The following is a 119,219-nucleotide window of genomic DNA, read 5'->3' on the forward strand; positions in this document are numbered from 1 at the left end:
ACTGAGATAAGTGGGGTGGTCTTTCTCTCAGCTCTGAGCAATTTAACTAGCTGACAATAATCATTCCTAGCTGCGCAGTGCTGCAGTCCTTTCCTCAAGCTTCTTCTCTTCAAAAATAATAACATCATTCTCTTCGCTTTCTAATGTAATCCTCTTACTCATCCTTTCTGTCATATACAATCAATCTTTCTTCACCTAATATATACCATCATGCAACAACTCACTGCTACTGAATATGTCCATCACCTACCACACTTTAACTAAGAATCAATCAGACTGTGCAGAGGTAAAGACCACGCCACGAAAGTAACGTAAATTACTCTCTCTATGACGTGCACATCGATAACATACAAAAACCAAAATGACATGACCAACTTACTACTTAAAAGAAAATTTTTCTTCAATTTCTAAAAGTGACAATAAAAACAAGGGGTCTTTTGAAGATGACAAACATGTCAACATTTGTGACAAATTTGTGAAAGAAATTCTGTCATACCTTGAGAAAATTTCACAATGGTGAAATTTTTCAAGTGATACCTCTAGCTCAATAGATACGACCCTTTTATATGCAATTCCTAAAGGAGAATTAATAATAATTCTCGTTTGCCTTGCTGATGTGCTCAGCCAAACATTACCTCTCAGTAGGTTTATCCTAATGTGGACTATTGTTGCTACAAAGCAACTTAAATCTTTACCGATACTTTAAGCACTATTCAGAAGATCATATCTCGACAAGTTAACAGAGCTAACATTGATTCATGAAGTCCAGAAGGACATTTTAGAGTGAATGACTTTAACCCTGTTCTTGACACAATAAACATCGATCTAGGAAACAGGTTCTCTAAAGATGTTATCAGACTCTACGATCTCAAAACACTTCTACCTAAAATCTGTTCATCTTCAACAACGGCCATCGATTCAGTAATTAGTGATGCTAAAACTTTGGCTACAAAGTACTTTAAGGTAACTGGGAGGCTGAAAGCGACTGTATTTCCTATCTCAAGGCAGAGATCAAGCTGTCGGTAGAAAAATGGAAAAGGAAAGATTCAAACACAACACTTCTACCTAGCTATGGAGTTAAGTGTTTTCAGTTTTGTACTCCAGAAATTTACCCTTTAATTAGATCGTTATTGTTAATACTTTCTTTTCTTCTTGTGTTTTCTTAAGTAATTAGAAGTCATACAATTATATTACTCTTGACAATTTTGTATAAACATTGAATAATGTGCAAATTGGACGGTATCGTGCATGAAGCATGACAAATACATACTGTGTGAGTAGAGAACTAAAATTAAAAATAGAAACACAATAATTAGTTGTAAAAAGGTCTTCTATGTACGTTTTAACGACCCATTGTACTAAAAAACTAAATATTAAACTAAAGACTAAGGTTTTAAGTACCTTAAGTAAGCTTCCGAGTTACTGTGACGGTCTCATTCTTAGTGTTTCCATTGTACTAATTGAGAGGTATTAGCCTCATATACAATGTTTTACTAATATAATCATATAGATATTGCATATTTATTCCTACTATGTTTGTTTCAGAATGAGTATCATAGTAAATCATATTGAAAATAAAAAATATAGAATACTTTTAAGTATTTGGTCAGGACTGTGCAAATATAACTGAAAAAATAAAAGTATATATTTTCATGAACTAAACTGATATATAGCTGTCAACAAATTAAGAACAACAATTTTGAAAGTACTTTATTCTAATTTCAATTTACTAACTTTCAATTTGCTTAGCAGCTCTGTGTTGACAAAAGACAGAGCTTGTGATTTTCATGTTAACACTTATAGAAACGAAGCTGCTCAGGAAAAGGCTTTGAATGCTAGACATTTCTAAGGGATGTAAAGCTATTTGTACTAAGGTAAAGCATATCTTTGCAATTTTTAAGTATCAAAACAGTTTAAAACTGTAGTTTTTGAAGGTTTTCTTCCTTAGTTTTTAAGGACATTTGGACCTTCTTTCTCTTCCAGGCAACCGCCCGCACCCACAAAATTCCGTTAATCCGTCACTGTGTCAGGTACAGTCCGAACTGCTTTGTGCTTGGTATATGACCTGTTTAAAGTCCCATTCTGCAGTGTCAATGTTGGGATCTGCCACTGGAATGTGTAACCTAATTTCCTTTCTCAGAAATGTTTTAGTACAGTATAAACCCATTTCAACAAACTGATATTGTGTATCAGTAATTTAACAAGAATATAAGTGTTGTTGAGTCCAAGAGTAAGTAACACTACCTTCCTTATATGATCCAGCAAGATAATGTACATATATTGGTTGCTCCAATAGTAAGTATATTTTATAATATTCATGACAGGGGTAGAAATAACTGAAATAACTACCTATTTTCCTCATATAGCTATCTTACAACAAGAATTTAAATTCTCTAGAATTCCGGTGAAAAATTGAACAAGTTATTTATCGTTTTATCACTTTTGAACTTCCACTGTAGACAACGTATATTTCACCACAGCAAATATTTATTAGCGAATTTTAAAATTAGTAAAGTAATGTTCACATGTCCATTGGCGGTGAACTTGCAGTCCAACTAAGTGAAATGTACGTGCAGGGAAACTTGTCTTTAATTATGTTAATCTCATTCACATTTACAGTTGAGTTTTCATACAATAATTTTAATGGGTTTTATATGAGAATTCTTAGAGTCTCCTGGCAGGATTTTTCACCCGATGACCAGCGCTGAATCTCATTCATTTCTATTATCCCTCTAGTGTGCGCACATCAAGACGTTATCGTATGGAATTCCTGTCGAAATCTAGGAGGTGTCGAGCGCATCCGTGGCCTCCTCGTTTGTCCACAACACACCACTATCGTTAGAAGACAGACGTAATATTTTAGGTGTCAACTGAATTTGTATACCGAGTTTGGCTATTTTTACTTTTTACTTGTACTCATTTTCTTGGTGGGTATAACCACATGCAGCAGTATTCACATGAACTTGACACACATATTGTCGTTGTGCTCCTCAATCTGAAAATTGGTTTGGTGCTGCTTCCCAGGATTGATCTCTCTTTACAATGTTTATCACACACACTTCTCTGTTACCAAACTGACCATACTTTGATGCCTCAGGCTGCATTTTATCAAACGATCGCTTCTTTTCCTCAAGTTGTGCCATAAATTTCTTTTCTTCTCTAGTTTCTTACAGTACCTTCTCATTTGGTTTCCGATATGCCTATCTAATCGTCAGTAGTCTTCTGTAGCGCAACATTTCAGTAGCTTCTATTCTCTTCTAATCTAAACCATAATGTTCCACAAGACTACATTCGAGACAAATAGCTTCAGAAGATACTTTTAGCATTTACCCATAAATTTGCATTCGGGATTAAAAAATTTCTGTCAGAAATGCTTTTCTTTCATTTTACATCCTGTTTATTTCAGCCATCTCATTATTTTGCTGCCCAAATAATATGACTCATCTACTACTTCTAGTGTCATACTTCCAAATCTAATTGTCTCAGTATCGCCTAACTTACCCCGACTTAGTGGTGTAAAATACCTGGGTATTTATAGGTTGGGGCATATGCCCAGGATAATACCCTGGTCAAATGCCTAAAATTCATAAATGTCCGGGCATTTATGCCTTTTAAAGATTAACTGATAAGTGAGACGTATAAAAAAATTTAAGCAGATATTTTTTATTTGAATAAGTGTTCTGCAGCACTGCTTCTTTACTGGTTGTATAGGCAAGTTGAAAAATCTGCTTGACAGTTAGGGGAGAGTTATTAGGGGAATAAACTGGACTGTAAACATAACTTTTAACTTCTTTATTGAGGTCAATTCTTGGGGTAGAACATAATAAAAAGGGAAACAATACTCAAGTTTAAAAGTAATTTTTAAAGTTAAGTACGGCTTATATTAAATAGCTATCCTGTAGGTAGTGTCTTTAATGCACTACTGAAAAAAAGTTGTTCCCAGTCAGTTTTTTAATCTTCGTAAGTTTTAGAAGAATCAGGAAGTCCCCACTCTGCCTCAGATTTTCCTGAACCTGATTCCTCGCTGACTGCTGGGTTCGTTTTGTCTTTGCTTGGACTGTTCGGTATGGGTTTCTTCTTGAGATCAAAAAGCTTATGTCGTGTTCCTGCTCCATTTTTTTTTTTTTTTTTTTTTTTTTTTTTTTTTTTTTTTTTTTTTTTTTTTTTTTTGCTGTGCATCCATGCAGAAGGGTGAAGAACGCTCTATAGCAGCAGATGTAACTGGTGTGTGCAGAATTTTTACGGCAACTTCGGCCAATTCACAAGTTCCTCCTAAACCTCGACACCACAATAAAGGATTTTCACCATGATTTTTATCTTCCTTACGGTGAGTACTCACTCCTTTCCGCACAAATTGCCTGGACCACATTTCCTTGTTTTTCCCTATAATCATCCAGGTTCTCTCTAACCTGAATAACATTTAGTCCAGTGTTCTTTGCTGTGCCACAAACGAAGTTTACTGCATCAAGCATCTCGATATACTTCAGGTAACTACCTTGTACTGATGGATCAAGAAGATTAGCTGCAAGGTGGGCATCCTTTTTATGTTGGAGTTCCCTTTGTATTTTCACAGTAGTGGAGCCATACAAAAGTAGATAAGGGAGGAGTACAATAAAAAAACTATAGTCTGTCTCAAAAGTCGTTAAATGTGACAATAAGGCAACTTTTTCGTTGGAAACAGTTTAACATTTAAAAATAAATTTATAATTAAGCAAGAATCTGAGAGTGAAGACTAGAGCTCGTAACACTATAGCTGATAAGCGGCTGCCAGAAACCCCCAGCAACACACGCCGTTCCTTAGTAGGGCAAGGTGGAATACACTCTCTCTCTCGTTCTTTTCCTTTTGTTCTTAGTAACATGGGTAATGAATGTTATATGTAGGCTTAAGTGTAACTAACTTTTAATGTCGGGAGTATCGTCTCATCCCTTACTTTAATTAGTAAATTATACAGTCTAGCAGTAAAAACTTTAAAAGTGCTTATTTTATAAATGCTCAGAGTTTGGGCATTTAAAACTGCTTTGGGAAAATTACCGCGCAAATGTACATTTACAAATGTCCTGCCCATATTACTATACCGACTACATTCCAATCCCCTTCTTACTTTTGTTGATGATCACCTTATCATCTCTTTTTAATACAGTATTCATTTCACTCTTCCAAGTATCGCCGCATCTGACAAAATTACTACGACACCGGAAGGTATCAAAGCTTTAATTTCTTGTCCCTGACGTTAGAAATTTCTCCATAGTTTCTTTTGTGGCGTGATCAATATACAGATTGCCACTGTTTTCGTTTCATGTCCTTCGACTGTTATAACTGGAGACTCGTTTCTGAAGAAGTTGCAGTAACGTTTTGTTATCTGTTTCTTTACCACTGTAACAGTCAAAACTTCAAAGACTGTGTTTCAGTCAAAACTGTCAGAGAGTTCTCTAACAAATGCTATAAACGTAAGTTTGTATTGTCTAAATTTTTCTATTAAATATATGAATATAGTCTATGGTAATATGTTATTGAAAAATAAATTAGAGGGTTTGCTTGTTAGTTATGTGCGCAGCAATACTGTCTTCTTTCATTTCTGTAGTCATGGCGCCAATAGTTGATATATAAATACTTGAGGTATTTCAAAGCCGTCTTTCCAGCGACTAAATATGTATGTTGGTTTCATCTTCAGGTTTCCTATTACTCATTTAGAATTTCACCAGTTGTCTGGAATCAAACATCTTTACAGTTCTGGTTTAGTTCTAGATCCAACAACAGTTTGGAAAATAGGCTATTGAAGTGTGACCTTTACTTACCTCATTTCGTCTGTTTTTGGTTATATCTGGAAGCGTCGTCTGCATGCTCATGTTTCAGATATTCTTGAGATTGATAATTATCTTATTGGTCTATTCGCTCACTGGTTTGCAACACTGCACATTTAATGGAAAATAGTACGACTATATGTTGCATCTCCGTTGCACACAGATCTCTTTTTACACTACCCAGAGTAAACTATGTATATGTATTTTGTGTTAGTAGTGTTTCCGATTTATCTTTTAGATTCGATTTAACCTTAACTAAACACGTTCCTTCGATCTATGCCTTGCGATATGTTTCCTGTGTCGATTCATTTATGTTGAGAAGTGTTTATTTTACTACGTGAGCGAAATAGACGGAGGGGTAGTGTGGGAGATACAGATATAAATAGACAGAAATACTGTCGGTAGGAGGTGAGTGTCAATATTTGGAATGGTGAACAACTTCAAATGATTCAAACGGCTCTCGGCACTATGGAACTTAACATCTGAAGTCATCAGTCCCCTTGAACTTAGAACTACTTAAACCTAGACCTAGCTAACCTAAGGACACACACACATCCATGGCCGAGGCAGGATTCGAACCCACGACTGTAGCGGTCGCGTGGTCCCAGACTGAAGCGCCTAGAACTGCTCGGCCACACCGGCCGGCGGATGAACAACTATTGTATTTCTGAGTGTGCCACTAATTAAAAGCCGACCCTAGTGACCGAGCGGTTCTAGGCGCTTCAGTGTGAAGCCCGCGACCGCTACGGTCGCAGGTTCGAATCCTGCCTCGGGCATGGATGTGTGTGATGTCCTTAGGTTAGTTAGGTTTAAGTAGTTCTAAGTTCTAGAGGACTGTTGATCTCAGATGTTAAGTTCAAAAATGGTTCAAATGGCTCTGAGCACTATGAGACTTAACATCTGTGGTCAGCAGTCCCCTAGAACTTACAACTACTTAAACCTAACCAACCCACACACATCCATGCCCAAGGCAGGACTCGAACCTGCGACCGCAGCAGTCGCGCGGTTCCGGACTGAGCGCCTAGAACCGCTAGACCACCGCGGCCGGCTCAGATGTTAAGTCCCATAGTACTCAGAGCCATTTGAAATAACTGAAAAACCAATCGATGTAGATATGCATGTGAGGGGAATCTCAGTGATCAAAAGGGATAATTACGTTCACAGTAAACCTCCAGTGGGAGATAAAGAGATAATTACGTTTACAGTAAGCCTCCAATGGCAGCTAAATTCCTTTTTAAAGAATATATGTGGTGGTTGTAAGTTTGATTGATAGTACGTGTTAATTTTTGTAGCTTCGTAATTTGTATTTTTTTGGGAGTGATAGATTGGCGTCAACGCAGCAGAACACTGGAAAACTGGTGCTACAATAAATGCGCCTACAACCTGCTGTATCGTGTAAAATTCATAACTTCCCTTCGTACATCAACAAAGTGGGGCCCATTGCCCGCATGTCGTGGTCGTGCTGTAGCGTTATCGCTTTCCACGCCCGGGTTCCCGGGTTCGATTCCCGGCAGGGTCAGGGATCTTCTCTGCCTCGTGATGGCTGGGTGTTGTGTGATGTCCTTAGGTTAGTTAGGTTTAAGTCGTTCTAAGTTCTAGGGGACTGATGACCATATATGTTAAGTCCCATAGTGCTCAGAGCCATTTGAACCATTTTTTTTGGGGGCCCATTATCATACGCCAAACAGCAAAAAAATCCATTTTTCGTTGCATTATGACCAATTATAAGTTTTCGATAAAATCCTATCATTCGCCAGTAGAATGGTTCAAATGGCTCTGAGCACTATGGGACTTTACATCTGAGGTCATCAGTCCCCTAGAACTTAGAACTACTTAAACCTAACTAACCTATGAACAACACACACATCCATGCCCGAGGCAGGATTCGAACCTACGACCGTAGCGGTCACGCGGTTCCAGACTGAAGCGCCTAGAACCACTCGGTCGCTGCGGCCGGCGGCCAGTAGAGATATGAAATTCCATTGTGTGAGCACGTGTCAACGTTTTCTTAAAAGCTACTGTGAAATCGAATAATTTAGGATAAAGAAAAAAAGACTGCACTTTCAGAAGCGCATATTTTAAAAGAAGAAACTAAAGAGCTGTTTCCTACAAGAAGTTACTACCTTTATTTGATCACATTCATGCTTACTTACCTCACAGCGAACAGCATATACTATAACTTTGTTTAAGTGATGTGAATTTTTGTTCCTGTATTCATGTGTGCCTGATTTTATTTGAAATATAATCTGTGTGCATAGGAATCTTTTGTATAATTCTTCCTTCAGTTTCCTGCAATTTTTGTGTGATAGGTTTCCAGAAGAGGATGGTGTCTGCTGCTGGCTGCTCCGGTTGTTCCCATTTAACGTTTGTTGGTGAGTGATGTACTCGCTTCAGCAGTTCCACGAGCAACAAATGAAATGATATATACTTCAGCGTTTTGATGTGTTCTTTGTAAACTATGTCAAAAGTTCTGCGGATACAACTCTTGCAGTTCTGACTGCTTAATTCATAGATACTATTATGGTACCACAGTGACACAACGAAAGGAGGCCAGTTGAGGGCCTGCAGCCGACCTGTCTGCGTGCTAGACACAGTGGAACTACACCTGGAGTTATGGTCTAGGATGCGATTTCGTATGAAAGCAGGAGCACCCTCGTAGTTAACCCACGCAACCTAACTGCAAATCTGTACGTCAATCTGAAGATTCGACCTGTTGTGCTGCCAACAGCCAAATGGTCGCCCACATACTGCTCTTGTAACCCAACATGCTCTGCTGAATGTCGACATGCTGCCTTAGGCTGCTTGTCACCAAATCTGTCTCCAATCGGGCACATATGGGACATCGCATGACAAAAACTCCGGCGTCATCCCCAAACAGAGTTAACCGTCCCTGTATTGACCACCCAAGCGCAACACGCATTGAACTCCATCCCACAAACTGAAATCAGGCACATGTACAACACAATGCACTCACGTTTGCGTGCTTGCATCCAACATTCTGGCGATTACACCGGTTACTATTGTACTAGCATTTCACATTTGCAATGGCTTATCTCGCGCTTACATTAACCTATGATCTTGCAATATTATTCATCTAAATAAGTTACCTAGACAAATTAACTCTCGAACTTTCGTTATTCTACATTAATTATTTAATGGTGTTGCGAAATACTTTTTTCGTCAGTGTATCTTACATTTTCTGCTGTTCTTATACGTTGAAGTGTATTTTGTTTGTGGTTTCATTTTTACTGTTCGGGTTTCTGTGTATAGCGTACTGTCAAGATCATCTTTATCCTTTTGAGCTCTCCAGCTGTTTGGCAGTAATACTAATGAAAACCACCACATATTTATTCCTACACATTTATTTTGTCACGAACAACTTTTTTCTTTCGAACGTCATCTGGTTACCAGTAGTTACAACAAACAGTTAGGCCGAAAGCTGTGCTATCTTCGCACTGCCAACATTCTCATAGTCCTCGACGATTTGTGCCAGGAATACCGCTGTGCCTCTCCAAAACTTGGGAAGAGTGAGACATCCCCCCAGGTCGCCGCCACGATCAAAAGCATCCAGACATTAACCCTCAAAATACAAAGGGGCGAAGAGGAAAGCGGGGAATTTGTGCCCACCTTTTGAAAATAGTGTAAGCTAGTCAGTTACTTTATATTTTAAGATTTTGTTCTAGTGAATTCTTGTACCAGGTTCCTAAAATGTTTTAAAATTTTCTGTTAACTTAGCCCCAAAATTTAAGTTAAGTAGTAGATGTCATTTTCTACGGTGAATATTATCTTCAACTTCTTCAGGTTTAGGACCTACTTACACATCAGCATCTCTTCAAACAGTATGTCATGAGTAACAGTCAACAAAAGTCAGTGAAATTTTAAATATTTAACTTTTTTGTGGTCGTTAAGTACCTCCAGCTTTAGTGCGAGTTACTGAAAACTCGTTATTGCTGCTAAGAGTGAGTTAAAGGATATTTTCAGGTTCTCAACACTACTTACGCATCAATACCTGTTTAAAAAGTATGTTGGTACAAGTGTACACCAATTAACGAAATTTGTTTTTTAACTTTTTTTGGGATGGGCAGAAAGTTCTCCCCCCACCCACCGCCACCCACTACCCCCTTGGAAATTCGCGTAATGGAAAATGCCTTGGTACTGCTAGGGTAAGTATGGGGTCTGTTTCCTTTTGACCATATACAGGGTGAGTCACCTAACATTACCGCTGGATATATTTCGTAAACCACATCAATTACTGACGAATCGATTCCACAGACCGAACGTGAGGAGAGGGGCTAGTGTAATTGGTTATTACAAACCGTAAAAAAATGCACGGAAGTATGTTTTTTAACACAAACCTACGTTTTTTAAATGGAACCACGTTAGTTTTGTTAGCACATCTGAACATATAAACAAATACGTAATCAGTGCCGTTTGTTGCATTGTAAAATGTTAATTACATCCGGAGATATTGTAACCTAAAGTTGACGCTTGAGTACCACTCCTCCGCTGTTCGATCGTGTGCATCGGAGAGCACCGAATTACGTAGGGATCCAAAGGGAACGGTGATGGACCTTAAGTACAGAAGAGACTGGAACAGCACATTACGTCCACACGCTAACACCTTTTTATTGGTCTTTTTCACTGACGCACATGTACATTACCATGAGGGGTGAGGTACACGTACACACGTGGTTTCCGTTTTCAATTACGGAGTGGAATAGAGTGTGTCCCGACATGTCAGGCCAATAGATGTTCAATGTGGTGGCCATCATTTGCTGCACACAATTGCAATCTCTGGCGTAATGAATGTCGTACACGCCGCAGTACATCTGGTGTAATGTCGCCGCAGGCTGCCACAATACGTTGTTTCATATCCTCTGAGGTTGTAGGCACATCACGGTACACATTCTCCTTTAACGTACCCCACAGAAAGAAGTCCAGAGGTGTAAGATCAGGAGAACGGGCTGGCCAATTTATGCGTCCTCCACGTCCTATGAAACGCCCGTCGGAGGTTTCAAGCGTCAACTTTAGGTTATAATATCTCCGGATGTAGTTAACATTTTACAATGCAACAAACGGCACTGATTACGTATTTGTTTATATGGTTAGATGCGCTAACAAAACTAACGTGGTTCCATTTAAAAAACGTAGGTTTGTGTTAAAAAACAACTTCCCTGCATTTTTGTATGGTTTGTATTAAACAATTACACTAGCTTCTCTCCTCACGTTCGGTCTGTGGAATCGGTTCGTCAGTATTTGATGCGGTTTACGAAATATATCCAGCGGTAACGTTAGGTGACTCACCCTGTATGCTTTATCGCTGAGTTGGAAGCAGGTTGTCTTTTTTTTTTTATTACACTGGTGCATAGACTGTAGAAGAAATCGTTGCAATCGCCAAGAGACCTGCTGGGACTTACGTTATCTTATCTGGTGGCTAGGTAGGCGGGGTGAGCGTGTTGCTGCCAGTTCATACGTGCGTCTTAACTCAAAAAGTAGCTGGGTCCCACCGTGGATACATCGCACATGCTCATAGAACAGCGTTTCATAGAGAACGAATAACAAGTGAATGGTGGTGGGGGTTACAGCATTGTTGTTACAAGGCGCCCCCCCCCCCCCCTCCCTCCCTCATCCCTCACTGTCACACGGTCCCCAGCCACCAGATAAGGTAATGCAAGTCTCAGCTGGTCGTTTACAATGACTACAAATATGGGGTGATAGTACTTTATTTCTCAGTAATTAATGATTGTTAATACAAGACACTACTTCTTACTAAGTTATGATAGGTTATAAAATGCTTATATTCATGAATAATTTGTATTAGTAAAACACGTAAGTTATATGATATTCAGCTGGGAATGAGAATAAACTCAAATGGCTTCCTCAGTTCCCGATTTAGCGTCTCCCATGCACTCAAAGGGCAATTCGAAGGTGTAATTTGAATCGTCCACGATCACGTACATCTGAAACAGTGCAATAAATTTTCAACTGGACAAAAAGGCAAATAAAGGCGAAGTTTGCTTCTCTAAGTGTCTTCTATGGAGAAAACTCAATCTTTTTTTATAGTCTGTTATTTCAGTCATATATGTTACAGTCATAACCTGTTTTTAGTTAGAACGCGTTCTTACTAGTTAAAACTACTTCGTCAAAACGCGTTTTGCCTAGTTAAAACTAGTTTCAACTGACTTTCGCTTTTGACCAGTAATAAATTCTAGTTGTAACTAAGGCTATCAGTATCAACTAGTTTCAGCTAGTAAGAACACGTTCTAACTATACTAGACAGAACTAGTTTTTTACTAAATGTATTTACGGGCAAATATTAAAATTAAGAGCAACTACGTGTTGATTGAAATAAAAAACAGGATTTTTGTATTGTGTAATGGAATATTTATTGGAATATTCACAAGAAGTTCAAGTTATAGGTATCTGGGCTTTTCGTGACGTAGTTGCTGCTAACCCGACGTAGCAGCAGGTCAGAGCGCGACCACTATTTCTGTGTTGGTCCCTCCCGCGGTTGGCTGCTCCCTGCGGCGCTCTCATTTGGCTCCTCTCGGGACGGATATCCGGACATCCACGCCTCGTACGTATTTAACTACCACTTGCCCTACCAAACAGCTTATCCACAGGAAACAGTTTCAGGAATCACCATGTTCTCTAAGCCGAGTGCACGAAACGTATTCGCAATTGTGAATATGGACCATCATGAGCTGTATGATGGAATGACGAAAATGATAATTTGTGTCGGACCTGGACTCGAACCCGGATGTTACGCTTATCGCGAGCGGTCGCCTTACCCTTAGGCTATCCGAGCACGATTCATGGCAGACCCAGACTTCCATATGTCATCAACCACGTGTCTACAACCTGTACTCGTACATCCATTGTGTATATTCCCATACACGCGAGACATTTTACTTGGAAGTCGCTTCCCCGACGTCGGCGGATAAATACGACACTGCAGTGCCCGTGTTGTCCGGAATTATGATGCATATCCAAAAGGGACACTGATAGTAATTAGGAATAACAGAGACATTGCAATATCTTATTTATCCACTGACACCGGGAAGCGACTTTCAAGTAAAATGTCTCGCCTGTATGGGAATACACGTAATGGATGTACGAGTACAGGTTCTAGACGCGTGGTTGATGACATATGGAAGTTTGGGTCTAGTTGTGAGTCGAGATCGGATAGCCTAACGATAAGTCGGCCTTTGGCTGTGGAGCGGTGAGGATCTCCCGGCCGCTCCGTGTCGCGTTTCCAGGCTAGTATCGAGTGTCATAACTACGTTCCTGGCATCCGAGGACTCTTTCATATCGGAAAGCTACGATCAAGCTGCAGTTTGACGCAACTTACTCCAGACCCAAGGGCCACGAAGTAGAGAGATTTTTCGAGACGTGATACATATTTGTCCGTAAGAGCGGCTGGGTATTCACTTGTCTATCGTCTCCAACACTGTATATCTCAAATTCACTGACGATGACGCCTCTGACAGATCTTTCAGCCACTCGACAGAAGTTTACCGATTCTGCCACTCTGACGGAAACGTCGGTGTAGTAACATTTGAACGTTTTGGACTGGGAATACAAAATGTGTGCGTGATTGAGCTACCAGTTGAAGTTCCAGCGGATTTAGTCACTCTTGCTCTTCGACCCTATGGCATAATCCTCGACCATATGGCTGAAGAATGGAAGACCTTCGAAACGGGCGCTGCCATGTAGCTTCAGATCTCACGATCGCTGGTTGCCGGGCGATAATTATTTACGGTGGTCAACCGAGGATCTGCTACAACGGTAGACGGGTAAGCCATGTACGTACGGAATACTTGCAACGCCGTTTCGTGCATACGCCCTCTGACGATCGTATTCGACCAACGATAGTGACCTCTACCCCGATTACCTATGCTGCGGCGGCGAGACAGGAGACGCCAGCTGTTTATCATAACCATGGTGGTACAAGCCTAGGAGGGCCCTGCAACAGTTCCTGATAAGTCCCGAGCGTCTTCTCGCACCGATGCCCCCGTCGCCGATTCCGGCCACCGTGCTCTAAAATTCTAGCACAGTTCTCGAATTCTTATATGACAGGTTTCAAAGTCAACGTGCCACTCGACGGTGTAAGATTTCCCCAAAATTGCGTATCGATATGCGTAACCGTTCACGAAAAATACGGATGTTACGCCTTATTTGACTCACCCCGTATTCTTCGGATTACTTCCGCGGTCGTGTAATAGGGCTGCGAGATGCTGGGTGTTCCTTCTGCGATACTGTAGAAAGATTTGGTAGGAATTAGCCACTGTACAGGATTGCTGGCAGCGCTTGTCTCGAGAATGTATGGTCGCAAGAAGACCGGGCTCCAGACGGCCATGTGACACTACCGAGAGGGAAAACCATCGCGTTCGGCCTATGGCTTTGATACGTACTACGACATCTGCAGCCGCAGTATGAGCAACAGCTGAACCACAGTGACACAAAGAGCTGCCATGAATCGGTTACTTCAAGGACAGCTCCGAACCAGACGCCCTGTAGCGTGCATTCCACAGACCACAAAAGACCGCCATTTCCGACTTCAGTGGTGTCAAGCGAGGGCTCATTGAAGGGCAGGGTGGAGATTTGATGTGTTTTATGATGAAAGCTGGTTCTGTCTCGGTGCCAGTGATAGCCGTGTGTTGGTTAGGAGGAGACCACTTGAGGGCCTGCAATCAGCCTGCCTCCATGCTAGACGCACTCGACCTACACCTAGACTTATGGTCGGGGGTACGATTTCGTATGACGGCAGCAGCACTCTCGTGGTTATCACAAGCACCCTGACTGGAAATTTGTTCGTCAGTCTGGTGATTCGAGCTGTTGTGCTGCCATTCGTGAACAGCGTGCCAGGGGACGTTTTCCAACAGCATAACGCTCATCCACATACCACTGTTGTAACCGAACATGCTCAACTGGGAGTCAACATGTTGCCTTCGGCTGCTCGATCACCAAATCTATCTCCAATCGAGCACATATTCGATATCATTGGAAGACAACTCCAGTGTCATCCAGAACCAGAATTAACCATCCCTGTATTGAGCGATCAAGTGCAACGTGCATGGAACCCCATCCCACAAATAGACATCCAGCACCTGTACGAAACAACGCACGCACGTTTGCATACTTGCATTCAACATTCTGACGGTTACACCCTTTATTAACTTACCAGAATTTCGCATTTGAAATGTCTTGTATCACGCTCACAGTAACGTGTGTGTTAAACACTCAAATATGTTATTTAGACAAATGTATTACCGAAGTTTCATTACTATACATTAACTATTTTTTGGTATTTAACTTTCTTCCGTCAGTGTGTTTACGAGTCTTATGGTGACGTCACACAATAATATTTCATAAATTACAGGTCTTTATATCCTGCCTGGGAGCACAGGCAGATGTAGACCCCAGTCGACGTTGTTCCAGGACTACAATTTGTCTCTAAATTTTTGCCCGATATGCCCGATATGGTTTATGTATAGTCAGTTACACCAGTCCTGCCAATATTCGAAGCATACTCATTATTAATGTACAGTTAAATTCCTTAGGAATAATTTTTTTTAATACTGCAGTGTTTTAGCCGTCCAGTGTGTGTCTTAGGAGTTCTTGGGATCAGTCGAAATTTCGTTAATACCAATGACAATACTCTGAGTTCCCTACAGTTAATACGCGAGACTTACCGTAATCTCGCGTATTATAATAATATTGCAGTGTTTATTTTGTTTAAACATAGTAATTATGCTTCATTCCACTGGGGGTGTTGCCTGGCTGTAAATGAAGTCATCCTGCAAGTTTTAGGAGAATGATTGTTGGGAGGGAAAGTGGAGGATAGCAGGCTTGTTACTGATCTAGAGAGAAAGGGGAGGGAGAAGGAGTGCCTGGCGATAAAACTGTTCTCAACGTTTGTCTGTAAAGGCGTCGGCGCGTTACAATAGCTTTGCGGTTGCAAGACGTCCCCTGCCTGAATGACTGAATGCCATTGTTGCCAGCAACTTGGTCGCTCACGTCGGAGGTGATTACAGATACATATTGTTTAAGTAATGCTAATTTCTCTACCATACCTGGGGAGACTGTCTGGTGTCGTGTTAGGCAGACATGTGGATCCCCCCTGTTCACAACCTGGTGGCTATGGCCGCACGATGAGTTCCACACCCTACCGTCATTATCAAGCGATTACACGGGAGGAGTTGCTCGTAATCTAGGCGTGTAATTGTAGCAGTCTCCGATATTTCCACCGATCTGTTCGGTTCCGCTTGTCGTTATTACAGTGGGCGGGAGATCCGTCGGCCGGATCTGATACACCAGCAGTCATCCAACCGGCACGGAGGGAGGACTTAGCGGAGAACACTTCTCCCTCCAATGTATGTTGATGTTCGCAGCAAATTACTTCTTTGTCTCCCATGCTTGTGGTGTGTCTTCATTTTAGACTGTCTTCTCGTTGTTCTTTGGGCAGTTTCTTCGACGCTACCTATATAGCGAGCAGATGCGGCCGTCGTGTGGTGACGCTGCGCGGCAATTTTCGGCACAGCGCCTGTATCTTGCTGCTGCAGAACCGTCCAGCACGTTCGTTGAATGTGCGGACTGTCACTCTGAAACGGTCGCGAAGTCGAGGAACTTCTACCAGGTCATTAGTGAAGTTCGGACTGCGCAAGGGGTAGGGTTTTCTGAATCTGGTCCTGGCGGTTTTCTTCGCCACTTGGACGTGTGTTCGCCAGGTAAGTCGGCGGTCGATGGTGAAGCCGAGAGAGTGTGCCGTAGGACGCCAAGGGACGAGACTTCCACCGACGAGAATCTGTGGCAGGCCTGCAGGGATGATGCATCGTCTGTGTAGAGCGCGAGCTGCACGCGATCGATCTTTGGTGCGTCTGAGGTGTACAATTAGTACAGAAGTGGCCCCAGATCAGAGCCTTGCGGCAATCCTGTACTGATTCGCGAAAGGTAGACAACCAATTTGCAGCTCTCACGTGGAATGTCCGACCTTCGGGTAGGAACTGACGTGGTGTACAGGTGACGCCGAAATCCCAAGTTCAGAAAGTTTGAACAAAAGGCCACGGTGCCACACGCTGTCGAAGGCGGTCGACACGTCGAGGAACACAGCGCCAAGTACTGCCGCTGCTCCAGGGCGTCGAGCGCTCGTTCCACAAGGCGGAGGAATTGGTGAACTGCCGAATGACCCTTGCGGAAACCGATCTGGACCTGAGGGAACAGGTCTTCGATGTCGACGAGGTGCTGCAGCCGATGGACGTAAACTCTCTCAAACACCTTAGAGGCTTCCAGCAAAAGACAGAGTGGCCGGTAATTCTGCGCGTGGGGCAGAACGTTCTCCAACTTAGGCAGTGCAACGATTTCTGTGTGCTTCCAAGCCTGTAAGAAGTCGAAGGTCAGAAGGATTTCACTAAAGATGGTAGCGACTTCAGTAGCGGCCGCTGGTGGCATCTTCATGAGAAAGGCATTTGAGACTTTATGCTGACCAGCAGCAGTCTTGGGGTTAAGGGGAGAAGCGACCTCATCGACAGGCGTGTCGACGATGGCGTCTTCGTCATGTCGAGCAACGGAGTAGCAGGGAAGTCTATCGGCGACCAGGTTCTCATATGTTACGTCTGCCGACTCTTCAATTGAGTTGAAGCTATCTTCAAGGACGCCCGCTAAGGCGCCCGCCTTCGCGTCCGGTTCGTAGACAGTCTCGTTGTTAGCTACGAGCAGTGGAACACGTTGCGTGCAGCGAAAAAAATGCTTCGCCGTCCGCCAGGCCGAGCCGTCTTCAAGGCAGGGAGTGGCAACCTTGTCACTCCAGTACTAGCTGTGGTGATTTTCAATAGCGACCTTGATCTCGCGACGCATACGGTTAAGAAGACGACAGGTGGCTGTGTTTCTCGTCATTTGGTGTTCCCTGTACATCCAATTTTTCTCCGTTATTGCCACTTGAATGACCGATGGTAGCTAGCTGGAACGATCTGGTGCAGTGCACGGTGCAGGCGTTGTTGCTGCACGGGCAACAGCAAGTGTGACGTCCGGAAAGTGTTGAATTGCTGCGTCCACGCTGACGTCCTTAGGGGCAGAGCGGTAGCAAGTGAGTCTACCAGGGTGTCTTCGATGCGATCCCAGTTGATACCGGCGAGTAAGATGCCCCTCCTGCGTTGCTGCAGGGCGTCCAGATTGACATCGAACACCACAGGAACGGGAGCGGACGAAATTGCGTTCCGTGCAGTTGCGGTTTTCTGGTGTGGGATTCCCTTGACGACGGCAAAGTCGATAATGTCCAGCTGACTGCGGCCAGGGAAGACAGTCGGATCGTACGGCTCCACCACAATCGTCTCGTGTCGTTCAATAAGCCTGAGAAGGCGGCGACCGGTGGAGTTGGTGAACCTGGAGTGACAGGTGTCGTGTTTGTAGTTGTGGTCTCCAGCAACAAAGGCCTTGCCTCTCAGGGAGAGCACGGCTTCGGTGTCCTCAGGTTACGGAGGACGGAACGGAGATCTGTATACTGCGATTAACGTGATTTGGTCCACGAAGGTATGGGCGATCACACCGGTGGTTTCCAGCGAAACCAGCGGTGGGAGTTCAATCGGATAGCGAAGTATGCCATTAGGGACGTGGACTGCGGTTGCTCCGACTACCATCGGTCGATCCGTGCGGAATCAGGAAATGTTCACTGTTCGGACGTCAACGCCAGATTTCAAGTGTGGCTCGCTGAGTAAGCAAACGTCAACACCTTCACTAGGGAGAAATTGGCGGAATTCGCCAGTTTGACTTCGTATGCCAGTGACATTCCAAGCGACTGTCGTCAGCCTATTATGCGTCTGTGGGTGATTATTATTGGTGGCGGCCTGACCGGCCATCGCCGCTGCAGCGGTGAGCTACTGCTACAGGATTTCAGTTACGTCGCGTTGGACACGGGAGCCGTGAGCTGTGCAGTGAGAGTGGTGAGATCAGCATTCGAAGCAGCAGACGCGGCCCCGGCGCTGGATCTGAGGGCAGCAGCTGCCTCGTTGTGAGAGTCCACAGGGGGCTGATCGACGAGGGAAGGTGTCTTCCGCCTGCCAGCAATGAGTCGAACTCCGTGACAGCGAGGTGAAGAGCACGTTTGAGACGGCTGTGATGCAGGGGCAGGATGAGTTCGACCCGCAGACGGCTGTTGCGCAGGACCGGCAGTCGCAGGTGGTGAAGTAACCTCCGACGCAGCCGGAGCTGTATCTTCAAATGCTGATGGCGAGGGAATATTCCTCTCGGAGGCTGCCACAGCGAAAATAACATCAGGTCGTGTCGTTACTGGCTTCTTCGGGCGTAACGAAGGAGACAGGCTATGTTGACGAGCGATAGCGCGCTTCCACACGTCGCAGCGGCGGCAGCTGGCAACGTGATTGCCCTCACACGCCACGCGAATGCCCCCACGGAATACGCATTTTTGTTTCTCGGTCGGAGGACGAGTGCAAGCGCGTCCAACATGGTTGCCGGCGCATTTCACACAGCTGCCCGGCATGGAGCAGTGGCGTGCAGCGTGATTTGTACCTTGACAGCACTGGGCCCATCTTGGAACTGAAATATTCAGTCCGCACGGTAACATCAGCAATGCACTTTAGTTGGCAAAATTTCCTGTTTTCAACTCTGTCGAAACAAATAACCAGGAAGAGTGGCATGTCTTCTCGCGACTTCATCTTCACCACCGTAGGAACCCGGAAATCCAGGTCGACGAGCTCTTGATGGAGCTGATCTGCTTCCATGTTGAAAGGAAGCTTGCAGATGGCGATCCTTAGGACGTTGTCGGTGGAGGAAGTGTGTGTGTAGAACGGTGTGCCCTTGTCAGATGCCTCCTACGGACTCGGCGTTAATCTTCGGCCGTACGGAGTGCTGAGCCACCTTCACGTTGTATACGGCTGTTGTCCAGCTTCTCAGGAGATGCTGCAGTATCTTGTATGTCGATCAATATTGGAGAACGATCGGTGGGGTAGAAGGGTACTTGTTCGGCGCTGGAGTGCGAGGTAGGTCTTACGGTTCTTCAGTGAGCACGTCGAACGTGTTTGTGAAGTCTGGTGGCATTAACGTAGTGAACTGCATTCTTCTGGTAGCAGTCAGCATCAGGTGCAACATTTGGTTTAGCTCTTTTCCCTTTAGGCGACCCTCGAACGGCATAGTTCGTAACAGGCACTCTACCCTTGTTACTCTCACATTTTCCCCCAATCTGAGTCGCGGAGATACTCTCATCTTCAGATTCAGGGAGCGGAACAGACAGCACGGTCTTCACAATGTTCATATCGTGTCCGTTGAAATAGCGTGGTTCGGGTAGGTGGGACCGCCGATGGCTCATTCGCAGCAGGGCGGCGATCTTCCATACCGTCCACATCACTAATACGCGCGCGCACATCTTCTCGCGTCTGCCCATCTCAGCAACTACATCCAAGTTTACACCTTTTATAATGGAACTTTCCCAGTCATTTCCGGGTAGTGTGTCTGTGATCGTACCCCAAGCAACGGTGTTCACGGCTGTACATCACGTGTTTGATCTCGAGAGGTGGTCCATCCTGTAGGTGGCATACCTTTCCACTGGTGAGCTCTAGGTGCGCATTTTGTAGTGCCATGCAACACACATACAATATCTTTGGAAGCAGGATTTTACAATGACGTCAGAAAATCTACTAATGTAGTGGTTGTTTGGCAGGAGGTTTATCTACAACTTTTACATACAGTATCTGTGGTTAGAAATCGGTAGTGCTTATCGAATATGCTACTACATGATGTAAATTCATTATTTCTACCCCATTTCTAGCCCACACACTATGACGTCACCCACAACCACACCAGCACCCACTAGCAATGGAGTAATTGCTTTGCAATGATAAATCGAGGCCCATGCTGCGTTGTGATTGGATGAGAGCATCATGACGTCGACAAGACGCGACGTTGACGCGTCGTCGATGTTGACGTGCCGTTGAGGCATGTAGGTGTGGACGGTGTGCTTCAACCTCATTGGTCCACCTTGGAGAGAAGATTGCATGATAACTCGCTACCTCCATTATCGTTACTTGTCACTATTTTGCAGGAAGAGTGGTATGGTTCCATACAGGATCTGTATTTATACATTCCGTGAGGGCTGGAAGCTATTTTGGACGTCAACGGTTTTCCTAGACTTATTAGGCATGGTAATGTGTTGTAGTTCTGGTGTCTAAGTATTTTTATTTAACTCCTAAATCTCAACACGTCTTTCTTGATGGAACGAAATCGACAAATGTGGAAGTAGTACAAAGTACAAAGATATTATAATATTCTGCAATAAAATCAGAAAGTTTACCTATAAATAAGCTTAACCCCTTGAGCAGGAAACGTCTCTTAGGGAACTTATAAATACAGGTAAGAAAATTCAGAGGAAGATAGGTCTAAGGAAGACCAGCAAAAAAAAAAAAAAAAAAAAAAATCTCAGACCATTCTTTAAATGGGGCCTTTTGTGGCGCACGTCCGCAGCTCGTGGTCGTACGGTAGCGTTCTCTCTTCCCACGCCCGGGTTCCCGGGTTCGATTCCCGGCGGGGTCAGGGATTTTCTCTGCCTCGTGATGAGTTGGTGTTGTGTGCTGTCCTTAGGTTAGTTAGGTTTAAGTAGTTCTAAGTTCTAGGGGACTGATGACCATAGATGTTAAGTCCCATAGTGCTCAGAACCATTTGAACCATTTTTTGTAGCGCACGTCAAAGAATGTCACTGAAGAGAGTGGTTTAGAGAATCCCGGAATATATCGAAAGCAGGAAAACTGGTTTACTGGATGGAAGAGTATGGAAGAAATTTACTGCTGACTACTATATTTGCATACCAGCAATGAAATAAAGAGATTAAAAGATCAAGGTGCTCGAAAATATCGTGAACTATCTGATAGTAGGAACACAAGGAATCCTACTCAGGAAAATGAAGTAGTACTGGGATGGACGTAAGAAAAAACACAAGAGAAATTTGATGCCTAACGCTCTCTTACTGATTTATAAGAGACCAGTCGCGCTGTAACGTATAAGTTTCTTCGCAGGCCAAGAGGCAATGAAGAGGATGAAAAGTTTTGAGAATTACGCTTAAAGGAAACTCAGTATGCGGATGATACGGTTGTGAGATGCGACCAACTGAGGCGGCTGGACGATGCGTCCTGAACAAACAAGCACACAGTACAATCTAACGCTGCTACCTCGCTCCCTACCTCTCTTTGTCCTGATCACATCATTAGGACGCTTTCTGCCGGCAAATGGTAATATATGGCATTATCCACATGCAGCCTCAGTTTCAGCTTCAGACGTCGTGTAATACAGATGTAGAAACAAGCGATAGTGCTAGAACGACGTTAATGTCGATTATATCGCGTGCACCTCCATCTGTTGCTGCGCACCATAACCCACCAATTAAATGGACCTCTACCAGTCAGAGATCCAAAATGAACAGATTCAGTGCTCAGGAAAACTTCAGGAAAGTCCTAGGGGGTGCGGACAGTTTTTAATTTTTCAAACACTCATAAGATAGGAAATCTAGATGAAACAGTTCGCGTTACAGAACTAATACAGTAGTAGGATATTCAAAATTAACATCTCTTAAGACTTAAAAAAACGCATTTGCATGGGAAAATGGCAGAGGGTAGTAAAGGCAATGATTCATAGTGTTGAGGACGGATTGGGACCACGTACTCAGCTAAAAAACGCTACGTGAAACAACTGTACAGGAAGAGGGGTACATTGTTTCGAGTATCCAACTACATTATTAAACCACTGTACATACGCCAAGTGCTATCGAGCGTCACATCTCATTAATTCAGATGAATTAAAGGAGAGGCTGTGTCGAATGCTTATGGAAAGTTGGGGATTTTTCTGTGCGTTGTACGTTGGACCCTTACGTCAGGGTATTCAGTTTCATTTTACACTAAAAACTGTGTTTTGATTAATCGATTCCCAGCAGACGAACTACTGGAAGAAATGAGACGTTAGTAGGGACGAGACTATGTTGATTATTAGAAGTAAACGTACATTTTTTAGAGAATGTGTGGAAATCTTTATACTAAGCAATAGGATGCTAAAGTTAACAACCAATCCTGGATAGTACGGAACAGCAGGGGACATACTGAACAAACAAAAAAAGAAAATTCTGCAGCACAGGACATACGCGCATTACGCGGAAGTAAAAACTGTACGAGCTGGATAATAATACATCTACATCCATACTCCGCAAGCCACCTGACGGTGTGTGGCGGAGGGTACCTTGAGTACCTCTATCGGTTCTCCCTTCTATTCCAGTCTCGTATTGTTCGTGGAAAGAAGGATTGTCAGTATGCCTCTGTGTGGGCTCTAATCTCTCTGATTTTATCCTCATGGTCTCTTCGCGAGATATACGTAGGAGGGAGCAATATACTGCTTGACTCTTCGGTGAAGAATTCACCCAGCTTCTGATCCACAAATCGTTATGAAAAGTAGGCTTTTTACCGGACGATATGAGGGAAACCGAGGCACGTCGTACAAGAACTGTAGTTGGTAGAGGCTATAAGATGAGATATACAGCTTTCACTTCTTGCAGTAGGTGGTGCCACAAATGAAATCCATTGTTGGGAACGATAACTGCAGGTTTGATGCGGATGACAGGTAAAAAACAGTCGTGACATCATTCTACAGTTCTTTATATACACGACTGACCGACTGATTTGTAGATGGTGGTGAACCTGGAAGAAGACCTTTAAAATTTTATCTCAGGAATGAAAAACATAGCATAAGATTTGAAGAAAATTACCATTCGTCAAGCCTGCAAAGTATTTTATTTGGCTGGAAGGGCAATGTGGTGGGGGGGGGGGGGGAGGGGGGCGAAGGAGGGAAGTACCTACAGTGTGAAATCATATGTTAGAAAAAGAGAACAGTAACACAATTCAATAAAAGATACAGTTTGCTGTTTGACAATCTCTAGGTTCAATAGAACGACATCATTACCTCAGCCACATTCTGTCTTCGCACAGAGGGACGGCCGCCAAAATCATGAGAACATTTGGATGTCAAGCTGCACAACTACTTTACGTTTAGTACTGCCATCTGTAAATTGTGAATTCGGAATACCTGAGAAATTTCTCTTTCGTAGTAGGTCCAAATGTGATGTACACGGCTTGGCAAAGAGTAGATGAACTGGACCCTCGGAAACTGTGGACAACTGCTTCAGAATTCCGATTCAGTTCTAAGGAAATTGCCAAAGCCCGCGTGACAAACGATGCCGTTACGAAGATGGTCTCTGTGAGTGTGTGAGTGTTGTGTCAGCTACAGTGCTCTTACTTACCTCTTTCGTATCACCCTCTAGTAATGGTATGGAATTGAAACGCTCCACAAGTGGTGGTTGCTCAGGTTCCTGTGCTAAGACCACATCAGCATTGCCTGCATCTCCACCTGAAAGGAGAAACAGAGACAATGTTCCGATCAAGAAAATTTCTTCAAGTTCAGCTCATTTCTTCACGATGCTGTAATGTGTAAACTAATGAACATCTGACTTGGAGTTGCTTTTATAGATTGAGCTACTAACATATAGGGTATGTACAGTTGGTACTGATGTCGCTGCCAATACTGCCAATGCAAAGTGGTCTGGAGCTGAAAAAGTGATAGTCCCTGAATAAGTTGACTAGTATAGAATCTTGTAGAGGAGGCTTTAGCGCAAATTACTCTGAAAGAAAATCAGAGTAGCATTTGTATAAGAGAGGCTACGTCAGCTCAGAGTTACTGTTCACGGCACAGCGTTAACGAGATGTAGCAGGTCCGAAGTATCACCCTTACTGAAAGTGTGTGTAGCTTTCTACTCAGTCGTCCTATTTCAGTTCTGTTTCATTGAGGGTATTAAGGAAGGTAATTAGAATATTAGTGTGAGTAACGTTTTCATTGACTTACACAACAGTGTGTTAGAAATCCATATCAAATATGTGACTATATAATGGTTTTCCTTGTAAAACTTTGACCGAAAATTAGCAAAAAATTTATGTACTCAGCGTTATTCAGGAATTTCCGTCAGGGCGCTTACGGTTTATGTTATTTTGTAGTAGAATGTGAAAGAAATTTCTGACCGTCTTTGTCTCTGTACTTTTGAGGTTAGACATACACGACGCCGAGTCACATTGAACAGCTGTTTTATAGGTTAGGTCGACCGCAACGAACTCTGTTGCTTTTTTTATCAATTAAATGTATATGTACCAGATCCTTTATTATTAATGTGTTGTTAAATTTGTCTCATTTTTGTAAAACAATCTGCGGATTCGAGTACAGCGACTACTAGTACATCGAAGTCACAATCCACAGAATCGAAGAAGCATGCCTGGCCAAATATGGAATTCAAGAAACAGACTGAAGCAAAAAAACAAAAGTCGCTGATTTATATAACACAGTAGGCAAACAGGAACTGTCGTTGGCCAGTCAAATAAGCCTTCGTTACTCTGCTGCCTCTAATGCTGCCAGTATCGTCAATGAAACCGTGGCAGAGCCACCACTGCAAACTCATAAATACAAACCAGCGGTAAAATTATCAGCAACTCAGTATTAAAATGTCTGGCGATGATGCATTTTCCGAAGTCGTCGAGGGAAAGTTATCTCAATATCAGCACATTATTATTACAGATTCAATGAAAAAACACAATGCTCATACCTAACCCACTTACGAAAACATGTTAGAAGAAAAAATTCGGTGTTACCTATCGGATACATACATAATATAGACTCGTGCCGAAGTCAGAGTACAAACATGCTTAAATCATACATCAGAAGGAATTTTATATGTTCAATGTGAGGTTGATTTTAAAAGGAATTTAATAGTTTTTCAGAGCACAAACAAAAGTTTACCGATGGAAGTGATTCGGACGCTAATGTTTTTATTACAATGTTGGTTCTATTACAACTAGTTTCTAGATAATTTATTACAAAAGAAGTTGTGATACGGAAAAATCTTACACCTTGGTCATTTCGTTTAAGTAGACCAAAAAGGCTACAATTTTTACACGAAAACACATAGTCTACTTTAAACGAGAAGAAATATACTGATGATGAAATTGTGTGCTACTTCGTCTGAAATCATTTACGATTGCAAAGTAATAATAATCCATTATTAAACATTTTTACAATGATGTACTACATCATCTATGCGTTGCTACCCGTGTATAGCAACGTCAAAACATTTTAATACTCTTGATTTTATAAAAAATATAGTGATACATGTTCTCAGTATACGTTATGGATTATCAGCCTTTTACGCCTGGATTCATTGCTTTAGTATTTACTTCACCTAGGATATAAACCTGCAAGTCAAAAAAATGGCAGTTGCGTTCAACGGAAGGCAAATATCGTTTTGAGATTCGGGAAAAAACAATTGACAAGGGATTTCAAAGGCACCTAGGGCTTCTTGTTGATCGTTCACAAGGTGGGTATGGATCCTCAAATGATAGCATCACTTCTCGTTCTCTTTTTGAAAATCATCAGTGTTTGCTCAAAAACAGGAGCTGGACGAAGATATCCTCCATCTATTTCACGTTACCTTGCAGGTCAGCCGGAGCATCGAAAAATTTAAAAAAATATTGTCGTGATACTGTGGAAATGTGCACAGACAATTTTCCTTGGTATTAAATATCTACGACAGTTCATAAAGTCTTACCGCACAGTGCCTAGATATCAGAATCAACAACATTGTAAATAGGTCATTTATCTGAAATTGCTCAGGAACCCATAAATAAGGACAAAAAAATATTGTGAAGAGTCATCCAGGAAAAAATCATGCAGCAATACAATGGAAGATGTGTTACATTTCTCTCCTGCTGTCTTCAGATCCAGCCTGATCAAAATAAAACCCATAAACCGTGTTTTCGTAAGTGGGTTAGATAAGAGCATTCTGTTTTTTCATTGAGTTTGTAACAATCATGTGCTGATATTGAGATAACTTTCCCTCGACGACTTCGGAAAGCGCATCATCGCCCCAGAGCTTTTGATTTTTCCTGATTATGAGTCTGAAAATTTTCTAGAAATTCCTGATAAGTATGATACTGACTTTGATTTTAAACTTTATAGTCATCCCATCACTGAAAGCGACTCATTTTTATGTTTTCTGATTTTAGTTTCTTAACTGTACATTTTATTTCATAATAGCTGAAATCTCAATGATTTTCAAAAATATCAAAATCATTATTTGCCGTTTTCAATTTTGAAACTGTAACATGGAAGTCGTAATCAGCAATCTCAAATACACTTATATACCAATTTACGTTTAAATGTAAAGCTTTTTCTATTTTTGGTCAAAATTTGTAAGATACAGACCACTGTATGATGGCTGTGATGCTGCTGATGTCTGCAATGTCACTGCCAATGGGCTGCATGCTGATGACGGTCCAGCTCCCAATGACGATGCAGCTGCCAACAGTGGTCCAGATGCCGTTGATGGTCCGGCTGCTGACAATGGTCTTGTTGCCAATGACTGGCCAGCTACCGAGGATGGGCCGGCTGCTGAGGATGGACCGGCTGCCGACGATGGTCCAGCTGCTGATGATGGACCAGCTGCCGATAATGGACTGACTGCTGACGATGGTCTGGTTGCCAACAGCGGTCCGGTTGTCAACGATTGGCTGGCTGCTGAGGATGGGCCGGCTGCTGAGGATGGTCCAGCTGCTGCTGATGGTCCAACTGCCAAGAGCAGTGCAGCTGCCAATGATCGGGCAGCTGCCGAGGATGGGCCGGCTGCCGAGGATGGGCCAGCTGCCGAGGATGGGCCGGCTGCTGAGGATGGGCCGGCTGCTGAGGATGGACCAGCTGCTGAGGATGGACCGGCTGCTGAGGATGGACCGGCTACTGAGGATGGTCCAGCTGCTGCTGACGGTCCAACTGCCAAGAGCAGTGCAGCTGCCAATGATCGGCCAGCTGCCGAGGATGGGCCGGCTGCCGAGGATGGGCCGGCTGCCGAGGATGGGCCGGCTGCTGACGAAGGTCCTGCTGCCAATGATGGGCTGACTGTTGATGACGGACCAGCTGTTGAGACTGGTACCGAAGCTACTGCTGCTGCTGCTTTTGCTCTTGCAGCTGAAAAATTCAAAGTTGTGATTAATATTGCGCTGTAAGACAAACAACATAACAGCCACAATGGATGCACAAGTGTACAACAGTTGAGATCATAGACACAGAGACAGAAGCAATACATGTACTGATACAAGCAGTTACTGAGTAACTGTGAACAAAGTATGAGAGGTGTCTAAATAAAACCAGGTGGTGACTAGGATGGAAGGTACCAAAAGAAGGAGCAGAATGTAATTTAAATCTCAAACGAAGTAAGCCAACGTCCACTGATAAAAAATGTTCTTCTGCAGCAACCCATAGAGGGGATGGGTCAACACAGTCTCAACCGGCGTAAATTCGTATTAGTAAGCAATTTCCAAGTCAAAACAAGGCCCCGGGAGTAGACAACATTCCATTAGAACTACTGATATGGCCTTTGGTGAGCCAGCCATGACAAAACTCTTACGTTGGGTGAGATAGGTGTATGAGACAGGCGAAATATCCTCAGACAGCTAGAAGAATATAATAATTATAATCCCAAAGAAAGCTGGCGTTGACAGGTGTAAATATTACTGAACTTTCAGTTTAATAAGTCACAGCTGCAATATTCTGACATGAATTCTTTACACATGAATGGAAAACTGGTAGAAGCCGAACTCGGGGAAGATCAGTTTAAATTCCATAGAAATGTTGGAACATGCGAGGCAATACTGACCCTACCACTAATCTTAGAAGATAGGTTAAGGAAAGGCAAACCTACGTTTCTAGCATTAGTAGACTTAGAGAAAGCTTTTGACAATGCTGACTGGAATACTCTCCTTCAAATTCTGAAGGTGTCACAGGTAAAATACAGGGAGCGAAAGGCTATTTGCAATTTGTACAGAAACCAGATGGCAGTTGTAAGAGTCGAGGGGCACGAGAGAGAAGCACTGGCTGAGAATGGAGAGAGACAGGGTTGAAGCTTATCTCCAATGTTATTCAATTTGTATATTGAGCAAGCAGTAAAGGAACCAAGAAAAATCTGGAGTAGTAATTACAATCCATGAAGACAAATAAAAACTTTGAGGTTGGCCGATGCCATTGTAATTCTGTCAGAGACAGCAAAATACCTGGAAGAGCAGCTGAAGGGAATGGACAGTGTCTTTAAAGGAGGATATAAGATGAACATCAACGAAAGCAAAATGAGGACAACGGAATGTAGTCCAATTAAATTAGGCGATGCAGAGGGAATTAGATTACGGAATGAGACACTTAAAATAGTATATGGGTTTTGCTATCTGTGAAGCTAAATAACTGATGATGGTCGAAGTAGAGAGGATATAAAATGTAGTTTGGCTTTGGCAAGGAAAGCGTTTCTGAAGAAGAGAAATTTGTTAACATCGAGTGTAGATCTTTCTGAAAGTATTTGTATGGTGTGTAGCTATGTATGGAAGTGAAACAGGGGCGATAAATAGTTTAGACGAGAAGGGAATAGAAGCTTTCGAAATGTGGTGCTATAGAAGAATGCTGAAGATTAGATGAGTACATCACGTAACTAATGAGGAAGTACTAAATAGAATTGCGGAGAAGAGAAATTTGTGGTACACCTCGACTAGAATAAGGTATCGTTTGGCAGGAGACGTTGTGAGGCATCAAGAGGTCACCAGTTTAGTACTTCAGGGAAAGGGGGAGGGCAAAAATCATTGAGAGAGACCAAGAGATGCATACACCAAGCAGATTCAGAAGGATGTAGATTGCATTAGTTACTCGGAGATGAGGAGGATTGGACAGGATAGAGTAGTATGGAGAGCTGGATCAAACCAGTCTCTGGACTGAACACCAAAACAACAACAAGCAATTTTACCTAAAATGCCTTGAGTTCTTTCACATTTCTAGTGCCAGTCAGAGCTACGACTGTAGTGACATGATAACGTAGACGGTTAACAAATTCCCGTGAAACCTCAAACTCCAAATACAAAATTGATGTTTGAAAAATTAATTTGACCAAGTTGTATTTCAACCCTGCAGTATGTACCCGTCACGAAGTCATCAAGGTAGTTGATGCACTCCGGTATGTACATCAGTTATCCCAAAAAAAAAAAAAAAAAAAAAAAAAAAAAAAAAAAAAAAAACGCTTCAAATCACTGGGGGCGCTATGCACTCCGTACGAGAGGTGCTGATATTGGTACAACCCACTGCAATTGTTAGTTAGAAGGAGCCGTTTAGAATCTTCATCCAACGGAACCTGTAAAGAGGTTTCAGATAAATCACTTTTGGAGAAAAACTGTCTCCCGGAGAGTTTAGTCATTAACTCGAGCTGGTGGGGCAAAGAGTAGGCGTCACTGATAGATTAAACCTTAACTGAAACTTTAAGGCCACATTAGAGGTGAAGCTGACCAGTCAGTTTTGTAATAATCACCATTCAATAGACTGTAAAATTCTGCTTTCACTTAACTATGCAAAACCACTGGAATAGTGTTCGCATGGAAAGAGCGCGGCCGCGCTGTGCGTTTCAAAGCAGTGTGGGTCCCATAATTAGTACACCAACCTAATCTATCAGAGAAAAGGGACGAATGGAAAAACTAAAAATAGTGCGAGCATCCAGGCAGAACAAACTTGCGGTTCAAATGGTTCAAATGGCTCTGAGCACTATGGGACTTAACTACTGAGGTCATCAGTCCCCTAGAACTTAGAACTACTCAAACCTAACTAACCTAACGACATCACACACATCCATGCCCGAGGCAGGATTCGAACCTGCGACCGTAGCGGTCGCGCGGTTCCAGACTGTAGCGCCTAGAACCGCTCGGCCACTCTGGCCGGCAAACTTGCGGTACCAGCATCATCCACTACCACAAAAAGTCAAGTAACGAACCACAGATTTATACGTAGTGGCAGCCGTAAACCACCCCAAAATTTGAATATGCTCCTTTTTTTAACTCACCAAAGGTCGAGTAACTGGAGACAACGATAGAGATTCCAAATCCACGTTAGTTTGTGAGTTCAGTAAAATCACAGCTGCACACATGTCCACTTGTAGTGTGGGCATCTTGTCCATCACTCGCACATCGATAAACAGTGTTTGTTATGATTCGTAAGCATTAGAGGCGACTGACACACGTGTCCATTTCTACAGTAAGGATGTGAGAACGACACACAGACGCTATATATCTTTTTTCTTACAGTTGTTGCACGTCGCCCAGCGCTTAGATCACGCGGCCTCACCATGTTGCACGAAACAGTGTGGGGATGATGGGACCGCGGCCGAACGCAGCCGATTCTGTGGTTGCTTGGCACGTCGATGTCGTGTGCGGCGCGACTGCCACGTTTGTGCAACTGCCACGTCCAGCTCCCTCCTCCCCTCTTCCCAGACAACTGACCGGCGCCTGACGACCAACAACAGGAGCCTACGTGCCGGTGTCACATCAAGCCTCAATCTGGTCACCAGCAGCACGAGATACCTCAAAAGTTTGAGCAATAGTTAACACTACAGCCAAAGATGACTTCTCGCACTATAGTGAGTGTTGCTGCACCTCCTTGTCAGGAGCCAACCGAATGATGGCGTTACGGACCATAAAATCAGCATGGGAATCGCGATGAACATCGGTAACAAATTGATGTTTGTGACTTTAGACGTGGAGTTCGACCGCCCAAGTTCAGTAGTACTTGTGGAGCTCTTTATGACAACGGTAGACCCTTACGTGCTTGCATTTTCGGTGAAAATTTGAAAACAACTTACACATTTCGTCGAACGAAAGCAGTGCGGTTTCTTTGAGTGGGGCTATCTGGCACAATTAATAGATCCGAGAAGAAATACAAGAAAGAAAGAAGGCGTTATATATATTTGCATCAGTGACACCAGATGTTGCCGCAGCCGCTTCTCGTAAGCTTTCCAGTCTTCGGCCGCATCCTAGTAAGGGAGAACGGCGGCGGTTACGCCGTCGGCGTGAAGACCTGCATAGTCAGTGTGGCCGACAGATGCGAAATAGCAACCGTAAGAGCCTGCTGCTGCTGCTTCTCCTCGAGGAGTGATTGGAGCATTGCTCCATGGACAGAAGAACTGAAGGAGGAACTAAACAAACTGAGCATGTGGAAGTGAACACGTTATTCATCGTCAGTTCCATCGTACTGTAACGCAACGTCAACACTACGGCCACAATGAACCAGAGTTTATTCTTCTTCCATATACAGGTAAACAACAGTTGAGATCATGCACGTAAACATAGAAACATTTCAGATACTGATATAAGCAGCTGCTGACAGTAAATATGAACACAATATGAGGGCGAGTTTCTGCTGCACTGCGCTTATAGAGATGAGGTCTCCGGTATACGGCGTGGCGGATAGCGAGCCGTGTGTACAACTCATGTGGCCCACCGCACGTCGCTGCTGCTGGCCAGCCCAAGAAGTAGCTTCTGGTGGAATATTCGAAGAATAGCGCGCCGGTAGACTGGTGCAGCGGCGCTTATAAACGTGCAGGATTATACCAGTTAACGCTTTATATACTGAGGAAGACAGAGGGAGAGGAGGATCTCAGAATACGACAACGAAGTAATGGCAGTGGCTGTGATTGAACCGCTGCTACATGAGATGGTGTCAGTTGTATGTTAGTGCTACCGTCCCATGTCGTTCTTAGTGTAACATGTCTGGGTGAAACAATGTGCAAGAGGCAGGTGCCAACGACTACGGCGATGACTACGACGACGCTAGAGGTTCCCATGTCCGTCTTCAACGAGGCGGTCATTCCTGGTCACAAGACGGTGGGATTACGCCTGGCGGTGGCGATATCTTTCAAGAATGGTCCACCAAATTAAAGGAGGCACCAGGCGACCGCCCACAGAGACGACGACTCTGACTTCTTCGAACAGTGCTAGCAAAACCCTGAAGCCACTCGTTGCTTCCTCGTGAACATACATACGGCCCCTTTTAACATCATTGTCTAACATTTCAGTAACTCATTACACTAGCCTCATATACTAGGCACAACTCCTGAAGACACTGAGTAACGATTTTCAAAGACAGTACTGTCTGTTATCACTAAAAGCTAGACGATTATTAAGTAACAACAATTACATTTATGACATCGTAGAAAAAACGACGCATGTTACTGTACTCCTGTAATCCCATTCAGAGCTGCAAACATTGGAATATAACTACGCGCCTCTTACTTTCCAATAGGACTAGCACATTCATTCCTTTCACGATAATTCCGTGAATAGAACGGTAAGGAGCTTCAGTGTCTGGCACAATGAATGTGTTGTAGCCTATGTTGAGGAGTATAAATGTTGACATGAACCGCTATAACCTGTATCCCAAACAGAGAGATGACCTGGGCGAATACCTCCATAATTGTTAAGCTACGTACGTGGAATAGCAGCAACTATACTGCATCGCCAAGACTTGTAGGAGCACAGGAGTAATAGGACAAAGTATGTACCACCCCACGTTGCATTGTTGCCAGATTTATTCAAGATGGCTAATCCAAAATGGCAGCAACAGATGTGGCAATGTCGCAATGATGTCATGGGGGGAAGTTCAAATTTTGGCAGGAAAATAGGGCAATTGGGCTACAGCCACTAACCTAACCCCCTCCCCTGAGTCCTCCCCTCCCCTCCCCCCCCCCCCCTCAGAAAATGGCAGGAAGTTCAAATTCCATCAGTATAATGCAACACATCATGGCTACCTCCACTCACCTAAGAAAATGGCGGGAAAATAGGTCACTTGGGCTACCTCCACTAATCTAAGTCATCCGAACGCCACCTCTTTCTAGGAATTGGCGGAAAAAGGACTCACCTTGTGCTGTATAGGATGGACATAAGTCTTTGTTTAGCAGGCAGTCTTTATTTGAGCAATATGAGGCAGTACTGGCACCCAGTGTTCCACCACAAGGTCCGGAGTCCAACTGATCTAGTACACAGTACAGCCACCAGAGAGCATCGTCATCCCTCCCATGATGTAATCCGAGATGGCGGCCTAGAGGGGGAAAAAGGGTAGGAAAAGGACTTGGCCTGTGCTGGATAGGATGGACATATGTCTTTATTTAAACAGTCCTTATTTAAACAATTTGAGGCAGTGCCTCCATCTGGTGTGTTCACCATCGGGTCCTGAGTCCAACTGACCTAGCACACAATACTGCCACCAGAGCGTGCTGTCATCCCTTCCATGATGTAATCCAAGATGGCGGTCTGGGGAGGAAAAATGGCGGGAAAAGGACTCAGCCTGTGCTGGGCTGGTGGATAAAATGGATGTAATGCATTTTCAGCCTTTATTTAAACAATTTGAGGCAGTAGCTCCATCCAGTGTGCCCACCATGAGGTCCGGAGTCCCACTAACGTAGTACACAGTACTACCACCAGAAGGCACTTTCATCCCATGGTGGTCTGGGGGAAAAATGGCGGGAAAATGACTCAGTCTGTGCTGGGCTGCTGGAGAGAGAAAGGAGTGTACATTACTTATTTTGGAACAATTTATTTAGGGACGGATTTCACATAGTTTGTTTATTACACTGATACAAAACACATGCTCTGACATTCTTGGGGTCGTAATTCACAGCCTACAGACCTGCAAACTACCAGTAAATCACCAAAATAATGCAGTACACTGATGTACAGAAACGATAATAACTCGAAAATTGTCAAAATAATGGATGTAAATGCTCTACAATCACGCTTGCTAATTGTAAACACTCGAAATAATGCACTGAACAACCTATAGAACTGCAAACTAATCGTAAATCACCGAAATAACGCAGTTCACTGATGTCCAGACACACTCACTTACTATAAACTGTCGAAATAATGCATACAATTTATCTAGGGACGGATTTCACCTATTTTATTTATTACACTGATACAAAACACTCACCCTGGAGTGCTTGAGGTCGCAATAAATAGTCTACAGACCTGCAAACTGCTTGTAAATCAACGAAATAATGTAGTACACTGATGTGCAGAGACACAAACAACTCGTAAATTGTCAAAATAATGCATGTAAAAGGCTCTGCAAACACGCTTGATAATCGTCAACTGTCGAAATCATACATTGCACGGCGTGCAGACCTGTTCACAAAACAATGCGACAGACACGAAACCACTCGTAAATCACCAAGATAGTGCATATATAACGGACTGCCAACACGCTCACAATGCTTAAACAGCTGGAAATAAAGCACTGCACAAACACTCAGTGAACATAAAAAACGCTTTCAATCTGTAGTCAACTGCGACGTATCAGCAAACTGCTCCCCTACAGAACTCCAAGACGCATATGCTGGGTGGCTAGCTCACGCCAGTCCCATACGCGAGACACCCCTGGGCACTCGTGTTTACCATTGCTGGTGTGATACTGGTGGATACTGACATCACAGGTCGTGTTGCAGAAATCTGTTCCAGAACAACAACGCCGGAACCGCGCGACTGCTACGGTCGCAGGCTCGAATCCTGCCTCGGGCGTGGATGTGTGTGATATCCTTAGGTTAGTTAGGTTTAAGTAGTTCTAAGTTCTAGGGGACTGATGACCACAGATGTTTAGTCCCATAGAGCTCAGAGCCATTTGAACCATTTTTTTGAGAACAGCAACGACTGCTTCCTCCATTGCGATCCTATTGGGCCATGCGAGCTGTGTCTAGCCGTGCACACGTGCTCACCTGCCTAGCGTGGCTGACGCACTGCAGCTAAATGCTCGCATAGTGACTCTCTATCTAAAAGGTTCTCAATGTTATTTGGATATTACATGACTACGTAAAATAAGAGCCAAGTCGACCACTCGGAAATTGTATAGTGTCCCAGAAATAGTTAATTGTCGCTTTTGTAGGAGCTTTTGTGAACTGTCAATTTGTGTGCATGGAAATTCTTGTCCTAGCAGAACCTGTTTACGAAAATAGCGTAGAATAACGCCGAATGCATTCCTCCTGATGCTCTTAACGTGGCACTCCATCCATCACGTGTTACCCTTTCTGGATATTGTTAAGTCCTGCTTTCAACAAACATCCCTGAAACACAAAAATTCTCACCACTATGTAGATACTCCTACGTCCCAGCATAAAGGATGTCTTGTGAATGAATGGAGAATTATGATTGGCTCTTATTGAATTTACCCGCTGAATTACTGATGCCAATGGTGTGGAAGCACCAGCCACCTTTTTTTATCTTCCTTCAGAGGAGATTATCAGCAGCAAAAACTATTTTGTACAGGTCACCATATTGCATCGACAATTAACCCTCCAATGTGGCCTACAGATGGTCAAATACCGAAAGACTCTTACTCAATCACGCTGCTCTGCCACAGATGACAGGAGATTGAATATTAGAGTATGAAACCGATCTCCAACCCAGCAATATATCACTGCATACCATGTCGACGTGGTAAACATACAATTCCTATCCTGCACCGTACAAAATTGCCCCTTTTACATCATTTGTATAGCTATCAGCTGCCAGACATTCTTACTTACACCGTGAAGACAGACAGCATAAGCACATGCATTGTAGGTATACTCCTTGCTGCAATAGATATTTCCCGTGAGGTCGGGCAGTCATCCACTACCAACGGGTCACCAGAGAGCCCTCAGCAAACCGAAGTTACTCTCAGAACTGTTCTACAAATTCAAATTCAGCTTCACTCGGCACAAAAGCGTTACTGCTTCCCGCCCTGACCTGCGTGCTTGCTTGCTTTTCTACACCCATCTCCAGACTCTGTGATTACAAGAACATTATTAATTTCGCATGGTTTGAGAGAATATCATACCATTTTCGCGATACTTCTCGATATCAAGCACATAGCAATATCACTTACATAACAGTATCGCTCGCGCAACATAATTCTGAAGATATGGACTTGAAATTATTTCTCTAGAAACCAGAAATTTTAGCGATGTGAAGTGTGTTGTAAACCACTGAGTAACTAGAAACTTATCCCGTCTACAAAGAACCTTAGATGAAAACTTGAAAAAATTTGAGGAAACTGATATTTCCACTCACGAATAATGATGTCATTGATGTAACAGATTCCAAATCATCCCCATAATTTACAAAGTCAACCAAGGTGTTTCTCACATCCAGAGAACCAGCAACCGTTCTTCCACCTGTCTTTCATCTGCTAGATGCACACACCACACTCGATGTTCCCTCAACTAAATAAAGGTGCAAAATGTACAGAAGCAGTCAACCGGACAATTTACATGGGAGGGTATAATGGTCCAGTGCAAACAAACATTCATATTGAATATTCTCAAATTTCCACGCGATCATGGAAGCTGTCCAAACCATACTAAGTATCAGTTCGCTTTTCGGCCGTCTAGAGGACGACATTCCAGCATCCCAACAGGTCTTTCCATTCGGACGGGTATTGTCGTTAACGGGATACACTAATCATTCCTGCCACAGGTCACTGGCGCTGTACTACAAGCACACATAGGCAGAATCATCATCCTAGGAAATCGGTCACAGATATATTTTATCACTATACTTACAATTAAATGTTACGATTGTGGTCTAAGTTGAACGACATTCGACAGTGAGTGAAGTATCGAGAATACACCCAGCTGACGGCTTTGGCTCTGGAAATAGAAATATCTGTACCATTATTATCACTTGACATACTCTCCCTTTTGCTTACACAGTACACGTCAAATCCAGCGTCAGCGACTCATAACTGACTTTGAAGAGCATGCCTGCACTGACGTAGGCTCCGAACGTCGCTAATAGACGTCGAACCATCAGTAACGGTATTGGAAGTACATGTGCTATGTGTGGATGGTGCGATGCAAGGTAAACATCGACAGAGTGCGTCCTTTTAAGAATGTCGACGGTCCGCAGACAAAAGTTGGAGATCTTGACCCGAATTTGCTGTAATAAGCGGTGGTTGTTAAGGGCCGCAGTGCGCCGTATGTCGTCGGAAACTCTATTCCGAGACATTTGATAGTACCACTAAGCTGAAGGGGGTCGACACACGCTGGGGTCAACCTGTCTCCTATGGCCATTGCGACCGATTTGGTGACGAGACAGCTGCCGGAAGCCTCACCATATGTGGTAATCCATTCCAGTGCGCTGGTTACATCGTCGCGATTGCGGAGCACGAGAACCAGGTCGTCTGCATATGCTGTACAGCGAAATGTGATGTCACCTAAGGTGAGTCCGGTGAGGCGTTCACGGAGGCCACAGAGGAGCGGTTCCAGTGTCAGAGCGTAGCGTAAGGTCGACACGGGGCAGGCTTGACGCACCGATCTGAAAATCGGGAGGGACTGCATGAGACGCCCATTAACGAGCACCTTTTAAGTCGCTCCTCGGAGGAGGCGCATCACGACGTCTGTGAATTTCTGTAGGTACGGCATGCGTTGGAGAACGGACGTTAGGTAGGTGTGATCCACTCGATCCACGAAAGCTTGGGTAAAATCTAGTGATGCCAGCGCTTCCGGGATGCGGCGTGACCTCGCTAGGGCTAGTATGTCACGGTATCGACACAGTGCTGTGTGGATGTTATTGATAACCCCTAGGGAAGCCTGATCTGATGAGACGACGTGAGGCACCGTCGGTCGTATAAGGTTTGCTAGTAGTCGGGTGAATATCTTTATGTCGCAGTTGACGAATGTTAGCTGGCGGTAATCATGTATTCGAGCCTCACCTTTAGGTTTGTGAACCGGTATAATTAATCCTTCTACGAAGGTCGCGGGGAGCGGCACCGCAGGGGACATAATCTCTGACAGACGTCTGTCAACTTGGGAACCAGTAAATATGAGTTCTGTAAAACTCCACAGGGAACCCGTCGGGGCCAAGAGACATACGAGGGGCGTTCAGAAAGTAAGCTCCGATCGGTCGCGAAATGGAAACGACTATGAAAATCCGATAAAGCTTTGCACAGATGTGTTGGGTAGTGTCTCTAGTATAACCCCAGTTAGCATCACGTCGCTCTTCTCATTCCTGAGCTCGCAGTGAGTGCGTAAAGATGTCTAGAAAATAGTGTCTGCCGCCAAGTACGAGGGCCTGGTGAGAAATTTCGCCTGAAGCTATGCAGCTAACATTACATAACTGTCGTGCTGTTTCGTCTTCACGACAATTCTCAGCCGCATTCTGCAGGGGCAATGAAGATGCTCCTGCATCGTTTTCAAATGGAAATGTTAGATTACCCGCAATACAGTCCGCAATTGTCTCCCCCTGAGTTTCATCTCTGGTCACATGAACCGCTGTCTTTGAAGACAACATTTTGACACAGACAACGAGGTGTAGGCCAGCGTGGAGAATTGGCGGAAAGCACTGGCGGCTGCCTTCTATGATGAGGCTATTGAAAAGTTGGTACAACGCTATGACAAAAGTCTAAGTCAGAACGGCGACTACGTAGAGAAGTAGCTGAAAGGTGTAGCTAATTGTTACAAGTAAAACATTTCTGATGTTCACTGTGGTTTCAATTTGGCAATCAATCGGAGCTTACTTTCTGAACAGGCCTCGTAGTCGCCGCTCCTTTACCAATGGCGACGATAACTTCGTCTTCCTTACTGTCGTTCAATAATTCAGTTTGTAAATCCTGTGGGAAAATGTCATAAACCAGTTGTGAGACTCCTGTCAGCGTCGTCGGGTCGGAACATTGAGCAGAATAAAGTCATGCGTAATGGTCGAAGAAGGCTGCACCAATGTCACGTTGTGTGGTGTGGTGACGGCCGTCCTCAGTGATGATGGCCTGTATTAGCACCCGTCTTCGCAGTTTTAGTTCTCGAAAGACATAGTACATTGAGGATCGTTCCGTTGCGAGTCTGTCAAGTGTTCGTTCTCGGTCGATCGTCCCTTCGAGGTGTCGGCGCATGTGGGCTACGATCTGTGCCTTCGCACGCTGTACTGTCATCTGTCTTTCCGGTGTGGGTGGCAAGGAGGCACATTCATGAAGGATGGTGAAATAAAAATCGAGGGTGTGCCGCCACCAAGCAGCGGTCTCACGACCATACGTAATAAAGATTCCCCTTAGAGTCGGCTTGGCGCGGCTTAACCACCAACTGATCGATGTAGGATACGTTGGGAGGCAGCGGACGCACGAACTTCACGTGTCCTCGATGGCGCGTCGACAATCCGGAGAAGCGAGATGAGCAAGGTTTAATTTTCCAGGGTGTCGGCTGCACCACACCCGTTAGCGACGAAGGGTGACGGCATATATAAAGGCCTCGTGATCAGAAGAGGCTACTGGCCACACCTCCGTGTCGCTCACTGTTGCCGCGAGAGAACGGGAGACGTAAATCCTATCAATGCTACTAGACGAGTGACTCGTGAAAAGAGTGTATCCCGGTAGATTTCCTCGGACATGTTCCCATGGATCGACCAGCTGGAGGTCGCTGATGAGTGTCCCAAGTTCGGGGAACGGTGAATGGCGTGGCAGCTGGTCTTTAGATGCTTGGGTGCTTTTGAATTCGCCCCCTAATACCAGGTCATCGTGCCTGCCCTGAAAAAGCGGTGCTAGTCCTTCTGCGAAGAACAGAGATGGGTCGCGACGGCGATTCATTCCGGAAGAGGGGTACGCAGTGATAAACTGGACGCCTAGCACCGTTACGGCCATTCCTCTACCGTCTGGGAGATATCGTACTTCGTCCGCCTCGAGGCCCTCCCTAAGAAGAACTGCGACTCAACTGTTAGTTGGCGAGGCTTGGGACACATGTGCCGTATAATCATGAAACGTCCCCTTTGAACAATTATACATGACTGTGTTTAAACTGACACACAATATTTTTAGCGCAACGGAATCTGACTTTCAATAATCCCTACAAAAGAATGGCCCTGACTAACATTAACCTATACCTTTCACAAGTCACTTACCTCACAAAAATCTTCGTTACTCGAACTACTGCAATACAGCGAGCGCCACTACTGCCAGCTAAATGAAAGATTCAAACTACTGAAGGCACTAACTACTGATAGGCATAGTTAGCAAATGAAAGATTTTGATAGAGAACAAACAATGTATTTACCTTAATAGTGTTCAAAGGTCATATAATATATATAGCAGCTCATGACATCCAGTCTTACAAATTTACTGCCTCTGTCCAGATCATCCGCTCTCAAAAATCCGCAATCTCACTTCCCCACATCCACCACTGCTGGCGGCTCACCTCCAACTGCGCAACGCTACGCGCTGTTAACATCCTGCTGCCCAACACTACAATGGCAGACAACAATGCAAACTAGCCACAGATTGCACACAGCACAGCCAGTGATTTTCATACAGAGCGCTACGTGGCGTTACCAATAAGAAAACCTAAACAGCCTACTTACAACCATATATACCTGGCAAATCGTCGGCGAAGACTTCTTGGAGAAAGACAGTGTCAACGTCTGTTGCATTGAGCACACTTCGTAAGTGTCCGAATGGTGTTAATGTTGATGGTCGCTAAGCGATAGGTCTGTAGATCGTCCCCTGAAAGGGGGGCCGCCGTCAGCGTAACCATAAAAGTTGGGGCTTATGATATCCAGGCCGCGTCTGCGCCGTCATCTGTTGCTACTCGGGAGGGACCAAAGTGTGGGAGGAAAGACCTCTCTCCTCATCCACCACAGCGGTCGTAGAATCGTCTTCAATATCGTCCGCCCAAGGTTCGTAAGTTAACAGTGGCTGCGGTGGAACACTTGTGATCAAGGGTGAATCCGCAGTTGTTTCTGGTTGTGTACCAGTGGCGCGCGCTGTGCTTTGATCTGTTTACCCGTGAGAGCGGAAACAGGTTTGTCGAAATCAGAGAAAGAGACAGGTGAGGGCGATCCTGTGTGATCCATTTTCCTCGTCTCGTCCGCCGTCCGGACGTCAACTGGAGAAGACGTCCGCTGGAGCCAATACTCTGATGGTGTGTGACGTCGCTTTTTATGTTTCCTCGGTGACCTTTGTTTGCGGACGTGGGCTTCTGCGTTCGAAAGAGTGAGTGGTTCCCTCATCGCATCCCCTTCGGGGAGAGAAGCAGAGGCCGGTATAGCCCTACGTCGAGTTCCATTATTTCGTCCGAATCTTCTTGTGGAGTCGATGGGCGGCTTTTTGCAACCTTTGTGGACTTCGTAAAGATGTTGGCCGATCCATGACTTGCGAAGTGTGTGCATTCTAACGCTTCTTGTCTTCCGAGTGGTCTTTCGTCTGCCATGACGGTCGATTGTGTCACCCCTGCGAAATTGAGGGGGAGGGACGTCAGCGTAGGAAGTGGTGCCGCGTCATCGAACGGAATTTGTGTAACCCGACGTTGAATAAACGCCGAGTTTACATGACCCTCCTGGCCGCAAACAGAACAAGTACGAGGCTGTCCATCGTACATTACGATTACTCGACATCCACCTATGACTAAGTAGGACAGTACATGTTTCTTTAATTCAATTATGACTTGTCGTACGCCGTTGAGGACCTGGTATGTGTCGAAGGTGTTCCATTTTTCTGCCACGTGGCTAATTACCGTCCCATGTGGGCGGAAAGCAGCTGTAACTACGTCCGACGGCACTTCGAACGGGAGTTCGAAGACTCTTAGTGCGCGTAATCCTAGTCCTGCATGGTCAACGGTAACTGCTCCGATGTGACTATCAGAGGGTTTGAACTTGACAGTGTTCGCACATCTGCTCACAACAGCGTGACATAACTCGCCATCTTGACGTAAACGACGTTGTTTGTGATGGACAGGTGGAGAGCGATGATGTGCTGTGGTGGTGTTTGAAGTTCTTCACGAATGATTTCAAGGCTCGTGGTCCTGTGTGGTCGGGCTGGAAGCTTATCTTGATGGTAGATTTTCTGTATGAATGAGCCATAGCGACTCAATGTCAACGGACGCGAGTGCTAGTTACGGCGAGGAATTAAGCAAACTACGCGCGCTCGCCACTCTGCCGAAAGCAGATTGAACCCATAAGCCACAGAGGACACACGAATTAGGGTGGCTGCGCGGACTTACCCAAGCACCCAACGGCCGGGCTAGCAGGGAGACCGTGATATTGCTCCAAGGGATCATCGTGACAATTCCTCACGATGTTCAGCATTCGAACTCATAGAATGTGTACACTGAGGTGACGAAAGTCGTGGAATAGCGATATGCACATACGCAGATGGCAGCAGAAACGTGTACTCTAATTGATTCATGTCAAAAGGTTCCCGATGTGATTATGGCCGCACGACAGGAATTAACGCGGAATGATAGTTCCAGCTAAATGCATGGGACGGAAATCGTTGGGGAATTCAGTTCCACAGCGTCAAGAGTGGGCCGAGAATACAAAATTTCAAGAATTACATACCAACACGGGCAAACGAAGTCACCGACGGCTTCACCAAACGACCGAGGGCAGCAGCTGATTGCGTAGAGTTGTCAGTGCTAACAGACAAGCAACACTGTGTGAAATAACTGCAGAAATCAATGTGAGACGTTCGTCGAACATACCAATTAGGACAGTGCGGTGAAATGTGGCGTTAATGGGCTATGGCAGCAGACGACCGACGCGATTGCTTTTGCTTAGAAGGCGACATCTCATGTGGCGCTTCTCCTGGGCTTGTGTCCATATCAGTTGGACCCTAGACGACTGGAAAATCGTGGGCTGGTCGGATGACACCCGATTTCAGTTGATAAGAGTTAATGGTAGGGTTTGAGTGTGATGCAGAGCCTACGAAGCCGTGGACCCAAGTTGTCAACAAGGCAGTGTGCAAACTGGTGGTGGCCAACGCTGGTGTGGGCTGTGTTTACATGGAATGGACTCGACCCTCTGGTTCAATTGAACAGATCATTGACTGGAAATGATTATGTTCGGCTACTCAGTGACCGTTTGCAGCCATTCATGGCCTTCGTATTCCTAAACAACGATGGAATTTTTGTAGACGGCAATGCGCCTTGTCACCCAGACACAACTGACCTCGATTCGATTGGAGAACGTTCTGGACGACTCGAGCGAATGGTTTGGCACACAGATCGAGCGACATGAGTCCCGTCGATACATATGGGATATAATCTGGAGGTCAGTTCGTATACAAAATCCTGCACCGACCACACTATCACAGTTACGGACGGCAGCATGATTCAGTGTTTCTGTAGTGGGTTTGCAATGACTTGTTGAGCCCACGCCACTTCGAGTTATTGCACTATGCCGGGCAAAAGGAGGTCCGACAGGAGGTGGCCCATGACTTTTCTCACCACAGTGTAAATCTACTGAAATAATACGCATAAGTGTCCACATAGTTCTAGGTTCGTCAGTCTTCACAAGTTGGCAACTCTGTAATCTGTGACAGTGTGGAATGCTTGAAGTTCTCGTAGCTGCGAGGATATTAGTGTCTTGACAAAAGACGTGCCGTAGTATAACTTAAGTCCAGTGTTCGAATCTACACCACCTGATCGAAAGTGTCCGGACACCCCTATGTAATCTGCAACTGCCTACTAGATGTTAATGGAAGCGGACCCGCCTCTACGATAGGAGGCGGGGAGTGTTGTGTTGTCATAAGCGAAACCGTAACAGCAGAATGGATCTACCAGGAGATCTCACAGACTTCGAAAATCGATTAGTTATTTGATTTCACATGAGAAACAGATCCATCAGGAACATTTCAACCGTTCTAAAGCTGTAAAAAGTAGCTGTTGGTGGTGTAATTGGGGAGTGAAACCCGAAAAAACAACCACAGCTAAACCAAGACTAGGAAGACTTCACATACTGGTGGACAGGGACCGCCGAGCATTGCGGAAGGTGGCTGTACAAAATCGCATGAACTCAGGGGAAGGAATCACTTGTGAGTTCCAAAGTAGACCTACTAACAACAGACCAGCTAATGCACTGACTATACGTAGAGAGTGAAGAAGAATTGGGAACAATGTACGAACAGCTAATTATAATCCACAAATTTCTATAGTCAGTTCTAATCGACGATTGAGGTGGTGTGAAAAGCGACGTTGCTGCACAGTGGTTGACTCGAAACGAATAATTTAGAGCGATAAATCACGCTATATCCTGTGGCAATCCGATGGAAAGCTTTGGGTTTGACGAATACCTTTGAAACGTTACTTGAAAAAATTTGTAGCACCAGTAGTGAAGTACTGAGGAGTTCGTGTTACGGTATGGTAACGCTTTTCGTGCTTAGGGTGTGGTCCCCTTACTGCGCTGAGGAAAAGGCTAGGTGCGGAAGGATATGAACACATGTTACAGGATTGTGTACTACGCTGAGTAGAGGAACAGTTCGGAGCCGATGACTGTATCAGCATGACAGTGCACCCTGTCATAAATAAGAATCTGTGAGGTATGGTTTGCGGACAATAACATTCCTGGAAAGGACTAGCTTGTCCAGGGCCCCAACATGAACCCAATAGAACAGCTTTTGGATGAGTTAGAACGTCGATTTCCCTTCAAGACACAGCATCAATCACTAATTACTCAGGTTTGAGCTCTTGAGGGATAATGGGCTGTCATCCTTCCACAGACACTCAGACACCTCATTGAAACAGTCCTCAGCAGAGTTGAAGCTGTCGTGGCGGCGAAGGGTGGACATACGCCTTATTAATGTCCACTTATAGATGTCCTGCTATCTTTCATCAAATAGTATATTTCTTTCACAAATTTTTACGTTAAAAGAATGTCTCATGGAAGCAGAATATCCCTTTAACTTTCAGATAAATCTGTAATAGCAAAAATAGTTTCACAGCACACATCTTGACTAGATTTCTACGTCTAGAATTGCTTGTGTTCCAAAGCTCTTCCCCGACCGCGGTGGCCACGCGGTTCTAGGCTACGGTCGCATGTTCGAATCTTGCCTCGGGCATGGATGTGTGTGGTGTCCTTAGGTTAGTTAGGTTTAAGTAGTTCTAAGTTCTAGGGGACTGATGACCTCAGATGTTAAGTCCCATGGTGCTCAGAGCCATTTGAGCCATTTTGAACCAAAGCCCTTCCTTTTCGCCGTATCGGAGCAACCGCTTCTGGCCCACAGTTTATCCCATTCAAGTTTAAATTCTTCGCTGTTGGTGTATTTGTGCGAAAAACGAATATGATAAACCGAGTAAAAACCTCGAACTGTATTAAGGAAGAACGGTAAAAAATTACTGTTGCTCTGTCACACAGCAGATGTGGGATAGTGAACGCGTTATTTTACATATTTGTTCCTTTATCACGGTTCTTCTACTCAGGTCATATTATACTCAATGCACTCTACACGGAATCCACAAAAGTCATAGGATACATCATAGTATCGTGTCGGACCTCCTTTTCGCCCAGCGTAGCGCAGCTACTCAACGCGGCAGGGACTCAACAAGTTTTAGGTCCTCTACAGAAAAAATGAGCCATGCTGCCTCTACAGCGATTCATAATTGCTAAAGTGTTGCCAGTGCGGGATTTTGTGCACGACATGACCTCTCGATTATGTCCCATAAATTTTCGATGCTATTCATTTCCGGCGATCTGGGTGGTTAAATCATTCTCTCGAAATGTCCAGAATGTTCTTCAAACGAATCGCGAACAATTGTGGCTCTGTGACAAGACACACTGTCATCCGTACCAATTCCATCGTAGTTTGGGAATATTAAGTTGAATGGCTACAAATGGTTTTCAGTAGCAGAACATAATAGGAGGACACAGTCCATTCCATGTAAACACAGACCACACCATTACCGAGCCACCACCAGTTTGCACAGTGCAATGTTGGCCACTTTAGTCCATGGCTTCGTGGGGTCTGCGCCAGACTCCAACTATACCATCAGCTCTTATTACTTGAAACCGAGACTCATTTGAACAGGCCACAGTTTATCGTCTACGGTCCAACCGATATGGTCACAAGCCCACGAGAGGCGCTGCAAGCGATTTCGTGGTCTTAGCAAAGGCATTCGGGTTGGTCGTCTGCTGTCATATCCCAGTAGCGCCTAATTCCTCCTCGCTGTCCTAACGGATATGTTTGTCCCTCGTCCCATATTAATTTATCCACTTATTTCACGCAGTCTTGCTTGTCTGTTAACAACGAAAACTCTACTCAAACACCGCTACCCTCAGCCGTTAACTGAAGGCCGTCGGCCACTGCGGTGTCCGCGTTGGTAGGTAATTCTTGAAATTTTATATTCTCGGCCCACTCTTGACTCTGTGGATTGAATTCCCCAACCATTTCCGAAGCGAAGTGTCCCATGCATTTAGCTGTAACTATCATTCCGTGTTAATTCCAGTTGTGCGGCCATGATCACATCGGGAACCTTTTCGTATGAATCACCTTGAGTACACGTTTCTGCTGCCAACTGCGTATGTGCATATCGCTATTCCACGACTTTCGTCACCTCAGTGTACACATTCTATGAGTTCGAATGCTGAACATCTTGAGGAATTGTCACGAAGATCCCTTGGAGCAATATCGCTGCCTCTCTGTTTGCCCGGCCGCTGAAAATCGTTTACGTACAAGTTTTATACACTGCTGGACATTAAAATTGCGAGACAATGAATGCATCATGCAACATTCGTCAGATTGGGATGAAATTTACTACGTAGTAGGGTACGAAAATAATTAGAATTCGCCGCGCGGGATTAGCCGAGCGGTCTCGGGTGCTGCAGTCATGGACTGTGTGGCTGATCCCGGCGGAGGTTCGAGTGGCCACGCGGTTCTAGGCGCTGCAGCCCGGAACCGCGCGACTGCTACGGTCGCAGGTTCGAATCTTGCCTCGGGCATGGGTGTGTGTGTTTGTCCTTAGGATAATTTAGGTTAAGTAGTGTGTAAGCTTAGGGACTGATGACCTTAGCAGTTACGTCCCATAAGTTTTCACACATATTTGAATTTGATTAGAATTTCAGGACAACCATACACAATAGGTATGAATACTAGAATCCATATTTTCTACATAAGGAAAATTACGCAGTGTGTTTCTCATTCAGTAATCGAGTATGGAATTAAGGGATTCATAACTTGCTCACTGTACGCCGTGGAGGATCTCAAGAGCCGCAGGCGACGAGCGCCGGAGTGAAATAACATATTGTTCGCTCAGCCGTGCTGTATCGTACAGGCAGGACGACGAGTACCTTGTGCTAGTAAATGGGTTTGCTTGCACCAAGACAAGAATCTCTCAGGACGCTGCGACGATATCTGGAGCACTGCGCACTGTCAGCACGGGAACCATTGTTGCGGATTCCCTGGACGCGACATCAGAAACAGTTGCGCCGCCACTGGCTTTCGTAACGAAATCACTAGATGCAGCAGTGGTACTACAGCGTCTTTTCAAACGAGTTCCGGTTCTGCATGAAACATGATGAAGAATGTGTCTGTGTCTGTAGGCTCTGAGGAGAACAAATGTTGCCAGATTGCTTTTGATATCGTCATATAAGCCTAGTATCTGGCCTGATCGTATGGAGTGCCTTTGGATACCCAACACTGTCAGCTCCTTTAACACAGAAAGTAATTCGGATATAAATCATACATTTGTGATGCATTAAGGCCGATGACTGTGCCTTAGTTTTGAGATACCCGTGACGTTATCTTCCTACAAAAAAAGCGAGGTCGTATATTTTCTGTGCTATCCAAACCTAGCTCATTGCAGAGGATGTATTTCTGTTGCCCTGGCTACCAGTTTATCTACATCTCTAAACAAAGGAGAACATCTGGTAGTGGATTAACTAGAGACTGGCAGGCTACCACACTCTAGCCGCTATCAATGCTGAATACTGGCACAGAGTTGAAGAAACATCCAAGCTCATATCAACTCGATGTCCAGCGAGGATAGAGCCAGTGTTGCTACCAGATGTGGCAGCTCTGTGTGCTAAATTTAACACCCTGTATACCCCCAAATTACGTGAAAGTTTAATCACATATTTCTCCTACTGTACTTTATACCCTCAGTAAGTAAAATTTCGTTATTTGGTGCCGTCCTGGCTTAGCGATTGTAATGTCCAGCAGCATACTCGGTGAACTGTATTTGTCAGAGAGGCACATAAAGTGACTCCTACCGATTTGACGAAGGTTAACGGTGAAGAGGCAGGCTGAAGCGATCTAAGCAAGCTTGCACGCTTCCGCCTATACCTTCCGCCTATTTCCCGCGAGCTGAGAGGCCACATGACGGCAGACATGTGGCTCCTGAACCTCTGATTTCGAAGCGCGAGCTTCGCCCTAGCCGGAGAGGAGTGACAATCTCGCCCTTAACCCCAAGCCGTTGTCAACTTTCTCGTTCTGCTGCCTATCTACCCGTTCTCGCTACCACAACATCTGACCGACGTAGATACCAAAACTACCGTCATAGCTGATACATTCGCACTTCTGTGGGAAAAGTGCACTATGTTTATCGGAAATATACCTATAATGAAGTAATGTCTGTTAAGACTTCAACGAAGTGGACAGACAGTCAAATTGCTTTTAACGTACAGAAATGTGAAACAGTGAATTCCACAAAACGCAGAAAGGTAGAATCTTGTGACTACAGCACCAATTAGTCAACAATGGAATCAGCCTACCCAAGCAATTAGAGGCATCAGCTTGTAGGCATATGAAATGAAATGATCACATGCGCTCAGCCGTAGGTAAGGTAGGTTACAGAAGCAGGTTAACTGGCAATAATCTGGGGAAACGCAGTCAATCTACAAATGAGAATGCTTAAGAAACCATTGGGCGTCCCATACAAAATACTGCTCAGTTCTGTGCATATCATGCTAAGCAGGGCTAACATGGGGTACTGAACGTATAGAAAGAAGAGCGGCAAGAATGGTAACAAGCTTGTTTCACTCATGGGGGGACAGTCACTAAAATGCTGAAAAACTTAATCGCTAGATAGATGCCAATTATCACGAGAAAGCGTGCTTAGAAAGTTTCTAGAACCAGTACTGAGTGTTAACAAATATTCTTCTGTCGCCGGCCGGTGTGGCTGAGCTGTTCTAGGCGCTACAGTCTGGAACCGTGCGACTGATATTCCATATTAGGCACTGCATCTACTTTATCCGTAACTGGCATTTGTTTGATGGCGCCTGCTAACTCGATTCTCAGCTACATGGGACTCTGTAAGGTGAACCAACTGCTTTCTTAATACCATCATACATTGCCTTAGTGTCCCCAGAATCGGCTGCTTTCTGTATAGCCGCATATAAATTCAGTCAGTAGTTATGTGCACGTCTCCTGGGCGTTTGCTATGTTCTGATAGCTTAGTATCAGTTGGACAGTTTTTAGATCTTTACAACTACCAATGAAAAAATCAAATTGATGCTAGTGATGAGATCGGTGTGTCTCCAGGCACCTTGTGTCGATTCTTAAGTTGAAAATATGTGTTTGTAATGGATAGTCCGCGAAAGCAGCAGACTTCCTGCAGTCTCTAGCCATTTACTTTCAATTTTCCCATTCCATAATGACACAGCAAGTCGGCCACGTGTCACTATCTGATCCAACTCAAGCATTTAAATATACTAGAGTATACAGTGACTCTGAGTCAGGAACTCTCTGCCTCGTGATGGCTGGGTGTTGTGTGATGTCCTTAGGTTAGTTAGGTTTAAGTAGTTCTAAGTTCTAGGGGACTGATGACCATAGATGTTCAGTCCCATAGTCCTCAGAGCCATTTGAACCATTTAGCCAGTCAGGAACTTGGGATATTCTGTCACTGAGTGAATCATAAAACGGATACTCGCCTTCCATGCTGGATGAAAAAGTGGGATCGTACATAGTCAAGATGTGGGTATTGACACTTGAAGAGCACATTTTGCTTTGTTCCACCAGATGGTGGCGCAATACATGTCAGGAAGATGTTTTTAGCTGCGAATCCTAAGCCGTGAAGTCTTGGCTCGTCTTGAGACTTCCCCTGCCAGAAGAATGTGTAGATAACCTCTCTGATTGAGCCCGTGTCAGGAATCTGCGTCTCCTGCAGTCCCACAGTCCCACAGTATCCAAATACAAGCGATGGAGCTCTCTGTCAATTACAGCAGTCTTATGAATGAAATCAACGTCTTGGGTATCGTCAATGTAACTTGGACACATGGTCTTAACATTCCAAGTTGAAATAAGAAATGGTGATTTGTTTATTAATTCCTTTTTGTTTTTACTAGGTTTACTACATCAGTCCGCTTGCCGAAGATTCCTTCTAAGCTCCACGCAGTCTATGATGAAGGCGGGTGGTGCTGGGACAGCACCTGATTGGTTCGGGACTGCCCAGCTTGAGGCGGGCGGTCTCTGTCCACTGAGATGCCATGAGCTTTCCGAACTTCGCAAGTGCCCCCAGCGCTCTAGACTTACGCCAGTCAAACAGAGCTTGGATGGTTGGTAACTGCGTCTTCCCGTGTTGTGCCGATGCCCTTGGACATCGCTGAAGTGTTCTCTCCAGGATGCTACACGCCTGAGCGAAAAATACACTCCTGGAAATTGAAATAAGAACACCGTGAATTCATTGTCCCAGGAAGGGGAAACTTTATTAACACATTCCTGGGGTCAGATACATCACATGATCACACTGACAGAACCACAGGCACATAGACACAGGCAACAGAGAATGCACAATGTCGGCACTAGTACAGTGTATATCCACCTTTCGCAGCAATGCAGGCTGCTATTCTCCCATGGAGACGATCGTAGAGATGCTGAATGTAGTCCTGTGGAACGGCTTGCCATGCCATTTCCACCTGGCGCCTCAGTTGGACCAGCGTTCGTGCTGGACGTGCAGACCGCGTGAGACGACGCTTCATCCAGTCCCAAACATGCTCAAAGGGGGACAGATCCGGAGATCTTGCTGGCCAGGGTAGTTGACTTACACCTTCTAGAGCACTTTGGGTGGCACGGGATACATGCGGACGTGCATTGTCCTGTTGGAACAGCAAGTTCCCTTGCCGGTCTAGGAATGGTAGAACGATGGGTTCGATGACGGTTTGGATGTACCGTGCACTATTCAGTGTCCCCTCGACGATCACAAGTGGTGTACGGCCAGTGTAGGAGATCGCTCCCCACACCATGATGCCGGGTGTTGGCCCTGTGTGGCTCGGTCGTATGCAGTCCTGATTGTGGCGCTCACCTGCACGGCGCCAAACACGCATACGACCATCATTGGCACCAAGGCAGAAGCGACTCTCATCGCTGAAGACGACACGTCTCCATTCGTCCCTCCATTCACGCCTGTCGCGACACCACTGGAGGCGGGCTGCACGATGTTGGGGCGTGAGCGGAAGACGGCCTAACGGTGTGCGGGACCGTAGCCCAGCTTCATGGAGACGGTTGCGAATGGTCCTCGCCGATACCCCAGGAGCAACAGTGTCCCTAATTTGCTGGGAAGTGGCGGTGCGGTCCCCTACGGCACTGCGTAGGATCCTACGGTCTTGGCGTGCATCCGTGCGTCGCTGCGGTCCGGTCCCAGGTCGACGGGCACGTGCACCTTCCGCCGACCACTGGCGACAACATCGATGTACTGTGGAGACCTCACGCCCCACGTGTTGAGCAATTCGGCGGTACGTCCACCCGGCCTCCCGCATGCCCTCGTTCAAAGTCCGTCAACTGCACATACGGTTCACGTCCACGCTGTCACGGCATGCTACCAGTGGTAAAGACTACGATGGAGCTCCGTATGCCACGGCAAACTGGCTGACACTGACGGCGGCGGTGCACAAATGCTGCGCAGCTAGCGCCATTCGACGGCCAACACCGCGATTCCTGGTGTGTCCGCTGTGCCGTGCGTGTGATCATTGCTTGTACAGCCCTCTCGCAGTGTCCGGAGCAAGTATGGTGGGTCTGACACACCGGTGTCAATGTGTTCTTTTTTCCATTTCCAGGAGTGTATAAAGACACGTGAGTCGCCCAATAATTACGGTCTCCCTTTAGCGTTTGTTTTAACTTGACACAACCAAATATCTCAAAACGGCGGAATCCCCATTTTTTGTTGCATATTTGGACTCTACGCCAAAAAATACGTGTTATTTGCTCTAACTATTGCCTCCCATTCGTGGCAGGTAGCGTTGCCTGTTTCTGCAATTAAGAATCGACTAATTTGATCCTAAATTTAATTTACGACGTAAATGTAAACCTTTGTATCCTGACGGTTGATATTTATGTTCGAAAATTATCTTCGTGTTGCATGTTTGATTGTACAGTACAGTATGGTTAGCTGTTTTAGTGTCAGGTTAGAAACTACTTTTAGCGTGATCTACGGACAACGACGTGGATGTAATTGTTTCCTGTTCCCATCGCGATGCTTGATATCGGCGAGTTCCCTTGTCGGTTCACCATGGGGTACTTGAGTTCGGTGCGTCCTCTCAACTCTCACTATCGGGATGCTTGGTGTCGGTGAGTCCCGTTGCCTTTCAACATAATTGTAATTCACAATTAATACTCAGACTTCCGACCTTCCATTTCGATACATTTATTAATTCGTGCGTGGGATACACGTACACAACTTGAAAGCATACTGAGAGGCAAGAGGACTCAACGATATCAGGCATCCCGCCGGGAACAGGAAACTATTACATCCACGTCATTGCTCCTGGATCACGCTAAACGTTATTTTTAACCAGGCACTGAAAAGGTTAACCATATTCTACTCTACAATAAAATATTCAATACTAAAGTAAATTTCGAGCACAAATATCAACCGTTATGACACAAAGGTTTACATTGAAATCGTAAATGAAATGTACAATCAAATGCATGATTTCTTAATTGCAAAAACAGGTTCACGTGATATTTGTTGATTACAACGCCATATGCTAGGAGAGGGAAACAGTGGTATCAGAAAACCGTACGTATTTTTTGGCGTAGAATCCTAAAATACAGTAACGATATACAGGTTCCCATTTAAAAACATAAAGTTGGCTCTGTCCACTCAATAGGGGTGGTTACGAGGTGCCCTGCTGTAGCACAGATTGTTCTCACCTTCCATAATATTAAATTTTCAAACAGAATATTTTTAAATTTTTTTCCTACGATGCGTCTTTTTTGAGAAATTTGTTTACCTCTAATTAAAACGAGCACCCTATATACACTGACGAAACAAAATCGCCATACCAGTAAATAATTAATATAGAGTATTTTAATTTCGGGAATACATTTTCCTAGGTAACACATTTAAGTGATTAACATTACAAGATCACAGGTTAATGTAAGTGGGAGATAACCCATTGCAAATGTGAAATACTGGTACATTAATAATCTGTGTAACCGTCAGACTGTTGAATGCATGCATGCATTCTGTTGTACAGGTGGCAGTTGTCAGTTGGTGGAAGGGAGTTCCATACCTATTCACTTAGTCGCTCAATACAGGGACAGTTAATGCTGGTTTTGAATGACACTGGGGTTGTTGTCTGATGAAATCCGATTTGTGCTCGATTGGAGACGGATCTGATGGTGGAGCAGGTCAAGGCAACATGTCGATATTCAGTAGAGCCTGCTGCGTTACTAAGTGGTATGTGGGCGAGCGTTATCCTGTTGGAAAACATCCCCTGGAATGCTGTACATGAATGGCAGCTCAGCAGCTCGAATCACCAGACTGATGTACAAATTTGCATTCATAGTGCGTGGGATTAGCACGAGAGTGCTCCTGCTGTCATACGAAATAGCACCGCAGACCATTACTCCAGGTATGGGTCCAGTGCGTCCAGCACGAAAACAGATTTGTTGCGGGCCCTCAATTGGCCTCCTCCTAACCCAAGCACGGTCATCATTGGCACCGAGGCGAAACCAGCTTTCATCAGAAAACTCAACGAAGCTCCATCCCGCCCTCCAATGAGCTCACGCTTGACACAACTGAAATCGCAAATGGCGATGCTTTGGGGTCGCTAGAATGCACGCTAGTGGGTAGCCGGCTCGGGGTTGTCCTTGAAGTAACCGATTCGTAACAGTTCGTTGTGTCACCGTGGTGCCACCTGCTGCTCAAATTGCTGCTGCAGATGCCGTAGGATGCTCCAGAGCCATACGCCAAACACAATGGGTCTTCCATCTTTAGCCTCACGTGGCCGTCCCGAACCTGGTCTTTTTGCGACCGTACATTCTCTGGACCACCTCTGCCAGCTAACGTGTACAGTAGCTACATTCCTGCCAAGTCTTCTGCAATATCAGTGAGTTGATAATGGCGTATTTGGCGCCTTAACGGCATAATTGACTAAAATCAACTCACCACGTCTAATCTCCAAGGTAACTAACGCTCACGACCGTTACAGCGTGTGTTTGAAGCAAACTTGATTTGAATCCTCATAGTGATGCTAAAAGCACAAATTTTATGTGGCTGGTGCGAAATCTTAATAGACATTATCTTACAAACGTAGAAACACGCCCAACAAATTTTATTCATGTCGAACAATTACTTTTTTGTGTTGCGACTTCATTCCCATCAGTATATGTACCAGGTTTCCCTCCTATGACCGTCTGGAGCATTTTCTCTGCAATTTCATTTTTGCAATGTGTAGCTGCAGGCAACCCAAACAAATACTGCTCATTACGCCCAACGTCGACGGAAAGCTCGACTGTTTACCGTTAGAAACGGAATGATATTTGAAACGTAATATTACGAGTCCATTCCATAAAGCGATCCCAAGTTAGTCTAATGTGATAATCGTGTTACTGACATGTATTAACAGGCACATTAAGACACGATGCATAAACAGTGCTCTTGCTGCGACTCACGTGCTGCCTTGACCTGCACTGACTGTTGCCTCCTTGCAGCAGTGCTGAGCAGTCGCTGCTGGAGTACTGTTTACTTTTCGTGTTTTATATGATTTGACACTAACAACTAAACATGCCCAGTGGTTCTTTACAGACGACGTATGTGTCATTCTGAAAAGTGTGGAATGCAATGCAAGGAAGGGAGGGAACGTCCCGTCGACGATTAGGTCATCACAGACAAAGCAGAATTTCGGCGTGCGTTAGCGACCTCGGTTACGGAGGCGGGTTAGTCTGGAGAAAATCGTGTAAATGATTAACCAACCAATACCCACTATCACTATTCATTATATTTCCCGTCATGTGTGTTTAATAGTGGGATCCCAAAATGATGGCTCAAAAATGGCTCAAATGGCTCTGAGCACTATGGGACTTAACATCTTAGGTCATCAGTCCCCTAGAACTTAGAACTACTTAAACCTAACTAACCTAAGCACATCACACACATCCATGCCCGAAGCAGGATTCGAACCTGCGACCGTAGCAGTCACGCGGTTCCGGACTGAAGCGCCTAGAACCGCACGGCCACCACGGCCGGCAAAATGATGTTTCCGTGGAAAAACTCTTTGTGTATCAATCTCTATTTGAACATACGGTGAGAAAACAATGTTTAGCAATCGGAGACTTGGTTGGATGCATAAGGAGAGTGCAGTGCTTCTGTTCAGTGCAGCGTTCTTCTACGATACACTTGCTCTGGCCTACGGAAACTATACGACATTGTTAACTCACTTTGTGGATTCCGGTCTTCCACAATAACAAATCATCCTTCACTGATCTCATGAGGTATGAAATTTTAGATTGAGGGTGCAAAACCACTTCAGCTTGAAATTTATAAAGGATTATATGTATCTTAAAGGAAATATTTACAAGATGGAAGAAAATGTGGTGATTTTGCCGGCGTACTACCCTCTTTATCTACCTCCTGGCTTATGCCTTTAACCCACAGTACCCTATGCAAACCAAGAGTGTACTTAACACACTTTTGCCCAGAGGTTACATAATTTTGGGTCAAAATAATTTGCCTGTAGAGGGCACCTACCTAAAGAGAGTGTTCAGATAAAAAGGATATTCTAGTCAGCAGATCAGTTGGGCTTTGCGAATTAAATCAAAAACCAGGTAGGGAACAAAGAGGTTAGTACGCTGTAAAATATCTAGATTTTCTTCCTTTTTTGCAATATTTCATTCGAGATAACCAGAATACTCCAGAAATTTCGGGTTGAAGTTGTTTTCCGCCCAACATCTAAAATTTCAAGCTTCCTGGGAACACTGAAGAATGATTTGTTATTGTGGATGGCCAGAATCCACGGAATACCTGGTCAGTGCAGTGTGGTTTATGTATGCCAGACCACGCGAACCATGGAAGAACGATACACTGAACATCAGCCTACGCAATCAGCTAAGTATGCTATTGCTTAACATTGTACCCACACAAGTCATTTGATAGATTATGATAAAACAATCATTTTGGCCGCAGCAAAATCATTTTTGGACTCCACTACTAAACATGCATGGTGTAAGATATGAGAACCGTGGTATTGGGCGTGGAATCCCATCGCTTGCACGATTTTCTCCAGGCGAAGAAGGCAAATGACGCTGCTGGCAGCTGTGTGCGACAACCTGGAGAGCCGAGTTTCTCACTTTTACCATCAAAGGCTCTGCCAGCAAGGGATTGTGCTTAAAAATATCATGCATTGTAGTTAACGATGACCAGTGGCAAGCCCGAAACTTCTTTGGATAAGTAGCTCTGCTCCTGTTATCTGTACCAGGTTTCGAATCAAGGACAACTCAGAAGTAGGTATCCTTGGTGCATGCAAAACATGCAAAACGTAAGGTTTTCGGTCCCGTTTGTGTACTAGTCAGAGTCCATTCAGACTATGCTGATACAATAGTTCCATACTTAGCAATCATATACAACCGCTCACTCGTAGAGAGATCCGTACCCAGAGACTGGAAAGTTGCACAAGTCACACCAATACACAAGAGAGGAAATACGATTAATCCACTGACTTACAGAGCCATATCACTAACGAAAATTTGCAGTAGGGTTTTGGAACAAATACTGCGCTCAAACACTATGAATCAACTCGAAGAAAACGATTTATTGACAATTAGTCAACAAGGATGCAGAAAATATCGTAATTGTGAAACACAAATAGCTCTTTATTCTCACGAAGTAATGAGTGCTATCGACAGGGGATGTCAAATTGATTCCATATTTTTAGATTTCCAGAAGGCTGTTGACACCGTTCCTCACAAATAACTTCTATTTCAATAGCGTGCATGTGGAGTATCGCATCAGTTGCGTGACTGGATCCGCAATTCCCTTTCAGAAAGTTAAAATTTCGTAGTAACTGACAAAACGTCTTCGAGTAGAACAGAAGGTCCCCAAGGAAGTGCTATAAACCCTCTTTCGTTCGTTATCTGTATAAAAGATTTAGGAGACAATCTGAGTAGCACTCTTCAATGTCGGCGAATGGTGCTGTCATTTACCGTCGTGTACAGTCATCAGATGATCAAAATGAATTTCAAAATGATTTAGACAAGGTATCTGTATGGTGCAAAATGTGGCAATCGATTCTAAATCGTGAAAAGTGTGAAATCATCAAGATGAGCACTAAAAAGAATCTGCTAAATTTGAGTTACCCGGTAAATCTGACAAATCTAAAGGCTGCAAACTCAGCTAAATATTAGGGGTTACAATTATGAATAACTTAATTTGGAACGATAATTTTGTGGGTGAAAGCAAACCAAAGACTGTGATTTATTGACAAAACACCTAGAAAATGTAGCAGGTTTACTAAAGAGACTGCATACACTGCGCTTGTCCACCCTCTTTTGTAGTATTGCTGTGCGGTGTGGGATCCGCATCGAATAGGACTGATGGAGGACATCGAAAAAGTTCAAAGAAGGACAGGTAATTTTATATTGGTCAGTTTGTATTATTGCGAAACAGGTGAGGGAGTGCCATAGATCAATACGTTTTGGGGTGGCAGTCATTGAAACAAAGGCAATTTTTGCTGCGGCAGGACCTTCTCATCAAATTTCAATCACCATCTTTCTCCTCAGAGAGTGAAAATATTTTGTTGTCCCCCACCTACGCAAGGAGAAATTATCTTCACAATGAAACGAGAAAAACAAGAGCTCGCATGGAAAGGTTTAAGTGTTTGTTTTCCCTCGCACTGTTCCAGAGTACAGTGGCAAAGGGGTAGTTTAAAGCTGCATTTACGTGAACTGCAGAGTAATCACATAGATGTAGACGTAGATACATGTTCTTCCAATAAAGAATAAGACGATTTTCTCAGACCAATTTATTCGAAAACTAATGACCTCAAAAAACGTTTTAATGTAATTCATATGGCTAGTCCGATAAATAGGATAACACCCACAAAAAGAATTCTTTGGAGAACTCACTACTTGTTGATGATTTATGTTTCCAGCACATACTTTCCAGTAACAGATCAAGAGGTCAGCTACGACACACTTTTCATAAAACGCAAGAATGGGTGTACGGGGCCGTGCTCCGTATTTCTTCCGAAAAGAGAATCTGAGCGAATTCTTTAATTTTTCTCTTAGATCTTCATATTTATCACTGTTATGTATATATTGTTGATTTTAAAATGTTTGTAAGGTTTCAGGGTCTCATTTTTGAAGAGACGCTAATATGGTTGCCACCTTTGTTAAATCTAAAAACAGGAACGCTCAGGACATAAAAAGTTCCAAAGCGCCTTCAAGATACATGCAGAGAAGCAAGCATGATTTGCATAGGTATAGCAATTTTATGAGGTTTGTTGGGAACTGCTTAGGCTATGTGTGTACTGTTTATGGAATGACGGCAGAAGACCGAGACTGCTCAGCTGCCTCGTTCCATGTAATACAGTGATTCTTATTGGGCGATATTATCCCAATATCCAGCACAGTCAGCAGCGTTAAATACAGAAATTCAGCCACCTGTTGCTCCTCAGAAAACGGCGAGCACGTCAGGAGACAAAGGTGAATTTCATTAACTTAGGTCCGACTGAATTAAATGTTTCATCCCAAGATTATTAACGAGCCCTAGAGCGTTTTTTAAACTAACAGAGCGGAAGAGGTCTTGCGCTGCACATTACGTATCCAGACAATCGACTTTGTGGCGCATTATCCGGAAAAAAGAGGACGAATTCCACAGATAAACCAACTTCAAACGATCTTCCGCCCATACCTAAAGCACGCGCACTGCTTGGTAGTATCAAGAACGACCTCGAACAACAGAAATCCGGGGTCTATCAGTTACGCTGAAGGTGTGGCAACACATACAGTAGGACAGACGGTACGTCCTTTCGAAGATCGTTGCCGAGAGCTCTAAAGGTACGCCAGACTGCAGCAGCCCAACGAGTCGGCAGTTGAAAAACATTGATTATAGGCATTACACTGAATGGATTACGACCATACTAAGGTTCTGAGACAGACGTCTCACTTCTGGGGCTGTGTCATAGAAGAATCTATCGGTTTTCGAATGAGAGAACCACTGATGAATCGTGCTAGTGGTTACATCCTAAATAGGGCATGGGAATTCGCTCTAGAGGGAGGATGCACTCGACACGGCCAAGCGATTGGGGTGATGCTTAGCAGGTAGCTTGTGTATAACCAAAAATGAAATCTCCTAAGAAATTTGGCTCAAAAACCCCCGTTTTTGAGAAAATTACCGCTAAAGTTTATGTCACGCAATCGACTCAGAATTGACAGGATTGACAGACAAGCGAACATTGAGCATTTTTCTTTAACATATATGGGGTCCGCTAACGCACATTTTCCCAAAAATCGAAGAAAGAAACTTGTTTGACTACCACTTTAGTACTCATTGGGTAAGAGGTGTTCGACGGAAGTGCCGCTGGTGTAGTGACGAAGGCACTTGGTTGCGTAGCGAATAACCTTTCATCGATTCCCAGTAGCATTATAGAGATTTTTTTATTTGTATTTCTTACGCGATGAACCTGGTAGGCATAGGACGGTTAATAAGGTAAGTAAAGCAAGGGAATAATAACATGCTACACAAATAAATTTCTCAGACGACTTAGCAGAGAACTATAAATTTAATTCTGGTCGCGTTACAACGACTCTTTCACTGTTACGTGTCCTCAGTTTCCTTCGATCAGCTAGATAGCTAATACTTGTCATATACTGAACAGCCAAAGAAATTGCTACACCTACCTAATATCGTGTAGGGCCTCCGCGAGCACGCAGAACTGCTGCTACACGACGTGGCGTGGACTCTACTAATGTCTGAAGTAGTGCTGGAGGGAACTGACCCCATGAATCGTACAGAGCTGTCCATAAATCCGTAAGAGTACGAGGGTGTGAAGATCTCTTTTGAATAGCATGTTGCAAGGCATTCCAAATATGCTCAATAATGTTCATGTCTGCTGAATTTGGTCGCCACCGGAAGTGTTTAAAATCAGAAGAGTGTTCCGGGAACCACTCTGTAGCAATTCTGGACGTTTGGGGTGTCGTATTGCCCTGCTGGAATTGCCCATGTCCGTCGGAATGCACAATGGACATGAATGGATGCAGGTGATCAGACAAGGTGCTTACGTACGTGTCACCTGTCTTAGTAGTATCTAGACGTATCAGGGGTCCCATATCACTCCAACTCTACACACACCACGCCATTCCAGAGCCTCCACCACCCCGAACAGTCCACAGCTGACATGCAGGGTCCATGGATTCATGAGGTTGTCTCCATACACGTACGCGTCGGTCCTCTTAATACAATTTGAAACAAGACTCGTCCGACCAGGCAACATGTTTCCAGTCATCACCAGTCCAATGTTGGTGTTGACGGGCTTAGGCGAGTCGTAAAGCTTTCTGTCGTACAGTCATCAAGGGTACACGAGCGGACTTTCTGCTCCGAAAGCCCATAGCGATGATGTTTCCTTGAATGGTTCACACGCTGACACTTATTGATGGTTAAGCATTGAAATCTGCAGTAATTGGTCGAAGGGTTGCAGTTCTGTCAGGTTGAACGTTTCTCTTCAGTCGTCGTTGGTCCAGTTTCTGTAGGATATTTTTCCAGCAGCAGCGATGTCTGAGGTTTGGTGGTTTACCAGATTCCTGATGTTCACAGTACACTCGTGACATGGTCATTCGGGAAAATTCCTACTTCATCACTACCTCGGAGATGCCGTGCCCCATCGCTCGTCCGCAGACTATAACACCACGTTCAAACTCAATTAAGTCTTGACAATCTGCCATTGTAGGAGCAGTAACGGATCTAACAACTGCGACAGACGCTTGTTGTGTTATATAGGCGTTGCTAACCGCAGCGCTGTATTCTGACTGTTTTCATATCTCTGTATTTGAATACGTATGCCTATACCAGTTTCATTGGTGCTTCAGCGTGTAAAAATTCGAAGCAAATGTACTCACGGCACCAAGAACATGTAACGAATGCAGTCTTCGCACAACTATACCTTCCCTTCCGAAGATTCGGAGGAAAGCAGACTTGGTTGGCACTTAAAATGATTTAATTTTCAGGCATACCACGTATACGATAACATTGTCTGAAAAATCAGTGCTGAATGTTGATTATTAATTCTGCTGTGAATTGTTCTTGCATCCTTTCGGTTATACAATTCAATGCCCGCTGGTTGCCAGAAGCAGACTGTAATTTTGAAGCCTCGAAATAAAGTTTTTAAATTGACGGTATAAGTAAAAATCACATGGTTAACTCAAAGGTGCGCAGTTTGGCGGTATTACTTCTACCGTGCCAGTCGGTTGTCCCTCGTCATTTATAAACATGCTATCATATAAGACGCCATTAGTTCGTGCCCCCAGGATTCCAATACCAGACAAAACTTGTTGTAAACAACGTATGGATTTACAATGTTGCCAAGAATGTTTTGTAAATGGAATTTTGCTGTTTACCTGGTTTGGAAGTGAAGTAAACATTTTTTAACTAGTCGATTAAGCAATTGACCTCTTCTCTACACCTAACGACCAAATTAATGATTAGCTTCTTACACACGAGGGAAAACTTTAGGCGACAATTTTCCAGTCGCTGCGAAGGGATTTCGCTCCATCTACGAATTCGTTATTTTATATACACTATCAATTGCGACAAGAGTTAGTTTTTCTCCATTGTGCGATAACGTGCGCCGAATGTTCGTCTTCACAGCCACCTTACTCCGACTTATTTCTTTACTACTCCAAGTAGTGTGAGACGTTTATGTACCTACTTTGTTATTATTGCTTAGATCTTTACTTACCTTCTTAGCCTTCTGTTCCTACCATTGTGGAAGAGAAAATAAAGGAGATGCTAAATGCAACTGTCAGTCGAACACAAGTTCTCTGCTTCCGAGCCAAATACTTTGATCGTTACGCCAGCGGCGCTTTTGTATAAGAGCACACACCTTATGGGTACAGAAGTGGCAATCGAGAAAGTTTATTTCCTCGATTTCTAGGAAAAAACCGTTTGAGGACCTCATATATATGTTGATGAAAAATGTTCAATTTACAATTATCTATCGATACCAACAATTCTGAGTCGATTGTGTTTCACAGGCTTTATTTGTAGTTTTTTTTTCAAAAACGAGAGGTGTTGAGCCAAATTATCGTAGTCTTTCATTTTACTCATAGGCCATACGAAAGAGACTTGCAAAATATGAGCCGAATCGGTTGAGCGTGTCTGAGGCTTTCACCCTATTAGTCTAATTAAGAAGAGGAAGAAGATATCCCGCAACGAACTGGCTATCCGGGGTAAGCGGTGCGACAAAGGAAATGCAACCAGCACACGCTCCAGGGCGCCAACCGATGACGGAACAACTTGTCACTGGGAGGAAGAGGGGAGAAGATGCGGAACGCGGCCCCACCCCTGGGCAAGGACAACGGATAAAGCACCAGGTGAAAGGGTGGGGAAGGGGGAGGGATAACAGCCTTGCGCGAGCTGGTAGCAATCAGGAAATCAGAGCACCTGATGACGGCAACGTGCGTCCTTCCCGAAACATCGTGTCTGTTGGACACTGACGTCTGAGAGCACCGATAATATTGTGTTCAATTGTCTGAACAGTTAAGCAGTGCAATACGAAGCTTTGTGCAACACTGAGACACAGCAGAGAACGAAATCTGATCGAAAAAATAAGCTTTTCACACATAGAAGCATTATAGAAACTGCCACATGTTTAATATCGTGTAGGGCCGCCGCGAAAACGCACAAGTACCGCAACACGACGTGGCATGGACTCGTCTAATGTCTGAAGTAATGCTGGAGGGAACTGACCCCATGAATCCTGCATGGCTGTCCATAAATCCGTAAGAGTACGAGGGGGTGTGGAGACCGCTTCTGAACAGCACGTTGCAAGGCATTCCAGATATGCTCAATAATGTTCATGTCTGTTGAATTCGGTCGCCAGCGGAAGTGTTTAAACTCAGAAAAGTGTTCCTGGAGCCACTCTGTAGCAATTCTGGACGTGTGGGGAGTCGTACAGTTCTGTTGGAATTGCCCAGTTCCTTCGGAACGCACAATGGAGATTAATGGATGCAGGTGATCAGACAGGATGCTTATGTACGTGTCACCTGTCAGAGTAGTATTTAGACATATCAGGGGTACCATATCACTCCACCTGCACACGCCCCACGCCATTACAGAGCCTCCACCAGCTGGAACATTCTCCTGCTGACATGCTGCGTCCATGGATTCACGAGGTTGTCCGTCGTCTTAATACAATTTGAAACGAGACTCGTCCGACCAGGCAACAAATTTCCATTCGTCAACAGTCCAATGTCGGTGTTGACGGGCCCAGGCGAGGCATAAAGCTTTCTGTCGTACAGTCATCTCTAAATAGGATGCCTATACAAATTTCTTTGGCGCTTCACTGCATATACAGAGATGACCACTGCGCACCACGAGGTTTAATGCCTCCTGGTGGTGTTGCAGGCACGTGGCGCAGCAAGGTAAGAATGTAGCCGGAAGACAAACGAGTAGGTGAGCATTATAGCAAAGTTACAGGCCGCAAATGCAGAAATACACTGATATAAGAGGTTTTAACAAAGGGAACATTGTTGTGGCACTGAAGCTGGAAACGAGTATCTCTCTGAAACGCGGAAGCTGGTCGTGTGTTGGTGTACTACTGCTGTGAGCACCTATGGAAAGTGGTTGGAGGGTGGTGAAATAACGAGTAGGCCGTATGGTATTGGACGACCACGTCTAATCAGACCACGTAGGGCCCGGAGGATGTCCCACCGTGGAATCCTGGTGAGGCAGCGATCTATGGCAGATCTGACGACAGAGTACAATGCTGGTGCAGGCACAAGCGTTTCGGAGCACACCGTTAAAAAGCCCTTTTCTAACATGGAGCTCCACATCACACGACCTCTATGTTTTCCAGTGCTGAACGAACAAAATCAACAGTTATGATTGCATTGGGCACTACATCACTCAGATTTAGCGGTGGATCAACAGAAACGTGTCGCCCACCAAATGAATCGCATTTCTTGTTACACTAGGTCGATGGTTGTATCTTTGCACTCTGTCATCCAAGCGAATGGCTGCACGAAACGTGCAACCCATCATAGATGCAGACTGGTGAGGGCAGAATCATGCTATGAGCCACACTGAACGGGGCTTCCATGTTATCTACGGTGGTAATCATAAGTATCATAACAGCAGTGAACTACATGAACATTATAACGGATCATCTGCTTCGCTTCATTCTTGAAGTCTCCCCTACAGTGATGAGATCTTCCAGCAGGTAACTGAAAGTGTTGCCTTCGATTACCACCACAGATCCCACGGAAGCCCAACTCAATGTACCCCACAGCATAATTCTGCCCTTACTATCCTGAATCTATGGCGCAGTGCATGTTTCGTGCAAGGTCAGAATCGTACTACAGCGGTTTGAAGGGCATTATAGTGAACTCACATTGATGTCTTGGCCAGGAACTGTTGCTGATCTATACCCACTGGAACACTCATTGGGCTAGAGTTGAGTCCCCCGTAGACCACCATTCCGTTATTTGAGGGAATTGCTTCACCTGTGCGTAGACATCCTATCAAACACTTGTAGAATCCATACCAAGCAGACTCGCTGCTGTATTGTGTTTGCATAGTGGACCACTGTACTATTAAACCGGTGGTCATCATGTTTTGGCTCACCAGTGTGCAGAGATTTCCTAAGTGTATTACTAACTGTCAGTTAAACCTACTCTATCTAAGTCAAAGTATCCGGGCACCACTATTAATGTGAAAATGACCACTGGATATCACAAGAGGTGGGCCTTCCAGTATATAAGGTGGCGGGGAGTGTTTTGTTGTCTATTGAGAAGTAGTAACAAGTGGTTCAGATGGCTATGAGCACTATGGAACTTAACTTCTGAGGTCATCAGTCCCCTAGAACTTAGAACTACTTAAACCTAACTAACCTAAGGGCATCACACACATCCATACCCGAGGCAAGATTCGAACGTGCGACCGCTCGGCCACACCGGCCGGCAAGTAAAAACAACACAATGTGTCGGTCAAGAGAGCTCAGCGACTTCGAACGTAGACTAGTCACTGGATGTCACTCGAGTAAAAAAATCCATCAAGGACATTTAAATCCTTCTAAAGCTGTCCAAGTCGAATGTTTGTAATGTAACTGTAAAGTGGAAACGCGAGGGTTCAACCACAACTAAACCAAGACGAGGCAGACCTCATGTCCTGACAGACAGGGGCCGTCGAGCACTGCAAAGTGTGGTTGTAAAAAGCCGCACGAAATCTGCCTGCAGAAGGAAAGACCACGAGGCTCAAAAGTGCTGCTAGCAGTCCATCCAGCATGGCTGTTCTTCGGAAGTTAAGAATAATCTGGTACAGTTCTTGATCATGTCCTCATATGTAACACATTTTGGTAGCCAATGCTAAGCGATGCTAGAGGTGGTGTAAAGAGCGACGCCACTGGACAGTGCCTGACTGGAAACGAGTGATTTGGAGTGATGGATCACGCTACATCCTGTGGAAATCCTAGTCAGGAGCTTGTTTTGGTGAATTTCTTGGGAACTTTACTTGCCATCACGTGTAGTGCCAGTTATGAAGTGTGGAGGATGCGATGTTACGATATGAGGCCATTTTTCATGGTTAGAGTGCGGTCACCTTCTAACCCTTAAGTAAAAGCTGAATATGGAAGAATATGAAGATATTTTACAGGATCCTATACTGCATACATTAGATGAACAGTTCGGAGACGATGACTGTTTGTATCAGCATGACAATGCACCCTCTAGTAAAGCCGAATCTTTGACGCAATAGTTTGTAGATAGTAACAATCCTGAAATGGACTGGCATGCCCAGAGTCCCGGCCAGAACCCAATGGGAAGTCAGATCGTCGACTTCTGCACAGGCCCCACAGAAACTACTTCACAAACTTTAAGACACCTCACTGAAAATTCTCCCGCTGCGTTAAATTCGACATAAAGGCGAACGGTGGATACATCTCATATTAAGGTCCACGTAAAACTGTCCAGATACTTTTGATCTGTGTATCAGCAAAGTAAGTGGGTTAATGCATTAAAACTATGTCTAAGTGGGCACAAAGGGTTCCTTCCCTGAAGGATGTGTTTTGGAAAGAAATGGAAACAAGGAACATAAAGGCTGAGGTTCCCACCCACGTTGGGGTCATTAGAGGCAGTCTGTTGCAAAGAGTAAAATGTCGTATTTGTTTCTACATTTTAATGCGTTATGCAACAACTGCACTATGGCACAACTAGCTTAATACGTCACGCTTCAATGTTTGTTTTGTTTTGTTTTAGGGTGCAAAAACAACTGAGACCATACGCGCCCATTTCAAAACTATAGAACACGAAGACAGAGAGGAGTTCGAAAATGACTAAACGTCAGTCGCAATTGAAATAAGAGAAGAAAGCTAAAAACAGGAACGTGGAGAAAGGGCTACAAAAGACACCATACAGAAACGGAGGTCCAATAATAAAAATTAAATGGCCTTCACCATATTGCTTTGACGGATAAAAAGTAAACCGCAGTCTATGGCCGCGCGTCATTTGCTAAAACGGCCGATAACTCAGTCGGCAAACCCAAGCGGGAACGTAATCGGTTAAAAAACGGACATTACGTCACGAAGTGACGGACAGTTAAAACTTGGGCGCAATATGTACAAACGGGTGGGGAGCGCCACTTACCAAACGACAATGGCTAGAACGGCAGCGCCCAATACACAACTTACTTCTCCTTCCGGAGGGAGGGCCGAGAGGAGGTCGTCCAGGCCGCTGGGAGAGGCTTAGTAAACCTAAGCTTATTCCCATGAAGGGAGACCAATGGCGATGTCGAAGGGACACCACCTCCTGACAGGCGGCAACGCAGAGATCATTGGATGGAATAAAGGAACTGGTGGGCTGAGGTACGAGGACTGTAGCCTTGGCAGCAGCGTCAGCAGCCTAGTTTCCTGACAGACCGACCAGGAACTCACATAAACTTCACAGTGGATACACCAAGAGTGAGCAAGTGCCAGTTTTCCTGGACCCGTTGCACTAAGAGATGGAGGGGCGCTGAGAGAGTCTGAGCAGAGGACACAACTGAGAAGTCTGTGTCGCCAGATGTACTTTGTGGCCTGATACAGGGCGAAGAACTCGGCTGTAAATATTGAGCAGTGTGCCAGAAGCCGATATCTAAAGAAGTGGGCGCCAGTGACAAAGGCACACCCGACACCACGGTCAGTCTGAGAGCGATAAGTGTACAAAAAAGTACTACCACGAAATTTCATGCAAGGTCGTGAAACTGAAGGTGATAGAGTTAGGCTGGAGTAGTGTCCTTAGGAAGTGAATGAAGGCCAAGGTTAACACGGGCCACTTCAAGAAGGGTGAAGGGTTCACACTCACAGTGAAAGTTGCAGGTAGTGTGAAGTTAAGCTGCCAGAACATGCGCTGAAAGCGGACTCCAAGAGTTAACAGAGAAGAGGAACGCGCCCCATACTGGCGACTAGTGGAATCATCGAAGAAGACAAACGGCATGAATACCTGCTGAGGAGAACGTCACGGCGGTAGGACAGTGGTAGTTAAGCAGGTTCAATATATAGACTCTCAACCGGGCTAGTGTAAAGGGTACCAGTGACCAAACGGATGCCACGGTGGTGGATAGTGTTGAGACAGCGTAAGAGGGATGGACGTGCAGATGCATAAACAAAGCTCCCATAGTCGAGTTTCGAACTGACAAGGGACCGGTACTAACAGAGGAGGGTGGTTCGATTCGCACCCCAGGAAGTACCATTGAGGATACATAGGACACTGAGGGACCATGTACAGTGGGGTACCAGGTAAGACACATGGGAGGACCAAGAGAGTTTCCTATCGAGCATGAGCCACAGGAATTTAGTAGTTTCAACGAACGGAAGAGCAACAGACCCAGGATGTAAAGATGGTGCGAGAAACCATTTACGCCGCCAGAAATGCATACAGACGATTTTATCAGTGGAGAAACGAAAGCCACTGTCGATGCTCCAGGAGTAAAAAGGATCAAGACATCACTGAAGACGCCTCTCAGTGGGACAGGTCCGTGGAGAACTGCAATAGATGGCGAAATCCTCAAGAAAAAGGGAGCTGGTGATGCTCGGCGGGAGACAGGCCATTATAGGGTTAATGGTGATAGCAAAGAGGACAACGCTCAGGAAAGGACCCTGAGGCACACCATTTTCCTGGATAAAGGTGTCCGACAAGGCAGAACCCACACGCACCTTGAAAACTTGGTCTTTTAAAAATTCCTGAAGGAAACAGGGAAGGCGGTCACAGGAGCCCCACGTGTAAAGAGTATGGAGGACACCAGTTGTCCAGGAGGTATCGTAGGCCTTCTCCAAATCGTAAGACATGGCCACAGTCTGTGACTTCCGTAGAAAACCATTAATGAAATTAGTGGACAAAGTAACGAGATGGTCAACTGCAGAACGGCGCGCACGAATCCATACTGTGCACTCGTTAGTAAATTGCGAGACTCGAGCCACTCTACCAGCCAGGCATGAATTATAAGTTCCATAACCTTGCAAACGCAGCAGGTGAGAGAGATGGGGCGGTAGCTAGAAGGAAGGTTTTTGGCCTTAGCGGGCTTAGGTGTGGGTATGACGTTGGTTTCACGCCAACGTCTAGGGAATGTGCCCTCTGCCCACATGCAGTTGTACATGTTAAGCAGAAAGTGGTTGAACGCAAGAAAAAGTGCTGCTACATCTCAATGTGGACAGCGTGTGGCCCTGGGGTGGAGGATCAGGATGAAATGAGAGCATGATCTAGCTCTGTCATAGTAAAGGTGTCATTGTAGCACTCAGGATTCTGAGAAGAGAAGGGTATCGCCCGAGCCTCCTCAGCTCGTTTCCGATGGAGGAAGGCAGGGTGATAGTGGGAAGACCTCGAAATTTGAGCAAAATGGTGGCCCAAGGTATTGGAGATGGCAATAGTGTCCATGACAACATCGTCTGCTACTGTCAGGCCGGAAATTGGCGAACGGATTTTGGTCCCAGAGAGACGTCGGAATTGTGCCCACATGAATTGTGGAACCGTTAAAAGAACTAGTGAATGAACTCTACATGGCCATCACATCTGGGGAAATCCTGTTCTTCGAAGGTTGCCAGGGAGGAGTGAAGCCAACAGCCAGCCTTAGTATGCTGCCATTTTGCTGTGCACGCTGGTGGAGTAAATGTCAGGATATCACATGGGAAATGGTCGCTCGAGTAGGTGTCTGAAAGAACGGACCACTCAAGACGATGGCAAGCTGGGCAGTGCAGAAGGATAGGTCCAAATGGTAATAGGTATACGAGGAGTTGGAAACAAATGTAGGTGCCCCAGTGGTAAGGCAGAAGATATTGAGTCGATTAAGAAGATCAGCCAAGAAGACACCTCTCTGACAGGTTCAGGGAGAACCTCAAAGGGGGTGATGTGCAATTCTGAAAGCAGCCAGCCGTAAATCCTCTTTGTGGGACTGAAGACCCTGAACGTTCCATTGGAGGAGACGTATGATAAGGAAGAGATGGAGGGGTGACAACTCGGCGGCTGCCGAGTGACAGCCTGCGAGGACTCACTGCTACAGGGCAGGGGCAGAAGCAGGAGGATCCTGCTCCATGATGTCCACAGAATCATTGGCTTGCTTGTGCTGTTGCCCTGTGCGGTGCAACGCACAAAAACTGTTAGTAGTTCGCACCGCCGACACGGAGGCCGGCCGTGCTAAGGTATCGCGTGGCAACACCGTCGAAGAGGATCTTCGAATCGGCAAAGGAGAAGTCTATTTGCCTTTGGTGGACACCTTCGAGCCATGCCCGTTAGCAGAGGAAGACTCAGGTGCTGTCTGGCTGGAGAGACGTAGGAAGTCTTCACAGGAGTACTCCTCCTGACCCTTCTCGCCTACCAGTTGTGTAGCTGGAGGCTTCGTCCCTTGAGGCGACATTTTGATGGCTTGTTGCACAGTTTGATGGGGGGATGGCGATGCTACCTTGACACTGGGCTGAATTTGTGGTCGCATGTCTGCGTGGCCATGTCCTTCACGGAGCGAGTGGTAACAAGAACACAACTATAGGTGCCAGACAGGAGTATGTAGGGTTTGCGACTAGCCAGTAACTTGCGAGCGACTGGATTAGGCAGCTTTTCCTCTACCCAGATCTCCTAGACAACTTACTCATCAAGATTCATGGGACAGTCCCGAGAGGAGGCGGCATGGCCACCATTGCAAAAGATACAGTGGGGACAAGGAGGCCCACAATCGCCATTTTGCGCATCCTTACCATAGGTGACTCGTTTGGTTGGGTGACGACAAGACGTTCTAGTGTGCTTGAAACGATATCACTGGTAACAACACATTGGGTTCGGAATGTACGGTGGGACTGTGATAATTTCACAGCCTGCTTTAATCTAGGGCAAAAGACCATGCTGTCAAAGGTGAGAAAAAGAGTGTGGGTGGGCACTAAGTAGGAATCTACCTTTTTCATCACCCAATGGACGGCAATGATACTCTGACCACAGAAGTAAGATTGGATTTTGGCCTCAGTCAGACCATTCAGCAGCCTCATGTCAATAACAAAAAAAAAATGGTTCAAATGGCTCTGAGCACTATGGGACTTAACTTCAGAGGTCATCAGTCCCCTAGAACTTAGAACTACTTAAACCTAACTAACCTAAGGACATCACACACATCCATGCCCGAGACAGGATTCGAACCTGCGACCGGAGCGGGCATGCTGTTCCAGACTGTAGCACCTAGAACCGCTCGGCCACCCCGGCCGGCCATGTCAAAAACACCATGGAACAATTGCCACGACACGAACAGGACTGACATGGAGATTCGAGGTAGCAAGCAGTTGTTGTGCTCGAGACTCCGAAGCAGTCTCCAAACGCAAAGTGCCATTCCATGAACGAGAGCAGGATTTCATACGGCCGGCAACTGCACAAACACCTTTCTGAATAATAAACGGATTTACCATGGTGAAGGACTGACTGTCTTCAATACGTGAGACCATGAGGAACAGTGGTACAGCTGGAAGGATCTTTCAATCGTTGGTCTCATTCTGTTTACGATTCGTAGACGTTGATTGTGAAGGTGATTTGCTCATTGCGAGAAAATCCCCCATGATTGCCAGCGTCTCCAATGGTGCGCTCCTTCCAACTGGTGGTCCCCTTCTCAAGGGGATGCAACTGCCTTAGGTGAATGTTCACAACTCAGGTCAGACCTCCCGAACACCTTACAGAGGGACGTATCGGTAATTTGGGGAGGTAGCAGCTCAGGAAATAACCCCTCCCTGTGCGTGGCCTGTACCAGGGGGTACGTACAAACCCTACCTGTCGACACGTGGCTAGGATTTACGCATTATCCAGTCAACTGTTAACACGTCATAAGCATTCAGGAGCGCACAGGGAGGAAGAAAGAAAAGAGGACCCTTAAACGCCGAAGTGGAGAAACGAGAGAAGAGGGGAAACAAAGAAAGCGAAAGGCAACGAAAAACAGTGGTGAGACTGTTCTTATGTCAGCGACAGACAATGCAGAACATTCCCAATAACATCCCAGACAAGTTCCACAATGGAGGGGAAAAAGAATAGAAAGAGCATAGACATGCAGCACGGAAGTGAAAGGATGCTGCAAAGGCTGGGGCCCCGTCGTAGCCAAGAACAAAACCGCAAAAGAGTGGTGAACCCCCTGGAGGGACGCTTCAAAGTTGCTGAAAATAATGATATATAAAAAATTGAAAATGAAACTGAGAAGCTATTAAATGACGGTCGGTCTTGCCTAACCAGAGAGACAGTCCTGCTGTTACTCTTGATAATGGAAGCAAGATTTAAGAGAAATAAAGATGCCTTAACTGTCACTGATCTCATGAAAAGCTTTCCGAAAAAAACATTGGTACAAGATATTTTCGATTCTCAGAGAAATAAGTAAAAACTATAGGGGAAGACGAGTAATATACCATTTGTATAAAAACCAAAAGGGAATAATCACAAAGGAAGACCATCAGAGAAATGCTCGGATAAAAAAAAACGGCCTAAATACTGTAAACAAACTTCCTCTACTATTCAACTTGTACACCGAACAAACAATGACGGAAATAAAAGATGGATGGCGGAATGGAGTTAAAATTCAGGGTGAAATGGTACCAATGAAAGTTTGGCTGAGGACACTTATCTTCAGCGAAACTGAAGAAATATTACAAGACCTGTTGAATCGATTTATCAGTCTAAAAAATGCGGTATAAGGACTGAAAATATACGAAAGTAAAGAGGTATAGCAAAAATGAGAATCATGACAAACTTAACATCAAAACTGAGGACTATGTAGCAGACGAAGTAGAAGAATTCTGCTAAATTTGATAAATTGGAAGCGAAATAAAGTATGACTGACGAAGAAAGACGGGTATAAGCAGCAGGCTAGCACGGGCACAGAGAACATGGCTCTCTAAAGAAGTCCACTCGTGAGAAGAAGGAGGTATGTCTGGGTCACAGCATTCTATTAAACTGAATTGTGGACTGTGGGACAACCGGAAATGAGAATCGACGCGTTTGAGATATGGTGATGGAGAACGATGCTGAATATTTACCGGATTGATAGGACAACAAATGAGAAGCTTCTCCCAGAATATGACTAGAGGAGGGAACAGGAAGATGGGACATATATTGCCGGTTATCCACTCAGTATATGACATCAGGGAATAGCTAGAGAGAGCAGCAGAGGGCTAAAATCGTTGAGGCCAACAGATATTGAAATATATCAAACAGTCGACAACGGTGGGTGTAGGACTGCTCTGAGATGGAGAGACTGACTGAGGAGAGGAGGTCCTGTCGGGCCACATCAAACCATCAGAAGGATCTCCAACTACCCTACGCAGCAAAGAAGGGAAAGTAGAATTTAATAGCTCATCAGCGTTGCGGTCATTAAAAAATGGCTCTGAGCACTATGGGACTTAACATCTGAGGTCATCAGTCCCCTAGAACTTAGAATTACTTAAACCTAACTAACCTAAGGACATGACACACATCCATTCCCAAGGCAGGATTCGAACCTGCTACCGTAGCGGTCGCGCGGTGCCAGACTGAAGCGCCTAGAACCGCTCGGCCACAACAGCCGGCGTTGCGGTCGTTGAAAGAGACCACATGCTCAGCTGCACAAGTAGAAGGTTGGAAATAATCTGTGTTTTTGCTGAGTGGACTATCCTAGCACTTGCCTGAAGTACTTTATGTAAACCGGAAACCTATATCTCGGAAGCTGGAAGAGGATCTCACCCCGAACACGAGTCGCCTGTCTTAGACCAGTGACGCATATGAAGAAAGTACTAAAAGTTCACCATTATAATTTGGGAAATTATGGAAAAGCTAAATCTGGATAGTCAGATGTGTATGCTAAGCCCGACCTTCCAGAATGAGCGAAATATGTTCATCATTGCGCCACCTGGACGGACTTTGCCTGGGAGTTCGTTTATTTACACGTAACGTCAGCACTCCTAAGTTGGAAAAGGAAAATAATAGTAGGTAAATGGCAAATATTTTTCTGCTCGGTGTGTACTCTTTAATATGAATTCGATAGTTAAAAATTTTTACTTCACTGTTTTACGTCATTGGATAGTATATTCGGTAGTAATTTATGTTCCTTTTAGTGTTCACAAGGAATAACGACCTAGAATAAATACTGATCGATAACTGAAGTTGAAGATTTATCCGTTCTTGCACTGTGCAGTCAGGAACTAAATTTGAAGAGGTACTCCGTGTAGCCAACAGGTGGCCATAGGTTTCATTGAGTCGCAGCCTAGTTCCGGAAATGCGCTACGACCTCTGAACGGACTGACAGCAATCAACTGTACTACTTACACGTTTATTGCACAAGATTGAGCTATTTGAAATAAATCACCCATACCATATGGCAACCAGTAATATTATGTTATTTACAGATGATCAATGGACGAGGCCACATAGCCAGCGAGGAAACAATTAAAAAGACGAAATTTCACAAGCACCAAAAGTAACGGGGACTCAGGTAAACGTGTTGAAGTAATAGCGTAATAGTTCAGATATCCACTATGAATTATGTATTCCTTACGACGTAGATCTTGCCAGAATTGTAATGCCTGTGTTCGTAACTGCAAAAGATTACTACAGTATTTTCTGTTGGGTACATCACTTTAGGTCAGACAAACCAGAAGTTTTTATTTCATAAGCCTTTCTTAATGAAAATAACAATGTTTTTATTTATTAGTAACGCAGGACGATATCATGATAAAGAAATACATTTTAGCAAGTTGGACACATGACCATTTTTTATTTCTCTACGAGACAGTCATTGGTATATTACACTTGATAAAATAGTAAGATACCCTAGACGTTAAAAAGAAATATGTGTGGATCATTTAGGTTTTCCACCATCTTCAGATAATCATACTTTCATTTCAGGTTGGCGAGCAGTGTTCCTGAAGTGTGTACACATTCTAGAACCAATGCAAGTATTCTCGATGGAATCCCTACAATTACATGAATACTCCAAGTCACTGGACCCATAGATTGCACGTACTACGCACTGTTGTTTGTCTGACCGCTGTCTGCTCCATTCGAAAACTGATCCTGACCAAAATAACTGTGCGAGTATGTAAACCCTACGGACATGCCACCTAGCGAAGAGGCGCATTTTTTCTGACACTGGTTTGGGGTACGGGAGAACCAGGATTCAAAACCACGGCCAGCATCCATGTTACGGTGTTTCGTCGTTTCCTGAAAGTCGGAATCACATCTCAAATGTTGGCATCCACAGCGGCTGAAAGGCAGAACGGAACGTCTTTATGAGACGTCATGGACTCCCTGGAAGTACGTTTTGACGCTGTCGGAATGATGGCGTCAAGCGAGCCTCTGCCAGCATCTCAAACTCACCTTCTCTCGCTGCGTTTACCTACGTAATCTTTCGGAATTTTGTACGTTTTCGGCAAGCGTAAGAGTACAACTGAAAATCATTTACTGTAAGATGAACATAATGTGTAATTATCATGGCGAAAAAATAGCACAACTTAAAACCATTACAGCGAAGCCATAAAACCACCTTATTGGTTTTTTCTATTTAAGAAACTGAAGAAAACGACTACTTACACAGTGAAAGGAACGGGAAGAAGAGTAGAAATGACACACACGACTGAAATTCCTCAAAATTTTATTATTCTTTTTTCAGTTGTTTCTGCGGTGTCACCGCCAGACACCACACTTGCTAGGTGGTAGCTTTAAATCGGCCGCGGTCCACTAGTACATGTCGGACCCGCGTGTCGCCACTGTGTGATCGCAGACCGAGCGCCACCACAACGCAGGTCTCGAGATACGGAATAGCACTCGCCCCAGTTGTACGGACGACATTGCTAGCTACTACACGGACGAAGCATCGCTCATTAGCCGAGCAGACAGTTAGAAGAGCCTTCAGCTAAGTCAATGGCTACGACCTAGCAAGGCGCCATTAACCATTTTAAGATAGTCTCACTTGTATCATCAAGGAATGCTGTATACCAATGATGGATTAAAAGTTAAGTATTATAGCAGCTACGTACTTTTCTTGCTACCATTCATTACGTATCTTGTTTCAGACCTCTCTCTAGACTACGAGAGATTAACGCGTGCCTTTCGGCTACTTCAGTGTGGCGTAGCTGTCTTGTTACGCCACAACAGTTTCTTGGTCATTAACAGATTGAAACAGATTGAAATACCACAGTATGATACATAAATATCATCTTCGTCTGCCCTTGACATACTGCCTGATCAAGAGTATCCAGAAATCGCTATGTAGTGCGGAATTTGTCACTATATGTCATAAGGGTCGTACTTTGGAGTATAAAAGGAGGCAGGCAGTACTATGCTGACAGTAGAGAAGCAGTAAAACCAGAAGGAGTTAGTCAGGAGAGCTCAGTTGCATCGATACCGGATTAGTCATTGGATGTAACCTGAGCAACAAAACCATCAGGGACATTTCAATTCTTCTAAATCTGCTCATGCCGAATGTTGGGGATGGAACGGTGAAATAGAAATGTGAAGGGACAACCACAGCTAAACCATGATGAGGCAGACGGAATAGCACTCGCCCCAGTTGTACGGACGACATTGCTAGCTACTACACGGACGAAGCATCGCTCATTAGCCGAGCAGACAGTTAGAAGAGCCTTCAGCTAAGTCAATGGCTACGACCTAGCAAGGCGCCATTAACCATTTTAAGATAGTCTCACTTGTATCATCAAGGAATGCTGTATACCAATGATGGATTAAAAGTTAAGTATTATAGCAGCTACGTACTTTTCTTGCTACCATTCATTACGTATCTTGTTTCAGACCTCTCTCTAGACTACGAGAGATTAACGCGTGCCTTTCGGCTACTTCAGTGTGGTGTAGCTGTCTTGTTACGCCACAACAGTTTCTTGGTCATTAACAGATTGAAACAGATTGAAATACCACAGTATGATACATAAATATCATCTTCGTCTGCCCTTGACATACTGCCTGATCAAGAGTATCCAGAAATCGCTATGTAGTGCGGGATTGGTCACTATATGTCATAAGGGTCGTACTTTGGAGTATAAAAGGAGGCAGGCAGTACTATGCTGACAGTAGAGAAGCAGTAAAACCAGAAGGAGTTAGTCAGGAGAGCTCAGTTGCATCGATACCGGATTAGTCATTGGATGTAACCTGAGCAACAAAACCATCAGGGACATTTCAATTCTTCTAAATCTGCCCATGCCGAATGTTGGGGATGGAACGGTGAAATAGAAATGTGAAGGGACAACCACAGCTAAACCATGATGAGGCAGACCTCATGAGTCGTGGAATAAGGCTGGTGTCGCCCCACTCTGCATTGTTGCCAAATTTATTCAAGATGACGGATCCAAGATGGCAGCGATACATATGGCAACTTTGTAATGATGTCATGGCAGTAAGTTGAAATTTTGATGGGAAGATTGGTCAATTGGGCTATCTCAACTAACCTAACCCTCTCCCCTCCCCCTCCCAGCCCTACTCCCCAAGAAAATGGCGTTAAGATCAAATTCCAGCAGGACAGTGCAACACACCATGGCTACCTCCCAGCCCCACTCCTCAAGAAAATGGCGTTAAGATCAAATTCCAGCAGGACAATGCAACACACCATGGATACCACCACTAACCTAAGAAAATGATGGGAAAAAATGTCACTTGGGCTACCTCCACTAACCCAAGTCATACAATCACCACCTCTTCCTAGTAATTGGCGGGAAAAGGACTCAGCCTGTGCAGGAAAGGATGGACATATGCCTTTATTTCAACAGTCTTTATTTTAAAAAAACTGAGGCAGTGCCTTCATCCAGTATGCTCACCAATGGGGACCAGACTCCCACTGACCTAGTACACAGTACTGCCACCAGAGTGTACTGTCGTCCCTTCTGTGATGTATCCAAGATGGCGGTGTAGGGAGGAAAAATGGCGGGAAAAGGACTCAGCCAAGGCTGGACTGGTCCATAGGATGGACGTAGGTCTTTATTTTCAGTCTTTATTTAAACAATTTGAGACAGTAGCTCCATCCAGTGTGTTCACCATGAGGTCCAGGCTCCAAATGACCTAGTACACAGTACCACCACCAGAGGGCACTGTTACCCCTCCTGTGACATAATCCAAGATAGCAGTCTGAAGGGGGAAAATGGGGCGGAACAATTTATTTAGGGATGGATTGACATAGTATTTTTATTACACTGGTATAAAACATTCACACTGACGTGCTTGAGGTCGCAGTAAATAGTATACAAACCTGTCAACTACTAACGTGCAGAGACACAAACAACTCGTAAATTACCGAAATAATGCAGTACACAGCATACAGATGCTACTGCTCGTAGATAACCAAAATAATACATCTTTAACGTTATACAGACACGCTCACAATGCTTAAACACCCAAAAATATTGAAGTGCACAAACACACAGTGCACATAAAAAACGCAATGTATCAGCAAATTGCTCCAAAATGTGCAAGTGCTTTGCAGGGCCAGCCAGACGCGAGTCATCACCATCATGCTGCTGCCGATGGCAGGTGAAAGTCGCATTTACAGATACAGTTCTTCGAATGTTATACTGACATCACATGTCTATTTAAAAGAGTGCCAAGTCACCCTCTGGGCCACACGAGTGTTTAGTGTTGCTGGCGTGAAATCTCTATACCTATGGACACTGATGTCTCTGGTCGCACTATAGAGATCTGTTCCAATGCTTCCAAGAATGACATCAACTGCTTTCTCCCTCGTGATCCTAATGGGATAAACGAACTGCATCTGGTTGTTCATCCATTTACCTGCCTTGTGATGTCTCATCTTGTCCACATCGTAATTCTTGCCCTAACAGGAGCTGTTTACGAAAATACCTCAGAATAACACTGAATGTAATCTTCCTGATGGTCCTAATGGGGCACCTTGTCCATCACGTGTTATCCTTCCTGGACATCGATAAGTCCTGGTTTCAACAAACATCTCCAAAACACAAACATTCTCACAGCTATGTACAGGCTCCTATGTCCTAGCACAAAGGATGTCTTGTGAATGGGTGGAGCCTTATGGTTGGCTGTTACTAAATTTACCACTCCAAACTACTGATTCCGCCAGTGTGTAAGCACTGTCGGCCTTTTTTTCTGCAGATGAGACTTTCAATGGCAAAAAACTCATTTGTACAGTTCACCATATTGCACTGACAATTAAACCATGCGAAGTGGCCTACAGGTCGTCAAATACAGAAAGACTCTTGCTCATTTACACTGCTCTGCCACTGAGGACGGAAGCCTGAATATTAAAGCATGAAACCGATCCCAACCCAGCGATATATCATCACATACCATGTCGAAGTAGTAAACATACAATTCGCATTCTGTGCAACAAAATCGCCCCTTTTACGTCATTCATATCGCTATCGACCGTCAAAGGCTCGTACATATACTGCTAAGACAGACAGAATAAGCATATGCATCGCATACACCCCTCGCAGTACTTGATACTTTCCCACAAAATCGGATGGTCATCCACCGCAACTGACTGTCACAAGTCATCCGCATAACCAGAGCGCCCTCAGCGGGCTAAAGTCACTCTCAGAACTGTTGTACAAGGTTGGGGTCGGCTACCCTCGCACAAATGCATTATTGTTGCTGGCCCTGACCTACTTGCTTGCTTTCCACACCCTTCTCCAGACTCTGTGATTACATGAACATATGTAATTTCGCACGGTTTGCCAGAATATCAACCATTTTTGCGATGCTTCTCGATATCAAGCACATAGCAGTATCGATTGCTTAGCAGAATCACTTGGACACTATAGTTTCGAAGATATAGTCTGGAAATTATTTCTCTAGAAATCCGAAACCCTAGCGAGGTGGAACGTGCTGTAAAACATTGAGTAACTAGAAACTGATCTCGTTTGGGAGGACTTCGAAAAGAATAGAGGAAACTAATATTTCCACTCGCGAATACCGATGTCGGTGATATAACAGATTCGAAATCATCCTTATCAATTACAAAGTCAACTAAGGTGTTTCTCATGTCTAGAGAACCAGCAAATGTGTATTCCACCCGTCTTTCACCTGCTAGTTGCGCACACTACAGTCGATGTTCTCTCAACCAAATAAAGATGACAAATATGAAGAAGCAGTCAACCGGACTATTTACATGAGAAGGACTAATGCTGCAGCACAAACACACGTCCATATGGAGTCTTCTCAAATTTCCATGCGATCACGAAAGCGTTCCAACACACTGTAAGTATTACTTCGTTATTCGGCCGTCTAGAGAACAACATGGTTAAGTCACCCACACTCCTGCATCCCAACAGGACTCTCCATTTGGATAGCTCCTACCGTTAGCCGGAAACGTTAATCATACCTGCAACAGACGACTGCCGCTTGCCACGCAGCCCTAGACAGAGTCTTCCTAGGATTATTTAAACGCTATACTTACAATTAAATGTTACGATTGCGGTCTCAATTGAACGACATCCGACAATGAGCGAAATATCGGAAATACACCGTGCTGCCGAATGTCGCTCTGGAAATAGATATATCCATACCATTCTTATAACTTGACATACTCTTCCCCGTTGCTATCACAGTACTCCACATCAAATCCATACCTTCCTTACGACTGGACATTGCCATTTCACTTGCACAAGTCGGAACACAGACACATATTCTTAAGCCTGATGCTCTAGGCGAACCTATCACGCATCCCGTACCACTAAGTATAATACTTAGCCAATAAATGATTGCTGGCGATACAAAATAATACTGAGAGAAAATCACCAATGGGCGGACACGTATCATAAGTTTTTCTTGCGATTTGTGCCACTGCTTCTTAGGAAGAGAGGCAACTATCCATGTAAAAAGCTGCACTGGCTTTATAAATCGGGGTATTTCATTACCTGCGAATGAAGTCACTATTTTCAGACAATTATCGTGAAACTGAATATAGACAGTGATCACTGGAGTGTATATTATCAGACCAACAGTGAGTAGCCGACGATGCAACCTCGTGATAGAATCACTGAATTTAGAAAGTGATTCAGCTATGGAACATGGTATGAAACTGGTATTTGCAACTCCATCATGCCACCGCTAGATCTTTCTCCAGTTTTTGTGACACATTCTGTCTCGAAGCCATGTCAGAGGTTCTGCGATATATCCACTGAGTTACAGGCTATGGTTGGTTGAGAAGAATCACAAACTGTAGATGGTGTGCTGATTGAGGTCATAATAAATGTACGTTAGCTTTTCACATCTCTAGTGTTACACTTTCCAGTAGAAATGATGTCTGGGATTTGGAATCAAGTCTTTACATTCAAACAAATACCTGCGTTGGATCGTATGGAGAAGTCCTTTAACGATTACAGCCACTAATGAACCATATTTCTGGCACTCTCATATCCTGAAACGAATCACCTTTTTCGAAACTATCAGCTACAGTAAAATTTTAGACAGTTCCTATGCCTCTGGCAACTGCCACCATTTTTGCAGCTTTGTGCAAGTGATCGTTCTAATTTATGTAGGACCTGAGCAAAATTCTGAGACAGCTGTTTCTACCACCTTCTGCAACCCGCGTAGAAACAGACTGTCCTGAGTTAGTGTGACAGGATTGTGTTTTGACTATATTTTGGAAATGGGAACATGTCGTCCGCACAGCCCACAGTGTAGGATGTGAGAGCCAAACGAAGCTAGGTCCTGCAACACGAGGTAGTATGCTATCTTCGTTATTCTGTGCCACCCAACAGAGAAAATATACGAACTGTAAAAACTTCACCAACTTCATTCGATTGAGAATTTGATAAGATATTTACCCCATCTCTCTCCTCCCAAATATCGAAAACAATAACCGTCTGCATTTCGACATCGAGCACATGTGACGATCCTATTAAATATACAGCTATTTATCCATTGCATGGACCAGTGTAAAGTACCCTACCTGTGGCCCTGTGTCGTCGTTTCAAACATTGATTTCTTTTGCTGTAACACGCTTTGTACAATGCCATACATTTTGTTTTTTGTGCGTTGACTTAGAGGTCAGTGTCAGGTTCTGAACAGGCATTAACACGTTCTGATCCATTGCATACGACAGAAAGCCAGATGGTACACAGAATAAGTCATGTTGTTACAGCTGCTACCATAACACACAACACACACTGGATGATTTTAAATAACAGTCAGTAACAACATCAGGAAACTGGGAGGGTTTGGAAGCGTTGTAGAGAGTTTCGCAACTGCTCTCTGAAGGTGACTGACGGCCTCTACATTTGAACTCATCTATCAGAGTGACGCAACAACTGATGGCTCGGCATTCCGTTGCGACTGATTCCCCATATTGCAGCCATGTTCGCCATCACTGTTTCAGTGCTAGCCATTCCCAGAAGGGGTTGCCCTTTCCACCAAAACAGTTTCTCCAACTCAAACAAGCGGTGTCGCTCAATCATTATGTGGTGACCTACAGTGAACCAGTGGGTTGATGGGATGGAAAAAGACACCATCGATGTACTGTACTAATAAGCATCACAGTTGATATTACGAACAATTTTAGCAATTTTACAGTAATTTCACACAGAGCAAATATGCGACAGCACATTTCCCAATTTCAGTATCATAGCTAAACTGACTCTTCTCTACTTTGCGAGTATCACTGCGAATGTAGATAGATGACTTATGTACGTCCATTTATTGTTAATTCTAGAACACATCCATCATTAAAGTATACCAAACAGGGCTCTAAATATTTCTAGCACTTCGAGCATAGTGGTTAATTTACGTTCTATCTCTATTTGGACGGGAGTCACAAAGCATTTTCTCAGTCTTAGGATAAAAAATTAGAGACTGAATGACACCCCCCGCCCCTCCCACTTTCTTTGACCAACCCGCCCCACAGCACCATTGCCCATTTAATCTGCAGCTCACCAGAAGTACGCTGCTGCATTCCACGTCTCGTGAATGAATGGAGCTTACTCAGACTTCACCCATATAAGTCCACAAGATTTCTCCAGATGCATGCATGTCGAGGAGATTAGCAATCCTTATCGATGTATAGTAATAGATTTGAAAGTCTTGTGAGGTAATACCAGACAGTTAAGAAGAATAAGACACGGGTGATTTTTATGGATGATGGAGCTCCAGACAGATGGAGTTCGAAGCATTTTACGTAAATCAACAACGCTATCAATTTTAAAGTATTGTTCTAGTGTCTGGGATCAGTACCAGTAGGGTATTGATAAGAAGGACAATAAACACATACACTCCCAATACCACACAGTCCTGCACTTAAAACACACTATAATGTTAGATCGCTTCAGTTTCCGACCTATTACTCAAGTGGAGTGCAGCACTGTTAACATTCCAATGTAAGAAATATATTTCCAGCGCATGAAATACATCCTTCTTGCTCGTTTCTCTATTTGAACTATGGTAACAAACAGTAAAATAATAAAAGCTGCTTCCTTAAAATATCGATTCTGTGTGTTACGCGCAAAATGTAGCTTTTCAGAGATGTATAGCGTCCACTGTTCACGTCCGATCACGGTTCAGAAATTATACTATTCTCGCATCAGTCCTATATAAAATGATTGTTAGTAACGGAGAATAGCTCTTACAAGGAAACAGATAAACGCGTAGCAGCAGCATCCGAAATGTGAACTTACACGTCATGCCGCCACTAACTCTCTAAAGAGGACATCTGTCAAGCAGATGTATACATGGGGATTGCTGTGTCTCACAAACACTTATCACTAACTTGGAATCATCTTAGTTGTGAAACTGAGCGCTCGATTTTATACCCGAGATACGACAAGTGATTGGAGTAAGTTGCATAAATCTTCTTCGCGTAGAGGAATGTGTCGAAACAGGGAGGCCACGTTTCATCACACATGAGATAGATGTCTTCTGATGACGGAGAGGTTTTCTGTTAACCATCACAAGTAGCCAGTGCTCTAAGTCAAATACAGAACACGTTCTTCTATACGAGTCAAACGCAGGCTATGTCACGCAACTGATACATCCTGACAGAACAGCGCAAGAAACGGTAAAATGGCTTGCGCCAACTTCTCCCTCTATCAATCGATCACCCAGTGTACTCTCTGTTATCCTATAATGGAGATGCCTGTAAGTTTAGTGGCAGATGGTTATTTGTTTTCCTTAAAAGCGTCAAATACAGTAGTCACTTCGCGTGTATCAAGGTTACGTCAGCAGACGTACAGTAGATCGTGGGGAAATTGAGGAAGTAATTGGGTCTCTTCTGGTTGGCGCGGAACAGTTCTAGTACATCGGAACAAGTATGCGACAACAGGAGGAATACGAGAAAATGTCGACATGGAAGCGAAGGGAACCAGGGAAACAGTTACTTTTTTTCCACTACTGTACGTCTGCTGACGTAACATTGATACACGCGAGGTGACTACTGTATTTGACGCTTTTAAGGAAAACAGATAACCATCTGCCTCTAAACTTACAGGCATCTCCATTATAGGATAACAGAGATTACACTGGGTGATCGATTGATAGAGGGAGAAATTGGCGCAAGCCATTTTACCGTTTCTTGCGCTGTTCTGTCAGGATGTATCAGGTGGGTGACATAGCCTGCGTTCGACTCGTATAGAAGAACGTGTTCTGTATTTGACTTCGAGCACTGGCTACTTGTGATGGTTAACAGAAAACCTCTCCGTCATCAGAGGACATCCATCTCATGTGTGGTGAAACGAGACCATCCTGTTTCGACACATTCCTCTCAATGAACGAAGATTTATGCGATGTACTCCAATCGCTTGTCGCATCTTGGGTATAAAATCGAGAGTTCAGTTTCACAACTAAGATGATTCTAAGTTAGCGATAACTGTCTGTGAGACACAGCAATCTCCATGTATACATCTGTTTGACAGATGTCCTCATTAGAGAGTTAGTGGCGGCATGACGTGTAATTTCATATGTCGGATGATGCTGCTACGCGTTTGTCTGTTTCCTTGTAAATGCTATTCTCCGTTACTAACAATCATTTTATATAGGACTGATGCAAGAATAGCATAATTTCTGAACCGTGATCGGATGTGAACAGTGGACGCTATGCATCTCTGGAAAGCTACACTGAGCACGTAACACACAGAATCGATATTTTAAGGAAGCAGCTTTCTTAATTTTACTATTTGTTACCATAGTTTAAGTAGAGAAACGAGCAAGAAGGATGTATGTAATGCGCTGTAAATATACTTGTTACATTGGAATGTTAACAGGGATGCACTCCACTTGAGTAATAGGTCGGAAACTGAAGCGATCTAACATTATCATCTATTTTAAGTGCAGAACTATATAGCATTAGGAGTGTATGTGTTTATTTTCCTTCTTACCAATACCCTACTGGTACTAATCCCAGACACTAGAACAATACTTTAAAATTGATAGCGTTGTTGATTTACGTAAAATGCTTCGAACTCCATCTGTCTGGAGCTCCATCATCCATAAAAATCACCAGTATCTTGTTCTTCTTCTCTGTCTGCTATCACATCACAACCCTTTCAAATCTGTTACTATACATCAATAAGGATTGCTAACCTCCTCGACCGAGCGAGGTGGCGCAGTGGTTAGCACACTGGACTCGCATTCGGGAGGACGACGGTTCAATCCCGTCTCCGGCCATCCTGATTTAGGTTTTCCGTGATTTCCCTAAATCGTTTCAGGCAAATGCCGGGATGGTTCCTTTGAAAGGGCAGGGCCGATTTCCTTCCCCATCCTTCCCTAACCCGAGCTTGCGCTCCGTCTCTAATGACCTCGTTGTCGACGGGACGTTAAACACCACTAACCTAACCTAACCTCCACGACATGCATGCATCTGGAGAAGTCTTGTGCACTTGGATGGGTGAGGATTCGGTAAACTCCCTTCATTCGTGAGATGTGGAACGTAGCGGACTACTTCTGGTCGGCGGCAGATAAATCGGTAATGGTGCTGCAGGGTGGGTTGGTCAAAGACAGTGCGAGGGGGTCTTTCAGTCTCTAATTTTATACTAAGACTGTGAGAATTTTCTGTGTCTCCCGTCCGCATAGAGAAAGAACGTAAATTAAGCACTATGCTCGAGGTGCTAGAAATATGTGGAGTGCTGTTTGGTATACTTTGATGATGTATGTGTTCGAGAATTAACAATGAATAGACGTACTACACGGTCATCTATCTACATTCTCAATGTTACTCGCAAATTAGAGAAGAGGCGGCTTAGCTATGATACTGAAAATGGGATTCGTGCTATCGCATCATTGGTCTGTGTTGAAATTACTGTAAAATTGATAAATTGTTCGCACTATCAACTGTGATGATTATGATTACAGTACATCAACAGCGTCTTTTCCATCCCATCCGCCCACTGGTACGCTGTTGGTTACCACCTAATGATTGACTGACATACACTCCTGGAAATGAAAAAAAGAACACATTGACACCGGTGTGTCAGACCCACCATACTTGCTCCGGACACTGCGAGAGGGCTGTACAACCAATGATCACACGCACGGCACAGCGGACACACCAGGAACCGCGGTGTTGGCCGTCGAATGGCGCTAGCTGCGCAGCATTTGTGCACCGCCGCCGTCAGTGTCAGCCAGTTTGCCGTGGCATACGGAGCTCCATCGCAGTCTTTAACACTGGTAGCATGCCGCGACAGCGTGGACGTGAACCGTATGTGCAGTTGACGGACTTTGAGCGAGGGCCTATAGTGGGCATGCGGGAGGCCGGGTGGACGTACCGCCGAATTGCTCAACACGTGGGGCGTGAGGTCTCCACAGTACATCGATGTTGTCGCCAGTGGTCGGCGGAAGGTGCACGTGCCCGTCGACCTGGGACCGGACCGCAGCGACGCACGGATGCACGCCTAGACCGTAGGATCCTACGCAGTGCCGTAGGGGACCGCACCGCCACTTCCCAGCAAATTAGGGACACTGTTGCTCCTGGGGTATCGGCGAGGACCATTCGCAACCGTCTCCATGAAGCTGGGCTACGGTCCCGCACACCGTTAGGCCGTCTTCCGCTCACGCCCCAACATCGTGCAGCCCGCCTCCAGTGGTGTCGCGACAGGCGTGAATGGAGGGACGAATGGAGACGTGTCGTCTTCAGCGATGAGAGTCGCTTCTGCCTTGGTGCCAATGATGGTCGTATGCGTGTTTGGCGCCGTGCAGGTGAGCGCCACAATCAGGACTGCATACGACCGAGGCACACAGGGCCAACACCCGGCATCATGGTGTGGGGAGCGATCTCCTACACTGGCCGTACACCACTGGTGATCATCGAGGGGACACTGAATAGTGCACGGTACATCCAAACCGTCATCGAACCCATCGTTCTACCATTCCTAGACCGGCAAGGGAACTTGCTGTTCCAACAGGACAATGCACGTCCGCATGTATCCCGTGCCACCCAACGTGCTCTAGAAGGTGTAAGTCAACTACCCTGGCCAGCAAGATCTCCGGATCTGTCCCCCATTGAGCATGTTTGGGACTGGATAAAGCGTCGTCTCACGCGGTCTGCACGTCCAGCACGAACGCTGGTCCAACTGAGGCGCCAGGTGGAAATGGCATGGCAAGCCGTTCCACAGGACTACATACAGCATCTCTACGATCGTCTCCATGGGAGAATAGCAGCCTGCATTGCTGCGAAAGGTGGATATACACTGTACTAGTGCCGACATTGTGCATGCTCTGTTGCCTGTGTCTATGTGCCTGTGGTTCTGTCAGTGTGATCATGTGATGTATCTGACCCCACGAATGTGTCAATAAAGTTTCCCCTTCCTGGGACAATGAATTCACGGTGTTCTTATTTCAGTTTCCAGGAGTGCAGTTTGTTTGATTTGGAGAAAGAATTTTGGTGGAGGGGGCTACACCTTCTGGGGATGGCTAGCACTGAAACAGGGATCGCGTACATGACTGCAGTATGATGAATCAGTCGAAACGGAACGCAGAGCCATCAGCTATTCCGTCACTGTGACAGATGAGTTTAAATGTGTATTTCGTCAATCACCTTCGGATAGGTCTTTGGAAATTCTCCACAACGCCGCGAAATCCTTCCATTTTCCTTATGTTGTAACTGTCTTATTTTAAAAATCATGCAGCGTGTGTGGTGTGTTATAGTAGCAGAACTAACAAAATGACTTATACCTTGCACCATCCAGTTTTCTGTGGGAAGCAATCGAACAGAACGTATTAATGTCAGTTTAGAACCTGACACAGACCTCGTCGTAGTGGAAAAAACAAAAAGTATGGCATTGTACAAAGTGTGTTACAGCACAAAAAGAAATGTTTCAAACATCGACACAGGATCACAGGGAGAGTCTCTTAGACTTACTGTACAGCTTGTGGGATGTGGTAGTCCTTCCACAGTACAGGTGTTGCAACTTTACACTGATCCGTGCAATGGATCAACAGCTGTCTATTTAATAGGATCGTCACATGTGCTCCATGCCGGAATGCAGATGGTTATTGTTTTCGATATTTGGGAGGAGAGAGACGCGGGAAAAATGTTATCGAGTTCTCTATCGGATGAAGAGAGTGGAGCCTGTATAGTTCGATTATTTTCTCTGTTGAGTGATACAGAATAACGGAGATAGGATGTTGGGTTGCCAGACTAGAATGGGCCCTGATGGTTTCGGAACTGTTTTGGACAGCAGTACTAATATGTAGTTTGGGTTCGCACCACAATTCAGCAGCAAAATCCTCGTCCTACCCCCAGTTCCCATACTATCTTTTATACTACCTCGTGTTGCAGGGTCTGGCTTCGTTTGGTGATGACCTTACACATCGTACACTGTTGGTTGTCCTACGACATGTTGCCGTCTCCAACAAATGGTCAAAACACGGTCCTGTCGAACTAAGTAAGGTCACTCTGTTTCTACATGGTTTGGGGAAGGTGGTAGATACAGCTCTCTCCGAATTCTGACGAGTTCCTACTTAATTTGGGAGATCACATGCACAAAGCTGCAGAAATGGCGGCAGTTGCAAGAGGCATAGGAACTATCTAAAATTTTCCTGTAGCTGATAGGTTCGAAAAAGGTGACTCGTTTCAGGATAAGACTACCCGAAATATGATTCATTAGTGGCTGTAATCATTAAAGGACTTCTCCATACGATCCAACGCAGGTATGTGGTTGAACAGAAAGACTTGATTCAAAATCCCACACAGCATATCTGCTAGATTGTGTAACACTAGAGATCTTAAAAGCTAGTGTACATTTCTTACGACGTCAATCAGCACACCATCTACAATTTGTCATTCTTCTCAATCAACCATCGCCTATAACTCAGTAAATATATCGCAGAACCTCTGACATGGCATCGAGACAGAAAGCGTTACAAGTACTGGAGAAAAATCTAGAGGTGGCATGATGGAATTGCAAATACCGGTTTCATACCATGTTCCTTAGCCGAATCACTTTCTAAATTCAGCAATTTTATCACGAAGGTGCATCGTCGGCTACGCATTGTTCGTCTGATAATATACACTGGAAAAAGGCACTTCATTCGCAAGTAATGCCATACCTTGATTTATAACGCCAGTGCAGCTTTTAACATGGATACTTGCCTGCAACTGTAGAACCAAGACCGTTTGTGACAGTAACATATAGCAGCTGTTGCGATCGTGTTTCTTTTACATCTGGCGGTTTGTAAGACGATTACGCCTCTCTTTCTAAGACACAGTGGTACAATTCGCAAGAAAAACTTATGAGATACGTCCATCCATCGCTGAATTTATCTCAGTATTACTTCGTTTCGCCAGCAATCAGTTATTGACTGAGTACTATACTTAGTTGTACGGGATGCGTGATAGGTTCGCCTAGAGCATCAGGCTTATAAAGTATGTGTCTGTGTTCCGACATGTGCAAATGAAATGACTATGTCCAGTCGTAAGGAAGGTATGGATTTCATATGGAATACTGAGATAGCAACGGGGAAGAGTATGTCAAGTCATAAGAATAGTACAGATATATCTATTTCCAGAGACATAGTTGTGAGCAGGATGTATTTCCGATATTTCACTCATTGTCGGATGTCGTTCAATTGAGACCGCAATTGTAACATTTAATAGTAAGTATAACAATCAAATATTCGAAGAACGATTCTGTCTAGGGCTGCGTGGCGCGTCGGCGATGGCCTGTGACGGCTAACGTTAGCAGTTGTCCGAATGGAGAGGCCTGTTGCGATGCAGGAATGTAGGTGACTTAATCGTGTCTTCCTCTAGACGGCCGAATAGCGAACTAATACTTAGTATGTGTTGGATGGCTTTGAGGATCTCGCGGAAATTTGAGAAGATTGAATATGGATGTGTGTTCGTGCTGGAGCCCTCCCATGTAAATAGTCTGGCTGACTGCTTCTTCATATTCGTCATCTTTATTTGCTGGAGGCAACATCGATTGTGGTGTGCATATCTAGCATATGAAAGACGGGTAGAAGACAAGTTTGCTGGTTCTCTATACATGAGAAACACCTGACTGAATTTATGAATTACAGGGACGGTTTATGATCTGTTATATCTTCGACATCGATATTAGCAAGTGGAAATATCAGCTTCCCCTATTTTTTTCGAGCTTTCACCTAAAGGTCTTCGCACGCAGGTAAATCCAATATGCACATGTATTTGCACTGGACCATTATTCCCTCCAATGTAAGTTGTGCGATTGACAGCACATTTCTCGACTTTATTTGGTTGAGAGAACATCGATTGTGGTGCGTATTGAGCGCATCTAGCGGGTGAAAGATGGGTGGAGGACACGTTTGCTGGTTCTCTAGACGTGAGAAACACCTTAATTCACTTTGTAAATGATAAAGATGATTTCGAATCTGTTACATCACGACATCGGTATTCGCGAGTGGAAAAATCAGTTTGCCGGCCGGTGTGGCCGAGCGGTTCTAGACGCTGCAGTCTGGAACCGCACGTCCGCTACGGTGGCAGGTTCGAATCGTGCCTCGTGCATGGATGTGTGTGATGTCCTTAGGTTAGTTAGGTTTAAGTAGTTCTGAGTTCTAGGGGACTGATGACCTCAGATGTTAAGTCCTATAGTGCTCAGAGCTTTTTGAAACATTGGAAACATCAGTTACCCGTACTCTTTTCGAAGTTTCTCGTTAAGATCTTCACAAACGAGATCAGCTTCTAGTTACTCAGTGGTTTACAGCACGCTCCACCTCGCTAAGGTTTCAGATTTCTAGAGAAATAATTTCCGGTCTGGATTTTCGAAATAATACTATGCAAGCGCTACTGCTGAGCAATCGATATTGCTATGTGCTTCATATCGAGAAGTAAAAATGGTTGATATTCTGGCAAACCGTGTGAAATTACATATGTTCATATAATCACAGAGTCTGGAGATGTGTGTGGAAACCAAGCAAGCAAGCAAGCAGGTCGGCCCTAGAAACAGTAATGCATTTGTGCCGAGGGGAGCTGACCCCAATCTTTTACAACAGTTCTGAGAGTGACTTTGGTCCGCTGAGGGCACTCTGGTTATGCGGGTGACTTGTGTCCATCAGCTGTGGTGGATGAACACCCGACCTTACGGGAAATTATCTAGTTCTGCCAGGAGTGTATATGATGCATATGCTTATGCTGTCTTTCTTAGCAGTATATGTACGAGTGTTTGACAGTCGATAGCTACATCAATGATGTAAAAGGGTCGATTTTGTATGGTGCACGATTCGAATTGTATGTATGTATGTATCGACATGGCACGCGGTGATATATTTCCGGGTTGGCGATCGTTTTCACCCTCGAATATTCAAGCGTCTATCTTCAGTGGCAAGGATGTGTAAATGAGCAAGAGTTTTTCCGTGTCTGACGATTTGTAGGGATCTTTGCAGGATTTAATTGTCGATGCATTATGGCGAAATGTACAAATAAGTTTTTTGCCGTTGAAAGTCTCATCTGCAGAAAAAAAGTTGGACAGTGCTTACACACCGGCGGCATCAGTAGTTTGGCGGGTAAATTCAGTAACAGCTAACAATAAGGCTCCACCCATTCACAAGACATCGTTCCACCGAGACTTGAACTCGGATCGCTGGATTCAAAGTCCAGAGTGCTAAATGAGACATCACAAGGCAGGTAAATGGGTGCACAGCCAGATGCAGTTCGTTTGTCCCATTAGGATTGCGAGGGAAAAAGCAGTCGATGTCATTCTGGGAAGCATTGGAACAAATTTCTATAGTGTGACCTGTGACATTAGGGTCCATAGGTAGAGAGGTTTAGCGCCATCAATGGTAAACATGCACGCACGGCCCACAGGTTGACTTGGCGCTTATTTAAATACAAATGTGATGTCAGTATAACACTCGAAGAACTGTAATTGTAGGCTCGACTTTCACCTGCCGTCGCCAACAGCGTGACAGCAATAGCTCGCGTCCGGATGGCTTTGCAAGGCACATGCACACGTTGGAAGACTTCACTGATACGTTGCGTTTTTTACGTGCACTGAGTGTTTGTGCACTGCATTATTTTCGGGTGCTTAAGCACTGTGAGCGTGTCTGTATAGCGTTACACATGTGTTTTTTCACTGATCTACAAGTACTTTGCACATCTGTACGCTGTGTACTGCATTGTTCCGTTAATTATGAGTCGTCTGCGTCTCTGCACATCAGTGTACTGCGTTACTTACGAGTTGCTTTCAGGTCTGTAGACTATTTACTGCGACTTCAATCAAGTCAGGGTGAGTGTTTTCTCTCAGTGTAATAAATATACTATGTCAGATCCATCCGTAAATAAATTGTTCTGTGCCATTTTTCCCCTCCAGACTGCCATCTTGGATTACGTACTCTGTACTGGGTCAGTTGGGGTGTGGACCTCATGATGAACACTCTGGATGCAGCTACTGCCTCAAATTCTTTAAATAAAAGACTGAAAATAAAGACTTATGTCCATCCTATCCAGCACAAGCTGAGTCTTCTTCCCACCCATTACTAGAAAGAGGTGGCAGTTGGATGACTTAGGCTAGTGGAAGTAGCCAAAGTGACCTTTTTCCTTGCTATTTTCTTATGTTAGAGGAGATAGTAGTGGTGTGTTGCATTGCTCTGCTGGAATTTCAGCTTCCCGCCATTTTCTGGGTGTGGGAAGAGGGGTGGGGAGGGGGGAATATTAGTGGAGGTTACCCAATTGATGTATTTTCCCACAAAAAATCGAACTTCAAATGATGACGTCATTGCATCGTTGGCATATCCACCACCACCAAATTTGGATCCACCATCTTGAATACACTTGGCAACAATGGACACTGGGTTGACGCTGGCATTGTTCCACTACTCTCATGTACTGATGGACAGGGATCGTCTAGCGTCACATAGGATGGTCGTAAAAAATCACGTGAAATCAGAGGAATAAATCACTCATGAGCTCCAAAGTGCTAACAACAGCGCACATAGCACAGTAACTGTGGGTCAGGAATTAAGAAAAATAGAGTACAATGGTCGAGCAGCTCCACATAAGCCACACATTTCTGTAGTCGGTAATAAGTGACGTTTGATGTATTGTAAAGTGCTATGCGAATGGACAGTGGATGATAAGACCGAAATGATTATGAGTGATGAATCGCGCTATAACCTGTGACAATGCGATGGAAGGGTTCGGTTTGGCGAATGCGTGGAGAACAGCACTTGCCAACATGTTTAGCACCATCAGTGAAATACGGAAGAAATGATGTTGCGGTATAGAAGTGTTCTTCATGACAAGGATGTGGCTCGCATAAGTAAGCTCAAGAAAATGATAACTGGGAAGTAGATGAACACATTGTACAGCATTGTGTGCTGTATACAGCAGAGGAATAGTTCAAAGATGATGACTGTATCAGCATGACAATGCACTCTGTCATTAAGCATCATCTTTAAGGCAATAGTTTGTAGACAACAATATTTCAGAAACTGACTGGTCTGTTCAGATTGGCGACATCAACCCAATGGAACACCTCTGGGGAGAGTTAGGACACAGGCTTCGACCCAATCGCAACATCAGGCTTCACTACGTTCTCTGCTTTCAACTCTTGAGGAAGAGTGGGCAGACTTTTCTCCACAGGCATTCAAATAGTGATTGATAACGTCTCAACTAGAGTTCACTCCGTCATACAAGGTGTTTCACTATTCACGTTACACGCTTCTAGAGATTGTAAAGGGGACTTAGTGCAGCCAATTTGACACAGGAATCCATATATGGGAACGCCTTCTAACGACGCTACAGAGCGTCAAATTTATAGGCTCCGGCGCCCGTAATTGTTTGTATATGCATTATGATTCCATGGCGATGTTACAAACATTGTAGGATGTTGGAGATGGATAAATGTATTAATCTGAGGTAAAGGTCCCTGTATCAGAAACGAACGACTGGAAAATTACAATCGAAAACCGTTGTGATTCCTCCAACATTGAACTACATGTACTGGTACTGTTGTTGCTAAGACTGTAGGGTAGGCAACTTTCAGTGGTGGTAGTATGGACTAAAACAAGGAAAAAATGTCCTGTAAATATGGATCTAAAATGCCTACCTGAGGATCTATGAGCACTTGTTCATTTTCGCTACTCTGAAACACGCATCCTCTGTTGAACAAGTATTCCAGTTTGTAACATCGTCACGGAATCATCCTGTTTATACAAACATTTAGAAGCACAGTTGTGCTTATAACTCTGATGCTCTGTAACGTCGTTGGATGACGTTTCCGTACATAGGTTCTTACGTAAAACTTGATCTACTAAGTCTCCTCTACAACCTCAAAGAAGCGTGTAACATGAATTGTGGAAACCCCTGTAGGAGCGATAGTAGCCATAGGCCATATTAATGACCGCTAATAGGTGTTCAGATATTTCTGATCAGATAGTACATTTATGCTGGCAGTTTATCGTGGCAGTTTTAGGTGGGGCTATTTTGATCTATGATTGCTTAAGATACTGGTACAATTTGAGCTCGAAGTGCCACGCTTGCGATACTTCCCACGTCAGCAAATAATCGCGTTGCAATCGTTAGTGAGTGCTTTGTGTATTCCGCTCTTCGTTGTGTTGTGCATTGATAGGCTTTCATAAGGAGATCACTTACCCCGCCCTCACCCCCCGGAATAAGGAGTACTGAGTTTTTATTCAGACACTGAATGGATAACTGACTGTATTTTCTGGAGGATTGGAAGTTTTCTGCGTCACCTAAAGAGTTTACTTTTCTTGGAAAGATACGTCTTGAAAGTGGGCAATTCACTGATGTTCACCCCCCCTTCCTCCAGCTGGATAAATTTCTTCCGACATCCACGTCTGTGTCGTTCGCCATTTCTTTTCGTATTTTGGAATGATCGATGATGGGTTTCGAGTACGACCCTCACATCACCAGCAGTTCTGCTTTCTCAGGCGAGCAGAAAACAGACGTAAGCTGTAAGAGGGGCGCGGCTCGTTCTCCCTCACCGCTCCTCTCCTATCGGAATTTCAAAGCTCTCGTTTGTTTACACAGCGACTCACTACCAAGACATAGTGTCAGAAGTATACGAATAACTTATATAGTTTTCTCCTTTGCCATAAGAAATTTGAAATCAATTTCAATTGAACATTCTTTGGTAGACAATACGTTATAATAGCAGCGTTTACAGGTATAATTACAGTAAATGTGCTATAATTATCTCCGTAGTGTATTTGATGATATTTTCTGGAGCAGCTGTCGAAGAAGACATGTAGAACTTGTTGAAGGAAACCATTTTCATCTATGACTCTCATTGTACTTTAAGATGAAACTGAACTGACAGTCAAAGATGAAAACATTACCCTTCAAACAGTGCTAATGTATTTGTCAGTTATTACTTTGTCCGTCTTAAGCATACTGCAGTTTAAGAAAGTCTTACACTAAATGCGTTTCGCTTTTATTTAAAAAGTATCATCAATGGTGGTTGGTGTCAGTTACTTCTTTTTATAGCTTCTGAAGTCGACAGGTTTTCCCCTCGTGGTTAACTGAGGCTCTCGCCAGAAAAAACTTGCTTGCAATTTCACGCTTCATGATTTTTTGCTTTTAGAGTCCGGTATCCTTTTGATACATTTGCGTTCTTTGCACTAAACTTGTCTACCGTTATACTTCATACACGTTGCCTTTATAGACATTTTTATGGTTCAAATGGCTCTGAGCACTCTGAGGGCATCAGTCCCCTATAACTTAGAACTACTAAAACCTAACTATCCTAAGGGCATCACCCACATCCATGCCCGAGTCAGGATTCGAACCTGCGACCGTAGCGCATTTTTATGGAGCTTTCACCTTTTTTGTATTGAGCACAGTGTATTTATGTCCTGAAAAGAGGGTGAAACCATAGTACGTTCGTTTGGGTGTGGTTTTGTGAAAGTGAAGTGCAAAAGAACGCTAGAGCAGCAAAAAGAAAGAGGATTCCTACAATAGAAAAATAGTGATGGGAGAAAATGTAAGCAAAAGTTCTCGACTGCTACCTATTCCAAAAACGAGGAGACAATCTGTCGATTTTAAAACATGTATACAAAAGGAGTAATGAACAACAACAACCACTGACGACGCTTAGTAAACAAAAGGTAAAAAAGGCTGGTTAAAAAGACTCTTGAATTCCAGAACGCTTAGAAAAGAGAAAAACAAATAACACAATAAAACACTTATTGCAACAGTTAACAGGATGAAATTTAAGTTCAGAGCAGTTTACGAATTTAAACGTTAATAACGTACATACCAAAAAGTATTAAGAATAAAAAGAATATTCAAATAATATGCAATTTTGCTATAAACTTTACGTCCTCCAATTTTTCTCATTTTGATCTGCCTTCTTCTATTATCTTACAGAGCCATAATAGTAATTATTCAACAGGCTCAGTCACAAAACTAAAATATTGATATACAATTATCATGACCGGTATCACGTCCGTAAGTACAAGCCTGACCGTGCAAAATGATTTTGCGCAAGTAGTATCTTCAGTAGGTGGATGTATATGTAAGACGTTCATCAGTTTCCGCGAGCTTCACGGAAACACAGAAAAGTTTTCCGAAATAAGGTGGAACGCACAGGTAGCCGCGCGGTTAAGCTTGTACATGTGGACGGAGCCTTGATGATTTACTCACCCTTATTCATGAAGTACTGGATGATTCTTATCCAGAAAAGTACAAGCCGTTGGTACCTTTCCTTCTCTTCAATAATACGCTGCTGGCGCTGGCGAGGAGAAAGTCGCACTCTCTTTGCCCTTTTCGTGCGCAATTCACGAGGAACATCTTGGTCGACTAGCTTTCGTCGGCGTGGGTTCACGCCGCTGGGCCCCACGAGCGAAACCATTGGCTTTGACATATGCGAAAATACGCTCTGACTTCAATGTGATAGCGGCAATACACCGCGTGATTTCTCCGATCGCTCCAGCGGTACTGCCAAGCAGTGTGGGTGCCGCCGCGCGGTCCCAGTGCTGCCGACAGTAGCGCCGCTCGGCGGGATTCGGCGCTCTTCGCGCAGCGAGGCGCCAATTCGAAACGAGTAAACGAATGCGGCTTAACACTTCACAAAAGAAAACAGTGACCATAATCATTACCTGACAAAGCCAGATTTAAAGGTTGTCGAGTCAATCAAATAACTATGGATTACAGTTACGAACAACTAAAACTGGAGCCATCACACAGGAAATTTTGTGGGGGAAGGCGAACCGGCAGACTGTATTTTGTTGGCAGAACACTCAGAAGGTGCAGTATATTTACTGAAGAGATTGCCTACACTACCTACATCCATCCACATCTGTGGTACTGCAGCGTAGTATGGTACACTTACTAGCCTATATAGGACTGGCGAATGGCATAAAAAAATGTTAAAATGTGTGTGAATTCCTAAGGAACCAAAATGCTGAAGTCTTCGGTCCACAGACTTACACACCCATGCCCGAAGGACGACTCGACCCTCCGACGGAAGGGGCCGCGCAATCCGTGACATGTGCGCCTCTAACCACGCGGCTACTCCGCGTGGCTCGGACGGCATCTAAGTAGTTCAAAGAACCCCAGCTCGATTTGTATTATCACGAAATAAGGGATGAGTGTCACGGATATGTATAGATGGCAATGATCAAAAGAAAGACGTTTCTCATTTCAGCGAGACCTTTTCCCTAAATTATAAATACCAATTCCATTCACCGACTACGAAAATATTTTGTTGAATACCACCTGAATAGGTAGAAATGACCACCTGGTAAAATAAGAGAGGTCACAATTCGCGCAGAAAGTTTTAGGTGTCCATTTTATCTCCGTGCTGTTCGATAGCAGAACTGTAGACAAATAGTCGATGCACCCTCTGCCAAACATCTGAGAGTGGATTCCAGAGTAAGTAGTCTGGTCATTGCAAGAATCAAGCATTGTCATGTGACAGTTACATCTGCATCTGTTCTTCGCAAATAACCATTAAATGTGTAGCAGAGGGTACTTGTTATTGTATCATCGATTTAACTTCCTACCAATTATATTCTTTTTGTTCACGAATGCAGCGGTGGACGAATGACTAGAGATATGGCCCTATGCGAGGCTGTCATTTGCCTAACTTTTCCTCTCCCTCTCTGAATTCACTCCTCCTCATGAGTAGTACGTAAATCAAAGTAGGTCAAGTTTCAGAGATATTTTTGTTTAGAGAATATGCAATAAGTACCTAATACCGCGCCAACTGAGCTATACATTCGTGCCTCATCGCGCAATTTAACGAGTCAGTTTTCAATTGCCTACATCCTATTTTTATAAAGCCCAGAGTTGTTGTCCTGCCTATCTTGATCGACCAGCGTATTTGAGGGTAAGGCAGGGGGATCGTACAGACAGATCAACGTTTAACCGTCGCACAGACTCCCGCATGGAGGTCATAGAAATCCCTGGTGCTGGATAGCAACTGGAATAATGGAAAACAAATATGTCGATAGGCCTAGATGGAATGTCAAGTCAGATTTACACACAGTACTCTTCGGTACTGGCATCTTGCTTAGCTTCTATCAATCGCGAATCTTTCTCACAGCGGGAAGTCACAAGTGACTGGAAAAATGCACAGGTGAGTTTTTTCTGCAACAAAGACAAAAGAACGTATCCGCAAAATTACAGACAAACATCCTTACATCGGCTTGCTGCATAATTTTTGATCATCTTCTAAGTTTGAAAAATAAATTTCGTTGAGACAGAAACGCTTCTGTCCACAAATCAGCTTGGATTTAGAAAGCATCGCTCGTGCCCTACTCCATGATGTAAACAGAGGTTAGACATTTAGAATAGTTTCACAGATACGTGAGTAGTTGTAAGACTTATTAAATAATAGAACCCAGTACGTTGTCCTGGACGGCGAGTGTTCATCAGAGGCAAGGATATCGTCGTCAGTGGTGCCCCAGAAAAGTGTGATACGTCCGATCGTATTTTCTTTTAAATAATTGATCCGATGGGTATGGTGAACTGCAAATCCTCGACTGTTTACTGACCGTAGAAAGATACAGAATGACTTAAACAGAATGTCTGTTTGTTGTGGTGAATGACGGCTAGCTCTAAATAGAAAAAAATTTATGTTAATGAAAGTGGGAGAACAAACAACCCTGTAATGGTCTTTAACGTTGCAGAGCGAAATGAAATGGAATGGGCACGTAAGGCAGGTACTATGGAAGGCGAATCGTAGACGCTGGTTTAGTAGGTGAATTTTAGGGACGTGTAGCTCATTTACGAACAAGATCGCGTATAAAACACTAAAATGACCAATTCTTGAGTTTTGCTACAGTGTTTGGGCTCCCCACCAGATCACATTAAAGGGAGAAATGGAAAAAATTCAGAGGCGTGCTGCTAGATTCGTAACCGGCAGTTTCGATTAACACGCGAATATTATGGAGATTCTTCGTGAACTCCAATGGGAACCCCTGAAACAGAGACAACACTACAGAGGAAATTTGCAGAATCGGAATTTGCGTCTGACTGCAGAACGGTTCAATTGCCGCCAACGTACAAATCACGTAAGGACCTAAAAGATAAGAAAAGAGAAATTAGGGCTCGTACGGACGCATACAGACGGTTGTTTTCCCTCACATTATTTGCGAGTGGGACAGGGAAAGGAATGACTGGTAGTGGTGCAAGGTACCCTCTGTCACGCACCACGTGGTGGCTTGCGGAGTATGTGCAGCGTGTGGACAAAAATATGGGAACATCGCAAACGCATTACCGCGCCTAATGCTGCACAGGAAAGCCATTGGCATTCAAAACAGCTTCCAGTCGTCTCTAAATGAATAAATACACGTCCTGTATGGCTTCCATGGGACCCTCATACCATTCTTCCTGATAAATTGTGGCAAGTTTAGGTAACGATGATGAAGGTGGGCTGCGCGGTTTGAGGCGTCATGTAAGGACAGTGCGGCCACTCTCGCCGGAAGTCATCGGCTTGCTGCATAATTTTTGATCATCTTCTAAGTTTGAAAAATAACTTTCGTTGAGACAGAAACGCTTCTGTCCACAAATCAGCTTGGATTTAGAAAGCATCACTCGTGCCCTAATCCATGATGTAAACAGAGGTTAGACATTTAGAATAGTTTCACAGATACGTGATTAGTTGTAAGACTTATTAAATAATAGAACCCAGTACGTTGTCCTGGACGGCGAGTGTTCATCAGAGGCAAGGATATCGTCGTCAGTGGTGCCCCAGAAAAGTATGATACGTCCGATCGTATTTTCGTTTAAATAAATGATCCGATGGGTATGGTGAACTGCAAATCCTCGACTGTTTACTGACCGTAGAAGGATACAGAATGACTTAAACAGAATGTCTGTTTGGTGTGGTGAATGACGGCTAGCTCTAAATAGAAAAAAAATTATGTTAATGAAAGTGGGAGAACAAACAACCCTGTAATGGTCTTTAACGTTGCAGAGCGAAATGAAATGGAATGGGCACGTAAGGCAGGTACTATGGAAGGCGAATCGTAGACGCTGGTTAGTAGGTGAATTTTAGGGACGTGTAGCTCCCTTACGAACAAGATCGCGTATAAAACACTAAAATGACCATTTCTTGAGTTTTGCTACAGTGTTTGGGCTCCCCACCAGATCACATTAAAGGAAGAAATGGAAAAAATTCAGAGGCGTGCTGCTAGATTCGTAACCGGCAGTTTCGGTTAACACGCGAATATTATGGAGATTCTTCGTGAACTCCAATGGGAATCCCTGAAACGGAGACAACACTACAGAGGAAATTTGCAGAATCGGAATTTGCGTCTGACTGCAGAACGGTTCAATTGCCGCCAACGTACAAATCACGTAAGGACCTAAAAGATAAGAAAAGAGAAATTAGGGCTCGTACGGACGCATACAGACGGTTGTTTTCCCGTCACATTATTTGCGAGTGGGACAGGGAAAGGAATGACTGGTAGTGGTGCAAGGTACCCTCTGTCACGCACCACGTGGTGGCTTGCGGAGTATGTGCAGCGTGTGGACAAAAATATGGGAACATCGCAAACGCATTACCGCGCCTAATGCTGTACAGGAAAGCCATTGGCATTCAAAACAGCTTCCAGTCGTCTCTAAATGAATAAATACGCGTCCTGTATGGCTTCCATGGGACCCTCATACCATTCTTCCTGATAAATTGTGGCAAGTTTAGGTAACGATGATGAAGGTGGGCTGCGCGGTTTGAGGCGTCATGTAAGGACAGTGCGGCCACTCTCGCCGGAAGTCATCGGCTTGCTGCATAATTTTTGATCATCTTCTAAGTTTGAAAAATAACTTTCGTTGAGACAGAAACGCTTCTGTCCACAAATCAGCTTGGATTTAGAAAGCATCACTCGTGCCCTAATCCATGATGTAAACAGAGGTTAGACGTTTAGAATAGTTTCACAGATACGTGATTAGTTGTAAGACTTATTAAATAATAGAACCCAGTACGTTGTCCTGGACGGCGAGTGTTCATCAGAGGCAAGGATATCGTCGTCAGTGGTGCCCCAGAAAAGTATGATACGTCCGATCGTATTTTCGTTTAAATAAATGATCCGATGGGTATGGTGAACTGCAAATCCTCGACTGTTTACTGACCGTAGAAGGATACAGAATGACTTAAACAGAATGTCTGTTTGGTGTGGTGAATGACGGCTAGCTCCAAATAGAAAAAAAATTATGTTAATGAAAGTGGGAGAACAAACAACCCTGTAATGGTCTTTAACGTTGCAGAGCGAAATGAAATGGAATGGGCACGTAAGGCAGGTACTATGGAAGGCGAATCGTAGACGCTGGTTTAGTAGGTGAATTTTAGGGACGTGTAGCTCCCTTACGAACAAGATCGCGTATAAAACACTAAAATGACCATTTCTTGAGTTTTGCTACAGTGTTTGGGCTCCCCACCAGATCACATTAAAGGAAGAAATGGAAAAAATTCAGAGGCGTGCTGCTAGATTCGTAACCGGCAGTTTCGATTAACACGCGAATATTATGGAGATTCTTCGTGAACTCCAATGGGAATCCCTGAAACGGAGACAACGTTGTTTTAGAGAAACACTACTGAGGAAATTTGCAGAATCGGAATTTGCGTCTGACTGCATAACGATTCTATTGCTGCCAACGTACAAATCGCGTAAGGACCTAAAAGATAAGAAAAGAGAAATTAGGGCTCGTACGGACGCATACACACGGTTGTTTTCCCACGCATCATTTGTGAGTGGGACAGGGAAGGGAATGATTGGTAGTGGTGCAAGGTACTTTCTGTCACGCACCATATGGTGGCTTGCGGAGTATGTGCAGCGTGTGGAAAAAAATATGGGAACACCACAAACGCATTACCGCACCTAATGCTGTGTAGGAAAACCATTGGCATTCAAAACAGCTTCCAGTCGTCTCTAAATGAATAAATACACGTCCTGTATGGCTTCCAAGGGACCCTCATACCATTCTTCCTGCTAAATTGTGGCAAGTTTAGGTAACGATGATGAAGGTGGGCTGCGCGGTTTGAGGCGTCATGTAAGGACAGTGCGGCCACTCTCGCCGGAAGTCAAGTCCTCCCTCGGGCATGGGTTTGTGTGTTGTTCTTAGCATAAATTAGTTTAAGCAGGGTTTAAGCCTAGAGATCGATGACCTAAGCAGTTTGGTCCCTTAAAAATTCACACACATTTGAACATTTTTGATGAATGTGCATAGCGATCACCCACACTTCTCCCAAAAGTTTACCGCAACTATTCAGCAACATTAAGATCAGGGGAGATGCGGCCTTTCATCCTCCTGCTAAAAAAAAGTTCTGGATGATCACGATCCGGCTGCCTATATCACCGACAAACCCCCTTCATATTATGCTCTTGGGAAGAAAATTCGGCCAGAAGTTGGACACAGTTTCACACAAGACTCATCTGGGCAAATCAGTTTCTTCCCTTGCTCCACAGTCCAGGTTTTATGCCTTCGGCAACAAGTTTTCCTGCTATGGCCGTTAGAATCACTGACGTGTAGTCTCGGTTTATTAGCTAGCCCTGAAATTCCCTGTTTATGGTGCTTCCTTAGAGCTGTTTGCCACTGACAGGTTCCCTAGCGCGACATTCAATTCTGCTGTATCTTTTGTAGCTGTAGCCTTCTTATTTTTCACTACAGTCCTCTTAAGCGACCGCTGTCACGATCATTCAATACACACTTCCGTTCACTTTGTGACTTACCAGATGATGTATTTTCGCTTTCCCTACATGCGGTATAAATCTCCGATATAGTGCTTCTTCAAACACTTCAGCTACCTTGGTTACGGAAGCACACACCATACGTGCACTAACAATTTGTCCGCGTTGGCATGCAACTCGCTTAGACACAATGCACTCACAAGTTCACAGATCATTGTTCTGAAGACGGCTGACGTTTGCAATGTGTTGAGGACATTGCACAGGTGCCGTTCATTGACAAATACGACAGAGCAACCTGCAGGCCTTTCTAGCACCTGCATTTATGTTCATGCATGCTGTTGTGGCGTAACAAGACAGCTACGCCACACTGAAGTAGCCGAAATGCACGCGTAATCTCACTTAGGCTAGAGAAAGATCTGAAACAGGATACGTAATAAATGGTAACAAGAAAAGTACGTAGCTGCTTTAATACTTAACTTTTAATCCTTCATGTGAATACAGCATTCCTTGATGATACAAGTGAGGCTCTATCTTAAAATGGTTAATGGCGCCTTGCTAGGTCGTAGCCATTGACTTAGCTGAAGGCTATTCTAACTGTCTCTCGGCAAATGAGAGAAAGGCTTCGTCAGTGTAGTCGCTAGCAAAGTCGTCGTACAATTGGGGCGAGTGCTAGTCCGTATCTCGAGACCTGCCTTGTGGTGGCGCTCGGTCTGCGATCCTGACAGTGGCGACACGCGGGTCCGACATGTACTAATGGACCGCGGCCGATTTAAAGCTACCACCTAGCAAGTGTGGTGTCTGGCGGTGACACCACACATGCTTTTTCACATTTTTGGCCAACCCCTGTGTGTATATGCAGATGGAGAATGTTTTAAGCTCTGCGTTAATGTTGATTTCAGAATAAGCCTTTCCTGCCTTAGAAGAGCTGAGCCATGAGATGGCCTAATAGGGTATTGATGGTGAAATATTAGAAATGTTTTCGAGGCCCGATGTAACAGAAATTTAGTCTACAAGAAAGTTTATCTTCCTCGCGTTCTTCTCCAATGAGTGGAAGCTTCATTCTGGAAACAGACTTACACAAAATAAAAGTCTCGCTCAACAGATTTAGAGATCTTAAATTCTGCGGGAGCTACGTGACGATAAGCTACAGTTTATTTATTTCATGTAAGCTTTTATCCTTTCTGGCAAAATTAAGGTCTTCAGTGGGTCTTTTACATTTGATCAGACACCCTGAGTGGATTTACAGTGCAATATCCACAGTACGTGAGCATTGCAAAGTAATAGCAATAATATCAAAAATAATAGTAGATGTGTATAGCACTTCCGAAATGTCAGTCTTATTAACACGGTATCAAGTAATTTCCTCCTTAAATTCTAGTCGAATGTTGTTAACGAAGTACAAAGAAATAATGTAGGGTAAGAGTACAGAAGGGTTCAACCCTGAGAGGAAGTTGATGAATGGTCCATGCAAAAGTGAGAAAACAATAGATAAAGTAAAAAATATAGTCGACTAAGCTGGAAGAAGAGAAACAGGAATGAGGAGAGTATGGGCAAAAACAATGTGATGGAGGGAATGCTGTAGGACAATGGGAAAACACCTGATACATGCCGAGTGATAAGCTACACCGATGGTACAATGTATGAGTTTAATCTATTCCAGATGCAGAGTAGTTTGGATGTAAAATAAGTAAGTAGTTGCCACTATTAAAGTTCCAACCTTCGTATGTTCTTTTGGTTATGCAAAACGTGAGAACTACAGCGGTTTTCAAATACACAAAATTTAATCGCAGCTGCGAATATGGACAACCATCAGCTGTGTAACGGAATGACGACAATGAAAATTTGTGTTGGACCAGAAATCGAACCCAGATTTCCCGCTTACAGCAAGAGGTCTCTCTACCAATATCTTTTTCTGTTCGTCACAGTTCTCGTCCTTTGGTTCGGGCAGACGTCACAGGACATCTCCTCTAGTTTTTATCGTTCAATATTTCACCATTTTTTTTTAACAGGTAGAGATAGTTTAAGGAATATAGGGATTCAGGGGTCACTTGCGAAGTCCGATTGTGGAGACTGAGGTTTCTTTGAGTCTGTTTGCAAACGGGCCTGCAGTTTGTTAAGTACTAGCTTACTCACGATTTCTCATGGACTTCAGAAAGGTCCGAGCAGGCACACGGTGGGACGGGTTTATTAGTTATTGGGAGCTCCAACGTCAGGCGGGTGATGGAGCCCCTTAGGGAAATAGCGGAAAGGTCGGGGAAGAAGGCCAGTGTCCACTCTGTCTGCTTGCCGGGGGGCCTCATCCGAGATGTGGAGGAGGCCCTGCTGGCGGCGATAGAGAACATTGGGTGCACCCAACTGCAAATTGTTGCTCATGTCGGCACCAATGACTCCTGCCGTCTGGGTTCAGAGGTCATCCTCAGTTGGCGGAATTGGTGAAGGCGGAAAGCCTCGCTCGCGGGGTGGAATCTGAGCTAACTATTTGTAGTATCGTTCCGAGAACTGATGACGCTCCTCTGGTTTGGAGCCGAGTATAAGGCTTAAACCAGAGGCTCAGACGATTCTGCGGAGATCTGGGGTGCAAATTTCTCGACCTCCGCTATCGGGTGGAGAAATGTAGGGTCCCCCTGAATAGGTCAGGCGTGCACTACACGCCGGAAGCGGCTACAAGGGTAGCGGAGTACGTGTGGAGTGCACATGTGGGTTTTTTAGGTTAGAGAATTCCCTCCTAGGCCCGACAAGACGCCTCCTGAGACGCATCAAGGTAGGAGTAGGCAAAATGCAACAGGGAATAACAACATTAATGTGCTAATAGTAAACTGCAGGAGCGTCTATAGAAAGGTCCCAGTATTGCTCCCATTAATAAACGGTCACAATACCCATATAGTACTAGGGACTGAAAGTTGGCTGAAACCAGACATAAACAGTAATCAAATCCTAAACTCAGATTGGAATGTATACCGCCGAGACACGTTGGACATTGAAGGGGGAGGCGTGTTTATAGCGATAAGAAGTGCTATAGTATCGAAGGAAATTGACGGAGATCCGAAATGTGAAATAATTTGGGTGAAGGTCACGGTTAAAGGAGGCTCAGACATGGTAATTGGATGTCTCTATAGGCCCCCTGGCTCAGCAGCTGTTGTGGCTGAGCACCTGAAGGATAATTTGGAAAATATTTCGAGTAGATTTCCCCACCATGTTATAGTTCTGGGTGGAGATTTTAATTTGCCGGATATAGACTGGAAGACTCAAACGTTCATAGAGGGTGGCAGGGACAAAGAATCCAGTGAAATTTTTTTAAGTGCTTTATCTGAAAACTACCTACAGCAGTTAAACAGAGAACCGACTCGTGGCGATAACATATTAGACCTTCTGGCGACAAACAGACCCGAACTATTTGAAACAGTTAACGCAGAACAGGGAATCAGCGATCATAAAGCGGTTACTGCATCGATGATTTCAGCCGTAAATAGAAATATTAAAAAAGGTAGGAAGATATTTCTGTTTAGCAAAAGTGACAAAAAGCAGATTACAGAGTACCTCACGGCTCAACACAAAAGTTTTGTCTCAAGTACAGATAGTGTTGAGGATCAGTGCACAAAGTTCAAAACCATCGTGCAATATGCGTTAGATGAGTATGTGCCACGCAAGATCGTAAGAGATGGAAAAGAGCCACCGTGGTACAACAACCGAGTTAGGAAACTGCTGCGGAAGCAAAGGGAACTTCACAGCAAACATAAACATAGCCAAAGCCTTGCAGACAAACAAAAATTACGCAAAGCGAAATGTAGTGTGAGGAGGGCTATGCGAGAGGCGTTCAATGGATTCGAAAGTAAAGTTCTATGTACTGACTTGGCAGAAAATCCTAAGAAATTTTGGTCTTATGTCAAAGCGGTAGGTGGATCAAAACAAAATGTCCAGACACTCTGTGACCAAAATGGTACTGAAACAGAGGATGACAGACTAAAGGCCGAAATACTAAATGTCTTTTTCCAAAGCTGTTTCACAGAGGAAGACCGCACTGTAGTTCCTTCTCTAGATTGTCGCACAGATGACAAAATGGTAGACATCGAAATAGACGACAGAGGGATATAGAAACAATTAAAATCGCTCAAAAGAGGAAAGGCCGCTGGACCTGATGGGATACCAGTTCGATTTTACACAGAGTACGCGAAGGAACTTGCCCCCCTTCTTGCAGCGGTGTACCGTAGGTCTCTAGAAGAGCGTTACATTCCAAAGGATTGGAAAAGAGCACAGATCCTCCCCGTTTTCAGGAAGGGACGTCGAACAGATGTGCAGAATTATAGACCTACATCTCTAACGTCGATTAGTTGTAGAATTTTGCAACACGTATTATGTTCGAGTATAATGACTTTTATGGAGACTAGAAATCTACTCTGGAGGAATCAGCATGGGTTTCGAAAAAGACGGTCGTGTGAAATCCAGCTCGCGCTATTCGTCCACGAGACTCAGAGGGCCATAGACACGGGTTCACAGGCAGATGCCCTGTTTCTTGACTTCCGCAAGGCGTTCGATACAGTTCCCCACAGTCGTTTAATGAACGAAGTAAGAGCATATGGACTATCAGACCAATTGTGTGATTGGATTGAAGAGTTCCTAGATAACAGAACGCAGCATGTCATTCTCAATGGAGAGAAGTCCTCCGAAGTAAGAGTGATTTCAGGTGTGCCGCAGGGGAGTGTCATAGGACCGTTACTATTCACAATATACATAAATGACCTTGTGGATGACATCGGAAGTTCACTGAGGCTTTTTGCAGATGATGCTGTGGTGTATCAAGAGGTTGTAACAATGGAAAATTGTACTGAAATGCAGGAGGCTCTGCAGCGAATTGACGCATGGTGCAGGGAATGGCAATTGAATCTCAATGTAGACAAGTGTAATGTGCTGCGAATACATAGAAAGATAGATCCCTTATCATTTAGCTACAAAATAGCAGGTCAGCAACTGGAAGCAGTTAATTCCATAAATTACCTGGGAGTACGCATTAGGAGTGATTTAAAATGGAATGATCATATAAAGTTGATCATTGGTAAAGCAGATGCCAGACTGAGATTCATTGGAAGAATCCTAAGGAAATGCAATCCGAAAACAAAGGACGTAGGTTACAGAACGCTTGTTCGCCCACTGCTTGAATACTGCTCATCAGTGTGGGAACCGTACCAGATAGGGTTGATAGAAGAGATAGAGAAGATCCAATGGAGATAAGCGCGCTTCGTTACAGGATCATTTAGTAATCGCGAAAGCGTTACGGAGATGATAGATAAACTCCAATGGGACTCTGCAGGAGAGACGCTCAGTAGCTCGGTACGGGCTTTTGTTAAAGTTTCGAGAACATACCTTCACCGAAGAGTCAAGCAGTATATTCCTCCCTCCTACCTATATCTCGCGAAGGGACCATGAGGATAAAATCAGAGAGATTAGAGCCCACACAGAAGCATACCGACAATTCTTCTTTCCACGAACAATACGAGACTGGAATAGAAGGGAGAACCGATAGAGGTACACACTGCCACACACCGTCAGGTGGCTTGCGGAGTATGGATGTAGATGTAGACTTATTGCTAGCACACAAAAACGTATTTTAATTCAGTAATTTTTTATGAGGAGTGTGACGTGCTAAGTTCGAGTTGTAAGTATCCCGGGTGGTGTAGATTTCATATGTTCACTCTCTTTACGAATGAAAACACGGCACGGGCGCCACCTGGTAAGATCGCCAGTTGGCTTTACTTCGTTATATGTATGTACTTATGCATAAAATTACCAGAAATACCACTAAAACGAGAAAATATGCACAAAAATATTCGAATATTAACTTGAAATAAACGAACCTGTGCCTAAATCCAACACAAAATACAACTGGAAAAATACGAATCTAACAATTTATTAGGCGTTTCTAACATTATGATAATACTAAACCAGTTCATCATTGATTTTAATTGTGTCTTTCATAGAAAATTACTAAATATCTTCCAAAATGTTTCGGAAAGGCCTTGCTTGTATCTATGAAACGGTTTTCACATTTGGAAAAGTTGCGTCTGCTTCACATTATGTTATGAAGTAGAACTTCATTGTTGCATTGAAGCTTGCAAAATAATCCTCCAAAAGTAAGTCCCGAATTATAATATCTGACAGAATATTTTTGTTTAACTCGCCAATTTAACAGCAAGCGCACATACGCCGATTTCGTAACGTATTAAAAAAATTACATAGAATTGTTCACATAAATTGAGGGAACCACAGATTACTGGAGATGTCTTTTCATAAAAGGGACAACCAGTCAGTGAGAGCTGTTATAGAAATAAACTCGATCTATGTGCGTGATTAAATTTTGTTTTCATGATCCTTTATCACTGTTGACCATGCGTTCACAATAGCTCTGAGAGAAGCTCGGCTGGCCAGGCAGTAATAACGTTAGTATTGTGGCAACTCACACGCCAAAGTACCGTTATCCAAGATGGCGGCGATGACGTCATCCAAGATGGCGTATTTTGGCGGGAAGTTTGAATTTTGGCTCGAAGATAGGTCAGTTGGGCTACTTCCACTAACCTAACCCCCTCCTCCTCCAGAAAATGGCGGGAAGTTATGCGGACAATTCAACCTCTAGTAACCTAAGAACATGACGCTAAAGAAAGGTCACTTGCGCTACCTCCATTAACCTAAGTCACCCTCTATATGTCTCGATTCTCCTCAGTCCTAGGAAATTATCTGACAAAGTCTTACAATCAGCAGTTCTGCAAGGTGCTGCATCCTGCCAAGGTTCTCTCAAACAAGTGTTATGAAGCATCCAGCCAATGGCAAGCCATCCACTGTTTATAAAAGCGGAAGCCTCACCAGTCCATGACAGTAAAAAAAAAAAAAATGGTTCAAATGGCTCTGAGCACTATGGGACTTAACAACTGAGGTCACCGACGGGGTCAGGGATTTCCTCTGCCTCGTGATGACTGGGTGTTGTGTGCTGTCCTTAGGTTAGTTAGGTTTAAGTAGTTCTAAGTTCTAGGGGACTGATGACCATAGATGTTAAGTACCATAGTGCTCAGAGCCATTTGAACCATTTTTGAACTGAGGTCATCAGTCCCCTAGAACTTAGAACTACTTAAACCTAACTAACCTAAGGACATCACACACATCCATGCCTGAGGCAGGATTCGAACCTGCGACTGTAGCATTCACGTGGCTCTGGATTGGAGCGCCTAGAACCGCTGGACCATCGTGGCCAGCCATGACAGTCAGTTTTACCCCTAATGAAGATGGCAGAGGTAGTCATCGGAAGCTCGGGATTTTATCCTGCCGGCCGGGGTGGCCGAGCGGTTCTAGGCGCTACATTCTGGAACCGCGCGACCGCTTTGGTCGCAGGTTCGAATCCTGCCTTGGGTATAGATGTGTGTGATGTCCTTAGGTTAGTTAGGTTTAAGTAGTTCTAAGTTCTAGGGGACTGATGACCTCAGAAGTTAGGTCCCACAGTGCTCAGAGCCTTTTGAACCATTTGATTTTATTCTAATATGAAGTCGCAAGTAAACAAAGAACCTTTTATGCAAGGACTCCGTCATGAACGACTTCATAGTCATATTCGTAGTCAAGTGTTATGAAGGACAGGCATCAGGCACTATGTGTGATAATGAATACCGCACATGTGGAAGTAATACTTGGAAAGACATTACAAACGTGGGTTGGTGTACTGTAATCATCATCATGATCGATTGAACAAGCAAAATGCGAATTCCTTCTTCCTCACAGTCCTAACGTGACACCCCGTCCATCATGTGTTACCCTTCCTGATTTCAACATACACAAACATTCTCATTGCTATGTAGATACTCCTATGTCCCAGAACAAAGATGTCCTGTGAATGAATGGGGGATTATGATTGGCTCTTATCGAATTTACCACCCTAATTACTGATGCCATCAGTGTGCAAGCACCGTCTGCCATTTCTTTTTCTTTCTGCAGTTGATAAGTTCAGCAGCAAAAATTTATTTTACACTGAACGCCATACTGCACTGACAACTAAAGCTTGTAATGTGCCCTACATATCATCAAATACAGAAAGACTCTTACGTAATTACACTGCTCTCCCAGTGAGAACAGGAGCATGAATATTAGAGAGTGAAACTGATTTCCAACCCAGCAATATATCACCACGTACTGTGTCGATGTAGTAAACATACAATTCGTATCTTATGCCATACAAAAATCGCCCTTTTACGTTATTTGTACATATACCACGAAAACAGACAGCACCATCGATATACTCGCGGCACTAGATATTTCCCTGCGAGGTTGGCGGTCATCCACTCCCGACGGGTAACCAGAGCACCCTCAGTGAGCCAAATCCACTCTCACAACTGTTCTAGAGATTCGGGCTGATTTCCCCCTGACACAAACGCATTACTGTTTCTGGTCCAGACCTGCTTGCCTGCTCGCTTTTTTACACCAATCTCCAGACTCTGGGATTACAAGAATATATGTATTTTTGCATGGTTCACCATAAAATCATACCATTTTCGCGGTACTTCTCGAAATCAAGCACACAGCAGTTTCCCATAGATCACTCGTGCAACATAATTCTGAAGATATAGACTGGAAATTATTTCTCTACAAAGCTGAAACCTTAGCTTTGTGGGGCGTGCTGTAAACCACTGACTAACTAGAAACTTGTAACGTCTACGAAGACATTTGCGCAGAAACTCGAGAAAAATAGAGAAAACTGATATTTCCACTCACGAATACTGATACTGGTGATGTAGCAGATTCCAAATCATGCCTATAATTTACAAGCTCAACGAAGGTCTTTCTCATGTCTAGAGAACCAGTAAATGTGCCTTCCACATGCTAGATGCACACACCATCAACAACGGAGGGAACAACGGTACAGCGCAAACACATGTCCATATTGAATCCTCTCAAATTTCCACACCATCACGAAAGCTATCCAACACATGCTACGTATTAGTTCGCTTTTCGGCCATTTAGAGGACAACAGTTAAGTCAGCTACATTCCTACAATAAAACAGGCCTCTGCATTTAGATGGCTCCGACAGTTAATGGGAAACGAATCATTCCTGCCACATGTCACCGGTGCTGCACACCAAGCAAGCATAGACAGAATCGTCCTAGGAAAACAACCGGCCTCGTATATACTTTATACCTGTACCTACAACTAAATGTCATGATGGTGGTCTCAGTTGAATGACATTCGGTTATGAGCGAAGTATTGGAAATACACCCTGCTGATGGCTGTCGCACTGGAAACAGAAATATCGGTACCATCCTTGTAACTTGAAATACTCTTCCCTTTGCTATCACAGTACTCCACGTCAAATATATACTTTCCTTATGACTGGACATAGTCATTTCCTTCGAGTATGTCGGAACACAAACACATAATTTATAAACCTGATGCTCAAGGTGAACCTGTCACACACCCCCTACTGCTAAGTATAATACTTGATGAATAACAGATTGCTGGTAATACAAAATACTACTGACCTAAAATCAACGATGGTAGGACATGTCTCATAAGTTTGTCTTGCGAGTGCTACCACTGTGTCTTAGAAAGAGAGACGTAACCATCTTACAAACTGCCAGATTGAAAAACCCGATCCCCACAGCTACTGTATGTTACTGTCAGAAACGGTCTTGGTTCTACACGTGTACGCAGGTATCCATGTTAAAAGCTACACCGGCTTTATAAATCGAGGTATGGCATTACCTACGAATGAATTAGTTTTCCAGACAAACACCATGACACTGAGTATTGACGGTGCACCCTAGTAATAAAATTGTCGAATCATCCAGTGTGTGTGGCGTCTTATGGTAACTGGAGCAACAAGATGATTTGTACCACGCAACGTCTAGTTTTCTGTGAGAGGCAATGAACAAAACGTGTTAATTTCAGTTTGGAACCTGACATAGACCTCGAAGTGATGGCAGAAAAACAGAATGTATGGCAGTGAACAAAGCATTTTGCAGTAGAAAAAAAAAGTGTTTCAAACAACGACACAGGGCCACAGGGAGCGTCTCTTGCGACTTAAAGTATAGTCTGTGGGATACGGTCATCCTCCTACAGTACAGGTGATGAAACTTTAAACTGGTCAATGCAGTGGATCAACACCTGTATATTTAATAGGAACGTCATATGTGCTCGATGCCAGCACACATGAGGTATTTGTTTTCGATATATGGGAGGAGAGAGATGCAGTAAAAATCTTATCTAGTTCTCTATCGGATGAAGTTAGTGCAGCTTTTATAGTTCGTAATTTTTCTCTGTTGGATGGTACAGAATAATGATGATAGTATGTTGCGCTGGATAGATGGGAATGGGACCTGAGGCACCCGGATCTGCTTCAGACTGTAGTATCTGTATGTAGTTTCGGGAAGCACAACAATGCGCCCATTTCTATCGAATGTTCAAAACACGGTCCTGTCGCAATAACTCAGGTCGCTCTGTTTGTATACGAGTTGTAGGAGGTGGTGGATATGGCTTTCTACGACTTCTGCTCAGATCCGACTTAAATTGGAACGATCACATGCTCAAAGCAACAGAAATGGCAGCAGGCGAAAGATGCATAGGGACTGACTAAAACCACGTTGGAATTTTACTAGAGCAGACAGGTACAATAAAGGTGACTCGTTTCGAGATATGAGAGTGCCAGAAATATGATATGGCATCGAGACAGAATGCGTTTCAAATACTGGCGGCGGCGCGAGGGGTTGCAAGTACCTGTTTCATACCATGTTCCTTGGATGCCATACCTCGATTTGTGAAACCAGTATAGCTTTTGACATTGATACTAGTGTGCACATGTAGAAATTTTTTTTACATATGAGACGATTACATGTCACTTTCTAACACACGGTGGTAGCACTCGCAAACTTATGAGACATGTCCACCCATCGTTGATTTTAGGTCAGATTTTTTCGTTTCACTAGCAATCTGTTATTGACTATGTATTATACTTAATAGTAGGGGGCCCGTGATATGTTCACCTTGAGCATCAGGCTCATAAAGTATATGTTCGTGTTCCAACATGAGCAAAGGATGTGACTGTGTCCTGTTGTAAGTAAGGTACGAATTTGATGTGGAGTACTGTGATAGCAAAGGGAAGAGTGTGTCAAGTTATAAGGATGGTACCGATATTTCTATTTCCAGAGCCACAGCCGTCAGCAGGGTGTATTTCCAATACTTCGCTCATTGCCGAATGTCATTCAACTGTGACCGCCATTGTGACATTTAGTTGTAGGTACAGGGTCAAATACATATGAGACTGGTTTTTTCCCCAGGACGATTCTATCTATGCTTGTTTGGCTTGCAGCACCGGTGACTTGTGGCAGGAATGATTCATGTTTCCCATTAACTGTAGGAGCTGTCCAAATGCAAAGGACTGTTGGAATGTAGGAATATAGCTGACTTAACTGTTGTCTTCTAAATGGCTGAATAGCGAACTAATAACAAGTATGTATTGGACAGCTTTCGTGATGGTGTGGAAATTTGAGAAGATTCAATATGGACGTGTGTTTGTGCTGTACCGTTATTCCTTCCCATGCAAATCGTCCGGTTGACTGCTCCTGCACATTTCGCGCACTTATATAGTTGAGGGAAAATCGATTGTGGTGTGTGCATCTAGCAAGTGGAAGGCACGTTTACTGGTTCTCTAGACGTGAGAAACACCTTAGTTGAGCTTGTAAACTAACCTAAGAACATCACACACATCCATGCCCGAGGCAGGATTCGAACCTGCGACCGTAGCAGTCACGCGGTTCCAGACTGAAGCGCCTAGAACCGCACGGTCACACCGGACGGCTTGAAATACAACGACTCATAGTATTTCCCTAACTGTTATTTCAAAATTAAGATGCTTGTTTTCAGTTATATTCACTGAGTACTATTCAAGACTACTACTGTGTGTTATCCAAAACTACTCTGCATTCAAACAGAGATAAAACTCATACACTGTACTATCGGTGTAGTTTCTCTCTCAGCATGTACCAGGTGTCTTCCCATTGTCCTACAGCATTCCCTCCATCACATTGTTTTTGCCCATACTCTCCTCATTCCTGTTTCTCTTCTTCCAGCTTAGTCGACCATATTTTATACTTTATCTATTTTTTTCTCACTTTTGCATGGACCATTCATCAACTTCCTCTCAGGGTTGAACCCTTCTGTACTCTTACCCTACATTATTTCTTCGTACTTCGTTAACAACATTCGACTAGAATGTAACGAGGAAATTACTTGACACCGTGTTAATAAGACTGACATTTCGGAAGTGCTATACACATCTACTATTATTATTTTTGATATTATTGCTATTACTTTGCAATGCTCACGTACTGTGGATATTGCACTGTAAATCCACTCAGGGTGTCTGATCAAATGTAAAAGACCCACTGAAGACCCTAATTTTGCCAGAAAGGATAAAAGCTTACATGAAATAAATAAACTGTAGCTTATCGTCACGTAGCTCCCGCAGAATTTAAGATCTCTAAATCTGTTGAGCGAGACTTTTATTTTGTGTAAGTCTGTTTCCAGAATGAAGCTTCCACTCATTGGAGAAGAATGCGAGGAAGATAAACTTTCTTGTAGACTAAATTTCTGTTACATTGGGCCTCGAAAACATTTCTAATATTTCACCATCAATACTCTATTAGGCCATCTCATGGCTCAGCTCTTCTAAGGCAGGAAAGGCTTATTCTGAAATCAACATTAACGCAGAGCTTAAAACATTCTCCATCTGCATATACACACAGGGGTTGGCCAAAAATGTGAAAAAGCATGCATGAACATAAATGCAGGTGCTAGAAAGGCCTGCAGGTTGCTTTGTCGTATTTGTCAATGAACGGCACCTGTGCAATGTCCTCAACACATTGCAAACGTCAGCCGTCTTCAGAACAATGATCTGTGAACTCGTGAGTGCATTGTGTCGAAGCGAATCGCATTCCAACGCGGACAAATTGTTAGTGCACGTATGGTGTGTGCTTCCGTAACCAAGGTAGCTGAAGTGTTTGAAGAAGCACCATATCGGAGATTTATACCGCATGTAGGGAAAGCGAAAATACATCATCTGGTAAGTCACAAAGTGAACGGAAGTGTGTATTGAATGATCGTGACAGCGGTCGCTAAAGAGGACTGTAGCGAAAAATAAGAGGACGACAGCTACAAAAGATACAGCAGAATTGAATGTCGCGCTAGGGAACCCTGTCAGTGGCAAACAGCTCGAAGGACGCATCATAAACAGGGAATTTCAGGGCTAGCTAGTAAACCGAGACTACACGTCAGTGATTCTAACGGCCATAGCAGGAAAACATGTTGCCGAAGGCATAAAACCTGGACTGTGGAGCAAGGGAAGAAACTGATTTGCCCAGATGAGTCTTGTGTGAAACTGTGTCCAACTTCTGGCCGAATTTTCTTCCCAAGAGCATAATATGAAGGGGGTTTGTCGGTGATATAGGCAGCCGGATCGTGATATTCCATAGGCCCCGCACGTAATCTGGAAGGTCGCACTACTGTCAAGGATTACGTTATTTTTTGGCTGATCATTTGTCCCGTTGGTAAAATGTTTCTTCCAAAACTTAGATTCTCTGTTCCAAGACGACAGGGCCCCTATCTCCACGCCCCTCATGATCCAGAACTTTTTTTTAGCAGGAGGATAAAAGGCCGCATATCCCCTGGCCCCCCACTGTCACCTTATCTTAATATTACTGAACCCTTGCGGTAAACTTTTGGGAGAAGTGTGGGTGATCGCTATGCACATTCATCAAAAATGTTCAAATGTGTGTGAATTTTTGAGGGACCAAACTGCTTAGGTCATCGATCTCTAGGCTGTAACCCTGCTTAAACTAATTTATGCTAAGAACAACACACAAACCCATGCCCGAGGGAGGACTTGACTTCCGGCGAGAGTGGCCGCACTGTCCTTACATGACGCCTCAAACAGCGCAGCCCACCTTCATCATCGTTACCTAAACGTGCCACAATTTAGCAGGAAGAATGGTATGAGGGTCCCTTGGAAGCCATACAGGACGTGTATTTATTCATTTAGAGACGACTGGAAGCTGTTTTGAATGCCAATGGTTTTCCTACACAGCATTAAGTGCGGTAATGCGTTTGTGGTGTTCCCATATTTTTTTCCACACACTGCACATACTCCGCAAGCCACTATATGGTGCGTGACAGAAAGTACCTTGCACCACTACCAATCATTCCCTTCCCTGTCCCACTCACAAATGATGCGTGGGAAAACAACCGTGTGTATGCGTCCGTACGAGCCCTAATTTCTCTTTTCTTATCTTTTAGGTCCTTACGCGATTTGTACGTTGGCAGCAATAGAATCGTTATGCAGTCAGACGCAAATACCGATTCTGCAAATTTCCTCAGTAGTGTTTCTCTAAAACAACGTTGTCTCCGTTTCAGGGATTCCCATTGGAGTTCACGAAGAATCTCCATAATATTCGAGTGTTAATCGAAACTGCCGGTTACGAATCTAGCAGCACGCCTCTGAATTTTTTCCATTTCTCCCTTTAATGTGATCTGGTGGGGAGCCCAAACACTGTAGCAAATCTCAAGAATTTGTCATTTTAGTGTTTTACACGCGATCTTGTTCGTAAATGAGCTATACGTCCCTAAAATTCACCTACTAAACCAGCGTCTACGATTCGCCTTCCATAGTACCTGCCTTACGTGCCCATTCCATTTCATTTCGCTCTGCAACGTTAAAGACCATTACAGGGTTGTTTGTTCTCCCACTTTCATTAACATAAATTTTTTTCTATTTAGAGCTAGCCGTCATTCACCACACCAAACAGACATTCTGTTTAAGTCATTCTGTATCTTTCTACGGTCAGTAAACAGTCGAGGATTTGCAGTTCACCATACCCATCGGATCATTTATTTAAAAGAAAATACGATCGGACGTATCACACTTTTCTGGGGCACCACTGACGACGATATCCTTGCCTCTGATGAACACTCGCCGTCCGGGACAACGTACTGGGTTCTATTATTTAATAAGTCTTACAACTACTCACGTATCTGTGAAACTGTTCTAAACGTCTAACCTCTGTTTACAGGGCACGAGCGATGCTTTCTAAATCCAAGCTGATTTGTGGACAGAAGCGTTTCTGTCTCAACGAAATTTATTTTTCAAACTTAGAAGATGATCAAAAATTATGCAGCAAGCCGATGACTTCCGGCGAGAGTGGCCGCACTGTCCTTACATGACGCCTCAAACCGCGCAGCCCACCTTCATCATCGTTACCTAAACTTGCCACAATTTAGCAGGAATAATGGTATGAGGGTCCCTTGAAAGCCATACAGGACGTGTATTTATTCATTTAGAGACGACTGGAAGCTGTTTTGAATGCCATTGACTTTCCTGTACAGCATTAGGCGCGGTAAT

General features: G+C 44.2%; 1 protein-coding gene across 1 annotated transcript; it reads right to left on the minus strand.

Moving 5' to 3' along the window:
• Nucleotides 1–11,509: 11,509 nt before the first annotated feature.
• On the minus strand, nt 11,510–97,600 carry LOC124555628 (collagen alpha-2(I) chain-like). Its single transcript, XM_047129604.1, has 4 exons — nt 97,316–97,600; nt 27,088–27,843; nt 24,086–24,192; nt 11,510–11,762 (listed from the first exon to the last, which is right to left on the minus strand). The coding sequence occupies exons 1-4, from the start codon at nt 97,533–97,535 to the stop codon at nt 11,670–11,672; spliced, it is 1,176 nt and encodes a 391-aa protein (XP_046985560.1). The 5' UTR covers nt 97,536–97,600; the 3' UTR covers nt 11,510–11,669.
• Nucleotides 97,601–119,219: the final 21,619 nt, after the last annotated feature.

Source organism: Schistocerca americana, chromosome X (genome assembly GCF_021461395.2).
Source record: "Schistocerca americana isolate TAMUIC-IGC-003095 chromosome X, iqSchAmer2.1, whole genome shotgun sequence".
NCBI lineage: Eukaryota > Metazoa > Arthropoda > Insecta > Orthoptera > Acrididae > Schistocerca > Schistocerca americana.

What these genes read in the sequence shown, in the direction of transcription:
- LOC124555628 (XM_047129604.1), bottom strand. Translation starts at nt 97,535, where the DNA reads ATGTCAAAGCCAATGGTTTCGCTCGTGGGGCCCAGCGGCGTGAACCCA. An exon ending in CCAGTACTTCATGAATAAGG is followed by an intron (nt 27,844 to 97,315) that starts GTGAGTAAATCA and finishes TGAATTTTTCAG; the next exon opens with CTGCAAGAGCAAAAGCAGCA. An exon ending in ATCACAGCCATCATACAGTG is followed by an intron (nt 24,193 to 27,087) that starts GTCTGTATCTTA and finishes TTCTCCTTTCAG; the next exon opens with GTGGAGATGCAGGCAATGCT.